The sequence below is a fragment of the Macrobrachium nipponense genome, chromosome 22 (assembly GCF_015104395.2).
Source record: "Macrobrachium nipponense isolate FS-2020 chromosome 22, ASM1510439v2, whole genome shotgun sequence".
Lineage (NCBI taxonomy): Eukaryota > Metazoa > Arthropoda > Malacostraca > Decapoda > Palaemonidae > Macrobrachium > Macrobrachium nipponense.
The window spans coordinates 33,494,466-33,620,306 of record NC_087213.1 but is presented as its reverse complement, the minus strand read 5'-3'; the positions used below and the strand labels follow the sequence as shown (position 1 = coordinate 33,620,306).

The 125,841-nt window shown below is 40.1% G+C and overlaps 2 protein-coding genes across 5 annotated transcripts; one reads left to right on the top strand and one right to left on the bottom strand.

Moving 5' to 3' along the window:
- Window positions 1–4,161: 4,161 nt before the first annotated feature.
- Window positions 4,162–97,337, top strand: LOC135198587 (uncharacterized). Of its 4 annotated transcripts, none has more exons than XM_064226308.1 (14): window positions 4,162–4,289; window positions 25,146–25,322; window positions 25,566–25,634; window positions 27,239–27,301; window positions 27,752–27,820; window positions 38,857–38,919; window positions 39,548–39,622; window positions 45,328–45,402; window positions 52,713–52,850; window positions 55,491–55,628; window positions 73,042–73,113; window positions 78,813–78,884; window positions 80,421–80,494; window positions 96,361–97,337. In XM_064226308.1, the coding sequence occupies exons 2-14, from the start codon at window positions 25,155–25,157 to the stop codon at window positions 96,380–96,382; spliced, it is 1,098 nt and encodes a 365-aa protein (XP_064082378.1). In that variant the 5' UTR covers window positions 4,162–4,289; window positions 25,146–25,154; the 3' UTR covers window positions 96,383–97,337. The 4 variants fall into 4 exon arrangements, with proteins under 4 accessions (XP_064082378.1, XP_064082379.1, XP_064082382.1 ...); XM_064226309.1 differs by having other exon boundaries at window positions 80,421–80,504; XM_064226312.1 differs by lacking the exon at window positions 52,713–52,850.
- On the bottom strand, window positions 21,146–23,261 carry LOC135198586 (piggyBac transposable element-derived protein 3-like). The gene is made up of 3 exons (XM_064226307.1): window positions 22,986–23,261; window positions 22,360–22,561; window positions 21,146–22,083 (listed from the first exon to the last, which is right to left on the bottom strand). The coding sequence occupies exons 1-3, from the start codon at window positions 22,986–22,988 to the stop codon at window positions 21,338–21,340; spliced, it is 951 nt and encodes a 316-aa protein (XP_064082377.1). The 5' UTR covers window positions 22,989–23,261; the 3' UTR covers window positions 21,146–21,337.
- Window positions 97,338–125,841: the final 28,504 nt, after the last annotated feature.

Below are 125,841 nucleotides of genomic sequence, written 5' to 3'. Positions count from 1 at the left end.
AATCCTCTTCTATTTATCTTCTCACCCTATCTCGCATGCATACATACAAAAAAATCCCTTTTCGAAATTTGACACAAAAGTGACAATGAAAAGGATATTTATTCGTCGATTTTTTTTTTATGTTTAGCAATGAAATAAATCATTAATTACAAACAATTTTATGAGGAAAACTGAAAGGGAATTTCAGATAATCTTGGGAGAAACTCAAGCTGAAACTCGCAAACCCGGACAGTAGGGGAGACCGGGGCTAATTGGCTACAGGGGTAAGTTGGCACACTCAAAATAACTTTAAAGTTTACCAATAAGTGACTCTAATACATATATACTGTGGGATTGCCTCGTGGTTCCTCAGTTGCCAGCAAAACTCTATAGAGATAGAACGTAGGAGCTCGAATTTATGAGACAAATTTTGATTTTGATGGCAGTAAGTAAATTTGTTTATCTTTCTGTTATTTACTATTACATTTATACATTCCTGAAAGATTATTTTTCAGTTATAGCATAGTTTTCCTTATGGTTTAAAGATTCTATACCATTAAAATGAATAATTCAAGGCTTCCTGGTGTAGACTGGTAAGTATTTTTGTACTAAATGGTAGGGATGGGGCAAGTTGGCTAAAAAAAATGGGGCAAATTGGCACATGTCCAGATTTGCCTCACGTTATTTGATAACAATAGTGAGCCTATTTATTTATATAATTTACGTTTTTTTTCTGGATTTTTGTAAGGATAATGAGATTAGTGTCCTATCATTTCCTCTACATTGCTCTCACAAGTTGCAGCCCCTGGATGTTAGTGTTTATAGACCTCCGAAGAAATGCGTTAACAAGGCATGTGATTCGTGGGTGACTGGTAATCCATCTGTGACATTCCTGGTAAAGTCTCCTCGGCTTTACCTCTAGCTGTCACTTATTCTGATATTTTCAATGGGTTTAGGATGGCTGGAATTTCACCTCTGAACACAGACTATTTCAAGATTTTGATCTTACGGGTGCGTATGTAACAGATTGAGAGATGTCCGAAAAGACACATGGGGTTCAGATTAGTCGTCAGCGTGATAAAGAGTTTAAGAACTGCTCCTGTTGATTCAGAAGAAAGTTCAGCTGAAGACAGCCTGTGTTTGGTAAGCCAGGAGAGGTGTGTGTCCAGTGCAGGGCATATAACATGTGGGAGTAAGAAGACTACTGATGAAGATTTATTTGACACCTACCACAATTAAAACTACATGATGATCTGAAGTAATACTAATGCCTTATATTTTGTATTTCGGAAATTCAAGGGGTATTTTTGCTACTTGATTTAAATGCAAAGTAGTAATTTTCTTTTAATTATCAATGTGCCAACTTACCCCATAATGTGTGGCAACTTACAACGTATACGGGGCAAGTTGGCACGAAAAAGTTATTTTTTTCTAAAGCTCATTGTTACCTTCTGTTGAAAGCAAATAAGAATTATTTTGCCTTCTGATAAAGCCGAATGTTAATTTTTTTCAGTGATGGTAAGAATTTTGCAAAAATATTTGTTTTATATTCACAATAACCAAAATTGTAAAAAGTGTGCCAACTAGCCCGGGTCTCCCCTATTGCTGCTGATGCAGTCATTTCTTACACCTGCTACCCGTGTCATGAAATCAAGGTCATATAACACTAAACTTCTAATTTTTAACCGTAATTTACATGAACTATCTCGTCTTTTTATGTATGTGCAATGCCATGAAATAAAACTATGCATTAGAAAGATTTACAAGCCTTTATGAAATAAAGACATGCCTGTAAGTGCTAGGGGGCTCATTCCTATCCAAGGAATCTGGAGTCATAACCAAAAACCTATTTCATTAATATTTTTTTATCTAATTTTCTTCTTATTTTCGTCTTTAATGCGTATATATATATATATACATATATATATATATATATATATATATATATATATTGAAATAATTATGAGAAATTAAAGGACCTCTTGGATAATATCCGTTGTGTATTACCTTGACACAAACTTTTAACAAGAGATAGTCTTACATAACTGTCCATCAATGAAAGCGTGAAACTTAATAGCCAAAAATGCAACAGGTTTTGACCATATAGTGTAAGTAAAAATATGAAAAACGTGCTATGAATATTCATCCAAGATCTTGATTTATTTCGGATATTAAAATTTTAACGTAGTCATATTATATTTGGATATACCCAAAGGAGTCGTCATGCAGCAACTCCAGTAAACTTTTGATAAAAAAAATACCGTCGCAAGAAAAAAGAAAGTAGTGAACGACTGGAAATAACGAAGAAAGACAAAGAAAATGGGAGGGTCTGGTCTGACAGATCATCCGAGAACAGCTAAGGATTTTAGAATTTGGACTGAAGTGAAATAAACCATCGCCTTAGAGCCAAGAGTCGACAAGCAGTTCCTAATGTATCATCCGCGTGGCCTCCAAGGTGAGTGAAAGGTCCACCTCTCCCATAACTTGTTTACAGAACAGATCTGTGGGTCTGGATTTCAGCGGATAAATTTTAGTTGTCATTCTTAACTATATGTATGAAGGACATTAACAGCAGAAAGGGCGAAATTGAGGCTTCTCCACATGCATTGAATAGACACTTCAGATTTGAATATCCTCTGTTTATGAGTTTAAGGATCTACAGATAAAAAAAAAAAAAAAAAAAAAAAAAAAAAAAAAAAACGAGTATACTCTGCGGCAGTCTACCAGAGAAAAGTTGAAACCTGCATAGGCATGAGCAAAATCCAAAGACCTCCGTATACTACTCTACGTACTAAGGTCATATAATTTTCTTATCTACCCATACGTTAAAAAACACACGAGATTCTAGTTAACAGTTTTCCCCCCAAAAAGACAAACTATATATAATTTAAGAGCAGATCTGTTTTCACCTTTAGTATTAGATAAAGATAAGAGGAGGAGGAAGGGGGAAGAAACTTTAACATTTCTGACGAATATTAGATGAAGTTATTGAGACGAAACCAAAAAGTTGTTATACAAACTCTCAGAGCATAATGGGGTTTTGTCAGGTGTAATATGCAAATACTCTGCAGGAATCTTCAATTAGCATAATCTTTTTTGGTCAACATATTTTATGGTGTGATGTGCATTAAGTAACGCTTACAACTGATCCAGTAAAATTGAAGTCATGATTTGAATAAAAGGTAACATGCCGGTTAGTATACCTACTACTGTTTGCAGAAAACTTTTCTCATATACTTATAATTATGTCTGTGTTCAGTAGGCATGCATCTCTCCATATTTGACCTGATAGTGTCCCAAGCCCTCGGCAAATACTACCTCTTCGGCGGACAGAGTACACGTTATTGAATGCGAAACAGATCACCAGACTGCAATGCAAGGATAAGTCTTCTCTGGAAATGATATTTCTAAAGGAAATATTTAAATCAGCACAATGTTTGATGTCAATTGTTTTTTTATACCATTTAATCGTCGCCTTCCTAAAAACAGCTTGTTGATTTTGCAACTGGAAAAAATAACGTAAATTGTATTACTCTATATCAAATTGTGAAAGAAGGCTGGACGTCGGGTATATATGCTCATTCTTAGCACTTCTACTCTTTCTCTATTGTTATATTTTATTTGTTTTAACTTTCATACACCCTGCAAAGGTGATTGTCGAAAGTAGGGGAAACTATATGCATGCTTAAACGTTTACAGATCAATATTTAAAATAGCTTAAAATTAGTGTTGTCAATTATCGCAGTTAGGGGAGAATCAGCAGAGTATTATTTCCAATAACAGAAGAGTAGCACCTTTGTCTAATTAAAACACTGAACAAGTATAATTAAGTCAGGAAAAAAAGTGAGGATAAATCGAATAGTGAAATCTAGTAGTGCTTAATGAAAGCGTCACCAAAAGCTAATATACTGATCTATCGAGACTTATTCACATATTGCTATGGATACACACCAAAATATGGTATTTAGGTTAAATCATACCATGGATATCCTCATAGTTGATTGTAAAATCTCCAAAACCATTATCTCATATAGTAGTGTAACTTTTTACCAAAATATATTATATAATGTATGGAATACAGCCAAAATATCAAAAGAAAACAAAAGAAAAAGGAGACAAAGAAAACGTATTTATTTCCCAAGGATTTTGGATGCAGTCAAACATTCCCTTCCTCCTTTATGACTCACGAGTCCTTGCAACGCATCGAAAACAGCTTTTGTTTGTTTTTATCAGTTTCAACCTAGGCCTGGAACGTTACTAGTCCGTTACTATTGTGTGAGTGGAAAAGACTTCCGAACGCCGTTTACTTAGTAAGTCACTGTTTGTTGGACTTGGATTTATATCTTTTAGATTGTGATTTTTGTAATCCTTTCCTTGTGACAGAGAAATGGATCAGCAAGGGGTCTCGGGTACAGTTCATTTTAATATAGGATGTATTTGTGGATGTGCAACCACTCAGGATAGGTAGCGCCTGTTATTACCTACTAGGAATATCAATTTACAACTCTGAAAATTTGACAACAGCTGTCGTCGAACGAATTTCTCAATGATTCTGCATATCAGAGTTCTCAGATTTCATATTAGGCCTTAGATAGCTTGAATGTTGTACTACTGGTAGATGTAGCCTATGTAACTATTGCTCGGCGACCTACTTGAGGTAGAAATTAGTAGTAAATAAGAAAACTAAATGCCGGTTAAGTTTGGTAAAAGGGTATGAAATTTGTTTTAAAGCTTAAGAAGTGGTTTATGCCACTGAAGTTTAGAAATTGACTTGTCATTTTTTATGTAGTTGTTTGGCTAGTATGGTTTAAAGTTTGCTTAATTAGGTTAGCTCCAATTTAGGATGCATTCTTACTTTTCTCCCCTTACTGATTTTGAATAATGCATTTTTCATTTTACCAATCTCTACCCCAAGTGATTTCCAGCTTTAGATTTTACCTAGTGTGTATTCTACTGTGCAAGTGTTAAAGACCAATAACTTTTTCTCTACAAATATTTAGAGCAAATGATTGTTCAGGTTACTTGTTTTTGTGGCTTGATTCTCGTTATTGCAATAATGACTTTTCTTTAATTCCCTTGGCTAAATGGAATAGGGTAAAACACCGCATGGCCTGCAGCAGGCCATGTACGATCAATGCATGCCACCCTCCGAAAAAGTACATTATAACGCGTCCTGACACCGGAGTTGGACATCAGTCGCGACTTGTTGGTGAGAAACGGAGCTAAAGAACTCTACTCTCCTTTTGAAGTAAGTATTTTCTCCAAAGTTAGAAACTAAGGCCAAATTTTAAGATTTAAACAGAGGGTAGTGAAAAGGGTGGCTACGGCAGTGGAAATCTCACCAAAACGCTTTCGAAATTTTTACTTCGCTTCAATATTTTAGAAGATTGACGCTATCTTGATGTTTACCGAGTCGCTTGTCAGCCAAACTTCCCATTTCCTGTGATAAATCCGCACACCACTTGTACCTACAGATGTTGGGGCACTTTCATCACCACAATCGGAACACGGTCCCTTACCAGGACGTTTTTAAGTAAACAACTGTTTTGGTAGAAGACGACGACTAAGCGTGCACTAGTAGATAATTTTTTAAATAAATATTTAAACATAAATATTTTACATTTGATTTATTTGAAAATATTAGTTATTGAAAGTAACTCTATTCTGACTCAAATTTAAGTAATTATTTTTCGGAATTAGAACATTCTTTTAAGTCCTGTATTCCGAACGTTCTTTTAAGTCCTGTATTATGACGTCACGACATCTTGACTTTCATACCTATTGTAAATAATTGCTATACTCTACTTTCTTGCAGAACAGTTTACCAGTTATTCATGCAGATAATCAGCTATGCATGTAATTGTTATAATCGTAATGCGCATATACATCATTAATATTTACTCTGGATATATGAAGATTTTTTGCTGCCGGATTACCGCCGTAGTGTGACGCAATCACTTTTGGTCCCTGGGCCTCTGTCTTCGCCCTGTAAGAAATTAATGGGGCCGAATTTGCAATGACCAGAAAGTCGTTAAGAGGAAAGTTGGCATTGAGGGGCATATGTTTTGATTGAGAAAAATACAAGTTTATACAATAGCTAGCTTGTAAAAAATACTTTATTACAAAAAACTTTGACAACTAAGCAGCATACCTACTATGGGTTTCAGAGACAGTCTAAGCACGTTTTTTGGCAATATTTCTGTAATGAACACTTATCAGAACGAGTTTCATACTTTCACTAATATAGGCAACAAAATGTTTTATTGTGCTGATTACAACTGCAATCTTGAGTAAGATCAATAAACGTTACATATATACGCTGACATTGTTCAAATGAGTGCTGGGAAGGCTCAAAGATTAAGTCCATCCGTGACCAGACCCTGCCATCCACACGGTAGCCGCCATATTGGATTTCAAAACTTCCTTTAAAACATATTTTACGAAGAGCGTCACATGCTTATTTTAGTTCGTATGGGGCTTTCATATATCACATTATGTTGACGAAACTTCAATCTTTTGAATGGTATGCATAGAGTTGTAATTGAATTCTTGTTTCACCAATTAAATATAGTGGATAAGACCCGTCTAGTGTGATAAGGGTTGGTAGTCAGTGATTTTTTTTACCCTAGTAGGGTAAACATCATCATGGACTTGGCCAACACACAGACGGTCACGGCTTGCCACTCTCCGAAAAAGTACTTGTAATGCGTCGTGACACCGTAGATGGGCATCAGTCATGACTTCTTGTTGGTGAGACACGGAGTTAAAGACCTCTACTCTCCTTTCAAAGTAAGTATTTTCTCCAAAGTTAGAAATTAAGGCCAAATTTAAAGCTTTAAACAGAGGGTAGTGAAAAGGGTGGCCAACGCAGTGCAAATCTCGCCAAAATGCTTTAGAAATTTTTACTTGCGCTTAAATATTTTAGAAGATTGACACCATCTCGATATTTGTGGAGTCGCTTGCGTCAACAAACTTCCCATTTCCTGTGATAAATCCGCACACCACGTTTACCCATAGATGCTGGGGCACTTTCATCACAACACTCGGAACAGTCACTGGCCATGACGTTTTTAAGGAAACAAATTTTTTAAGGAAACTACTATTTTGGTAGAAGATTATGAAGTGTGCACTAGGTAATTTAAATAAATAGTAAAACATCAATATTTTACATTTGATTAATTTGAAAATATTAGTTATTGAAAAAGTAACTATTCTGACTCAAATTTAATTATTTTTCAGAATTAGAACGTTCTTTTAAGTCCTGTATTTTTTAAGTCCTGTATTATGACGTCACGACATCTTGACTTTCGTACCTATTGTAAATGAATTGCTATACTCAACTTTCTTGCAGAACAGTTTACCAGCTATTCATGCAGATTATCAGCTATTCATGTAATTGTAATAATTGTAATGCGCATATATATCTTTATTTACTTTTTGGATATATGATGTTTTACTGCCGGATTACTGCCGTAGAGTGACATAATCACTTTTGATCCCTGGGCCTCTTTTTCTGTTTTCGCACCATAAGAAATTAATGGGGCCGAATTTGCAATGACCAGAAAGTCTTTAAAAGCGGAAAGTTAGCATTGAGGGGCATATGCTTTGAGAAAAATACAAATTTATAAAATAGCTAGCTTGTAAAAAGTACTTTATTTCAAAAAACTTGATTGACAACTAAGCAGCATACCTACTATGGGTTTCAGAAACAGTGCAAGCACATTTTTTGGCAATATTTCTGTAACTATAGTGTATTACACCCAGTGCCGTAATTTATAAGGGTATCGTGAATCACTAATCGTAAAGAATAGGACACTTGGTCCTTGTACCAAGAGACAAAAACTCCATTATCCAGAAATTGATACGAAGATGCATAAAAAGTTCCACTTACCCTCTCCCCCCACCTCCACCCCTGTCCTTCTTCCTTCCTTCATCTTCCCTTCTCTCTCTCTCTTCTCGTCTCTCTCATCTTCCATTCTCTCATCTCTCTCCTCTCCTCTTCACTCCCCTTCACTCTTCTCTTCTCTCTCTCTCTCTCTCTCTCTCTCTCTCTCTCTCTCTCTCTCTCTCTCTCTCTCTCTGTTGCCAATTGGTATGTGTTCACCCTCCAAACTGGGTATAAGACTTGCACGAAACTTGGAAATTGGTGAAGTTATCCTATGTATTGAAAGTATATATACATAAATATTAAAGCAATTTTATCATTATAGCATTACTATGACAACTAGAATTCATGGAAACAGTTTATGGTAATGCATCGGCGTTTGTGTGAAGATCCACTAATGTGGCAACAAAGATTTTGCCATTCTTAGCATGCAAACATTAAAGGTTACATTTATTTCTGGCATATAGTTATTAAAAAAATAAAAATACTAATATAGACTTAAATCAATGAAAAGTGCTTGCAAAAAAAAGGATAACCTGAAGATTAGAGACCCCAAATACCTCTCCTGAAGAAAATAGACCCCAATATTTTCCTCCTGAAGAAATTACCCCAATATTATCCACCTGAAGATAAACGACCCCTGCTTGTTGGTGTCTCCAATCTTCAGGTGACCCACTTTAGCTCATATAGAGAAAAGGAGGAAAAATAGATATATATTCATTATAAACTTCTTTATTAAACATTTGTTAAAAACACAAATTTAGACAATCAATCAATAGTTAATTAAAAAGCGTATTGTCTTGCAATTTCAGTACAAAAATAATCAAGCCTACTGTTACTCCTGTGGCTAGCACGCGCAGCGCAACATTACTTCTTGCCAGAACATACTGAGCTTCCCAAGAATCTTTAAATATGCGGAGAAGGTGCGAAGCGCCTTTCCTCCACGGCCTTACTGTAACCCCTGTTAATTCCTCACCTTAAGAAAAGACCCCAATAGTTTCCACCTGAAGAAAAGCGACCCCAGCGTGTGTTGGGGTCGCTTTTCTTCAGGTGATCAAAAAAAAGTTATATTTAAAATCACAGATAGTCGTCTGCACTGAGATTTTCGGCAACCAGATGTACGACAAGGTCAGAAACATTGGATTGTATCTATTTTTAGAAATATCTAATTTTTCGGGGTAATTTGTTTGCAAAAAAGGGATAATGACATGAAGTAAATAAACATTTTGAAATAACAAAGTAAAGTTAAACTAAATAATGAGTAAAGTAAACCAGTAAGGGAATAAAGCTTTGCACATTATAAACAGTGTCGTCTGCTGCTGCTCGTAACCGTTTGTGGAGTGAGCGCTTAGGAACCAGGAACAGCAACATGGTTCAAGTGCAATATGGAGTGAATTAAGACCAAAATGTGTATTATTACAATCAAATAAGCACTGTGGATTTTCAGTTGTGATGGCATTAAGGATAAAACCACCGATTAGAAGGTAAAAATGAATTCGGTTCAAACCATGACCCCGGGAATAACAAGTTTCATACTTTACTAATATAGTCAACAGAATGTTGTTTTATTGTGCTGATTACAACTGCAATCTTGAGTAAGATCAATAAACTTTCCATATATACGCTAACATTGTTCAAATAAGTGCTGGGAAGGCTGGGTAAGATGGCGGACAGTCCGTGATTAGACCGGCCAGCCACACGACATATTGGATTTCAAAACTGCCCTAAACATATTTTACGAAGAGCGTCACAGGCTTATTTTAGTTTGTATGGGGCTTTCATATATCACATTGTTGATGAAACTTCAATCTTTTGAATGGTATGTTTAGAGTTGTAATTGTATTCTTTTCACCAATTGAATATAGTGAATAAGACCCAGCCAGCGTGATGGTGGATAGTCGGTGATTGTTTACCCTATTTAAGATCAATAGGAAACTGTTTTGGGTTTTGAAAGTAGTGAATAACTGCTATTAATAGTGAAATAAGCCCTTGAGCGGAGACAAGATTATGGTAGTTACATGGTATTCAAAGCTAAGTATTTCTAGCTAATGACTCCGCACCTACTTTTGCTTTGAAAATTTATTTTCCTACAGTTTTGGTGCTTTTGATGGAGCATTATTAATCTTTTGGGGGTCAACAGATATTTACCTCCTGTCGCTACCCAACAATGATGGGGGGGGGGGGGAAACTGGGTATTAGGTGTTTTGGGTGAGGGAGAACACGCATAAACAAAGCGGCCATGTTAGTGTTCTGATAGAGGGCGATGGAAGTGCAAACCACCAGGGAACCATATGTTCCAAGGAAGGAAGTGGCTGAGGGATAGTGGGTCGGGTACTAGGGGGTGGTGGTAGTGAAAGGTATGAGTTGGGAAAGAAGGGGGGGTGTGTTGGGTACACACACCTATGCATAAATAACAATTAATTGATCGGTAATTCTAGGCAATAACTCTGCACAGACTGCAAGGAACGGTCCCGCAAATCAAAAAGCCACTTGGAAATGGGGCATCCAATGCTTTTCGTAGTCTTTAGTACTAGCCCCATGAGGTTAATTGCAGTTGCCCCCCCAAGAACTAATGGTAAATTCTTTATAAGCAACCCAAATACTATAGGTGACTACAATTTACAAAGGAATACCTGATTTGGAGCAACCCAAATACTATAGGTAACTATAATTTACAAAGAAATAACTGATTTGGAGTTACCTAGATCTACCAATTGATCAACAAAGACCACTAACACATCAAAAGCACTTAAACTATAGGAAAAATAGTTAGACCTAGGGTACTTATCCGCGGCGGCCTAGACTATGGCAGTTGCGGTTTTTCTATGCAGTTTTACCTACTGAACAAGAATTTTAAGTAATATTTATTTGGACGACTGTAATTAACCCTCCAGGGGCCAGACTAAACACTGCAAAATACATTGGACGCCCCAATCCGTAGAGGATGTCTTATCCCCGGTTACATTCTTTGCAGTCCGTGCGGACTGCTTCTTTAAAATACCAAAATAAATTCACTTAGAATGACCTCATCAAGAAGAAGGTTTGGACAGTGACTGTAAATCACAAAAAGCACTTGCCTTAAGCAGTAACCCCAAGTCTTTCGTTCATATGGGGTAGGCACGTAACGACGATATGATGAAAATATTTTGATGTAATTATTGCAGTGACATAAACTGAAATCACCCTAATTTTAACAGACCTGTAATCTCGTGTAATGGGGGAAATTAGTCTACTTAAGAATAGAAAGACCAGTGTTGACTGGACCGTAACTCCTAGTTAACTTATGTAAAAAAAATTAGAATGGGTAATTCTATAGGAAAGGGGTGCATGGGCTTATAAAAAAAGTAGTTACCTAGAGTTATGGAGAATAGTGTATAGAATACTTAGATACTAGTCATTAAGTGAGGAAATGCTTGGTAATTCTAAGCCAGCATTCCGCGGTACAGTAGACTATGGCAGTTGACGTTTCCCTATATTATTTTACCTGCTGAACAAAAATTTAAAGTAATATTCGGTAGACTGTAATTAAAGCGTAATTTACCTTTGAAAACAACATGAAGGTACAAGGGGTGCGATGTACCAATGTACAGAGTTCAAAGGTAAATTTCAACTGCCATAGTCTACTTCAACTGAACAATCTTCGAAGTTTTGCTTCGGGGCCTAGAAACTTAAACAGCCATATTTGAATGCTAGTAGGCGGTGTGGGATACATAAACAACAGGGAGCCTTATGTCCTTTAAGAAGGGGGGGATACAGGGAGAGGAAGGCACAGGTACGAGTTGGTAAAGCCACGCTAGCATATGATGTGAAATAATAATTCCCAATAAATATCACCATCAAGAGCAATAAACCTTAGGAACACCATAACAATTGATATAACTAAATAATGTACATAAAGATTAAGAACTTTACCTTAAATGCTACATAAACGCCTTCCTTTGTAAGTCGAGCCTACATTCGTCGACACGAGGGCAAAATACCTGTTTTCTCAAGTCTGTGATTTTGACTGTACATTACCAACCTTTCATACTGCCCTGAGTAATGGACTGAAAAGTCCTTATAACTAAGGAAGCTGTTAACACAAGTACTGGGTAGAGTAGAGTCGAGTTGGTAATTGGCCTGGAGGAGTGGGAGGTGCCAGGGAATGATTCTGCCATCGTGGTCGGTTGATTACTGAAATGAAATGCACGGCCCGGCAAGCATTTTCAGGAGGAAATGGGGCGGGGGGAGTTGCGCAAAACAGGGTAGGGAGGATGGAGCGGGGTAAATATTTTAAGTTTAAAAAAAAAATGAACGTGTATATATTATATATATACAGGGTTTTACATGTCTGGCACTCCAGTATAAATTATAAAGTACAAGTCAAGAGGCCATTTTAGTGAATAATGAATGAAATATCAATTTTCAAGGTTCAGATTGGCCAGTTAAGGGGGGTAATTGAACTTAACAAGAAATGCTGAGAACAATTGTAAAAATTGTGTAACCTAACTGGTGGTGCTCTGCTCCCCATAGCTTCCCTTAAGGAAAGTTAAAGCAAGAGTAACTTATAAGTTAGGATACTAACCTAACCTAATCTAACCTACCTAGTAGAACGTGTTACCGTAACCCCCCTTAGGGAAGGCAATCTTAGAATTGTAACATATAGGTTAACCTAACCTAACCAACCTAACCTAGTAGAACATGTTTCCTGACCCCCCTCACACAAAGACAGTCTTAGAAGTGTAACATATAGGTTAGGATACTAACCTAACCTAACCTAGTAGAACATGTTACATGACGGCCATACCCCCCTTACATAAAGACCGTCTTAGAAGTGTAACATATAGGGTAGGATACTAACCTAACCAACCTAACCTAGCCTAGCCTAACCTAGTAGAACATGTTACCTGACCGGGGGGCGTACCCCCCCTTATGTAAAAACAATCTAAGAAGTGTAACATAAGTTAGGATACTAACCTAACCAATATAACCTAGTAGAACATGTTACCTTACTGGGGGGGCAGGATAGAACATGTTACCTGACCAGGGGACCTCCAACCCCCCTACCCCCCCCCCCTTACATAAAAACACATCTTAGAAGTGTAACATATAGGTTAGGATTCTTACCTAACCTAGTAAAATGTATGACCAAGATGATATAATATGAAAGTAATTATATAAAGTAAAATGTTATCCAAGTAATTGTTATGGATCAGAAAGGCAAGTAAAGGTGAATATAGAGAAAAGGGAGAAAAAATGCACATGTAATTTGGAATGGTTAAAATGTAAAAATGTAATGCCATCAATTTTCAAGTCATGACAAAGGTCTCGAAACGTCCGAAAACCTTCTCCTAGTCCCACCCCTCAGGAGACATTCAGGGACATGCCCTCAATTGTAACATCATAATGTAAGATATATAGGGCAACTTTATGAAGTGAGAAAAAGTCAGTGCACATATTATACAATACTGTGAATACAGAACTGAAATAAAAGCTTGAAGTAATATTACACAATTACAAAACAAATGAGGAAAGGGAATATATGTAACAATGCATGAATCCCTCCAAAACCTGTCGCAATGTAGGGTTAATAATGCAACATGTTTGGTTAAATATGTGTACCCCCCACCAAAACCCCCATCATTTATCTCCTCAGGAAGTTTGTGTGTGGATCAAAACCTCCCTTATATCACGGCGCATGCGCCCTATGATTGGCGCATGCGCAGTAGGATTCGGCGTTGTAATAGCCGTAGTAATCAGTGGATTTGGGGTATGTAACTGCTCCATTATCAGTTTATCTAGTAATATTCTATCAATTACCTTCATTTTGCAACAAAGGGGAAGTCTCTAGCACAATATTTCTATTTATGGTAAAATTTTTGAAAACTGCTTATTTTTTTTTTTTTTTTTTTCTTTACGTCCGTGCGTTACGAATTCATGCATCATATTGTGATATTTTCTGTGTTGCTTTGATAGTTTTACAATTTATATACCAAAATCATCACAATTTAGTGTACAATACAACAAAAAAATAATTAACTTTAGCTTTTAACCGTTTTGCTCACAGCGCGATCTGTATACAATTATATATGACATTTTTTTTTGTGCTGTCATATATTCCAATATTTATATATAATTTTTTTTTTATTTCTGATGGTTGCATACTAAGCTTCAGGCAATGACAAAAAAAAGGAGTCAAAAATGAACTCTTAATCTTAGAAATTAAGCGTGCGGTGATTTTATGAAAAACTTTGTTTTTCCGCTTCGGCGGTCACTCGTGAACACCGCCGGCATATGGGAGACACTTTTGGAAATACCGGCTTGGCGTTTAAGGGTTAATTACAGCCGGCCAAACAAAGTTACTTTAAATTCTTGTTCAGGAGGTAAAACTGTATAGGAAAACGTCACCTGGCATAGTCTAGTTTGCCACAGTACAACTGCTTAGATCTACCAAATGCTTATTAGTCCCAAAAAAGTCACTTTAAAATGTAAAAATTCTTGTAAAAATTCTTGCAAATAAACTTAAGTTACAGGAGCTCTGTATCCCATTAAGTTACAGGAGCTCTGTATCCCAGTCAACTACAAACTGATGTCTGTATCTGCGTGCATCAAGGACTAAAAACAAATAACTAAAACAAGTGACAAATGCAATACGTACAAGGTAAACCCTTTGTACTTCCCTGTTTCTTTATGATCCATTCTTACACAATCGATGTGGAAAATTTTCTCTTGGCTATTTTGTCCTTCTTCATTGTGGCAGTAGCTTGGTGTTCCTGTGGCAAACTTTCCTGAAAACAAACTTACAACTTTTTCTTTGTGAAAGCTGTTACAACATTGGTGACCTCGACCCAACCACGGTCACACTCATAAAACATGTTATACTGCCATACAAATGGGCTAGTTTGTGGAACAGCCAGGGCCTTGCAACCCCAGTGATAAGCGCATGCAGCACAAAAATTTTCACTTGCCAGAATAAAAGTGCTTGCCAAGAATGTTTCAAAATGCTGATAAGGCATGAAGCGCCCATCTTCCATGCCAAAACTGAAATCAGGAATTTGCAGAAAATGACCGCTAAATTTTTTAAGTTTTAGTCTCTCCCACCCAAAACCCTGGTTATTACCTGTGGTCCCCCAAGATTGTTGGCAGTTGTAAGGGTTTTCCTCACTTATTTAATGATACTGAAGGATAGTGTTAATTTAGCATTTTAAGCAGCTTAACACAGAAACTGGTGCACCCCTTTCCTAGGGACTGGTGCGGCCCTTTCCTATAGAATTACCCTAAATTGGCTTGGCTATACTGGGTGGGTGACCAAGCCTGTGATTGGTCGAAAGAATGTTTGGGGCCTGTTTAAAGGGGTGGTGGAACAGGACTTTGCGCCTTATTCGCAATTTTTAAGATTCTTGGCAAGAAGGGTTTTACTGGCAAGTGGTAATATTACTTGCACCATTTGCCACAGGGGTTACAGGAAGTTGTAACGTGATTGGTTGGATACGTGTTCATCAGTCTATCTTCGCCCCAGCTTTAACCCATTTTTATATGGGGTCTGTGTGTCTCCCCCCAAAAACCTCCCTCTGTTTCCCTCACTTAGAAGTTGGTGTGTGAACCAAAAGCTCCCCTATAATATGGCACATGCACCGTAGCATTCGGTCTAGTAGCACTAGATGAAATTTGACTGAAATGGCTACATTCTCGGTTTGTCTATTTTTGCTTGTATCTCGTGTTCCAAATGTCATATAGAACAAGAAATAACACTTAACGCAGTACAACCTTCATCCAGGTGATTTACCCCAACCTTAGCCCTGCTTTCCCATAAGTCCCCCTTACCATAGGATAGTGTTCTGGGGTAATAATTCTTCTCTTGGTCTCTCCCACCCGAAACCCCACATCCCCAACGGGTTCCCTTTACCTTTGGATAGTTCTAAGGTAGATTACAGGTTAATTACAGCAGATCCCCCCAAAACTAATGGAAAGTTGTTAATAAGCAACTAAAATACTATAGGAAACTGCAAATTCTAAAGAAATACCCACCACAGTGTTATTTGCTAATCTCCCCCAAAGGTATTTATTGTAGGATATCATCCTAACATAGACCAACCATAATCTAACCTTGCTTAGGAAACCTGTTTGCCTTGACACCTGGTCTTCAGAGTGGCACTTCAATTGTTTTTGCAACTAATTGACAACTTCAACTACTGCCTCTTGGAGTTATGCATATGCTTTACTACCATGGTTAGTGTTAGTAATTAATGAAGATTATTGTACACTTGTCATTGCCTTCTTGGACAAGAAATAGCATTGCACACAGTTTGTTGGAGTGGTGGTTAAAGTAAACTGAAATTAAGCATGGGTGTACTTGACCAGTCTTTATGTATACTGGTTAAAGTGGTTGGGGCCATATACTCGTGTTTCAAAAATGTAAATGTATACTATAACAAGGCAAGGCTTGGCACTCTTAACATGTTTACTTCTATTAAGTGCTTAGTTGCACAAGGACAATGTATAACCTACTAATATTTATTTATCCGACATCCGAAATGGAGATGGAAGGATTAGGCTTTACTTAGTGGGCCCTTTGGAGTGGTCACATAGGTAATGTCCTAGGAGGGCCACCCACACAACCTTAAGGTCACTTCTGAAGAGCTTGGCTGATCCATTAAAGAAAGCAAGCTTTTAGTTCAAGTGTATAGCCATTATTTGAGCTCTGAAGTGGATATTTTTAAGAGCTTTCTATTTAGCTTGCTTTTGTGTATGGTTTGTCTTGGTCAAATTTTAGTAACTATTTTCCAACTGATCTTTCATCTGATGGACTTGAAATTTTGCATGGTTACTCAATCCCGGGGCAATACAACCTACATAATCAGTAGGTCAGCATTGACCTAATGACCCTGCAGTGACCTCTCCTAGTATCTCAGGCTTTCAACCTGCTCCCTTCATCCAGTGGACTTTAAATTTTGCTTGGTTACTCAATCCTGGGGGCAACACAACCTTACATGATCAGTGGGTCAGTATTGACTTCTAGTGACCCTCCAGTGACATCTCCCCAAAATCTCAGGTTTTCGACCTGATCCATTTGTCTGAGGGACTTTAAATTTTGCATGATTACTTAATCCTGGGGCAGTACAGTCTTACATGATCAGAGCAGCAGTGATCTTTCTAAGTATCTCAGGTTTTTTTTACCTGATCCCTTTGTCCGGTGGACTTTAAATTTTGCATGGTTACTCAATCCTGGAAATGCTACAAGAGAAAAATGACTTTTAGCATTTCTTTCCATGTTTGACGCTAACATTTTATTCTTTTAGACAGTAAGAAAATCCTGTTGGACATATTAGAAAATCCTGGAATGTCTCAAAGAATGCATTTTTCACTTTTTTTGCTTTTTAGTAAGTTCTGTTAAATTTCAGTAGCTTGAAACTCTTAATGACATGTTATCATGGTAGATCCATTTCGCTTCCCCTTCCAGTCTTTAATCAGTGTAGGGAGTTAATGTTTTTAGACTAGGAGCATAGCTAACCTATTTCAAGCTAACACTGCTTCTACAACAATTTCCTTAAAATTCTTTATGCTAAACAGTGAAGCTGGATTTGGAAAGATATTTCGTTTACTTCTTGAAAGAAATTTAATATAAACTAGGAAATAAAAACTGCATTGGAGTCTGGCTTTACTAAAGCTGTATTTTTTCTTAATCCGAATTTAAAACATTTTGTCAGGAAAAGGTTTTGAGGGCTACTTTACTGTGCATGATAAAATACATATTTGTTTTAGGACATGTTGCCTTGAAAGTAGGTTAAACCACAGATATAAAAGCCTAGATGCCGCATCGGCCGCTAGCTGAATAGGCTGGCGCACGTCATCAGGCCCGCTATCTTGGCGCGGTAATTCAAACAATGCAACAGGGTGCAGTATATGACGTTTTTTCGCCACTATTCGCTTAATATTGCACAGATTTTCTTGTCTGATGGCTCGTTACAAAGCTTACATAATTCCCTACAAGGATCTAATAAAATAATGTTGTCCCTTATTGTTTGAAAGTTAACGTACAATGACTTTGTTTTAGCAGGTAGGGGGAAGGGGGCTAGTTGTACACAAATGTTAATATTTACCCATAACTATTGCTGTAAACAATAATTTGAAATGCTGTGATAAGACAGCCTACGAAAAAAAATGGTTAAAGCAATATTGTTTAAGGGCCATTAGGTCAATAGGGTAAATAGTGTATGTTGGACACTAATTTGATGTTTCTAGATTTCTTTCACTGCATTATAGCTATGTAATATTAGTGTTAATCTGGTCCTTGTAATAAGAACTAAATGGCCAAGCAAGGCCCATAATGAGTTTTTGTTGATTTTTTGATATAGCCTGCTAATTTCATATCAATGCATATAATTATCATTACAATGTAGTATCATTAAACAGTTGGAAACAGCAATAAAAAAAAAAACTTGTTTAAACTGCTGGGAATATTTATAAATAAATGCACAGATGTACAATAAATGTTATATATACATTCAATGTAAGAACAAATATCATGAAAATAAATCATTGTGCAATACATTTTGAGAGTTGTTACTTCAAAGTATAGGCTTAATGACCCATAAGGCCACCCATAGCTTTAAATTTATATGTGTGACCAAACCAATGAACAGTTAGCTGAAAAAAATTAGACTGGCCTTATGATTGTGGCCTAGGCTGAAAGGCTCGGAGGTGGGGGGGGGGGGGGTGTACTATGACCGGGTATATAGGGTTGCTCGTCAGGATTGGCTCATTTTGGCAATTTTGGTCTATAGATGGGTCCCCTTCTGGAAGGGTAGAAGTATAGAGATGGCCCAGGCCCTTATCCCAAATAAGGTATAATAATTTGGGTCCTTGACAACACAGGTCTAGAGATGAGCTATATTGAACTGTTAATGCTTGCCATAATGATATATCCTAGTCTGAGCAAATTAAAGGTAGTTTTGTGAAAAATTTAAGTTCTATATAATTATTTCACCATATAAAATTAGGTCTAGAGATAGGTCACTTTTGCCACTAGACGAGGTCTCTTGATACCCCCTTGATTCACTGAGGAGCATCCTGTTCAAAAAATTGGAAGAACCCCCACCACCCCCCAGGCTCAAAGGAGCAGGCAGAGATGCAAAGGCTAGATAACCCAGAAATCCTAGTTATTCTAGGGCCTACTGTAGTTTATTTTGGGCTCAACCCTACAGTTTTATGACTTAAACTTGTAGGCCTGTGCCAAAAATGATATTGGGGGATTTTTTAACAGAGCACTTAGAGAGACAAAGATTTTACTTAAGTTGCACAGATCCATAGCTGTAGGCCTACTTTAGTAATCTGTCTTATCACAGCATTTCAAATTATTGTTTACAGCAATAGTTATGGGAAAATATTAACATTTGTGTACAACTAGCCCCCCTTCCCCCTACCTGCTAAAACAGTCATTGCAAGTTAACTTTCAAACAATAAGGAACAACTTTATTTTATTAGATCCTTGTAGGGAATTATGTAAGATTTGCAACGAACCATTAGACAAAAAATCCGTGCAATATTAAGCGAATAGTGGCGAAAAAAATCCGTGCAATATTAAGCGAATAGTGGCGAAAAAACTTCATATACTGCAGCCTGCTGCATTGTTTGAATTACCGCGCCAAGATGGCGGACTTGATGACGTATGTCCGGCCGGCCGATGCGGCATCTAGGCTTTTATATCTATGGGTTAAACCTTGTTTAATGATTTAATTACTAAAATGTTAAGGTAAGTACATAAAATAATTGTGAGAATTTTGTAGTTAAAGTGCATAGAAAAATTTGAATCGGCTAATTTAATAGCTCCTTTGCATAGGTGGATCTAATATGGTAAGTTTTTTCAGTAAGTTATGCTTCAATTTTCAGGAACTTAAAATTTTCTGAAGCTCGATATAACATTTTTACTTCAAAATTTCTCTCCTTGTCCTCTGATGTAGGTGAACTTCAGGCATGGATAAGCATTGAAAGTCCCATAGAATTATAAAGATTAAGTGAAAGTAAAATATCAAGAAATGGGAGGCCTCTCGAAATGTCAGAGAATGTCTTCAAAAGCAGAACCATCTTTAACCCTTTAAAGTCCACCCTGGGTTTTATGGGAAATATTAAAAAATCCTTTTAGTATGTTATAGTATGAGTAAATACAAGACCTTTTTACTCTTGTGCACTTTTACAAAATTTCCAAGTAAGCGAAATAATTGCATGCAATGAAGTATCCCGTATGGGAGCCTCGGGCGACCTTAGGCGGACCACGCTCATCCCGTATGGGATCTATTGGGCCCGTGCGGGCAACTTTTTCAAGTTTATAAATAATGTTGATTCGCCCACAAAACATATGATTATTATTGAGGGGAATCACTTTTTTGTTCCACAATGTATATGAAACACATATATGGCTTTACAATTTAATTAATATAAAAAATAAGTATACAATAAATACAAAAATAGTATAAAAATACAGAAAACACTATAAAAAAAACTTGAATACAAAAATAGTATATAAATACACAAAACACTGTAAATAAAATAATACAAAAATAGTATAAAAATAGACAAAACACTATAAACAACTCTCATAACAAACAACTTATTTCGAAATCTTATGGAACAAAGCAAAACAATTCCTTTCTTCAGTAAGGCAAAGGGCCACCTTGCAATCCTCACACATCCAGCGGGATCTGTGGATGTGGCCTGCACCAGAACAGAACTTGCAAGTCTGCCTCATGGAGACATGCTTTGGCATGTGTAGGGCAGTGGCATTCTGGCGTGTCTCAATACTTGGCACAACTGCCCGTTGGCCCCTTCTTGGCAAAGTAAAATCTCTGGTGCCAAGAGAATTCCTGGTTATTCTGAAGGTTGACGACTTGAAGCTTCTGAGCCAATTGGAGATATCCAGACGGAAGTCCTTGAGCGGCTTGGGGTTTTCCTGCAAAGCCAGGCAATCCCTCTGTACAAAATCCAGGCGTTGCAGATGATCAAGTCAAGGAGGTAAGCAAAGAGCCTCATGTAGTACCTCTTTGTTTTGAAGGGGGTCCTGTACAGGTGTGTCAACATGTCACTCTTGTCAATGCCCCCCATGCGGTTGTTGTACATCTGGATGACAGATGGGCAAGGAATGGGAACCTTCTTCTTGGCTGCCCTGTCGTACCGCTCCACTGTTCCCATGGGCTCCACACCAACATCAGAGGACAAGATTGTCACAACGCTGTTGTCCTTCCATCTTGCAACAAGGATGCCATCAGAAGAGACATAGTCCAGTGTCCCCCTTTGTGTCGCTTTTCTTGTTCATCTCCTTCACAGACGTCAGGGGAGGATGACCAACTCGGTTTTCCCTGGCAGTGCCCACATACCGGCATCCATACTGTGATCTCAGGTACTTGGCCAACCCTATACTTGTGAAGTAGTTGTCTGCATACACTGCTGAGTTTCTGGGGTCCTTGATGGTATTCACTAAGGCGACAACAAACTTGGAAGTTACAGACATGGCTTCTCCTCTTCAGATAGCATAGTATGGTGGCTCACAAAGGTTGTCTCCCCTTGGTACATGAGAATATCATGCACAAACCCATCCACACTGGAGCGGCAGAACAACTTGAAGCCCCACTTGTCAGGCTTCTTTGCGACATACTGGCGAAGGTTACCAGCCCTTGTGCCCTTATAGGCGACCATCACTTCATCAATGGAGTGGATAGGAGTCTCAGGAACTTTCAGGAACTCTCTGGTGACCTTGGTGAAGGGGACTCTCACCTTGAAGAACCGATCTTGGGATGCAGCTGCCTGGTCATTGTCGCTGAAGTGAAGGGAAGATCGAATTGCCTTGAAGCGGTTCCTGGACATGAAGTCTGCAACTTGAGGAATCCTGGTCTTCACGGCCCAGAAGTCAACTATGCTAGGGAGAGGAACCAGGCCCATGTACACGATGAGGCCAAGGAAAACCATGAGATCCTCTTCTGACATGTGGAAGTTGCTGCCTACATCCTTCTGTCTTGAGTACAGGTTGGATTGATACACAATGTGTTCCCTCAATTCAGTTGTGAAGAACTGGGAGAAATATTCATAAGGTTCCCTCAAATAGTCAGGCTTCTGATGAATGAAGTTGGGCAGGGCACGGATATCAATGTCTTCCTTCTTCCATTCATCAGCACGAGACCTCTTAGGGTTAGGCTCACCTTCCTCTTCCATAGGCATCGCTTGAGGGACAACAACATTGACCTTGCGAGCTGAAACAAGAATAAAGTAACATTAGTAAAACAGTAAATGTGTGTGTGCGCATGCATGTGTATGTCAAGTGAGTATGCATGTGTGTGCACGTGTATGTCAGTGAGTATGCCATTAAACAAATAAGTTTTTAAAATACCCATGTTTACAAACCATTTAAAGGGCAACAAATTTAAATACCATTATAACAACGAGACTTTTAAATACAATGTTTACAACACATTTCTCTCTCTCTCTCTCTCTCTCTCTCTCTCTCTCTAAGGATGTCTCATACTAACCTCTAGAGTTAGGAGGGTCAAAGGCATCGTCCTGAGTAAGGCCTTCGTCAGGAACGTAGGTAGGGTCGTCATCATCACTGTCAATGTCCAAAGGGCTCACGTCGACATCACTTCCTTCAGCGTCGTCAGGGGCTACCCATGGTACACGTTCCTGAGTCTCCAATGCAGCATTGCGTTGCCCATAAAACATACTGCTTTGGAACTGCAAAAATAAAAAAAAACAACTTTAAAATCATGTAATGAAAGAAAAATGTAACTTTCCCTAACAAAAACCTATCATTCAATCCCTTGTAAGGTAATAATTTATATGCACATGAACCTAACATCTATAAATCATCACTATTATATCTAGATATATTGTTAAAATTATTCACAAATGTCTAAAACAAGCACTAAAAAAAATTACTTGACGTCGTATTCTACTGGCCGTTGTAACCGTTACGGTCCGATACATCCCTCATGGGATGAGCGTGGTCCGCCTAAGAACGACCGAAGTATCCCGCAAGGGATCTATACTTTTTTTTTTTGTCACTACGACACGTCAGTAACACTACAGCCCTTCAAACCAACATCAAAAGGTAAGTATATCACTAGGCTTCACTATCCCACAGTCACTGTGTGCTTACCATGATTACGAAGTTCGGAGGGGGGGGAAACTTGGAGGTTACTGCGGCACGTCTTGACTGTTTTCCAACTTGCGCACGACTGAGGTGTCTGTCGAAGGCCCTCCAGTCTTTGTGCGAGGGCCTGGTGGCTTCTGATTGGTTGATTCGAAGAGCAGAGGAGTGTAGCTATGAGTTGCCAAAGCGTCAATTTCATACAAGCTCAAACTTGTTCACCACGACTACCCGAAAGTAGCTGTTTTAAAGATCCCAAATGGGATCTCTGGTCGTTAAAGGGTTAAATGGCCAAACTAATTTTGTTAATAATGGCCATTTAGCTAGCCTAACAAAAACATTTACATACTTTGAAGTGCAGCACAGTGAGTGTCATGACAAAATAAGATATTGCCAAAGAAGTGACTATACTCTTAGAGCAAGTATTAAATTGGCTTTTCATACAGCAGTTAGCCTGAATGAAAAAGGGAGGCAAGGGAGGGTCTATGTGAATAACTTATAAAATTCCAGTATGAAATGAGGCTGAGGTGAAAATGGCCATAAATCTAGAACATATTTCAGTCTTTACCTAATTAAGATAAGATTACAGAAGTCTACCTACTTAAGATTACAGAAAACTGCTACAACTGTACAAATACTCTTATAAAAAAAAAATTTCAGCATTTAAATGATTACAGTAGTAGTTTTATTTTAGTAGTATCTACAAATTTGCAATACAGTATTCTGGAAAACTTTTTATTTTTCCATGTTTTAATTCAAACTGAAATTATTTAATATTTGATCATAAACTTCCCCTTGGCAACAAAAGTTTTACACAGTAGTTTGATTATTTCATGTTGATGATATACTTAACACACACACATTAACAGGAAATAACTGACCTTTTAGCAAGGAATGTATGTGATTTTGCTATAAATTTGCACAAGTAATTTTTTTTTTCCATGTTATATAAGGGCTGAAATATTTCCAATTAAAATTTATCGCCCTCTCCACTAAAGCCATTTCCTGCCCTAAAAGGTAAATGGAAGTTAGCCATGTGTGTGAGACATATCCCCTCATTAATTTAAGGTCCTATTCCATTCTTTAGAGCATGTTATTCACATGGCCCGTCCCTTGACATTTATTTTTTTTGTAGTGACTTAACTGCTACCTGAAAAGCCCGTATACTGCTTAATCCATAGTCATTTCGTATGTAACATATTTTTCATTTTGTCATGTCTGATCACTGTAGTGCTATTTGAGCCAAATATGTTATGTATACGAATCATAGTCTTGGCTTAACTAAAGGGACATAACTAGCAAGAGCTAACTAATGACATTTACCAGTCATCAGGGAAAAATGCTCTAAAGAGTTCATTAGTCAACAAATCGGCCCATCATTCCATTCAAATAATTATTCCCCTGCCAAAGAATATTACTTTGGGTCAGTTAAAATATTCTTTAATTGAACAGTAGTTAAACCAAGGAAATGATAAATTTAACTGTTGAATAATGTCCCAATTTTAGCTAGTAATATTTTTTAGGAAAATTTAATTTTTTGGTTTTTCCTGCTAGGGTTAGTCTTCAAAAATGAGTGTGTAGTGTTATTGGATTTTTTTTAGTTTTCTTTTGATATAATTGTTTTTAATGATTTTGGCATTTATTTTCATTGGATATATTTGTATTTTTGTAATTGTAGTTGATAGTAGAAGGCCAAGACGAAAGTTCACTTGAATGTTTGGATATATTTGTATTTTTGTAATTGTAGTTGATAATAGAAGGCCAAGACGAAAGTTTACTTGAATGTTTTGATATATTTGTATTTTTGTAATTTTAGTTGATAGTAGAAGGCAAAGACTAAAGTTCACTTGAATGTTCAAACATACAGGGAAAAGAAAAGTGTTTATGCGTATCCTTTGTAAAAGCTTTCTTGCTTATAATAGTTATTTTATACGACAGCCAGAGCCAAGAGAGGTGTAGGACTTTAATAGAATCAATCGTAAGCAGGAGAGAACTTAAGGAAATTCTGCTGTTACATGAAACTAATCACTGAATAATGTTGCTAAAACAAGTAGCTAGTGTTTATACTGGAGGTACTGTTAAGTGTTAAGGTTACATCTCTTAATATTAGGTTGCAAGGTTACATCTAAAGTGCTAGATGTTTTATTGATTAGTTTACCTGAATTGCAGATAGATAACATGGATGATGATAGTAGTCCTGGGCCAACTAGCTCTGGTACTGGGAGGAGGAGAAGACTTACCAAGAAAACCAGCTCCCCAAGACCTCATCCACTGCTTCTAACTTCAGAATCTTCTGAAGATTCCAATCCTGGGCCAATAGCTGGCCCAAGTACGGAGTCTGCAAAAGTAAGTTATTCCCTACCAGGCCCTGATTATGAACACAGAGCAAATATGATCAAATTTTCAAACTTCTTGCTTTGAATACATATATAAAAATGAATATTTTTATTTAATGTATGCTTAGTAATTCCCTGGTTTGTTTGTTTTTTATATATCAGTGGCTTCAAAAGGAATATATAATGCTGTTTTCATAAAACTAACCTTTAAATGACTATGCTGTATATTAAGTACTAGTTTAAACATTTTCAGGTTGTTCTAGAGAGGCGCTGTAAGTCACAATCGCCCAGAAAGAAGTCGAGGAGGAGAGGTGGGAGTAGGGTATGTAATTGTTAGTCTTTAATTGTGTTAATGGTTTTAAAATGTGAATGCTATGTAATTATGTTCATATTTGTATGTTACAAACATGAACTGTGGCAATTCATTCATGTTCACCTTAAGTGCTTGATTGCATTTTCAGAACGATAGTTTAACTAATCGAACTAGGGAAAGCTAGAGTTACTATAACAAAGTTGCTGTAACAAACTTTAAAAGAATTAGGGCCTGCTAACTGGGATTTCAACAGGGACGATAAAGATTTCAAGGCGCCACACATAAGAACTGGCAGTATGTTAAGTATAGCTCAGTCTCCATACCAGGGGGTGAGAGAAATACAGTTTGAAAATGTCATTCTACACATTCCAGCACACACAGAGACGTATTTGGGGAATAACAATACTGACTGAAAATTTCTTTTAAAACTTTTAGTAAAATGAGATAAAAGGGTATTTAAATATGAGTACGTGACCACAAAACACTTGAGCCCTAAGCACCAGAAACAGTAAAGTCTTTATATACTGTACCCAGGATTGTTAGGGCTTTGGGTAAGCACAAGAATTTGGAACTGCGAGAACTATCCCTTATTTAAGGACTCTGTGCCTAAACGGGGAAGAATTCAAATAGCCAGCCTCGCACATTTGACAAATTCTTGTGGAGAGGTCCATAAATTCAAGTATTGTTAGGGGAGATTTACAAAAATCTAGGTGGCTGTCTAATATTGATCAGGGAAGCCAAAGATAGAACAGATTAAGACTATGGTAACCCAGGACATAAAATCAGAAATAGGAGTTCATGAAATGAAGGTAAAATTTGTCTGAAGGTTATAAAACCAAATGTTAATGTCAGATATGTGTTTTAAGGCCTTTCATTTATGTTCGTTTCCACAACTGGTGTTGGTGCTAATTTCAGACTAGTTCCAGGATAATACCTAGAGGGTTATTCAGGTCCAGCCGTGAATTATAATTGATATCAATTATTCCCTTTAGAATAGGTAGTATTTTTACATGAAAACTAAAGTTGCTATGTCCTTTAAAATCTTCAAAGTAAATGTTACTAGACTGTTTATAGTGAGCTATATTTTCAGTTGAAATACATATATATTAAATTCCCTGTGACCACTTTTCAAATTATCTTATAGCAAGTAATGAAATATAAGCTTGTACATTAGAGATAAACTGAATGCTTTTAGTTGTGCAAATAATTGAAAAAGATAGTGGAAATATATTTTTATTTTAGAGAAGTTCCAAGCACTGGAAATCCATACAAATTCAGAAGACAATAATTTCGTAATAAGGTAGTTCTGTAATAGTTCGTCCGTTCCTATAAATTAATATATCTAAACTATAGGCACATTGTACATAACACTACTTAAAATATTTCTGAACAAATAAAAAGTAATTGTTGTAAAGTTCTAATCAGCTAATTAGCATGAAAAAGCCCCTTTTTAGCTGTGAATGAAAAGGCTGAAAAGATTGCTAGTCTTTTTTATTCATGATTCGTAGTTTAGTAGATGACATGCCATGTGTTTCTTGAATATTTTAGTTCGAGTATTTAATTGACTGTTGAGATTAAAGTGAAGATTCTTTAAATTTTCCAATTTCCTCCAGGAATGTTCAAAAGAAAGAGGACGGTCTGGATCTGGTACACGCCGTAGGTCATTGACGACAGAGGTAATTTTTTTTATTTTCAATTTATGTAGATTCTCTCCTTTCAATGAGTTTGTCATTTTGCAGAGAAACAGTTTCCAATATATGTTAGAAGGGAATGTCATCGATGTAGCATTTTTTTTTTATTAGAATCTTCATTTTACATTTTTTAACATTAGCATTTTTTTTATGTTTCTAGCTTTTTAACATTAGCATTTTTTAAGTTTTTTCTAGCTTTGTGATAATTGTAACAGACAAAAATACTCTTGAACTGCAATATGCGAGTTTAAAAGGAGATTGTGGTGCTATGAGAACTGGTTTTCAAGGAGCTCTGTAGTTTTACCTAAGGTTTTCTAATGGCAAAGACTGCACTGAAGTCTGCCTATTATGGAGCTCAGTAGTTTTACCTAAGGTTTTCTAATGGCAAAGACTGCACTGAAGTCTGCCTATTATATTTGCATCTACCCATTACAGGATAGTGAAACTGGTCGCCAGAGAATGTCCAGGAGCCAGGTAGCCCATGAACTGAAGGACATGTTAACAGTTAAGTCAGTGGTTAATTAGTTTTATGAAAAAACTTTCTTTATGGAGTAATTAGATAATGCTCTGCTGCAATGCTCTTTTAAGCAGAATTTGTAGGCTGGCAGTCTGTAATTAAACTATTTCATCTTAGGTATTTTATTGTGAAAAATAAATGGGTTTTTTTAAAGTCCTTAAAAAAATACACATGGAAAAAAACTGCAGTTTATCTGTTTTAGACTTTAAATACACTATTTGTGAATTGCTGCTTGCCAAGATGTAGTTATAGTACTTGCTACAGTAAGCACAGTACATGGTTACCTAGAAAGTTGATGATGATTATTCCAGTATTTCAGCTTGTCACTGGATAATTTGAAGGAATTAAATTTTCTGGTATTGATTGGAAGTGAATGTTGTCTTGCCTGCAGTAAAGTTTAGTGTTTGCATCGTCACTCTGTATATAGTGTTTTGGAAGATTATCATCACACACTGAAGGAGTGCTTGTACATTAGCAGCTTCTCATTTTTTTCCATGCTATTGATTCTAATTTTTTCCATGCTATTGATTGCTTGGATCTTGTACAGCATCATACCACATGTGCTTCATGATAGTAAATGACTGAAATGGATATATTAACCGAGAAGCTGCTTCTACTGACAGCTGCTTGCTAATCTCCAACATGAAAATATATTGGTATCTCAGAGAAGGAGTTACCTGGGAAAAATCAAAGTAAACCCTTTTTTCTACCATTTAAATAAATTTCTTTAGTTAAAGCATAATGCTTTCAGAACAAAAATACTTGTTTAATGCCAGTTTTTTAAGGACCGGTTCCCCCTTTATCCAAGAATGTTGGACTGATATTCCAATTCACCTTTAAACACACATTGCTGGAAATCCATTGTGGCAAGTCACTATGACTGCGTATTGGTGTTTAATTTAATCACAAGGCTTCTAGTAGAAAGTTGCTCTAAGAAATGGTGGGTGTGCCCCCTTGGAAGAAACATTTTGAAAGTGCTTCTAGAAAGAAAAAGGGTTTTCATGGGGATGCAGATGTAACACAGTGGCCCTATATAAAATTAGGATGCCAATTTGAATAAAGTTTTAATGAACGTATGGTGAATGACAGGGTACTCTGTGATTTATGGCTGACATAATTAATGTTTGGGTATGGATTAAGTATGGTTTTGTTGGCTGTGACGCATTTTGAACCGATTCTTCATAAAGTATTATGAATTTGCCTGGAACATCAGAAAAGACAATTCTAAAATTTATTTTTTCCAATACAAATATTAAAAATGGAGCTGTAAGTAATGTATGTTACACTGCATTGATGAATTATATGCTTAGTTTTAGTAATCATATATTATCTCAGAGGTTACTTTGGGGTTTGCATCTTGCATGAGTAGTCTATTTACAATTGTGTGAACTGGGTTACTTGAGGTTCTGTCAAAATTTCAATTTTTTATACTTTTACATGAAGTGCTAAACGATCTTATACCCTTGGCACTAATCTACCGTATATTTCCACATATAAGACTAACTTTTAATCCTAAAATTCCCCCCTAAAAATTGGTGGTCATCTTATAGTGCAATAGTAAAGATCAAACCTTGAATTCTAAGATGTGTATCTGTAGGCTAACCTCTGCCTTGGTGCTATAGCCTAACCACCAACATTCACCACCAAGATTCACTTTATGAAATAAAATGATAAAGGTAATAAAACCATTTTACCATATATTATTGGCATATCTTCATAAAAAATCGCCTATTTTAGGAATACTTCAAAATCCGTGAAAGAAACTTTTATCTATGCGATCCCAGCTGAGAAAATGTAAACATAGAGTTGTGGTTGCGCTGACAACCTTTATCTTTCGGTAACCTTTAAGAAATTTTATCAGTGGTGTAATTACAGTAGGAATAAAATTTATGATAAAATTTATTTTTCATTAAAGGTTTCTCATACATATCACAAGACTGATCACAAGTACCAGGATCTTAAAGATTCCAGTCTGGTTCTGGCGAGTCGACTCAGGCTTTGTCGTCGATATACAAATCGTATTCAGTATGTCGCCGATATACAAAATAATCTTGGTAACGTTTATGGCATTTTCAAAATTATCTTTACTTTTTTTTTTTCTTGTTCCCTCCGTGCTTTTATGATAAATGCAGTGAACATCAAGTGAGGCAGCACGCAAAGCTGTTTGTAATTTAAAATTAACTTTGTTCCGACACGGCATACAAACCTTCGGTCCTTTTACAATAGGAAGGTACTAGCGGCAGCTGGATAGGTCGTAAGCTTTCGAACAAGGGGTTCGGTAGTTAACTGCTTGTGCGACAGGCGCGCGCGCGCAACTGGGAGGTAAACAAATCACTTTTGCTTTCGGCCTCACAGCGAGTAGACGTGTGTGTTAGACGCTCTCTGCCCGCTTCTCGTCGTTTGCTTTCCCTTGAGTATATGGTTGTGTTTGTGTTGAGTAATCATTGTAAGTACAATCATTTCCTCTTTATTTCAGCAATTGTGATTTATCTGATCAATTATGGAGTCTCCACGCCCTGCTACCCTCCGGAGATTGTGCCCGGGTACCGAATGGCGTAAATGCGGTAAGTTCCGCTTCTTTCCCGAAATTGATCCCCATATTTTGTGCGCTCGGTGTCGGGGCCGCGAATGTACCCGAGCCGAGCCCTGTGAAGTTTGTATGTCTTGGTCGGAGGCGCAGTGGGGCTTGTACGAAGGTAGGAAGAAGCGAAGGCCTGCAAAGGAGTCGTCGGAAAGCTCTCCCGCGACTCCTTTGGTTACGGACACTTCGTCTTCTTTCCTGCCGCCCGCTCAGCTCCCGCGTTTGGCGCCTTCCCCTTCGGGGGGGGGTTTCTAGGTCCTTCTCCTCACCCGATCTGTCGAGTGTGGAGGAGGGCGCGAGATACCCCGACGTTGAGTTGTACTCTGGGTCCTCTATCCGTTCGTCTACATCGCACGAACGGGTAGAGGATCCTGCTAATCACCCGACCTTTGCTTCCTCAGGTGCTGTTGCCGCGAAGGACGACCTCTGACAGGTGTGGGCATCGTTGGGTCTGCAGGGCGTGCAGAGTGTCCAGGGGCTGCTCTACCATCTCGCTGGCTCTGTGGCGGTCACGCATGCTACGGTGACTACCACTACTACGACCCTGTCAACTCCTGGCTATGCTTCACCTCCTCACCTGGTGTACACCCCGCACGCGGTCTCTGTTACACCAACTACATCGGTGCAGGGGCCAGTCGCCGTACCACAGGGGAGTGTGATGCCGCCGCCTGGTTTTGCCGTGCTGCCTTGACCGGACTTCGTGTGCCCGAAGAGCTCGCCCCTGGACCTCCCACCAGTACCTAGGATGTCTGTGCCGCTGGTCTGTCCACCTGGTCTGCCTGTACAGCCTGCTGTACCTGCCGTACCTGCCCAGCCGCTGTTTACGGACGTGATGTTGCCGACCACTGCTGCCGTTCCTGTATCTGTTCCTGCCGTCTCCACTGCTGTTCCTGTGATGCCTGCACCTGCTGACGTTGTTCCTGTTCGTGGCGCCGCTGCTCCCGATGCCGATCTGTTCGGACAGGTGCGTCCGGGCCCTGTTGCTTCGGCAACAGCAGCCCCGGCTCCGCCCTGGATGACAGATCTGACATCGGTCCTGAGGAAGCTGACGAAGAAGAAGAAGAGGAGGAGGAGGAAGGTGTCGTCGTCGTCTTCATCGTCTTCTTCGTCGTCGTCGTCTGCCGCCTCTTCCCCTTCATCTTCTAAAGCTCCACCGCCTAAGAAGAAGGTCGCCTCCTCCCCCCCTAAGAAGTCTCCTTCGGGAGCTTCTAAGGGCCCGTCTCGCTCCGGTGAGACGGGGGGTTCTTCCGCTGGTCACCCTGCTCCTTCGGGGGCAGGACCAGTCTCTTCTTCCGCAAGGAAGAAGACTACGGGGACCAGAGGAGTGCCGGCTAACACCGGCACTTCCTCGCCTGCTGTTAGTGGTTCGACCAAGGCAGCAGGATCCGTCTCGGGCTCTCGTTCGCGAGAGGTACCGAGTGTACGGTCGCCTACCAGCGACCGTGCAGCTAGGAACCAGACCTCTGAGCCAGCTCAGCGTCAGGTTCACGGCACGGAGCGGAAGACTGGTGACAGCCGCTCACGTGACTCACCAGACCAGCTCTCGCTCTCGCGGCGATCAGCTGGCTACCCGGGCTGACGTGACGGTCCACGACTGGCCACGGGCTGAGGCTGGGAAGAGGTCCCCCCGTTCGCCGGCACCAGCCACGGCTGGTACCAGCGACGTGATGCGCCGTGAGGATACGCACCGGTCTCACCGTGACAGTGGAGCTCGCCGGTCGCCTGACCGTCACACTCAGAGAGCGATCGGGTACGGCGACCAGCACCATCTCTTCTGACACACGAGACCGGGGCCGCTGTCCTCAGTCCAGCCGTTCTCCACAGCGAGACGGCTCGACCAGGCCTGCCGCTCATCGCCACCGCGGGTTGACGATCGCCTGCAGTCCTCCAAGCCCACTGGTTCTGCCAGCGAGCGAGGAGGGAGCGTCAGGTCTGCCTCTCCCATACCTTCAACCTCCTCGGGTTACACCGGGAGGAGCGAGGTATTGAGGAGTGATCGTGAGGGGTGCGCCCCTCAGGATCCCACCACGACGTCCTACGTACCAGGCACGGTTCTCGGACCGGCCAGGTCGTATGCACAAGTGGCTGGAGGAGACAGAGAGGGGTCTGTTGCTGTTCCCCCCCTCGAGGGGGGAGGGTCTCGGGAGCTGCTCATGTTCGAGGGACTGGATGGTCCTACTCCACAGGATGCAGTCACTCCTGAGATTCAGAGGAACTTTGCCGAGGTAATTGCGCTGATTCGTCAGCACAACGACCTCGGGGAAGGATCGCCGCTCCCACCATCCGAGCCCACGTCCCGGCTCGAGTCGTTCTGGGGCCCGAAGAGGGAACCCAGACAGACGGTGGGTATGCCGCGTTCTGAGCTTGCCGACTCAGTGCTGGACCAGGTAGAATCTCTTGTCTCCGGGCAAGACGGTTCTCTCAAGTCTAGCAGGTCGAGCAAGCTGCTTCCACCTCCTCTGCTGCGACAGCGGCGTTTTTACATGCCATCTGAGGACCCGATGCCGCCCAAACAGGTGAACCCGGAGTTAGCCAGGCTAACTCCGGGTGTGTCTGCAGCAGCTCCTGTCCGAGAACCTATGGTTCTTGCAGCAAGAGGCACTCGGCCTGGAATCCACTGCCATGGCAGCTTTCCAGGCCGTCTCCTAGATAGATCTGTGGTCCCTCACAGTATCTAAGGTCGCAGCCAACTCCGGGGAATTTCTCCCGAAGATGACTCGGCCTTTAGGAGACTTTGCCAGTCTGGGGGAAGAGCCATCTCCTTCCTTGCCCACCAGACGGTAAACCTGTGGGCCAACCTGGTTCTCCGACGTAGGGACGCTGTCCTTACTCGAGTTTCCAGGGCGGCTGGGCGTGAAGCGGCATTGGGACTCTGCAACGGACCTTTACGGAGTTCCACGTCTCTCTTCCCAGGAGAGATGGTGGACGCTGCGGTGGATAGACGGCGCACTGACGACAGTGACAGTCTGGTTCACCAGGCAGTCTCGAAGGCTTCTGGGCAGCCTCGGACTGCGGCCAAGCCGAAGAGCTCGGCTAGCGCTTCCACGGTGGCTAAGACGGTAGTCGCGTCGAAGCCCCGTGGAAAGACTGTCTTCTTCGACTTCTGCAAAGGGGAGCCGTAACCAGCCCTCCTCCCAGCCCTCCTTCTCCCGAGGAGGCTCTGGGAAGAAGTCGAAGAAAGGGGGGAAACGCTAGGGACGGCGTTCCCCCTCACCTGCTGCCGGAAGTGGGGGGGTGCCTGGCCAGCCATTGGGCAACTTGGCAGCGCTACGGCGCCGAGACCTGGATTGTAGATGTCCTTCGGGAGGGATATCTATTACCCTTCGAATCTCGGCCACCCCTCACCTCCAACCCGGTCCAACAGCAGTCGTACGTTCCAGGGTCATCGAAGGACGTAGCATTGAGACAGGAGATCAAGACCATGCTGAGCAAGAGAGCTGTAGAAATCGTCACGGATCAGTCACCGGGCTTTTACAGTCGACTCTTCCTGGTGGAAAAGTCTACGGGAGGCTGGGGCCCGGTGATAGATCTCTCTCCCCTGAATCGGTTCGTTTGCCAGACCCGGTTCACGATGGAGACTGCACGCTCCGTGCTCGACTCCATCAGGGAAAACGATTTCATGCTTTCAGTGGACTTGAAAGATGCGTATTTCCAAATACCCATTCATCAGTCCTCCAGAAAGTACCTCCGCTTCATCCTCGACGGGACGGTGTACCAGTTCAGGGCACTTTGTTTCGGTCTCTCAACCGCCCCACAGGTGTTCACGCGAGTGTTCACTCTGGTGTCTGCTTGGGCCCATTCGCACGGGATACATCTGATGAGGTATCTCGACGATTGGTTAGTCCTGGCGAGCTCCCGCTCGCAGTTGCTACAGGACAGGGATCGACTACTCGAGTTCTGTCGCGATCTGGGGATCGTTGTGAACTTCGAGAAGTCCGATCTCGAGCCCAAGCAGAGGATGAAGTACCTGGGTATGCTGATCGACACGGTAGCAGGGCGAGTCTTCCCCGCAGACTTGCGGATCAGCAGATTCAGGGAGGCAGCCAACCAGTTCCTGTCTCGGCAGGAACAGGTAGCTCAGCGATGGCAAGTCGTGATCGGACACCTGTCGTCACTCGAGAAGTCAGTCCCTCACGGGCGTCTTCACCTGCGGTCTCTTCAGTGGAGACTAAAGGAGAGTTGGTCGCAGGCGACGGATCCCCCAAGCTTTCCATAGTCACTGACACCGGAGGTGAGGCAGGACCTAGCCTGGTGGCTGGACGACAGGAACCTCTTAAGAGGAGTGCCTCTGCGCACTCCCCCCCTGGACATGCAGCTGTTCTCGGACGCATCGACCGAGGGATGGGGCGCACACCTGGAGGAGTTGCTGACTTCAGGAGTGTGGGAAGAGAACGACAAGCACCTTCACATCAATGTACTGGAACTCAAGGCAGCGTTTCTCGCTCTCCAAGAGTTCCAGGACCGCTTGATGGGACACTCAGTGGTGTTGATGTGCGACAACACCACGGTAGTGGCCTACGTCAACAAACGGGGGCCTAGTGTGTCTCCCGTTGTACCAGTTGACTCTGCAGGTGCACGAGTGGGCCGAGGCACACTCAATAGAGCTGTCGGCACGCTACATTCCAGGGAAGAGGAATGTAGTAGCAGACAAGCTCAGCCGTCGGGATCAGGTGATAGGGACCGAGTGGTCTCTACACCAGGACGTGGCGGAAAGGCTCTTCGACCTGTGGGGGCGACCAGTCGTGGATCTGTTCGCCACCCGGCACAACAGAAAGCTTCAGGTTTTCTTCTCAGCCGTGCCGGACCCATGGGCAGCTGCAGAGGACGCTCTTCAACACCCGTGGGACAACCTCTTCGCCTATGCCTTTCCCCTGTTCAGCCTGATTCGCAAGGTGATCAGTCGAGCACTGGTCACCCCGAATCTCAGGATGATCCTGGTGGCTCCCAAATGGCCACAGGCCATTTGGTATCCGGACCTGCTGGCTCTTCTCGCAGGAGAACCGAGAGAGATTCCCCCTTGGCACAACCTTCTCGCCCAGCCACACGTCGAGCGGTACCACCAAGCAGTCCAGTCCCTACGACTTCACGGCTGGCTGTTATCCACCATCTCTTGCGAACGAGAGGCTTTTCTCGTAGCGCAGCAACAGAGATGGCTGGAAACTTCCGTCAGTCCTCTGCAGCTGTGTACCAGGGGAAGTGGGCAGTCTTCTGTGGTTGGTGTCGTAGACGGGGTCTATCTCCTCTCAGAGCCACTCTTCAGCAGGTAGCGGATTTCCTAGTGTTTCTTCGCCGAGAGAAGCTCCTCTCAGTCCCCACAGTCAAAGGATACAGCCTGGCTCTCGTCCTGAAACTGAGGGGATTGGACATCTCGAACTCGTTCGAGATCTCCTTGCTTATGAGGAGCTTCGAAAGGTCTTGCCCACCCAGGGAACTCAGGCCCCCTGCGTGGGATGTGACTCTCGTCCTTAGGAGTTTGACTCGAAGACCCTTCGAGCCACTCAGAGAGTCTTCAGACAGTCTTCAGACAGGGATCTGACCCTCAAGACCCTCTTCTTGCTGGCCCTGGCATCGGCGAAGAGAGTAGGGGAACTTCATGGTCTTTCCTATGATGTAAGACACTCCAGGGGATGGGGATCTGTGACTCTCGATTTAGTCCCGAACTTCGTTGCGAAGACTCGGAAACCGTTGGTCCCTGACGACAGGTTTGAGTCTTTCACGATTCCCTCCCTAATGGACTTCACCGATAATGATGCGGATGAGATGCTGCTTTGTCCTGTGAGGGCGCTACGGCGCTATCTAAAGAAAACTCGACACCTCAGGCCTGAGTGTCGACGCCTCTTCGTTAGCACCGGGGTAACCAAGAAAGAAGTATCCAAGAACACTCTTTCATTCTGGCTGCGTGAGGTCATCAGGAGGGCGTATGAGGCTGATGGTAGTGACGACATCCATACGTCCCGTCCGAGAGCTCACGAAGTCAGAAGTATAGGCCCCTCGTTGGCGTTTCGTAAGAACTTCTCCGTGGCGCAGGTCCTGAAGGCAGGTGTCTGGTCTAACCAGACTACCTTCACGTCCTTCTACCTTCGGGATATTGCCCACAGGTCCTTGGATACCTTTTCCTTGGGACCCGTGGTGGCTGCTCAACAAGTTGTGTAGCTAACCCAGACCCTCGCAGGCTGAAACAGCATCGAGTCCTGGTGTGACTGTGTGGATGGATGTGTGAGTGAGTGAGTGACTGGCTCCCTCTTCCCATCTTTTCCTCCTCCTCTACCTGTGGGCAGAGGGCCACGGTCGTCACTACGCTGGATGAGGACGAGATGCAGGTGAGCTATATGACAGCCCCATCCTATCCCTTTTACTAGGGATAGGAGCAGAATATCCACCACTTCCTCCTACAAGGGGGGGGGAAGTGGATGCCTACAAGAGTCAAACCCATGACTTTATATTTGCTCCTGTACAGGAACAAGTTCTTACATTGCTGGTACGAAGAGATACGCTTGCCTCTCTCTTAGTACTCGGTCCAGAGGTCTGACCATTGATCCTGCGGTGCACACCCCGATCAATCGGACAGAGGCTTGGATCCCTCCCTCGCTCTTACGACCAGGGAGACTTCCAAGGTTGGGCGAACACCAGTCTGTTCACAAAAGACTCAGATTCCTCCCACCAAGAAGTGAGTCTTCCTATTGTAAAAGGACCGAAGGTTTGTATGCAGTGTCGGAACAAATGACAATTTGTCCAAAATTGCATTTTTCCTAACTATACAAACCTGAGGTCCTTTTACAATAGGAAGGTACTAGCGGCAGCTGGATAGGTCGTAAGCTTTCGAACAAGGGGTTCGGTAGTTAATTGCTTGTCCGACAGGCGCGCGCGACTGGGAGGTAAACAAATCACTTTTGCTTTTGGCCCAAGCAATAACTGCAGAGTGAGGGGTGGCATGAGGTGGGACTATGTGTAAAAGGACCTCAGGTTTGTATAGTTAGGAAAAATGCAATTTTGGACAAATTGTCATTTTTCAAACAATTCAGGCATAGGAAGATGATTATGCAAGATTATTATCGTTCATTATTATAGTAGTATTAATGGTTGTTTGAGAATGGCAACGAAACTAAAAAAAAAACTATGGTTTCCCTTTATCGCATCCTTCTGTATGAAAAACATACACGGCTTTGTTAAACCCAACTTTGATCATTTACGAAAGGAATGTATGTATCTCTTAATAAAGTTCCATTCAGCAACGAAAGGAATGTTATGTATCTCTTAATAAAGTTCCATTCAGCAATAAAGACAGTGATGATATCAGTAAAACACAATTGGCTGAGGCTGTAAACAAACCTAGAATGAAAATGGCGCATCATAGTATTTTCTTATACTGTAATACAGTAATACAAGTAATATGATTACAGTTAAACATGTATTATTTAAATTATCATTAATCTCTATACACCCCTCCATTCTCCATTAGAAAATTCCAGTTTTCAGAATTCTGAATGAAGTGATTATTGTAAACATGTATTGGCATAAACCGAATTGAGAAACGGCTGATTACTGACCGTAATTATCGAGCGTTTATTAAGAGCTCCGTTAAAATTGTTGATCCCTGCCGATTCTCTTCAGTGAAAGTAAAATAAATTTTTGTTCACTTCTCATGCAGTGGAGATCTTGAGAAAGCGTATTACTAATAAATTAAAGCTGCAGGCTATAGCCGAGGCTGAATAAAACTAATAACAACCAGGCAGCAGTGATGTTTGGAACTGGAGAAATCACACCCACTCAATGCTTATACAATGTAGAATTATGGGCATGTTTTCAACCAAACTTGGTTATGATAAAAGGTATCTCGCCTAACAAATAATGGCAATGAAGATATTGATAATACTGAAATCAGACAAGATTTTGAGAATGTAAACTATATTGAATGCAAATGTACTGTAATACAGTAGTGATATGGTAATAGTAATACTGTTATTGGATCCAAGCAAAACAACCTTTAAGTCGTCATTATTAATATACGTAGTTGTACTGTTTAATTTTGCAAATCGCTTTTCTCCAAAAAACATTTCTATTTGTAATTTAGAAGTCTTCCTATATTACATATATGAGATGAATTCATGAAAATTTGAAATGGTTTTTGGCCTCGTCTTATCTAAAGGTAGATACACGGAAATATACGGTGCTCGATCCATATATAGTTAATTTCTGTTTACTGTGTATGTACTGCTGGAAACCATTGAAAATAAATTTTATCAGAATAGAAAAGACTGCAGCTCTTAAGCTTCTAGTTTATTCCACTACTTGGTTGTCTATAAAATTAGTCCCCTTTAGAATAGGGTTAACTAAAAGTATCATAATTTTTGCTGTTTCAACCAGTAATGTGAACATGACAATTTCACTCCCCCTGTGATGTAGATAATGTATAAAACTTAATTGTAAATTTTTTGATTGCAGGAAGGATTGCCTGAACAACTTCAGGATTCATGTCTTCAGTTAAGTGTATCGGAATCTACAGGGGTAAGCTATGGCCAAATGCTTTTTAAAATTATATATGCATTTTGTACCTCTTTCATTTAATATACTGATAGAATTAGTTTCTTTCTGTATAAATTTTGTAGGTAGTAATTGAAGCTTGTAATTATTGAAGCCTTTAAATCGTTCATATTCAGCCATTAATTCTTTACTCTGTAGGAGGATTTCAGTTAAGTTTCATACTTTTGAATTTGTGTTGTGGGATCTCTTGTTTAGGATGTCACTTGGGACGAGACACTTTTCAGTTCCTTGACTTCTCTTAATACTTCTAATATTTTAAAATGTTAATTATGAATATTAGAATGACTTATGAATGATTAGTTGGACTAATCAAATTAACTAAAAACACTCAAATATTTTCTCTCTATAATTCAAAGAAGTGTTTGAAGCCTAAGGTTCTCATAACAAATTTGGTTGCTGTTTTGTGTTCATAATTTTTTTTTGTCAATTTCTTGTTTAGATGCTAAACAAATCAGGAAGAGTGAAATCATGGACTATAAATCATGAACTATAAATCATGAACATAATACAGTACATAAGTGATATTCTGATAGAGATATCGGGTAACAAAAGTTATATTCAGTTCAAAATAGAGCACGAATTTTAATTTCAGAGTTCCAGATTAGAACACCAGCAATCTACAACCTCTCATGGTAGTTCAACAATGGGTTTTGAGGATACTTTAGAGGTAAGCCATTATTTTATAAAGGTAAGCAACTATGTATTTTATGAAGTATTGTCTAAACTTTGTGAAGTTACAGATTTTAAAGTCGACAATAGTTTTCATAGATATAAAACTATATTGCAAAGCTACAAGGGTGATTAAGTATTACTGAATGAACAGTAGCCAGACTTATGAATGATTGCACTCTTTTAAGATCTTGCATGAGATTTGTAGGAAATAACCTTATTTAAGATTTTAGTGGTCATTCTTTATTATATCATTGAGATAGGTAATAATTTCTTCTGGATACACTAGTTTAGATAAACACGACAGTCTTGCAACAAAATCGTATTGCTAACAGTAATATGGAGAAAAGGATTCATATACTATGTAGGAACTATCACAATAGGGTATGGAAAAGCCACCTGGAGGCCTGGCCAGTTTAGTCAAAGAGCCTGGCTGTTAGAAGTACTGTAAAAGAATTAAAATTTCTTGCAGCAATACTATATGGGAATGGACAACTTCCTTTGCCACCTTGGGAGTGGCCATCCACATAAAATAGATATCACATTGCCTTGTGATATATAGGGAATTTAGAACTAGTCTAAATGACATTAGCCACCTTCAACCTGGAGTTCCTGTAGAACGTAATTTCAAACCAGTAGCATTTACTAGTGTAAAACACGAAATCTAACAAATTCTCATTTAATTTCAATGTAATTGACTAAGAGGTATGAAGTATTTGCTTACTGTTCTGTGTAAACAAATCATGTCTGCACTGTTATCAAAGTTAAAAATTATAGTTACATTATCATTAAAAATTGTTTTAAACCTATTGTTAGTAAGTTTAAATCTATAAACATCATAAAACATACAAAAGTGCAATGACTTATTTGAATGTAAACCAAGTGGCATTTTTAAAAGTGGAAAAACACTTGGGATTTTAACATTAGCATTATCTGACAAAGGTGGTTGTCCAAGAATTTGAAGTTATTCCCAAAATTTTCATGTAAATTCTATTGAAATTATACTGTGTAAGCAATTATGCTTTAATATAAAGTAATGTAAATTGGCAAAGCTGTCCAAAAGTTTTTGTTGTATTTTCTGCAGATTTTATTAATGTAGTGTAATGCCTAGGGTCCAGTTCGATTTAACAGCTTCCCTGCAATTTTTTCTGATTTCGAAAGTTAGGATTAACATGTGTATTAACTGAACTTCATGGGTTATCAAATATCCACTTACTTTAGTGCACTGACAGTTTTCGATGTATTTTGAACAAACTCTGGCTGGTAGGAAATGATAAATTTAAATAGTCTAAAGTGTTCTTTTGGGAAGGTGCCAAAGAAGCAAGAGTATCCTATTCACTTTAAGAGAATAACTGATCGAATGGTTCCATGGACTAGAAAGCTTAAAATATAAAATGCAAGCAGTGGGATAATTGGAATTGATATTCACTTTAAGAGAATAACTGATCGAATGGTTCCATGGACTAGAAAGCTTAAAATATAAAATGCAAGCAGTGGGATAATTGGAATTGATGCTAGACTTGAAATAAAGAGTAACCGTAAAAGATTATGACAGTATATGTAATTTATTAATGGTCACAACATTTATGAAAAATTTGTACTGAAGGTAGTTTGTAGCAGTATTTTTGAAAATGCTTAGTGGAAGATTTTGAGGGTGGTACTTGTTGTTTTTTTTTTCCCTCCAGTATCTCCATGTTTGGAAGTATTGATTTCATGAATTTAATTGGTGGTTTGATTTTGAATTCAGTTGGACAGTGCATAATAAGTTAAAAGTATGCTATCAGATTGCATATCAAACAAAGATAAAGGGTACACTTTGTTGCACGAACCTGTTATTTAGTAGTAAAAAATTGCTAAGGTTTGAAATAAGTCCTCTTATCAGATTTCTTCAAAATCTAAAGTTCTACTCATAATGCATTAGCTTGAGGGTCTTCATCTTGGAGAATAATCCTTCAAATTTCTTTATGCATACATACTCGCTTTGTTCTTCAAATAGAACTAATCGCTTACTCTATAAAGCAAAGTGGAGAACTGGGATTAGTCTTGCAATATTCTCCTGCTTAGACTATTCATGAAGCCCAACTTGAACACCTTTCAATATTCTTGCCGATACTTGCATACACTGAACACTATTTAGCATGGCATAAAAGACGAGAGATACTCAATATTCTTCTGATAGTTCCAAAGACCATTAGGGTTTTGTAAAAGAAAAGTTTTTATTTCCTCCAGTGGCAAAGCCTTTCATTATTGTCCTGGATTCCTCTTGTTCAATGCAGTTTAATGGAAAGTTGGAAAAATTTTATTTGTGAATAGTTAATTCATTCGTATGTATGTATGCATTTAGGGAAATAAGAATAAAAACAAAGCTCCCATATCTGCTTAGAATATTGGATGAAAAATATTCTTAGTTTTGTACTTTAATAATCTATTGTCTGAATTTGACAACTAAGGAATAGCAACGTAAAACTGTTTAGACATAAAACTAATACTACTTTAATGAATTAGAACTCTGCAATAAATTTATAGTATTTTAACTTATGGATTCCTTAATATAACACTGATCAGAATATGAATGAAGTTTCGAAAACCCAGAGTCAATCTGAATACACAGAATTTTAGTCCTCTCAAACATCTGTTCTGTAAGCTTTTCTTTAGCTTGTAATTTTTCATTTGAATTTTTCAGTTATGTACTGAAGTAGTTAACAATTTCATTATTGTGTATGGTTTGTTTCAGTCCCAGTACTCAATACTTCTTATAGCTTTCGATTTTTTTTTTTTTGACGCTTTAAGATTTCTCGTGGGGTATAGGCCTAGACTATTAATTTTGATAGATCATAAGTAATTATTTTGATAGATCATAAGTAATTAATAGCAGTCTCAACTTCTAAAAGGTCACTTTCATAATTGCATTGAATATTTCATAAAATTGCTGACACACACACACACAAACAAACAGACATACATACATACATACATACATACATACATAGTACATACATGGGTAAGTAGCTTGGATATTCCATAATTAAATTTAAACAGGATTCTATTTGCATAAATGATTTTATATTTTAAGTTAATTTTTCAGAATTTTCATGGAAGTTGATTGGTGATTGGTCGTACTGTAGCGAATAACTGTGGGTGTAAGTAAAATTAGCTAAAACAGGCTTTATGTATAACTTGACTTCTTTTGATGCTGGAATGTTGCTGTAATGCAGGTTAATGTTGAAGTTGGTCTTTGAGGTGGTTCTGGAAATGCTACCTCATTTGTGTAAAATTACCGTATATACTCGCATAACACGTGATCTCGCATATCGTGCGACCCCCAAATTTTCACCCTCAAAAAATTTTATAACATCTCACGTATCATGAGAGTTAAATTTAAGAGACCAAAATTTAACAATAGGCTAACCTCTTTTCTTCTATCTCTTCCATTTTTTAGTTAGGCTAATCCCTTTTCCTCCATCTCTTAATCTATCCCATCTTCTAGTTAAGTTTAAAAAAAGTAAGAGAATACAAACTGTATCGGTAGTAATGATATACTTATTTGGAAAACTCATACAGCCAGAAATGGCTGATTTGCCGTGAACAATCAATCCGATAAAAACAGCCTTTTTGTTTGCATTTCAACCATTGTACGATTGTAAAAATTTACCATAGCTACGTTACAAATGTCGTTAACGAGAATAGGACATATATTTTTACGTAGTAGTAGACTGACTTACCGCAATTGGTTACGAACAACCAGTCGTAAATAGATTTGGACGTTCGTCAGCCCATGTTAATTTACCGTAAGAATATTATACTAGCGTAGCCTACACTAGGGTAATTGGTACCATCTTAACATAAGGGTAGCCTAGCCTAGCCTACACTACACAGCATACTTTTACATATATGGCATACTTATTATTAATTTCTGCTAATTGTCTAGGTCCAATGCACATTGGATTAAGATAGTTCAGTACAAAGAGAAATTGAAGAACATTTAACAAGTTACCCTCGCCTATATGATGATATAGTGGTACATATATCAGTATACTGAAGGCCTAGCCTTCAGTATACTGTATACCACATATGCGATATAATTTAGTATTTTATTAAAAGCCAACTTTGGAGATTCAATGCATTCTGACTATGACATGGCGGAAAAAAAAATGGACATGAAATGGGAATCGGATTCGGACCGACATTGGCATACCTAATTGAGCTTTGTCATGCTGCTGACGGCTACGTATATTTAAGAAATAAACACACAATGAATATGTATCTTTTCTGATTCTTTTAAAAAGTTATACATTACAGTATCCAGTAATATTGTATGTACTCTCATATTATTGTATCATAAAATACTAACAAAGTGGTCAGTGTTTTGTTTGGAAATCAGTTGATAGCAAATAAGAGTTTATTTCTTCCTATTTAACTCATTTCGGAACACATTGCCTTTCTTGTAGCTAGCGTAGAATATCTACGTAGATACTCTACTTATATGAGACGAGGTAATTTGTCTTTATATGACATGTTTTTAAGTCAAAATATGAATTTAATAAGTCTCGTGAACTAAAGTATTTCTTTTGTTAACAGATTGCGTTGTGGGCATGGTTATTGTTTAAAAGTATTAAGGGATTCCGTTCGCTATTTTCACTCAATTTCATCATAGTACGAACTTTACAGTTACGTTTCTTATCTTTTATCGGCGTGAAAACAGTAAAGTGTTCTTTCAAGCCCTGAAGTCTTGATTAAAATAATTTTCTCAATTATTTCTACGGTTGTGTTTGATAAGTTTACTACTGGAGTTATATCCTTGTTGCTGATGCACGATAATAGTATTATAGCCTTACCCGCTATGGATAATAGATCAGCAAGGGCATATACTGCTAAATCTAATCTAAGTTTCAGCTGAAGTTGAGAAAAGAATGTTTATACGCTAATGACTATTATCGTGCATTGGCAACGTGGATGAAACTTTCGCAAACTTCGACCGTAAACAAAATTTGAGAGAAACTGGTTTTATTCCAAACTATTGGGCATGAAAAGAACACATTTTACTATTTTCACTCCAATAAAAGATAAATATGTAAGGCTCTTAGTATTCTGATGAGATAAAAGTGAAAATATCGAACGTTATGTTTATTTTTATTCACGCAATAAACATGCCCCTCAGCGCCATTTACTAAACTAAATTTCATTCACAAATTAAGTTTTCAAGTGATATTTCCACTTGAAAACACTTTTATAACGTTAAATAACCTTTTCTTATATAAATAGTATCTTGAGATTCATTTGCGCGAACAGAGGCAAGAAAGTCTCTGATTTTAGTTCAATACAGCAAAACATACATACTTTGCAATCGCCCTCAGCTGATTTCCAAAACAAAACATTGATTGCTATGTTTCTATTTTAAATACAAACTACTATTAAAATACATATACATAATGTTATTGGATGCAGTGAAGTAAAACAAAACTTTTTAAAGTATCCATGGAAAAGATGCATATCTATTGTTTGTATTTTATCATGTGATACTAATATATGATTGTAATAGATTACATACTCTAATTTTATCTAAATGTAAGATGCGACCCCCTAAAATTAGCTCCAAAATTAGGGCTTCAAAAGTCGCATGATACCAAAGTATATACGGTAATATATTTTCAAATGGCTATCACTTTAATCTGATGTAATAACATTTTGTCTTCCTCCTTTCAGGAAGGTTTGGCAGCACAATTTCGGTCTTTTTCCCCTCCACAAATTAGGCATCCAGTATATGACGAGTGTACAGAGGTAAGGAGGAAGACTTACTGCTGGGAAATTTAGTGTAGTTTTACAGTAACCTTAAACCAGCCCAAGAAGAGCTGCTGTTAGGCTCAGAGGCTGGATAAACTAATCCTTTATAATAATAGTGACCTTAATGCTAATTAATAGAGCATTGGTTCAACTTTTTGTTGTCCTTCACACTGCATATTCTTGAAATTCTTTGCTATCTAATCCTTACTTCTGTCTGTATGATTTTTCCCAAAGAGTTTTTGTTTTTGAAATTCAACAATCTTCTGAGATTGTTTGGTTCTACACCCGTGACATACAGAGAAACAAGAGAAAACTAACTTAAGACCTCATGCTATCTTTATCTGAAGTCCAAGATACATCTTTAAAATTATGCTAATTGTGTCAATAGATATCTTAATAGTGAATGATAAAGAAGTCCTTACCTCGGAAACTCCAGAACTAAACCTAGACAAAACAAAACTTGAGGAAAGATGTAATGAGGAAAGACAGACTTATCAGAATCTTGTTTATACTTGAACAAACCTTCGGTCTTAATGATAGGATAATTTCTATCGCCTAGCTGGATTCGGTTAAAAAGCAGACGAAAGCAAGGAATCTTGTGATATATCCCAACGCATGCGTAGATCAGGTGACATGGTCAAGGACCATGCACCTATGCCACCACGTCTTTTCTTTAACTGCCTGGGCGAGAGTCATGGTTGACCTCTCTAGGCCTTTACCCTGTTCATTGCCGTGTGTGTGTGTGTGCGCCCCAGAATTCCAGGTTTTCAGTGTTTTCGTTTTTTGGCTTCTTGGCAACCGATCCACACGTCACTTGTAGCAGGTGTAGTTCTAATTTTTTTTACCATAACGAATCCTTGCACGTAATGCTGGGCATGGCCTAAAGAACAGTGGAAATAGTTTTATATATAGCAAGAGAGCATCGAAGGGTTTTGACTCTTCCTTCCCGATGCTTTGTCTCCTGCAGTATTCACCCCCCAGAGTAGCGTTGTGCCTGTGTCTCCTTCCTTTTCTTCCTTCGATTTGTAGCTGGAAGTATTGGGAGGCCCTCGGGCTGATTTTTGTAATTTTACCACTTCTTCTTCAGGAGTTAATTTGATTCCTGGGAAGGGGGAGTCTTTAAGATGGCGGAGATTTGGAAGACACTCAAGCTAGAGGGTACCCCGTCCTTGGAGGGGTTGCTAGCGCACTTTGAGGCTCATTTCCCCCCTTTTCAGGCTGGCCAGACCCTCCCCCCTCCTCCTGACCCTGTCTTCTTGGGTAGCAGAGGTCAGCCATCTTGTATTGCTCCGCCACAGTGTTGCCGCTTCTTTGAGTCTGAGGGAAGCCGTGGCGTCAGCCCCGATGATGACTTCATGGGATCAGTCGTTGTGTAGTCCTCCGCCAGTGGCGTCTGCTTCCCCTTCAGACCGAGGGGAAACAGTGACGTCATCACCACTTGTGGCATTGCTTTCATCGATGACATCACTCCCAGTAGTCTCCTCTGCACTGCCTCTCGGCCATGACATCTCTGCCGCCCAGTTCGCTGCATCTCCCTTCCATGCCATCGGAGCCTTTTCTTGCAGATCAGTCTGAGGTTATATGGCAGGCGATGGTTAAGAGGTTGGACTGTTTTGGATGATAAGTTGGCTGCCTTGTTGGCTGGGAGGGCTGCAAAGGGATTGAGTAAGAAACCAATGCTGTCGTCCTCTCTTTTCCCCTTCTAAGCCACTTTGGTGTATCAAGCATTGGAAGGCTAAGGACTTTGCTCTTTCTTCGCGTACGAGGGACTAACAAAGCGGAAGTGTTCTCGAGTGTTGGTGTTCCGGAGTGTTAGTGTATATCCCCTTGTGCTATCTGCAGTGGCTGCTTCTTCCTCTGCATTGAATAGTAATTGTATTGCAGCCTCTCCCGTCCGTGCACATCGAGCATATTGCAACTACCCATGTCTGTGCACATGATGCAAGTGCTCCTACTTCTCCAGGGCCTATTCGTCGCCCTAAGTATCTTGAGGTGCCTGTCAAGAGGTCAAAAGTGGTGAGTGCGGAGTTGGTGCAGCAGGGTTTGCCTGCCCCTCTCCCTGGTGCTTCCGAGAGTTTGACTGGGGGATTCTCCTTCGATCCCTAGTGTTCGGGATTCCTCTCCAACTCATGTTCGTACGTCTGCCACGCCCGTGACCATTCACGTACATGTTAATGAGTCATATATGTTGGAGGAGTGCGTAGTGATTTTCCTAATGTTGTAGTGGGTTTGTCTCGGGAGCCAGCGCATGGACTCAGCCCAGACAGGTTAGTGAATGTTTCAGGCTGTTTGGCTGCTGATCCTTCTGTTAATTTTAATGAGGAAGGTGCCTTAGAGGAGCCTACACGTTCTTCTTGTCTGTCTCTGTTACCGGAGCAGGAGGAGGGAGACAGTTTGTCTTCCTTTTCAGAAGTGGTCTTTCTCATTTGTGGGTTCAACAATTTGGAAAGCAGGACTCTGGCTCGGGTGTCTTACACTCTTCCTTGCTTGGAAACCTTGGTGGGAGCTAGGCAGGATCCCAAATCATGTCTTCAGCTTCCCTTGTCAGGGCACGTCCAGTCGGTCTTGCATAAGTTAATGTGGCCTGTTTCGGGCTGGGATGGTTCGCTTCGCTCTAGGGGCTATGCCAAGCTACTACCCCCACCTCTCACGAGACATAGGTAGTACTTTGTTACGACCGGTGCATTTTTGATGTCTCACCATCTTAACCCAGACGTCGTTCGCCTGAAGCTGGGATTGACTTTGGAGCAGGTGAGGTTGGTGGCTCCTTCCTTGTCTTCACAAGATGCCTCAGTGTTGGAATCTATGGCAGCTTCCATGTTCCAGACGGTTACTTGGCTGGATTTGGTCTGTGGTCATTGCCAAGATAGCTTCTGACAGGTCCCCAGGTGGTTTGGTGAGTGCATCCTCGATTGCCAGTCTGTTGCAGTCCAGAGGCAAGGTGTTTTTGTATATGGCTCGCCTCCGTGTTAATTTATGGGCTAACCTCCTCCTGATTAGAAGACACACGGCTTTATCTAGGATGGAGAGATCAGTTGACACGAGTCCTTGCTGGCATTGAGAAATGGAGATATGTTGGAGTCCCAATTTTGTTTCCTCAGACAGAGCTCGAAAATGCAATAGATTGGCGCCGGGCTGACACCAGACAGACTGGTGCACCAGGCAGTGTCCAAGTCAGTCTTGTCCTCCGAGACGTCCAGCTCCTCCTCCTCCCCCTGTCCAGCAGCAGTCAAGATGATAGTCGCCTGGTAGGCTGTTGAGGAGTTTGATTTTGGCAGGGCCTTCCCATTAGACTCTGCCTAGGTCAGAGGATCAACATCCCTTTCGCTCTTGTTCCTCTAGCCAAGAAGGGGCCCAAGGGGCAGAGGTAAAGGGAGCCGTCGGTAGGTTAGGCGCGCCTCCCTCTCATGTGCCACCGGTTGGGGGTTGCCTGGCAGGCCATTGGGCCAAGTGGCAGTTTTGGGCAGAGAAGTGGGTGGTAGATGTCCTTAGGCCTTCGGGTTGGGTACTTGCTGCCATAAGACTTCTCTCCTCCTCTGTCGGACAAACCGCAGCTCAGGAAGGCATATCCTCCAGATTCTCTGAAGTTCTTGGCTCTTCGGGAAGAAGTGCAGACTATGCTGGACAAGGATGCGGTAGAGGAAGTGGTGCGTCTGTCTCCGGGGTTTCAGTCACATCTTCCTGGTGCCCAAGGTGTTGGGAGGATGGAGACCTGTGATCGACTCTACTACCTTGAATCACTGTATCAGGAAGACACTGTTCAAGATGGAGACCCACGTTCGGTGTCGACAGCCTTGAGGGAAGGCAACTTAATGTTGTCAATAGATGAAGGGATGCAAATTTCAAAATCCCTATTCATCCGACGTCCAGGAAGTTCCTTCGCTTCTCTCTTGGGGACAAAGTCTTAGAGTTCAAAGTTCTATGCTGCTTCTCTCTCGTGTCAAGTTGGGCTCATGCTCAGGGGATAAGTTTGCTGAGGTACCTTGATGATTGGTTGGTCTTGGCAGTTTCCAGGGAAAAGCTGCTGCAGGACGGATCGTCTACTTGGGTTCTGTCTGGAACTGGGCATTGTAGTCAACCAGGAAAAGTCTAACCTTTTACCCAGTCAAAGGATTCTCTACTTGGGCATGGTCATTGATATGACCGTGGCATAAGTTTTCCTTTCGGATCAGAGATTGGAGTAGTTGCGAGTAGTGGCGCGCGACTTCCTGTCTGAACCACATCAGTCGGCTCATCAGTGGCAAGTTCTTTTGTAGTGTTGTCTTCCCTGGAGAAGCTAGTCCCTCCTGGGCGTCTTCATCTTCGGTCTCTGCAATGGAGACTGGGAGAATTCTGGTCCCTGGCGGGGGACTCGCCCCTGTTAAAGGTTCGAAGTGAGAGAAGACCTTCGATGGTGGTTGGATGGCTTGAATCTTTCGAAGGGTGTCCCTCAGCGTTCTCTTCCTCCGGACTTTCTTCTTAGGCGGCCTCATCACTTCAGCATTTGGAGGACAAACTGCAACATATTAGTCTTGGAGTTGAAGGCAGTCTTCCTGGGTCTGCAGGAGTTAAGGGAGAAGGTAGGTCATTCTGTCGTTCTCATGTTGGACAACACCACTGTGGTAGCCTATGTGAACAAGCTGGGAGGCCTGGTTTCTCGTCAACTTCATGCCTTGACAGTCGCGGTTCACCAGTGGGCGGTTGGCAGTTCGATGGAGCTCTCGGCCAGGTATATCCCAGGCAAAATTGAATATGCTTGCAGACAAACTTGGTAGACGGGATCAGATCCTAGGCCATCAAGTGGTAGCAGACAAGCTCTTCTGGGTTTGGGGGAGACCCATGCTGGACCATTTTGCAACTCAACAGGAAGCTGGAGATATTGTTGTGTGGTTCCCAGATCCTTTAGAGTTAGCGGAGGATGTATTCCAACATCCCTGGGACAACCTGGAGGTGTATGCCTTCCCTCACCTTTGTTTGATCCATCAAGTTCTGAACAGGCTAATGAGTTAATAGGGTCTTTGGTAGCCCCTCTGTGGCCTCAGGCAGAATGGTTCCCAGATCTGTCGTTGTTGTCAAGAGGTTCCTAGGGAAATTCCCCCTTGGCAACGTCTGTGTCAGCCGTATGCGGAAAGGTTCCACCAGTCAGTAGAATCCCTGTCTCTTCACGGTTGGAGGCTATCAAGTATCTCCTCCGAGCGAGAGGCTTGCTTTTCTCGGAGAACAGCAGGGCATATGTCCAGTACTCTCAGAAAGTCTACCGGAATTCATGGCAAAGACCCAAAATCCCTCTGTGCATGATGACAGGTTTAATTTGTTTTCCATTCCATCACTGAATGACTTTGTGGGTGGTGATGCTAGAGCGCTTTTGTTGTGCCCTGTCCGGGCCCTGCGTTACTATCTTAAAAGGACTCTGCACCTTAGGCCAGGCTGCCGCAGACTTTTTGTTAGCACAGGCTGTATGAAGAAAGGTGTCTTAAGAATATGTACTATCTTTTTGGATACAGGAAGCCATCAGACAGGCATACTTTACTTTTTTCCACCCACGTCTGTGCAGGCTAGAGCGCATAACATTAGGGTATTGGTCCCTCTCTGGCTTTAAAAAAGAACTTGGCTGTACATAGTGCTGAGCGCTGGTACATACTTGGTTACGCCAGTCCACGTTCACCTCTTTCTATTTTAAGGATGTTGCCCACAGATCTACGGAAACTTTTTCCTTGGTCCTGTGGTGGCTGCCCAACAGATTGTGTAACTCCTTGTTACCCTTAACAGGGCACTTTTGTATCTTACCCAAGATGATTGTGTGATGAGAGAATGAGTGAGTTGGCTGGTCTCCTCCTTTCTCTTGTACCTTTCCTTCTTCCTTCGGGCTTGTTAAGGAATACGCGTCTTTCGCTGGACTGGTCTGATACAGGTAAGGTAGTCATACTGATAGTGTGGTCCGCTTAATATACAAATATCAAACCCTCTGTTCAGTAGCATATGCTCCACTCCTTGGCAAGGAGGAGTTGGGAGTAGTACAAACCCTGGTGTATTGGTTTGCTATTGGACAGTCAAAGTTTCTCTTTGGTTCCTTATAGAAACTTGGGTTCCTTATACGTACAATGATTCTCCCATATATCATTGCAAGTCACTCATTGTCTGGGTGGTTTGATATATATTTATCTAGCTTCTCAACGGACTTCAGTCCCTCTCCAGAAGTCCTTTCTTCTGGAAGCTGGACTGGTGGGTAGGCCCCCAGCTGGTATAGGATGTCTAGTACCTCCCACAAAGTATGAGTCTATCCTATTGTTAAGACCGAAGGTTTGTTCGCGTATGAACAAATGCAAATTTCATAAGACAATTTGTATTTTTCATAGCTACAAACCTTAGGTCTTAACATTGTACTGCCTGCCTCTAGCCGCCCTTCTGTTTAAGACATCCTGAGTTGGGAAAGACTTGACGCAGTGGCGTAGGTGCGTGGTTCTTGACCAGTCTTCACCCGATCTACGCATGCGTTGCCAGATATCACAAGATACCTTGCTTTCATCTGCTTTTTAACCGGATCCAGCTAGGCACTAGAAATTATCCTATTGTGAAGACCTCAGGTTTGTAGCTATGAAAAATACAAATTGTCTTAAAAAATTTGTCATTTTAAGCTGGTGTTAGCTTTACAGAAAGCATTTGTGCCACTAGAACCAAGAACTTGAAGAAATTAGACCCTCTTTGGTTGGTATTATGCATATTTTTTTTCCATGGGAAGCAGTTTTGCCAATACAACTGCTTCCCATGATAGTGTTATTGATGGCACTATCATTGGAAACTAGTAAATCTTTAATGCAAATATGAAAAAAAATACAGGAAGTATAGTACACAGGACAGCTGGTTAAGACAAATTGAAGGATAAAATAGTGTTGAAGAGGAGACTTATTTAATTAAATAAGGAAGCTTTCAAAGCCACTAAATAAACTTCAGGAGAGTTCTGAAACTTAATGCAACAGTATCTCCATGGTGTCAGGAACCTACTTGATTAATATTTAACCTAAAAATTACTCTAGACAGTTACGGCTTGCAAGAGCCTATGTTAACATAAGGTTAGCTTAAACTAAAACTAAAACTACAACAGAAGACAGGATTTTGTAAAGCAGGAAACTTAAAGCTCTTTCATTAAGTATGTTTGGTGATGTGGACAAGCAACATAGCTAGTACATGGACGGCTTATGGCCTTAACCATGAAGCTAAATGATAGAAAACTAAGGGTAATATATTGCAAAGCAATTCTGGGCCTGTCAAGATTTATCAGAGAATCTTGAGTATCACACAATTGTTGATTCATTGCCTTTGGTCTGTAGGGGCACAGCAGACTATATCTGCAAGCACCTGGAGACGAGGAAAGTCGGTACGCTTACAGGCAACCCCCTGAAGATGATGAGGAGCAGCAGTGTTCTGAAAAACACTCTGGCCCCCTCTATGGTCAGCTACATATGGGGGTAAGTTAGTTTCTCATTTGACTTTGGTACCATACTTGTCTTGAGGATTGTCATAGATCAGGCTCTAATATTTTTTATACAAGTTTCGTATTAGTTGTCAACTTCTTAAAAATCCGCTAACTTGTTTTAATACTGAAAAAGGTAACTTGACAATTGAAATAAAAACTTGGACGCATAATGGTTTGGTACTTATTAATGCCAAAGCAATTCAAGGAAATATTTCATATTGAAGCCTTTGTAGGATCAGTGTTCAGAGTTGGTTTAGTAGTATTTAATTTGAACGTCTACTTGTTAGTTTATTGGTAAAGGTTCATCGCTGGCAAGTTTAGGTGATATGGATAACTATCAATTAGTGCTTGTAAGTGAAGCGGTGTTAATTTGACTGGCCTTTATAACCTCTAGTACATGTGAAATAAAGTTAAGCTCTTGTCCAGGAGAAACTGCTGTTTTTGCTAGGTCAGAATTTTTTGGTCTTCAAGGAAACCTGCTGCATGAGACTTGGGAAACCTGCTGCATGAGACTTGAGAAGTTGCAATGCGAAGAAACCAGACTAAGTTTATTTTATTATGTACTGTTCTATTATTTTTTACAGCTAGTGGGCTTCATTAAAGTATTGGGCATAATAAAAACATTTAAGTATATTCATTGGTCATAATGAATGGTAACTCAGTGTGGGGAAAGTTAATAGTTTGTGATACTCCAATCTTAATACTAGTTCATGATGAAATAACAACAAATACCTTGTAAGGTGGTGAATTTGTCCTCTTAATAAGGAGTACACTATTGAAGAGGTTCTGCAGATGTGTACCTTACATGTATAGGGTTTATCTGTTTATTGTACCTATGCTTCTTTCTCTTTAGTCTTATATAGGGACATCCTAGCCTAAATTATCAAGCTAGTGTTCTGTTGTTCAACTTGACTATTCCATTTCCTTTTCAGTAAGGTTTGCAATATGTATACCAAAATCTGCAGTTTAATTATTATTTTCAGATACTATAGGAATTCTGGGGAAATGTGTATAAACATAGCAGATATTTGCGAATTTGAATTTTGAGAATGATTTGCTTTCATGGTCGAAGTAGAAAATAGATTTACTATGAATGAAAGCAGTCGAAAGTCTTCATTAGTGAATTTGTACGGATTTTATATTGAAGGGCTGTTGTAATGTGCTCTGTTTATTTTTTATCAGTCACATAACGCACTTCAGTTAGGTGGAATTGAGACAATAAGAATGTCATGAGAGAGAATAAGTGTCATGAATTAAACATAGAAGAAATGCTATGTAAACTTGTTAGTTATATATGTGGGTCCTGTATTAATGAAAGTTTATTTTATCTAGGAATTTAACTGATATTGCTGAGAGATTTAACATGCATATCTGTGGGTGCTGCGAGTCTCATAAGTGGGTAGTTATGATTTTCCTTTGGTAGTGTTGTGAAGACACTTGTTCACATGGAATCACTAGTTTAACAATTAACATAGAGGCACACATACTTATCAAACTTTACCCCCCCCCCCCCCCAAAACCCCCCCCCCCCCCCAAATTGTTTGAAGTATATAAATAGTTTTTTTTACACCTATTCAGGCAGCTCTGGTATTGCAGCATTTTTTAAAAATCAGATTAGACAACTAAGTGTGAAGAGGTGATGAGAAGTTACACTTTTGAATTTTTTGTTAATGTGCCTCACTTTCATGTCTCCATTATTTTTCTTCCTACGTGTATGTTTCTTTTTAGATCAACAAACTATGAAATAGGGAAGCATTTAAGTTTAGAACAAAACTCCTGTGGCATATGGAAAATGTGTAATCGGCCTGAGAAGAGAGGAAATACTAAATCGATCTGTGCTAATATTTACAAACTACTATAAGGGAAGCTAACAGAAGTGTGATATTAACAGTGCATGTCATGACAGTTATCACTTGATATATTGGATAAAATTGATATATTGGATAACATAGCAACCTTTATAATAACTCCTATACACACACACACACACACACACACACACACACACACACACACACACACACACACACACACACACACACACACACACACACACACACAACGGTATCTTGGTGTAATTAAAAGGAACTATCACTTATTGAGAGGCTGGCTAGTTAAATGAAATAAAAATCAGGCGCTCTTTCCGGGAAAGTGTGAACCAGTTTCCATATGGGAAGCAGTAGGGCCAGTAGAAATTAGGTGGGAAAGAAAGTTATCTGTACTTAATCTTTGAAAGAAATGCCATTCCTAAGGGGCAAAATGTAAAATTTAATACAGAAAAATCTTTTATATTGAAATTTTCTATGCATTTTCTATCCTGCAAGGCTTGCTTCAGAAAGAGGAAACTGGTTGGAAGTAGTGATGAGTCGGTTGTCTGTACATGTGAAACTTGATTCATTTAATGAAGCAGAAAGTGTTTAGTATTTGGAAAAAAGACATAATCCTGACTGGAAATAAGCTTTATGGAAGGGTTTATTATGGTGTTTTAACCACCGATTTGTCGCAAAATTAAGGGATTTGGTCACAAAGCAATTCTGGTGTTGATAAGATTTACTGGAAAGGGAGAGACTTATCAACAGAGTAGATTTTACAAATACTTTATTTGATTAAATATTTTTTCTTGGGTATTTAGGAACACACACGACCAGATCTGCAAGCATCTGGAGGAGAAGAGATGCGGTATGCTTCCGGGCAACCAACTGAAGAAGCTGAGCTGCGGTTTTCTTTTCAGCAACACTCTGGTCCCCTCTATGGCAATATGTATTTAGGGGTAAGTTAATACTTAATCTGTGTTGCTCTTCCTTCCCTGATCTCACAGGCTAATGCTTTTGCTACAGTTTTGGTTAATATTCCATTTAAGTTTTATTGATCATACTACTCTTTGGCAAAATAAAAACCACAAGCCTATCCTTTGGGCTTATATGATTGATTCCTGAAGGTTTGTAAGTTTGCCTGTCAATAATTTGTGGTCATTATACTTGGAAATCTTATATGAACACCTAGGAAGAAAGTGTCCTAATTTAATTGTCAAAGTTGATTTGTAAATCAAAAACCTAAAATTGAACAGCTTGTCTTGTTAGACTGATGAATCTCTAAATTATATTACAGCCGAAGAACATAAATGTAAAATGACTTGCTTTCCTGGTAGAATGAAGGAATTGGAATTGTATAAAGCGAACCTGTGGATAAGTTCTTGAATCACAATTTTATGCAGATTGTCATGTACCATTTCTTAAGTCGCTTTAATCCACTTTGGATGTGTAGAATGTACACAGTAGAGCTAGCGTGAGGTAACATTAAAATTAATAATTGTCAAGTATATTGATAAGGAAATTATGGTCACACTTGTGTAACAAAACAGGTGCATAAATATACACTATGGGTCTGGAGTGGACTGGAGGACTGCAATAACCAAAGAGGGAGGGAGCCAAAGAAAATATACCTTGATACCTTGTGTGTACCTATGTAGTTTAGTATATTAAAGTTAATTACACTGGTACCTCGAGATACGAAATGCTCAACTTACGAAAAACTGAGATACGAAAGCTGACACGAAAAATTTTACTGCTCTACATATGAAAAGTTTTAAAGATACGAAAGGTTTCTGAAAGTCCGAGATTCGCCCGATAACAATTTTGAAACTTGCGCCGCGTGCCGCCATCTTAGTTCTAGTAGACTCGCCACCATCCTCCTGCTCTCCCATTGGTTCCTGATGCTAGCCAAGCCATGAGATCCTCCTCTCCTATTGGAGAGCATCCCTCCCATCATGCATCTTAACGTGTTGGCGTGCCTTCGCTCGGCCACTTTGCACCCAAAGCTTTATCGTACGCATGCGGCATTTGTTCAGTCCAACGATTTCGTTTAGTATCGTAAATTAGTTAGTGATTTCGTTGTGCTACTTTATCGTGTTGTGAGAACCTTATTAGTATATGTACTACATGCTTAACTTAATTACGTACAGTACATATAGTCATGGGTCCCAAGAAAGTTGAAGTTCACAGAAAGAAGAGAATGCTTTCTATGGAGACAAAAAAAAAAGTATGAAGCTGGCTTGTGGTTGAGTGTGATCGCTAAGGAATACGGCCGAAATCCGTCTTATGATAGGCACCATCCTTAAGCAGAAAGAAGCCATCAAAGCAGCTACACCTTCCAAGGGCGTGACTATTTTGTCCAACAAGAGGAGCCATTTGCATAATGAAAGGGAAAGGCTGCTTCTTGTATGGATCGAGGACAAAGAAATCGATGGCGATACGATAACAGAGATGGCAATCTGCCAGAAGGCCAGCGCTATTTTCGGCGATTTGATTGCCTAAGCCGAAGTCGACGGCGGAGAGGGGACATCAACGGCAACCCCAGAGTTCAAGGCTTCTCATGGGTGGTTCAAAAAATTCCGTAAATGGACTGGCATCCATTCGGTGGTGAAGAAATTGAAATTACGTAAAGTATAAAAAAGTACTAAATAGAAATGTAAATAAAAAAGTACTAAATAGAAATGTAAAAATCAAAAAGACAATAAATTTTAAGTTTTTTGTAAAGTTAAGTGTTACAGTTTTGTTAATGTGTTTTGTAAAGTTTAGTTTGTTTTTCTGACATTTTTTTATGCGTTTCGTAAAGTTAAATGTACGTACGTATCTGCCGTTTGTCCTCCTCCTCCTCCTCCTCCTCTGCTGCCACTTTCGGAGATAGCCTCACTCAAAAGGTAAGCTTCCGCATTTTATGTTACAGTAATATTTCTTGTACACTAATATACACGTTATTTAAAAGTTTTGCAATTTTATTAAGTTACGTATTGAATGGTCCAAATTGTTGTAGTATTTCATTGTTTATAGGTCAATTTACCTTTATCATGAAATTTACTGGGGTGTTTTTGGAGGGCTAGGAACGAATTAGCTATTTTACATGTAAAATGTGGTCCAAGATAAGAAAACCTCATGATACGAAAGGCGCCTCTGAACGGATTAATTTCGTATCTCGAGGTACTATTGTATGTACAAGTGAGTTCAGGTTTGGAAAGTACAAGGACCATAAAAGGGATTTTGACGAAGGAAAAATCTATTTCTGGGTGATTGGCTCGTGTCGCCCTATGAAAGGATCCTTAATATCATTCTTTCTAGGTAAAATTAATCTAAAATTACCAGAGAAAAACAAAATTAAGAAAATGTCAGTAAAACTGACTCACTCGCTCTTAAAAAGAAGTGTCGGTATGGCAATAGGGGCGAGTGGGAACACTACCACGAGACATTCACCAATTAGAACTTCCAATCAGAATCCCCACCAGAGAGAGCTGATACCAACGGGCGATGCGGCCGCTACTACTACTACTAGAGGACGCCACGGACAGCAGCGCCCCTAGCGGACATCCTTAATCTAAAAACATCTTGTCCTGCAGGGGGGGGCAAACAATAAAGGGTGGGTTTCATAGGGCGACACGAGCCAATCACCCAGAAATAGATTTTTCCTTCGTCAAAATCCCTTTTCTGGGCTCAGCTCGTGTCGGCCTATGAAAGAGTACCAGAGAAACAGACAAGATGGGAAAAAAGGACAAATGAAAAGCAGTTGTAAAATGAGGGATATAATATAAGTAAATCAATTACAGCATATAAACTAAGTACTTAAGACTAACTTATTCTAAACAGTGACATAAAAGAAAGTTAGTAATGTAAAGTACTTAAAATTACAGTAAACATAGTAAATTATAATAATGCAGTGTAATTTTAACAAAATAGATTTACTTAGATAACTTATTTACAAAATATACAAACACATTGTGTCCTACCCTAGCATAAAAATAAGGGTAGGTACACTGAAGTACATTATCAGTACATAGTGTGGATGTCCCTAGCAAAAAAATAAGGGACAATCCACTAATATGATTTCAGCGGCTAAGGCTAGGATATCAGAGTAGCATGGCGACAGGGTGAGGCATGTTGGATGAGGTAGGTAGAAAGGAGACCTGGATCTGTACTAAGACTACTATACAGTATCAGGAGAAACCATGTTTCCCGCTGCTACTGCTGAAAATTTTAAAGATTCCAAGGACTTTAGATAATGACGTTTAAAGACTGTCGGAGATTTCCATCCAGTATACTTTTTAAGATCCTCAAAGTTCATATGTTGAAAGTAATTAATTGAGGTGGCTACTCCCCTGATGTCATGTGCTTTTGGGAATGAATCAGGATTGGCTTGTTTAATGAAGTAAAGGATTTGTTGTCTAATACCTTTTACTGACAAAGTACCACCTTTTTCCCTCATGAAGAGAGAACCTGAGGATCTTGAGGATGTACGAGATAGAAAGGCTCTTAAAGTTGATACTGGGCAAAGAGAAGGGTCTTGCGGAAGTGGGATGACTTTCCAAGGGGCCCACCTTGCAAGAGGATCCTCATTTTTAGCCAAAAAACTACGATCCGGAGCAAGCAGAACTTCTCCTGAGGGGAGGAATTCCACATGACCCGCATCTCTGGATAGAGCCGACAGTTCTGAAATTCTAGCTCCTGAAGCTAGGCTTAATAGAATCTTTCTAAGAAGCATTATGAATGTACAAGATGAGTTGTCAGTATCTGAAGCTAGTTTGAGGACATCATTTAAGAACCATGAAACTGCAGTAGGCCTTTGAGAAGGTCTAAGTCTAGCACAGGCTTTAGGAATAGACGTAAAGTAAGATTCAGTCAGATCTATCTGGAAACCTAACTGAAAGATCTTCAAAGCCGATTTATGAGTAGTAATAGTGCTAGCTGCTAAACCTTTTTCAAACAAGGATCTGAAAAAGGATATAGCTAAGTTAACTGTCATGGTTGTAGTGTTTGATTCTTTCAGGAAGGATGCTAATTTTTTAACAGCAGAGTCATATTGTCTAATAGTTGACTCTCTCTTATCTGATTCTAGGAAGAGGATATTTTGTGGATCAATATTAGCATCTTTATTAGCCGCAAACTTCATGAAGTCCATAAAGTTAGGGTCTGAAGAATTCCTGAGGAAGCGAACACAGTCCTCATTTGTACTGATTGTGACAGCTTGGGATTGGGAATCCGTTGAGGTCGGAGACCCAATTCCAGAAGTAGAGGATACCAGTTGCTCTTGGGCCAGTCCGGTGCAATTAGAGCTACTATTCCCTTGAAAGTCCTCAGCTTGCTTAAGACTTTCAGGAGGAGATTCACTGGAGGAAAAGCATAAATTTTTCTCCACTGATCCCAATCCAACGACAGGGCGTCCGTGGCATAAGCCAGAGGGTCCAGGTTGGGGGCCACATAGCAAGGGAGCTTGTGGTTCGCTTGTGAGGCGAAGAGATCTACTTGGAGACCTGGGACTCTCCGGCATATCCACCGGAATGACCCGTCGTCTAGGGACCATTCTGATTCCAGAGGGACTGACCGGGACAAAGCGTCTGCTATCACATTTCTTACCCCCGCCAGGTGAGTGGCGGACAGATGCCATTTGTGTTTGTTTGCTAGGGCAAAGATGGCTATCATGACATGGTTCACATGCTTGGATTTGGACCCTCCCCTGTTGATGCAATGAACTACCACTGCACTGTCCAAAACTAGCCTTAGATGAGACTTTTTCGGGGGAAGCAGTCTCTTCAAGGTAAGAAATACTGCCATTGCTTCAGAACGTTTATGTGGAGCTGGCGTAATTGAACTGACCAAGTCCCCTGAACCTGTTTGAACTGAGAATATCCCCCCCACCCGGACAGGGAGGCATCCGTGTGAATGGTTAACACTGGAAGGGGATATTGAAGGGGTACCCGCTTGGCTAAGTTCTTTACTTTTGACCATGGACGGAGTTGATTGCGAAGGATCTGTGGAATTACTGACAACTTGTCTCGAGATTTGGCGTTTGCTCTCGATCGCCAAACTCTATTTATATCTTTTAGCCTTGCTTTCAGGAGGATATCTGTCACCGAAGCAAACTGAAGGGACCCTAGGATTCTTTCCTGGCTTCTCCTTGATGTTTGTTTGCATTTGAGAAAGTGTCTGACAGATTTTGCTATTTCCTTCCGTTTGGCCACTGGAATTGACAGATTGTGGGAAGACAAATCCCATTGGATTCCTAGCCACTGAAAACGAGACTCCGGGGTAAGTCTGGATTTAGTTTTGTTTATCTGGAACCCCAGATGTTCCAGAAAGTGAACTACCTTTTTGGTGGCTTTGAGACATTCCTCGACTGTTGGTGCCCAGATCAACCAATCGTCGAGGTATGCTGCTATCATTATTCCCTGAGCTCTCAATTGCTGCACAACCACTTCTGCTATTTTCGTGAATACCCTGGGGGCTACATTCAGACCGAAGGGCATCACTTTGAATGAGTGTGTCTGATTTCCTAGCCTGAATCCTAGGAATGGGCGGAAGTGTCTGGCTATAGGGATATGATAGTATGCGTCTGTAAGATCGATGGAGCATGTGACGGCTCCACGAGGAAGTAAGGTCCTTACTTGCGAGAGGGTAAGCATCTTGAACTTGTCGCAACGAATGAAAGTTTAGCTTTGACAAGTCTAAGATTACCCTTCTTTTTGTTGAGCCTTTCTTTGGCACGCTGAATAAGCGACCTTGAAATTTTAATGCTTGACTCTCGCAATAGCTCCTTTCTGAAGGAGTTCCTCCGCATAATCTGTCAATTCCTTTGATGGTATTTGGCGGAATGATTTGATTGAAGGAGGCTCTTTGATCCAACTCCAACCCAATCCTTTGGACACTATGCTCTGTGCCCAATTGCTGAACCCCCACCTGTGACGGAAGAGGAACAGCCTCCCTCCTACCTGGGGAGCCTCATTGTTGATGGGCGGGTTGACCACCACGCCCTCCCCTGAACTGCTTACTCCTTGTCGCCCTCCCTGCGCCACGCTGGCGAAAGTAGCCTCTCGCCCTACCTCTAGATTGCCTATTAAAGGGAAGATAGGCCTGACCTTCATACATAGGGTTGAAGGCCGGCGAGAGTGCGTAGGAGGTCGAAGGTTGTGACTGAGGAGACAGCAGGAGGATGGGCTGGTTCTGCTTAGAAGTAGAAGGCTGTCCCTGTTGGGTAACCGGGACGGCCTGAACGAATTGCTGCTGTTGCTGGTGTTTCTGGTAAGGCTGGAACTTTTTACCAGACTTCTTTGGTTTCTTACCAGCAGTGGGGACGGATTCTTGCTTCCTCTTAGATGAAATACCCCACCTAGCTCTAAGGCTCTGGTTGAGCCTAGCAGCCTCGTGGTGTACTTCATTTACAGCGGATTCTGGGAAGAGATCCGCTCCCCACATGCTAGAAGCCAGGAGTCTATTAGGCTCGTGCCTAATAGTGCACTCCTGCAGAACGTGCTTTCGGCAATTCCTCCTAGCTTGGAAGAAGTCGAAAGCATCCGTCTGAACAGTCTGAAGCTGGGATTTGGCCAAGATTTTAAACAACGGTTCCGTGCCATACGAGAGAGCAGCCATCTCTGTTATAATCAGCGAATTGAGGGACCTGCCAAACCTAGTTCGCGCGTCGAACTCCGCCTGAATCAAGGAATCAGGCAGCCTTGGGAGCTTTTCGCCGAACTGGTCCATGGCGCAGTCCGGTTTGAGCTTACCAAGCGTGAACGTGGCTGGCAAGTTCTCCCACAATTCACCAAAAGCTGGGAAGAGCGGAGAAGTAGACTCTGCCTCCCTTAGCTGTGGCATGGGCTCATCGAGGACTGCCTGAAGAGTCGTCTCTATTTTTGTAGCGAACGGAAGAGAAGCCTCCTCCTCCGTCGCAAAAATAGTGAAAGGACTCTTGTAAGCCTGGAGCTTGGTGTTTGTACACTCCCAGTCCTCAAGGCAGTGAACCCATTTGCGTTGAGCATGATCTCTACTGTAGAGAACGTTCTCCCTAGAGATATTGTCCTCCCTAGTAAGCGCCGCTACGGTCAGCCTAGCATAGCCAATGAAAGGCTGCGTCAAACCCGGAGGATAAAACTCTAAGTCCTAAATCCTTCGAGTTCCACACTCCGGGGTAGAGATCATACCATCCTTAAACGGAGCGTAAGCGGCTACTCTCCATGGGTTCTCCATAGAGAAAGCTGGTAGTGAGTCATATGGTGGGAGCTGGAAAATACCAGCACTTGTTACTGGGGAGACTGGAAGAGGGACCTGAGAGAGCCCAGCTACTCGGTCCTCATTCTCTCTAACTCTGTTAGAGAGATCTTGGATGGACTGGCCCGATTGAGACAGAGTGCTCGACAGTTGTGCGAACATCTGCTCAAACTTTGTTCCTAGGGCAGAGACTTGAGAGCCAACCATCTCACCCACCTGTTGCATCACCACTGCTGAGAAAGCAGTGGGATCAAAGGTGCTGGGTCCCGCCACTCCAACCGGCGTTACCGGAGTGGATGCGGTGGAGGCCGGAGAAGGCATTGGCTCGGCGGGAGCGCGAGCCTTCTCCTTAGAAGACTTGCTTCTAGAGCTCTGAGTGTGAAGAGCTCGGCTTGGCCTTCACCGCGTCAGCATAAGAAGTCGAAGACTTCTTAGCTGAAGAAGACGAAGACGACTTTTTAGAAGTCTTCTTAACTAGGGTCTTCGGTTCTCTCTGTCCCTTCACCTTTGGGGGTACAGAGAGAGCGGGAGAGCGGGTAGGGATCTCAGATCCCATAAAGCCTTGGAAAGAAGCACTTGAAGAAGGGACAGGAGAAGATCCAGGAGCGCCCAAGGAAAGACCTTGGGCACCCGACACACCTACCTCAACCAACAAATAACCTCAGCAACCTACCGCCATAGGCTCAATGTTAAGGTCCGGGACAGACTCCTGTGTGGCCACGACCCCGAAAGACTGCTGCATCTCTTGCTGGATGGAGGCTATGAGAGGGGCTGGGATATGGGGTCAACATACCCTGTTGACTTGCCCCCGGGGAAGATCTGAACAGCCAGCTTCTTGTCTAAAATATAAGGCTGGCCTTTGGCGGCGTTCTTTCCGAAGCCGCCTACCCATGCTTTCAGGGTTGCAAGGGCGACCTCCCTCACACCAGCAGCCTGAAAGAAAAGGCGAAATGAGCTTCTAATGGCGGGACGGGGTTAACAAACTTATGTGTAAGAGTTGTTAGTAAAACGATAAAAAAGTCTATAATCGACTTACCCCCTCCACCAGCTGACTGGCCAGGTCGTAGCAGATGGCGCAGGCTTCCGGGTGCCAGACGATCATATCGTTGTACGGCATGGCACACGGAGCGTGAGACCTGCACTCATCGTGGGCGCAGGGGTCGTACAACGTCGCGTTGCATCCCAGGACCTGACAGTTGGTAGCCTGTAAGTGGAAAGATACATAAGTATCAGGAGAACACTTACAGCCTAACAGTTGCTCCGCTGGTGCCGGAGCGAGAAAGTTAGATTAAACCAGAGCCCCGCCATAATACGTGTGGTAGTAAAATGGTTGGTTGTCCTAGGCTACGGCGGAGACAAGAGATAGAATCCAACCAGGTGTGGTGGTGAAAAGAAACCACGACGGACAATGGCGGAGATGGTATACATATGAATAAATAAAAATTATACAAATCATCGTAAAATTAGGGTATATCCTTAAAAATAACAATAATTATCAAACCTTTCCCCACCCGTCTACTAGAAGAGTGCCCGGGTAAGAAGCAAGCTCCCTTCCGGTAGCGGGGGAGATATGCAAGGATATAGTAGGCAAGCAACCGACCACTAGTAGTGACCACCCCGCCCGCTGGCGGAGCCAGTAATCTATAACCAAAGGTGCCCCGGCTGCGGCGGAAGGCTCCGTTCGTTACAGAAAGGGAAGGTGGCTGAGCAACTGGGGAAGGGGGGGAAGGGTCTCGGCGTAACACGGCAGGAGAGATAGAGGGGGGGGGTGGCCTACTCCTCCCCGTCCCAACAACTACCCGCTCGGAGACCCGGTACCCTATGAGTGGTCGCCCTATACCCCCCGCTGGGGGGAACCCCTGGCCTCCTCAGAGAGAGAGAGAGAGAGAGAGAGAGAGAGAGAGAGAGAGAGAGAGATAGAGAGAGAGAGAGAGAGGAGGAGAGAGAGAGAGAGAGGAGAGGAGAGAGAGAGAGAGAGAGAGAGAGAGAGGAAGGAAGGCAACTGAGGTTGTCATGGCAACCAAGGGGTCCCCCAGCGCCTCCCTATACCTGGTAGGGAGGGAAGGGGAAGGGTAAGGTGCGATGGAACACGTGACCGCAAGTGGCCTAAGCCGCGATAGCAACACAACCGTGGAAGGGCCACGTGAACCAGGCTGTACCAATACATGGGACATGCACCTAGGCTAGCCTAACACCCTAAATAGAACTAAATTTACATCGTAAAGATGGAAAAGACACTTTTAGTAGAAGAAAAAGAAGCCCAGGAGGAGGCAAACTGTTCCGAGGAACAGAAGCCTACTCGGAGCCAGCGATAGCCGATGAAGAGCAAGAGCCGGGATGCTGGGCTGGAACATAGAATAGCCCTAAATACCAAACTAAGAGAAATGGTAAAAGGGCTAACCTAGCTAAAACTCTATGTAAAAAACGATGAACGTGATATAGTAAGCCCATAAGTATAAGAAGTCCCAGTATGGAAGACTGGGAATTCTTAACGAGGCAGCATGGCGCCGCCACGAGACAACCGGGAAACCGTATATGACCTATTAAAAGGAAAATACTGGTTCCTGGAAGACTAAAATACAGTAAAACATTACTTATGAGGCACTTAACTTAGCCGTTGCGATGGCAGAACGTTCCATGATAGATGGTGAGATAAATCCTCGTGAAAATAGCACAAGCAAGAAAATGCGTCCGAACGCTGGCGCTAATAATTAAGGATGTCCGCTAGGGGCGCTGCTGTCCGTGGCGTCCTCTAGTAGTAGCAGTAGCGGCCGCATCGCCCGTTGGTATCAGCTCTCTCTGGTGGGGATTCTGATTGGAAGTTCTAATTGGTGAATGTCTCGTGGTAGTGTTCCCACTCGCCCCTATTGCCATACCGACACTTCTTTTTAAGAGTGAGCGAGTCAGTTTTACTGACATTTTCTTAATTTTGTTTTTCTCTGGTAATTTTAGATTAATTTTACCTAGAAAGAATATTAAGGATCCTTTCATAGGCCGACACGAGCTGAGCCCAGAAATAGTCATATTACACCAAGTTGACAAATGCCCAAAATACAAATATTCAAAATAACCTTAAATACACTTTAACTTGTAGCAGAACAGATTAACATATAATTACTACTTAAAACCGCAATAAAAAATATAAAAATAATAGCAAAGTCACACTTGTTCATCAAAAACAATAATACATATTTGTAAGAGCCATGCATTTGCTCATCAAAGTAATAATACTAATAATGTTAAATCATGCCCAGTATATAAAAATGCTATTATTGATACAGTATACCCAGTAAGAACCATACTTTTTCATCCAAAAGATACTGGTAATGATACCACATACAGTAAAAGCCACAATCTTAGATCCTCAAGGCCGACCATCGAACAACACAACGTTAGATGCAACAGCTTCTTAGGTACCATGGAAGAAAACTCTTCGCAACAGGGGACTATGACTTAGCCAACACTTCATTCTTGGGAACTGGACCGAGTCGTCCTCACTGGTTGACAACTGCTGCAACAAATCTATCTCCAGAAACCAGGTGATCCTCCAAAACTGCTGTTGCTGTGGTCTCTTTGAAACATTGGCGAGAACTACCAATCTGCTTTCTAAAACCAGCCTTAATGCTGCTCTACTTACAGAGACAGTCGTTAACTCTCTGAACTGACGAAAATAATGGAGAGGAGGAGAAACAGACAAACAACCCTGACACAATCTTTTAAATCAAACTACCAACCTAACACCTCCATGCTTAACTGAAAAGAAAAAAATTATATTACACTTGTTCTCTCCTCTCCCCAAAAGGATGCCACAGAGCCACCAGCTGCAACAGACCCAATCTTGCCAAAGATCGCCAATGTAATGGACCAAACTTAGTGACGAAACAGGTTCATAAATATACACAGTATTGGACTTGGGTGGACTGATGGACTGCAGTAACCTAAGAGGGAGGGGGGTCAAAGAAAATACCTAGATACCTTATACAGTGGTACCTTGAGATACAAAATTAATCAGTTTAGAGGCGGCCTAAGTATCATGAGTTTTTCGTATCTTGAACTGCATTTTACATGCAAAATAGCTAATCTGTACCAAGCCCTCCAAAAACACCCCAGTAAATTTCATAATAAAGCTAAATTGACCTGTAACAATGAAATACTACAACAATTTGGACTATCCAATACCTAACTTAATACGTACTGGTAGTACCTATATGTATGTACCTGTAAATAAAGTGTATTAGTGTACATGGTGTAGAAGAAATACTGTACATACTTTCGTACGTATGTAGTTAAATGTGGAAGCTTACCTTTCGAGTGAGGCTATCTCCGAAAGCGGCGACAGAGGAGGAGGACAAACGGCAGAAAACTTCTTAGTACGTACACTTAACTTTACGAAACACAAAAAAAAGTCGGGAAAACATAAACTACTATGAGATTCAGGGCCTCTGTAACATGGTTTTTTTGCAATAACTTTTTATCTATGCATTTCATAAATATAACGCTTATGCAGAATACACATTATATCTACACATAAATTTTGACTGTATTCTGCATTTAAGACTGGCCAACTTGCTCAGAGAAAAGGTTTCGAACGCACTCGTTACGTAACTTATGACTGCATTTCTTCCCTGTTTCTCGATGGATGATTGGCTATACGTACCGAAGGCTAGACCTCTGGCAACAATGACATAAAAATGTAAATTACAAGCAAAGCTGTACACCTTTATGAACTCTGAAACCTCTCCACTGAAAATTGTCATTATGAACAAACCAACAAAATGTTAATAAACACAAAAAGACTTCGATTATTAATCTAACTCCAAAATAAGTTTCCTAAGAAATTAGTCTACTTTATAGGTCACAATCAGATTGACAAGATGTAGGGAATAGTTGGTAATTTTCAAAAACATAGTAGACAAGCTTGATTTGATAACTGCTATATCCAATGTCGAGCAATTTTTATTTATTGGCTATCTACCTATTTACTAAAAAAAAAAAAAAAAAAAAAAAAAAAAAAAAAGCAGTTACCGCATTTTGGCTTTGAACCTTCACCCATAATTATCGTCAGAATGATGACTTCATGAAGCTCCACCCACTTTGGCCTCATTATAATTCAGGATAACACTGAAGGCTATCATGGTCATTAATGGTGTTGAAAATTTAACTTATGGCTATAAAAACTCAATTTTCGAGTAGTTGCTAGAAGTGCTAAATGATCCTCAAGGATCCCAGCAGTTGGCCTAAACGTTTAATTCATGTATATTACTGCTATTACTACAGTAGTATTACTATGCTAGCAGAGATACCCCACCCACATCTATGTATCGTTCCGCCATTCATACAGTCTGTCATGGCCACGGGCTTTCTCTTGACTGTAAAAAGTTGCAAGTCGTAAGACAAATGCAGTTTTGCAACCACGCAGAAAATTCCAAATCCTGTTAGCCATTATTGACTGCTATGGGTTTCAGAGCCGATGCAATAAGGTGAATGAATTTCTGTCTGGTGGATGGGCGGGGCAAAATTTCATCAAATGTTGTTTACCTTGCTTACGTAATGAATGTTTTTTGACTCTCGGTTCGTAATCATTGGCCATGGCATCAGCTGGATAATTTTTACTTTATAAAAATTAAAACTATCAGGTTTTGGTTATTGATAATGCTGCCAAAATTTGTGTGGTTGTAAAATATACCTATTTAACTTTCAGCTACATCCGATGCTTGGATAAGGAGCAAAGTCCAAAAAACCATGCTACAGAGGCCCTGAATCTCATAGTAAACTTTACGAAACATTAATAAAACTGTAACACTTAACTTTACAAAATCTTACTCTAAACTTTTTTTTGTAGTATCACTTGGTTCTTCAGTTTTGCTTACTCCTACTAAAGGCTGCTTTAAAAAATAACTATCCAAGGAAGATTGCTTCTGCCTGCTTTTGACAATGTTCCTGAAACGACTCTGGCAAACTTCATCGAACTGTGCAAGCATACGACCTGTGTAAGCCTTTTCGGGGGGTGTTTTCTATGAATGATTGCACCTTATGAAAAGCAGCTAGAGCATCCTTAGTTTCTGCCATTGTCAGTCTTTGTCGTCCTCCTTGCCTCTGCTGGAGAACTCTTCTTGAACGAAGTTATGTTGCATGGCCTCCAACTCCTTCAGGTCATCTGTCGTAAGCTCCTCTTGGTGCTCCTCGAGAAGGTCATTGATGTCGTCCTCGTTGACGACCAGCCCCATGGACTTGCTGAGTGCAATGATCTCGTCAAGGTCTGGTTGCAAAACCGTTTCAGGATTGTCAACTGTTCCTGAATCTGCAGTACCAGCTTCGACCACGTCGAATCCCTCTAAGTCTTGACCAGATACGGCATCAGGCCAGAGTTTCCTCCACGAGGAATTCAAGGTTCGCCTTGAAACCACCTGCCAAGTGTGGTCGATGAGTCGGATGCATAGGATGCATATCACAACATTGAAATGCTCCTTCCAAAATTCATGCAAGGTGAGGTTTGTGGTACCGATTATGTCGAAACATCTCTTGAAAAGATGTTTTGTATACAGCTTCTTGAAGTTCGATATCACTTGGCTGGTCCATGGGCTGGAGGAGAGGGGTGGTGTTAGGTGGAAGATAAAGAACCTTGATAAACTAATACTCCGCTAGGATATCTTCCTAGAGGCCAGGAGGGTGAGCAGGGGCACTGTCCAACATCAGCAGACATTTCAGAGGGAGGCGCCTCTTCCAAGAATTTCTTCACTGTCGGGCCAAAACAGATTTACCCACTCGATGAACAAAAGTCTCTTTACCCAGGCTTTCGCATTAGCCCTCCACATCACTGGAAGATTTTCCTTAAGCACTTTGTGGGTCTTGAAGGCTCGAGAGTCTCCGAATGATGGACAAGTAGGGGCTTCACTTTGCAATCCCCACTGGCGTTCGAACAAAGTGCGAGCATAAGCCTGTCTTTCATAGGCTTATGTCCGGGTAGCTTCTTCTCTTCCTGCGTGATGTATGTCAGAGGCATTTTTTTCCAAAAAAAGGCCAGTCTCATCGCAGTTGAAGACTTGCTGAGAACTGTAGCCTTCATTGAGTCATCTCGTCGAACGTCTTGAAGGCTTCAGCTGCTTTCGTGTCAGAGTAATCAAATCGACGAAAATAGTGCTGGCCTTGTGGCAGATTGCCGTCTCAGTTATCGTATCGCCAGCGATTTCTTTCTTTTATCCAGACAAGCAGCCGCCTTTCCATCTCAGCGTGCATGTGGCTCCTCTTGCTGGACTAAATAGTCACGCCCTTGGAAGGTGTAGCTGCTTTGATGACATCCTTCTGCTTAAGGATGGTGCTTATTGTCGACGGATTTCAGCCGTATTCCTTGGCGATCACACTCAATCACATACCAGCTTCATATTTTTTAATGATCTCCATCTTCGTCTCCAAAGAAGGCATCCTCTTTCCGTGAACTTCAACTTTCTTGGGACCCATGACTAAGTATATACTACTGTATGTAATTTTTATGTAGCATACGTATGTTGTAAAGTTCTTGCACAACATGATAAAGTATACTACAACAAAATCACTAAGGAATTTACGTTAATAAAGAAATCTTATAGAACGAACGAATTCCGCGTGCTTACGATACCGATGATGCCGCGAAGTGGCCGAAGAAGCACGCAGCTATGTAGATGCACGATGGGAGAGATGCTGACCAACAGGAGAGTAGGATCTTATGGCGGTGACTAGCATCAGGAACCAATGGGAGAGCGGGAGGATGGTGGCGAGTCTACACAGTTGGGGGGGCGCGAGTTTTAAAATTGTAATCGGTGCTCCGGGCGAATCTCTGACTTTACAGCAACAACCTTTCGTATCTTGAACAATTTTCGTATGTAGAGCCGCAAAAATCTTTGTATTTGCTTTCGTATCTCCGAGTTTTTTGTAAGTTGAGCCTTTTGTAAGTTGAGCCTTTCGTATCTTAAGGTACCACTGTACTTAGTTTATTATATAATAAAATATACATTATGTACAAATGAGTTCAGGTTTTGGAGATCACAGGGACCATAAATAGTCATATTACACTAAATTGATAAATGCCCAAAATACAAATACATATTCAAAATAACCATAGATATCACTTTGACCCTTAGCAGAACAGACCAATTATTTGAAACAGCAGAAATACAAAATATAAAAATCAAAAGTCACATTTGCTCATCAATAACAAAATAATGCACATTAACAAGAGCCATACACTTGCTCATCAAAATCATAACTAATGTTGCATCATGCCCAGTAACACACACACACACTTGTTCATACAAAAAGTACTAATAATGTTACATCATACCTAGTAAGAACCATACACTTGTTCATCCAAAAGATGCTGATAATGATACCACATAAACAGTAAGAGCCACAAGCCTAGATCCTCAAGGCTGACCATCGAACAACACAATGTTTGATGCGACAACCATGGAAGTAGTAGTCTTCTCAACAGGGGATTATGACTTGGCCACCACCTCGCTTTCGGGAACTGGAATGAGTCTTCCTCAGTGGTTGACAACTGCTGTAACAAATCAATCGCCAGCAACCGGATAATCCTAAAAAACTGCTGCTGCTGTTGGCTCTATGGAACATTATCGAGAATCTGCTGATCTGCTTTCCAAAACCTGACTAACAAACGCTGCTCTTCTTGCAGAGATAGTAGTTAACTCTCCAAACTGATGAAAGCAATGAAAAGGAGAAACTGGCAAATAACCCTGACATGATCATTCAAATCAAACTACCAGCCTAACCATTGGAAGGCAGGGATTGGTATGGTTATCTTGAGTACACTTACCTATTTCAAAACAGCACTGCCTAGTAAGTAGAGTTACCTACCTCGAGGGATGTTTAATTTCATCAAGGGTATTGCTTGTGCAAAGTTTAGCATGTATATATCGACATATGGTTGCAGTGTGGATCTCTCTCTCTCTCTCTCTCTCTCTCTCTCTCTCTCTCTCTCTCTCTCTCTCTCTCTCTCTCTCTCTCTCTCTCTCTCAAAAGAAGAAAAGTGCTTCTTTTCTTATTATATCTGATTCTCAAGAAATCCTTTGTTTGGCAGCATTTAACCAAAGGAGTTCCTCACCAATACAGGAGTCCTAAATATCTTGCATTTCTACCCAAGTAATAAAGTTTAAAGCATAAGATATTCCACCATATTACAGGAAGCATTAGTAGGCTAACTCCATAAACCTAACCTAGATCAGCACTGTACAGTATGTATATCTGAAAGTATAAAGGTAAATATTAAGGAATCATCAGTGGCCTCCAAAAAAATTTCTTGTTACCTTTGATTGTAGCTGTGGCAGTGCTGAAAAATTTGGGCAATAAAACTTTAACTCGACCAATGCATCTGATAATTCAATCGGTTTTTTGCATAACTAATTTATGAACTGACAGAACTTGTCATTCAGTGTAAAAGTGTTTTTATGTATGTATCAATGTAGCTAGAGTTAGACTGATTAATCTAACAATATATCTAATTGATGATGATTACAGCATCTAAATTATAGTTTGTAGCTTAGGCTTGCTTAAAAGCCAGTTTTACCTGTACAGGTAGGAGTATATACCTTTTATGGTAACTTAAAAAAAATTAACCGCCACATCTGTAAATATGCCTGAAGTTGATGGTTACTGGCAAGCTTACTTTCATTACCATTACAGTCCGTTAACTGTTTACTATTGCCAATTCCGTTATTAAGCTTACTAAACATAGGTTTCCTATATGTTAGTCTTCTTTAGCTTCAAAATGCTGTTGATAAAATACTGAGCAAATTGGGAGCCTCATCTTAAATGTTGGTGAATGTTTTAATAGGATTTAAAACAATTTAGGGATGTAACATTAAAACTAGTCCATAGAATAGCCCTACTAAGGGAGTACAGGGAAATTAGCTGCTGCTATTGTGCTAACTTTTTATATTTTTCAAAGCTTATTTTAGCCTTCTAACCTTCGACTTTTTTGGGTCCCAGATGAATTTGTCATTTGTCAATGAAGTGGGTCACTTTTTTTTTTTTTTTTTTTTTTTTTTTCCCACTGTCTTGCTGGTTAGGTCTTCCTTTTTGTATTTCAAAATACAGTATTTCCTTTGGAATTTTTAATGTGCTTGTATGAATAAATTTCCAAAGGCAGTATACTTGTTTCAGAGTCGTACATCAGAAGATAAGTTGGCAGCCTCCCATGAAGGAATGCCCATTGCTAGTGATAACGCATTTGAGGTAGGCCTCAATACTTTTCATAGTTAGTAAGATGTAATATAAATTTGTTAGAACTCCACCTAAGATAATGAGTATTATGCTCTTCTGCAACAGTAAAGATATGCTATTGATAAAGAGGATTACTTGATTAAATAGTAACGAGTAGAGTACACAATATAGTCAGGAAATGCTGTGTATTATTTTGTATGGTGATAGCAATTTGAAATTGTCATTGATTAAAAAAAACGTGGGATGCCACTCAATTCTGGAAGTAGTAATCATAATTCTTTAGTAAAAAAATTCATGGTTTCTCTATTGTTTTACATGGACATTATACATAAAATTAAAATCTGAATTTGTCAAATTTGTTACTTAGGGTTACCAAGTTTAAAAAAAAAAAAAAAAATTTATAGTAACCTTTTGGTCCAAAATTTTCAGTTTGTAAGTGTGGTTGAAAGCTTGTACATTTGGATTTTTTTTTTTTTTTACTAGAAATCCTCACAATTTTTATGGTTTGTATCGGTGGTTTTTTGTATATCCTAAACCCTATAGACTTAGCTGATGTGAAAGCAGTCATTGCATAGATACACAGGTGCCCAGGAGTAAGCTGCTTCACTCAGTGGGTTTCAGTTTGTTTTGGTGTACAATCTTGATGGAATTGTTTAGAAGGGATGTTTTCAGGCTTGTTTACAAGCATCATAAAGATTAGTTTTGCTTAATCGTTCAGTTGTTTACTCGTACTGTATATTCTTGTTAATTTGCTTACTATCATGGTATGTGAATTAGTAAGGACTGTAAGATTGTTCCTAGTATTAGTTTGTTCCTATTAGTCATAAATGTTTAGCAGTAGTGTGGATGGCAGTTTTTTTACCATTAATATTGCTAAATAGGTTGTGGTGTCGATAACCAAGATGTTTGAGTGGATAATTATTTTCTGAAGTTAGTCATTTGTTTGATTATCTCTGGTTTTCTATTTTAGTTTAGTGTACTTTGTTTCATAATTGAAGAAATCACTTTCCCCCCTTTCCATTTTTTTATTTGTTTATATCTTATTTCCCTTGCTTGTTTAACCTTTGTTGTTGGAAGTTACCATTATTTTAGTATAAATTTTTGTTTTTGCTTTTTATTCACATACCAGTTAAAATTCCTAGTCCTTAAGCAATTTTTGGTAATTTTCATTTATTATATATTCATAACTTTGCGCTATCACATGTGAATTCATATTCCTAAATTCTTGTTTACTCTTAACAGAACCTTCTGGTTTTCATAATTGTGCGTAAAGTGTTGATACATAGGTGCATTTTTCTTTAATCTGCTTGCAACCATTTTTGCTGTAGGGTTGAACTTTATTTGTATTATGTTAGTGGAGCCTTATACCTGTTTGTATTTCATGTATTTCAATCTTCTTGGCTGAAGGTGTATCTGAAGATTTGTTAGGCAAGCCTTTCCAAATTTGTCCTGGAAGGTATCAGTGTGTTGTTCTACCCACTGGTTGTTAGTCTGACCAGAAACAGATAGCAAGATTAACATATGCAAAGAGTACAAGGCCGGGTGTAGAGCCAAGAGAAGCATCACTAGTGTCAAACTTAAACTTGTGTCAAGCTGCAAGAGACAATCTCCCACCAGTACTGGTCAAGGAGCATCATACTAGTGATATCCTTCAAAATTACGACTTGCTTAGCACTAATTACTGCCAGGTGTTGCCACCTCTGCAACAAAGGTGCTAGCTGGCTTTTCATTTGGTAGATTACTTTGCTATGGAAGAAGATTAAATAATCAGTTGGGGTACAACCTCTTTTAATTTAGAAAGTCAAATATACAAAAAGCATGGTCTTGAGGTTTCCTTATGGATCAAAGAGGTAGGCATTTGAAGTGTCGGTGATTTAAACCAGAATATCTGCAGATAGAGGTGTACAGTAAGCTATGACTGCAGTCTCCCATGGAACTGCCTGGTTTATTTTTTGCTGAAGGCTGGATGCTTACCAACAAGCGTGGAATACCATGCATCACAAGACTGGAACCTTGAAGATAAATAATGACAAGAATTGAGGGAATTTAATCTGGCAATAGCAGTCTCATCAGGATCAGGTTCTTCCACAATGCTGATGCACCACTTGAATTATTAAATGGGATGATAGATCCCACAGGTGTTGTAGCAGTAACAATCAGGACGGTGACTGTACATTAGAAGAATGGCAGAATCAGATCCACAACCACAGCTTAGAGAATTTCTGTCTTTGTGCTTGAGTTCTAACACTTTTACTGCTTTGGTTCTTGTGTGGTTCTAAGGTACTGTCTCAACTCCAACTGAAGTTTTTTAGCATAGTATCGATATGTACATAAAAATGGGGCTGTAAATGTGATTAAGCTTCCAACTGTGGCAGAAATGCAGCCACAGATTTTGAAAAAATGCTGATAGGTAGTAAGTCTCTTCACCAGCTTAAAGTTAATTTCCTGTACATATCATTAGTTTTCCAAGAGCATGGAGTACCAGCAATTAACCCAGTCTCTTACATTACTAATGGGCAGACAAATTAGGAATACTGTGCTGTCATCATATTCTATCCTTTTCCAGTTAATGCTACAGTGGAAAAGACTGTTTCTCATTAAGGGGGCCGGCCAGAACCCCTATATATGGTGGTATAGGGCGAAAAATGCAAAGTCATGAAAAAATTCATGGAGCTTCATATGGCAATTAAGAATACGTATAAGAAATATTTTGTCAAAATTCCTCTTACTTTCGTAGTTACAGGGTAATTAGTTAACGTAACTCAATAAGCCTAAACATTGATCCGTACAAGAAAATGCAATATTTCTTCTATTATCGTAAATTTTGATAATTGTCAAAGAAATTTGGAGAAATGGCATCTATAGACATTCCCCGAGTCGAGAAGGAGACTTCAGGGCTCGGCTACCAAGTCCAGTCCTGATTTAGTACGATCACAGACTTCAAGTAGTCTACACGTTCCATTTCACCTCTGACATTCGCCTGCGTTTACGTATGTTTATGTATGTTTCGGCAAGAATTCCATCATGCCAATGAGGAAAAGACTAGGAAAACATCTCGCTAACATACAGACGAAGAAAAATCGCTCTAGTATTAATACAGAATATCATAATATATGCGTAGTTAGTGAAGAGAGGGGTGGGTTGCGAAGTAAGGGTTGCTTAGTAACGCCCCCGTCTTGCTTGACAGCACACGTCACACTGTACCCAAGGCTACGATCTTTGAGGAAAGATCTTCATTTATGATAAATAACAAAGTTTTGGTTTTTTAATACCCAAAATGGAATATGAAATTCATAACAATCATGATTTATTAAATTGTCTTTGTAAAAAAAAAAAGTACGCTTTCGAGTTTCACCTCTTGGCATTCTCTTGCATTTACGTTTGTCTATCTTTGTTCTGGGCAAGAATTTCATCATGCCAAAGAGGAAAATACAAGGAAAACATCTCGCTAACATACAGAAGAAGAAAATTCGCTGTAATAAGCTGAGTTAGTGAAGGGGGGGGAGAGAATTCTAGGTGGAAGGGGGGGAAGGAGAATGCGTAGGAAGGAGTGCCCCATCTTGCCTCAAGCAGTGCCCCAGGCTGCGATATATGAGCAAAGGGATCATCGTTTATGATTAAATTATGATAAATAAAAGTTTTGGTTTATTAATACACAAAAAAGAAATATACATTCATAATAATCATTATTTATTAACATTGTCTTTATAGAAATATGAAGGAAAACTTTGAACGCCCGTATCTCAAAACTATACTTATTGACCTTCAAAATCTATCTTCTCACTTAGTTTTAAAGCTATAACATTGGAATTTGGTACATAACTCAGAAAGACATTATAGAACAATCAAATAGAGCCCTTTTTTCCAATTTTTTTGTATTTTTTTTATAAATTTTTTTCTCCTGATTTATAGGGTTTATTTTTTTACCATATTGAAAAATTCATATCTAGCAAAAAAATTACTTTTAGAAAAAAAACTCTCCATTCGATTGGAGGTCTACATCAGGTCTAATTATGGTAGTAATCCCAGGTATTAATATTAAATATCAAGGGAGGAGATAGAATTTGAAAAATGGTTATTTTCGGGATAAATCGCCCTGGCGTCACAAAACCGAAGGTCAGAGGCGAAAATCATATGCGGTGTGGAGATGTCCCAAGTCACCTTATTAAGTGGTATGAATATCAAAGTCCTGTCCTTAAAAAAGGGCATTAGCCGACCGGCCCCCTTAAGCCTTTATAGATGGATGTTAGTACATGTCACCCATTAACTGAGGAATATGTTGAAATGTTCATCCCCAACTGACTTCTCTTCTGCCAGCCAACCCCAAAAGTCTCCCTTTTCACATTTTTTCTATTGTTCAAAATTTGAATGTTAAAGTAATGAAACCTTACATTATATGAAGTAAAATGGCAAACAACCGGGTAATTGGCATAGAGTAAGCAACCGTACCTCACCCAGACAGTTAAGAAAGACCATCCTATTGTTAAGACCGAAGGTTTGTAGCTATGAGAGACAAATTCTCAGAAAATTTAATTTTTTTTGTGTGCGCAATTTACGAATGTTGGGCATTTGAACAAACAATTGAAGGCATGCAGGAGCTGAAAGTGGTGGCAGTTTATTACAAAGCAGTTACTTTTATAGTAGTAAAACATCTTAAAAAGCAATTGTCACTAGGTAGGTATTTTACTGTAAGAAAAATAAGTGATCTGGGCAGATAGTGAAAGTGAAAGAAATGGGTGAATAATCATTGGGGCGCTCTCTCTCTCTCTCTCTCTCTCTCTCTCTCTCTCTCTCTCTCTCTCTCTCTCTCTCTCTCTCTCTCTCTCTCTCTCTCTCTCTCTCTCTCGAACACTGACAAAAGCAATATTTTTTTTTACTGTATTGTATTTGTTTTCATGTTTTATCATTAAATTTATTGTGAAATATTTTTTTCTTTGTATTGCATTTGTTTTCATATTTTATCATTGTTAAATTTATTGGAAAATTCACTGAATTGTTATTGCTTTTACATACATAGTAATATTTTTAACACCACCTCCTCTCCTCAACGTACGCATCAACACTCCCTCGTTCACTCTCGAGTCAGCTGGGCATGACGTCACTGTGGTCACATAAGATTTTATACATCTTTTATGTAAATTTTATATTGAAAGATAAATTTTGTATTAAATGCTTTATCTATTTATTTTGTCAAATATGGTTAACATTAAACTACATATTGTAAATTAATAGAAAAATTCAGTACAGTTTTAACTTGTAAGACCCAGAGTAGGCTGTCGAATAAAAGTATAAACTAGATAATCAGTCCGTTCGAAGTACGAGCATTTGTTAGACAAACTCTACAAAATTTTCTCAAATTTCATTCTAAAAACGGAAAGTTAGACATAAAAATGAGACAAACGAGGTACCACCGTCTTCAAATTTAAAATCCCTGTTCTGCTATGCGCTGCCTCAGACCTTTGATTTCTTAGTAACTACCATGAAGGTATTTGTCGGAAATCTTTGTAATATCCATGTAAATATTTTTTACAGTAAGTTTGGTGAATAGTTTTCTAGTATGCTGATTTCTAAATTATTTGCCATTTGATATATATAATTGCATCCATCAAAACATTGTGTTGCTGAATTTTTAAATTTTTAAAGAATCCTGTTAATTATATTCCTTGGTTGGGACCTATGAGCTGAGTCCTAGTATATTTTATGTTTTCCAGGATAGTTTGGCTGCTCAGCTTCATGCATTGTCCCCTCAGCGTATTAACAGAGATTTTGGCAGAAGTGAAGAGGTAAGGATAGTAAAAAATAAAAAACAACCGATTCCATTCAAATGCTTTTCAGAAATTGCTATTTCTAGGAACTGTAAATAATCCCGTCATGGTTTTTGGGGGAAACAAAATTCCAAGAAGCAAGCTTGGGTATGATGAATGGGACGATCCAATATTTCTAGCAATCCAGGGAATGAGAAATATAAGAAGTAAATTACCAATGAAGGTGCAAAGGATTAGAGGTTATAAAGGCTAGTAGAGGACAGAGAACTGAGCCTAGGCAATACTGAAGTTAGTATTCGGGAGTTATTGAGACAAAATCGCAATGCTGAAATATCAGGATGGTAAATAAAGCAGTTATTGTATAACAGACTTTTAGTGCTGAAGTAAGTCTGAGGATAAGAAAAATACTAAATTTCAATTATTTTTGCGTATTGAGAGAATTGCTTTTGAAACTTGGCTGATAGCTTAAGGAAAGCTAATTCCTCATAAACAGTATTGATTAGGGTAAGTTGGAATAAAGATTCTGGTGGTGCATTATAAGATAGTGATGGATGGGGAATGCTGGTTCCGAAAACTAGCGAATGAAGGAAAGCTACACTAGTGTAGAAACAAAAGTCAAAGAATGTGTATCATAGCAAATAGTTGGTACCTAATTGTTCTGTTCATTGTATATCTTGAGATTTGCAGATGTTTTTCTTTGTGGCTCTGATAATTTAGTCACTAGTGATTTATTAGCTCAATATCAGGAATAAAATCTAAAAATAGGTCCAAAGCTGTCAGTGTGTAATTTGACAGTTCCCATCTGTCCCAAACTGGAAAAGGTACTTCTAGCTAGCACCTAAAGAAATAATCCTTGATGGCTGTTCCAGTGTGGGGTTAAATGATTACCTGTATGCTCATACATGAAATGTTTGAAGCTGAAAGACAAGGTAGTAAAAACTACTTCGTGGAAAAAGTCTGATTCTTCAATAAGGAAATTTTGATTTTTTTAAGCTACAGATATCCTCAATTGTTTATAGAAATAAATTTGACCTCCCTGACAGTGAATAAAAGAAAGGAAAAGAAAAAAAATCCTTTTATCCTATGTACTCTTGCCGAGTGGTAGACTAAAAAAAAAAGCCAGAGAAATTATTTTCAGAGGGGGAAAAACTTCAGTATTAGAAAGTAAATATATATTTTAAGATAGAAAAATTACCAAGAAACTAGGCATTACTTAAGATTGTTTGTAGTGTCTCTTCAACTCTAGCTGTACCTATATTTAGCTTTTTACTTAACTCGTTTCTGCTTCCTTTTAATCTTGCTCTCCAACCTTTCTGTTACTGCTTAATGCTTAGGTATTGTTGTCTACCAGTTCCTCCTATAGATCCTTGCACTTGATCTGTTAACTATGGATCTCTTCTTACTATCCAACCACTCCAACTACCTCTTTTCACTGTTACAAGTGCTGAATGACAGCCCAATTTCAGGAAATAAAAATTTACAGAAAAAGCAGGGTAATAATTTTTAGAAACAAAAATAAATAGCTTCCTTGTTACATGATTTATATGTTCTCAGGTAAGCCCGACAGGAGAGTGGTATCGTTCAAGAAAGTCTACAGAAGCTTGCCGTGACGGCGATGACGATAATCAGTACGTGGAGGTAACATTTTATTTTCTAACATCTATTGTATGAGTACACATACTCTGCGAATATTTTTATTCACTTGACTAGCAGATGCACGCATTTGCTAGTTTGTATATCTGTACGTATACCACATAACCACATAACCCATACCCATACAGGCGGCCCGCGGTTAACGGCGCAATCGCTCCGCGGCGAATCTGTTTTACGGCTGTCTTAAAAAATATTCATTAAAAAAATAAGGGATTTTGAGGTATTTGTATGGCACAATTTTTGGCCAACAGCACCGCTAGCGTCGTTATGTCTTGACTACATACATTTGTAGAAATACCTTCAGCCCTTAAAGGTTATGCAAATGACAAAAAAATTTATAGTTACTCCATAGGTACTAGGGTAAAATATATGCCTCTGACACTGTTCTATGCCGAAAATAGTTAAATGAGTGCAAATTTAGCTATGGATATGTGTATAAATGTTCATGCTTTTATGTTTTAAATGTGTATGAATATGTATTATGTATAGGGTATTTTTATTTCTGCACAGAAATATGATACAAAGTCAGCTTTTGAAACTACCCTTCACGTTATCAAATACGATGTTTTTTCATGTTCATTCTTGTAAGCCGCCGTCTGCCGCTCTTCCGAAAAGTTAGAGATTGCAGATTTAGCGATTGATGTGTCGACTTCATCAATGTTCATGCTTTTGTTTAAAATGTGTACGAAAATATATTAACCCTTAAACGCAGAGCCGGCTGGTATTTCCGAAAGTGTCTCCCGTATGCCGGCGGCGTTCGCGAGTGAGCGCTGAAGCGGAAAGTTTTTTTTCAGAATCACAGCGCACTTAATTTTCAAGATTGAGTTCATTTTTGGCTCCTTTTTTTGTCATTGCCTGAAGTTTAGTATGCAATCATCAGAAATGAAAAAAATATCTTGTATATAAATATTGGAACATACGACAGCGCAAAAAAAAATTTAATTTATAATTTTATACAAATAGCGCGCGAGCAAAATGGTTAAAGCTAATGAGTTATTCGTAAAACGATCAAAACAACACAGAAGATATTATCATATGATGCATGAATTCATAACACTCGGATGTAAAAAAAAAAGCTGTTTTCAAAAATTCACCATAAATCGAAATATTGTGGTAGGGACTTCCCGTTAGTTGAAAAATGAAGGTAATTGATTGAATATTACTAGACTGTAAGTGTTGTAGCTTGCAATTGCAGTTTTTGACCATTTCGGTAGTTAAATTTTGACGGAAGGTAGAATTTTTTCTATATCGTTATTTATATGAAAATATTTCAAAACTGATAAAAGCTACAATAATGTGTTGTTTGTTTGTTGTATTCTACATGAAATGCGCACATTTTCATATATAAAACTTTATGTAACGGCTAATTTAAAATGGTGCAAACATATGACAATCGGACAAAAAAAATTTGATTTTTTCGGAAGTTACCACGCGGACGTAAGGAAAAAGATTTCATAAATTCATCATAAATCAAAATATTGTGCTAGAGACTTCCAATTTGTTGCAAAATAAAATAAAATTATTGAATTATAACTAGAATGTAATAGTTTTAGCTGACAATTTGAGTTTTTTTTTTACCATCTTGGTAGAGTCAAAGTTGACCGAAGGTTGAAATTTTGGCACTTATCGTTATTTATATGAAAATATTTTCAAACTGATAAAAGCTACAACCATTGGTTGTTGTTTTGATGTATTCTACATGAAATTGTGTAAATTTTCATATATAAAACTTGATATAACGCCTAATTTAAAATTGTGCAAACATTACGACAATCTGACGAAAAAATTCCGATTTTTATCGGAAGAGTTACCGCATGGACGTAAGGAAATTTTTCAAAATTCACCATAAATCGAAATATTGTGCTAGAGACTTCTAATTTGTTGCAAAATAAAGGTAAATTATTGAATGTTACTAGAATGTAAGAGTTTTGGCTTACAATTGCGTTTTTTTTTTCGGTTGAGTCAAAGTTGACCAAAGGTTGATATTTTGGCACTTGTCGTTATTTATGAAATACGTATTTCAAAACTGATAAAAGGTACAACCATGGGTTGTTTTTGTTGTATTCTACATGAAATTGTGCAAATTTTCATATATAAAACTATTTAACGGCTAATATAAAACTGTGCAAACATTACGACATCGTACAAAAAAATTTTATTTTTTCGGAAGTTACCGCGCGGACGTAAGGAAAGTTTTTTTCATAAATTCACCATAAATCGAAATATTGTGCTAGAGACTTTTAATTTGTTGTAAAAGGAAGGTAAATGACTGAATATTGCTAGACTAGAATATAAGAGTTTTAGCTTACAATTGTGTGTTTCGACCATTTCGGTTGCGTCAAAGTTGACCGAAGGTTGAAATTTTGGCATTTATCGTTATTTATATGAAAATATTTCAAAACTGATAAAAGCTACAACCATGTTGTTTAGTTTAATGTTGTACTCTACATGAAATTGCGCAAATTTTCATATAAACTATGTAACGGCTAATATAAAATGGTGCAAAAATTGTCAGTGACAAAATTTCTGAGATGTGTTGCTGATACTTTTTAGTGCAAGAAGAAATTCGCGCTTGCGCGCCTGGGTAATGATTGTAAACAAAACAACAATGTGATCCGTGAGCTCTTAGCATCCCCCAAGGAGCGTGATTCAAAAGTTTTTGCGTAGTAGGCCTTTTAACTATTTTTCCACGAATTAAAAAAAAAAAATTTTCGGCTAAGTTTCGTACGTTGTTTGGCACCCAACAGACTATTTTCGTCAACGTTTAATACTTCCAATCGACGTTAAAGGGTTAAGTATAGGGTATTTTTATTTTTGTACATAAATATGATACAGATTAAGGCAGGTTTTGTAACTACGGTCCACGATTTCAGACTGTTTTCTCATGTTCGTTCTTGTCTGCCACTGCTCCAAAAAATGCATGGTGTTATTTTATTGATTTGGGAGCTAATTATAACCCATTTTGTTAAAGAAACTTCAGCTTTTTTTTTTTTTTTAATTTTTCATGCATTTGTTTGAAATGTGCAAGAAAAATGTATTAAAGGGTATTTATTTTATTTTTGTATAGAAGTGATAGTGGCAGTACGCATGTCCATTTTAAGTCTTTGTAACAGCCCTTCACATTATGAAGACAATAGGTTGTTCAGTCATGCCCGAATAATAAAATTTTCATTTATATAATTTAATAATGTTTTATAAATATTCACAATTGTTGCATAAATTTATTTTAGGTCAAAATTTGTGTATATATTTGATTTTGCAACACTGCAATTTGTTTTTCCATGGGATAGAAGTACAAAATATAACTGTGCAACTCTGTCGATTTTTGGCTTTGTTACTCGAGCAGAAAATTGAGATACGACCTTAAGAGCTCGAGATGCTGCTGCTACGTAGATGGCATAGTGACGAAAATTAAGATAAGCGCAGAAGAAAAAGTAAATATGCATCTTTTCCATAAATACTTTTAAGTTATACATTACTTCACTGTATCCAATAATATTGGATGTATTCTCATATTGTATTATAAAATACTACGGCAAATTTAAGCCAGCATTCCGAGGAGCGGCCAATGTTTTGGTTTCAAATCAGCTGATGGCGAATAAGTTTGTCTCGCCATATTTAACGTAATTCTGAGTGAATTTTCTTGCTTCTAGTTAGTATAAAGGAATATCTAGATACTTGACTTATATGAGATAAGGTTATTTTTCCTTATACGACATGTTTTGAAGTGGAAATATGAATTGAATGAGTCTTTGTGATTGTGAAATATTAGTTTTTTTCAGTTATCAGATTACGTTGGCGGCATGTTTATTGAGTAAAAAAATTGATTCAGTTCGCAAAGTTCCTTTGTCATCGTAATACGAACTTTGTTACTTATCTTATTTCAGCGTGAAACAAACAGTAAAATGTTTTCTTTCAAGCACAGTAGTTTTGATTAAAATTATTTTACATCTATTTTATCTACGGTTGTTTGATGGCATACATTTACTGGAGTTTTATCATTGTTGCCGATGCACGATAAGTCATTAGCAGCTTGAACAGTTTTCTCTGCATCGGTTATAACTAGGTTTAAATGTATCCGTATATTTCCTGATTGATCTTTGATCAATAGCGAATAGTTATGCAGAATAGAATAGATTTATCTTAATGTAATAACGCCATCTATAACTACGGTAATAGTGTACTATAGTACGATGATTGAAATAAAAGCCAAACAGAGGTTATCGAATTCGGTTTACTTAAAAAAAAAAAAAAAAAAAAAAAAAAAAAAAAAAAAAAAAAAAAAAAAAAAAAAAAAAAAAAAAAAAAAAAAAACTAGTTTGGTTGTTCATGGCTGTACACGTTTACGCAAAGAGTATAGCGTTAAAACCATAATTTCATCACTCTTTTGCTATTTTTGAACTTGTGTAACTAGAAGATGGGATAGGGATAAAGTTAGGCTATTGTAATGTGGTCTCTCGTAAAATCAGATTATCGTAAGACAAATTATCGTAACTTGAACACTACAGCTACCTGTACACTGTATAAAACCTTATATCTTTACATACTCGTAGACACCCATAAGATTAAAGCGAGGCATTTTTCACTTTACAGGATTAATAATACTATAATGTAATTTTACTTATTGCACCATCGCGGGATTACGGCGCTGTTTGACTGGTCTAGGGTGCTTTTAATTGGTCTAGACTTTCGAAAGGTGGTGCGCGGCGGCCGTAGGCTTTAATATCGCTTAGCGTCGAAAATCACTTAGCGTCGGCGGCCAGGAACAGAACCCCTGCCGCTAACAGAGGGCCGCCTGTATCTGTACCATACTTGTATCCATTCCATACCTATACCCATACCCATACTCGTATTGATACCCATATGTGTATCATACTCATACCCATTGAGTACCATACCCATCCCATACATGTACCCGTAACCGCAGTTAAGCTGCTAATAGTCGACAAAAGTCTACGGGCAGCACCAGCCCCGTTTACTTTCCGGTCATATACACAAACTACAGAACTTATCCTGGTGTAGGGGAAATGGGAGGGAAGGTGTTGGGAGGGACACCAGAAAGGCAGTCGAGGAAATTGATATACTTGACTAGGACATTCATAAATTTATTTCCTCTGCAAGACCTTTCATGACTTTTTCAGAGATTAGTTTATTAGTGAAGAAAATGGCTTATGATTAACTGATTTCTCTTAAAAATTTGATTATATGTATACTGTTCTATACAAATGCCATTGTCATGGGAGTTGGATCTGCTAACTGATTTGTTGAATTGAAGGCAATCATATCAAATACAGTTGATTCAAATTTCATAGTTGAAATGATTTCCATTGTAGCTTTTTATTTTGAAGTTTATTTTAACTTCATCTATTTCTCTGTAATGAGCCATTTTAGCCTTTGTTCACTTCTGAGGCTGTTTAATCTTTGTCCATTTCTTGGACAGTCCTTGCGTGACTGGACTTTGAAAGTTTTAGGTACACACACAAAAGGTCATAAATCTTGACTAAAAGAACATTTCAAATGAAAGTGTTGAACGTACACACACAAAGGAAGGACTTAAATCTTACTACTGGAACAATTCAAAATTACTTTATTCTAGGCATTAATTATTTCTGTTGAGGTTTGTTCTGTCATGAGAATTTTTTTTAGCTAACTTCTACTTTGTCTTAAGCAGCATGAGTAGTAGCTACTGCACTTGTTCTTTGCAGTCTGCAATGATTCTTGATTGTTGTTCATTACCCTTGTGAATCTATAACCTAGAAATGTGCACCTCATGCAGTGCACTGTAGGAATGGAAGGTTATTCACAGAGTCTCTTCTGCTCCAGCTGAAATCCCTTTCATTGTGTATCCAACAATATTCTCTCAATTCCATCTCCCTTTGCACCCTCTTATAAAAATTGATTGATAGTGCACTTGTTAGGTTTTCCTCCGTGAAACTTTCAAAACTTTTACTGTCAATTACAATTTCAGCGGTGAGTGAGCTCAAAGGTCATAGCCCCTGGCCTTTGTCCCAAATCCTATTCTTGCAATCTTCATAGTATTGTCAGTTTCCCCAAAAAAGAAGAGCAAGAGACTACTTGCTTTGAGGGCAGGTGATAGAGAGCAGCACTACTTATGTCTAGGGAGATTTGTTTTTAAGGAAATTGATCAGTCTAGAAGTAAGAACTTGTTTGGAGTTCTGTTTAAGCTATGACCATACACATGAGTATATGAGAGTCAATAGAGCAATAATGGTAAACTCCATGGAGTGGTAGTTGACAAAGATTAATCAGGGCAAGTGTTTGATCACTTCTTTTTTTCTTCTCCTCCTCAATTAATTTCATAGCTGAAGTTTAACTTCTACACTACACAATATTCTGGCAGCATGCAGTTTTATATAAAGGATCTGCTGCAAATGACACTTGTGAATTCTGTAGGTTGTTTGTTGACTGTGGACTCTTGGTTCCACTTGAATAATCTCTATGGCAATGGAAGGACCTTGACAACCGAATTTTTACCTACTTTCGGAGATTTACTCATTTGATTTCTAAGTTAAGTTCATAGATGAGGGCATCTTCAGCTCTTCTAAGCACCCAAATTATCTCTCCCTAAGGTCTTGAGATTTATCATAAGATCTGGTATTCATAGTTGCTAATGAAAATGACTTACAGTAAACATTGGATACACAGCCAAACATGGACTTGTCAAATATCTGGAAGCCTTTTAATATTGAGTAAGGATTTTATATGAGGTGTCTTTATGTACCATTAAGTTAGCGACTTCTTCATGACAAAAGGTGCAATCAGCATGCAAAATAAAAAAAAAATTAACGTTTGGCTAACCTGCTAGGAATGTTTGTTCTTGTCAGAATTTTTCATGCCGTGTCCTTGTGCTGGTGGTGTGAATTGGTGTTGGCTGATTATCTCTTGTTTTGTTTGGATTGGTGCTTTCTGTTTTTACATTTTGTCATCTACAGCAAGCATAAATGAAAGCATTACACTGTATGGGAATGAATTTGTATGAATGCTTCAGTTGTGCCCTTATAGCGTAACTGTTAAGGCACAAGTGTGATTTCCTGCTTGTGAATAAGTGTTCTGATGATGATGAATTTTGTGAAATCTGAAGATGCAAGAGGCTGGTAGATTGAGGATAATTTGTTAGGACCAGCTACTCAAGTTTTCTTTTTTCTTCTGGTGTTGCTTCTCCTCCTCCTTTCTCCATTGCCTGATAGATAATCACTTTCTTACTCCTTCTGCTCCACCTTATGTTCCTTATGTGGTTCAGGAGAAAAGTAATTGGCAATTGAGGAATATTCTTCATTGGCTAGAAATTTTACTAGAAATAGAAATATTAGGGTGCAGATCGCAGCAACACCCAATTGCTGCCCCCCCCCCCACACACACACACACACACACACCCAGAGAGAGAGACACACGTTAGTGTCTGCTGTAGCCCACCCTCTGGACTGCAATGTGTTAGTTGTCTGCACTGACAGGGAACCATGGTGTGTGTCTGGGCCTAGGTTTGTGCCCTTCACCACCTCTCTCACCTGTCTTCCAGCTCAAATTTGATGCGTTGTCCGAAGAGTTTATTTGGTAGTTTAGTGCTTGTGTTTACCGGCATACATAACAATAATTTCTAGTGTGTGTTTACTAGTAATACGTGTGAAGTGATGTATTGTTGTCCCTGTTACGGCCTCTGAGGGCGGTCCGCTTCAGGTTCAATATGAAATAATAATAAAAAATTTTCAATACCAACAGTTGAAACTGGGGATACGAATATAGAAAGAAACACTAACACAACAAAGGTTTATTTACAAGCTTACTAACAGAGGTAAATGCTGAATGGTATCTCCTATTTACATAAAAAGATTAAATCTTACACTGCATGCACTGGGGGAACAGTGAGGCAATTCAAATACTTGCTAGTCTATTTGGCAATTCGAAGGGATGGCTTCTCAAAAGGAAAACGGTGATTGCAGACGTCCTCTTGACTCCGTATTGCAGAAACTAGTTTACTTGAAAGGCAGGAACTCCCCAAAACCTGTAGCAGGAACTTTTCTTCTCTGAAGTCTGCTCGGTGTCGCGATAACACTGTAGTCCACTCCTGAAGACGACTAGACCAGTATCCAACCAACTCTCGAACAACTTTTCTTCTGATTCTTCGTCGGTCCTTTTTATTCTCTTATCTCTCTCGGATGATCTCTGCTGCTGCTGATCTCTTACTGATAATCTGATCTGTGGGTCTTACTGAGGATATCTCTCTGTGACTAACTGGTGATCTCTCTAACGATCACTGCTTTCTCCAACTTCGACCGTCTTATTTATACGGCACTTTGGGGGTGGAGCCTACGGCGAGTCAGACTCCCGAGTTTACTAGGACTCCTTAGATGAATCTAGACGAGGTATTGCATCAGAAATCGCGGTGTTTCTCACGACACATTGGCGCGTGTTGCACTCCACAACACGCCTGCCGATTCTAGAACAGCCGCAAGAACAGGTGCCTCCAACACGGGCACGAAAGCCTCCTTACTGCCGAACTTCTCGAAAATGCATTCTCCTTTCCTTTAACTTCCTTTGCTATGAAGCAATTACCATCACACGCCCCCCCAAAAGAGAAAAAAAATGAAATAAACTAATTTTTTATTTTTTTTCTAAAGAGGAACAAGAATTAAACAGCAGGGAACAATTCTGCATAAAGCTTTAATCCAGTCAAACACGCACGCTTCTCCACACACACTCACTCGTGCGATAACAGAAAACGGTTATTAGGCTACTCATTCTGAGAAATCTCTAGAGAGGCTATCAGGTAAAACATTATCCTTCTCTCTTACTTTTTCCATTTTCTGAACTCTGCTCAAAACTTTGAAAGACTAAAACACCTGGTGTTTTTCTCAAAACTAATCTCACTCAGTAACACTGTTACACGGGCGGAGGCCACGGCACGGGGCGTTGTGTATAATTCTGAAGCAAATTTACATTTATTGCCTTTGCTCTACTCTTACCCACATTAATTCTATAATGTATATTTCCCCTCTTCTCTAAAACTGAAAAAGGACCGTCGAAATTATGAGATAAAGAGGAACCTTCTTTCTGGACTAGTACTAAAACTCTATATCTCATACACAAACTTCTCTCTTTTGCTCTAAGATCAGATTTTCCTTCAGTTAACCCTTGACTTCCGTTCGGGTTTTTTCGCTTAGTGCCAAGCGCTTCCGTTCTCCTCCGCTAGCTGCCAAACATCTCTTAAATTTAAATTGTTTTTATAATACTCAAGATTAGTTTGCAGTCATCTCTACCCTTACTTCTAGGCAAAGTTCCGAACATATTTATAAATGCATTCTCAAAAGATAAGCCTACTGAAGGAATATTACATAACTGAACTCTGGTAATTACTTGATTCGGTTTCCAGGCAATTTGATATTCATGACAGCTTAAAGCATACCTCTTCACATAATTTTTCATTTTAGGCCAAAAGTACGCCCTACTAATACACTTGAAAGTTTGATTTACTCCCAAATGTCCTTGCTCATTGCGTTTTAACTTCAAAACTAGCTCACGAAGCTTCCTAAGAACCGCTAATTGTTTTGTGATTTCCTCTTTACTACCTGACTCAGGACGAACATAACGACACACAACTTCGTCCTTTAAACAAAGTTTCCTTACACACAGAGATCATCATCCAGTTCACATTCAAATATTCGGGTTAGTGCCTCATCCTCTCTCTGCAACTTGACTAGTTCATCCTTATCCAAAACGTTAAGAGCCTAATTCATCACCGTAACTAGGACTAGATGCAGGTACATTTACTACGTTACTCTCGACAGCTACGCCTTCCCCTTGGCTATCACTGTCAACATTGATAGTTTGGTCTCTCGGCCAAACTCATGCCAAGATCAACCTCGCTACCTCTATCACACGTTCGAATCCATGAACTTACTCACGTTTGAATCCACGAACTCACTCTCGTTCGAATCCACGAACAAATTATGACCGTAGTCTACGTCTGTATCTAAACCCGACCTAGTTACTACCATTTCAGGCACTGGAATATTCCTCTCAACAGGATTCACATTCTTGGATAAAGCTAAGTCGTTACCGACAATGTCAATGCCTTCAACGGGCAAACTGTCCACAACGGCAAGTTTCACTTCTGACACTACCTGACTTTCTAAATTAAACTTCAACAAAGGACAAAGAACACAAGTGTTAGGAAATCCACCTAACATGACTTAATCTTCCATATTGATTTCTGCCCTGTTCAGCACACTCACTCTTCGAATCAGTGAGACATCAGCCCCTGTTTCTCGAAGCAAGACTACTTCTCTCGAATCTACTCCTCCAAGAGAGGAAACTACGCCTTCTGACATAAATTCACCAAAAACTTTCCTAGTTTCTCTCGTCACATCCCTACTTGACGAAATGTTAACTAGAGACACTGGTTTCTTACCGTCCTTCTTTTCTACTGCACAATTTCTCGCTAAATGCCCTTTCCCATTACATCGGAATTAAGTTAATTATGAGCCACTAATGCCATTTTACTCTTAACAAACCTTAGACGTATGACCAGGTTTTCCGCATGTATGACAGGAATAGTCACTTTTACTCGCATTGCTATTACTAGGACTGAAACCTTTACTGTTTTGTACTCTACCAGACGAAGGATGATTTCATTTCTTACTAACACTCAAATTATGAGGTAGACTATATTCGTCAGCTAGCCTAGTTGCTCCTGCAAAAGATACTTCTCGCCTATCCTCTATATAAAGCTTAATCTCAGGAGATACATTATCTTTGAAGTTTTCTAACAATAAGTTCTTCAAACTATCTAATTCATCAACTTTAGCAGAAGTTAGCCAATCAAAAAAAAACCTTTCTAACTTCTTACCGTATTCTACATACGTAATATTTTCATCCTTTCTTAAATTTCTAAATTTCTTACGATACGCCTCCGGTACTAACCTGTATGCGCTAAGAACAGTTTCTTTCACGATATCGTAATTATCACATTCCTCCTTAGACATGCAACTATACACAGTAAGTACCCTACCACTCAAGACTGACTGTAAATATAAAGTCCACGTTTCTTTAGGAGAACCTACTCGTTCTATTAACTTCTCAAAACCCATGAAATATGTCGTAACATCTTCCTCATCAAACTTTGGTACTAATTTCAACACTGCACTCATACCTAACCTATCAGCTCCGTTTTAGTTTTCACCTGTCAGACTGCTACGAGTACTTTGTCTTAACCGCGCAATTTCCAACTCATGCATACGCTCCTTCTCTCTTTCTTGTTGCTGCATTTCTCTCTCGGCTGCTCTTTCCTCTCTCTCAGCTGCTCTCTCCATTCTCTCATACTTTTCCCTTTCTTTCCTTTCAACATACTCACGGAGATCATTCCCCTCTAGACCTAGTAGCCTACCCGACTCAATAAACTTTCACCATCTCGCTCATTCTGATTCTTTCTATATTTTCCCTGTTTCAAACTGTTAGTGTTGATAGCCTAAGCAAGGTCGCCACAATGTTACGGTGTCAAAATATCCTGGCAAAGGTCGACACAATGTTACGGCCTCTGAGGGAGGTCCGCTTCAGGTTTGATATGAAATAATAATCAAAAAATTTTCAACACCAACAGTTGAAACTGGGGATAGGAATATAGAAAGAAACACTAACACAACAAAGGTTTATTTACAAGCTTACTAACAAAGGTAAATGCAGAATGGTATCTCCTATTTACATAAAAAGATTGAATCTTACACTGCATGCACTTGGGGAACAGTGAGGCAATTCAAATACTTACTAGTCTATTTGGCAATTCGAAGGGATGGCTTCTCAAAAGGAAAACGGTGATTGCAGACGTCCTCTTGACTCCGTATTGCAGAAACTAGTTTACTTGAAAGGCAGGAACTCCCCAAAACCTGTAGCAGGACCTTTTCTTCTAAGTCTGCTCGACATTGTGATAACACGGTAGTCCACTCCTGAAGACGACTAGACCAGTATCCAACCAACTCTCGAACAACTTTTCTTCTGATTCTTCGTCGGTCCTTTTTTTCTATTATCTCTATCGGATGATCTCTGCTGCTGCTGATCTCTCACTGATAATCTGATCTGTGGCTCTTACTGAGTATATCTCTCTGTGACTAACTGGTGATCTCTCTCTCACGATCACTGCTTTCTCCAACTTCGACAGTCTTATTTATACGGCACTCTGGGGGTGGAGCCTACGGCGAACGTCACACTCCCGAGTTTACCAGAACTCCTTAGATGAATCAAGACTAGGTATTGCATCAGAAATCGCGGCGTTTTTCATGACACATTGGCGTGTGTTGCACTCCACAACACGCCTGCCGATGCTAGAACAGCCGCGAGAACAGGCGCCTCCAACACGGGCGCGAAAGCCTCCTTACTGCCAAACTTCTCAAATGCATTCTCCTTTCCTTTAACTTCCTTTGCAATGAAGCAATTACCATCTCAGTCCCCTGTTTTGGACTGGGATCTAATCCCTTTTACCCATTTTCCCTAGTTATAAATTATTACAAATGTACGAGTTTGCACTGGTGGCTCTTCCTCTTCTGCTATTAATCTAGATTTAGCTAGCTTTCTGCTGGAACTGACTCTTGCTTTCTTGTTTCTCAGCGACCACTTCTTAGTGTTGTGCAGGTTCCTCCAGCTGTCATCGATGTTTTGTGGTGATGTCATGCAAGAACACTACTTTCTCCTACTTAAGCTGGTATCACACTAGTCATTTCTTGCTCACGGTTTTGGCCAGCATCCAGCCGATGCTCGCGAGCAAGTATTGTATCGTCACACTAGGACCTCATGGTTTCGAGGAGCAGTAGGAAAAAGTAAACAAAACTGATCAGCTGATATTATGGTGCCCCCATCGGCATTGTGTGTCATTGCTGGCAATCCCTGCTATGTCCCATGCTCTTGCCACTGCACCATCTTCATTTGCAGATTTGCCATTTTCTATAGTCTCTGTTCTTTCTTTAGACTTTGTTTTTCAACCCTGATTTGATTTGTTTGCTGAGATTTGGGTTTAAGCACTGCCTAGTTCACATTGTTCCTCTTTCACTTCCCTTTTTCTAAAGATGAATGTGTTGATTCGTACTCTTTTGTATCCTTCTACTTTGGCTTTTGTTTAAACAAGTAAGAAGTTAACACTGCTTATGGCAAGGCATGTTATAAAGAGAAATTAGTACCTTTTGGAAAAGGGATTGACGAGAAAGCTAGTAAACTAAAGTTAATTGCTCTGCACCCAACATGCTCAGTGTAGTGTGCTCACAATTTGTGATGTGAACACCTTTGGAACCAGCCAACCAAAGTGAAGTGCTGACATGTTGCTGATTTATTCTAAAACAACTGAGGTGAATCTTGCAAAAGTATCACCTGAAGCTGGTTCTCAGAATTCCACTGCATCACTTTCCAGTATTATGAAGCTGCCTAGGGCTGTGTTAGGACTTTGATCAGATATCAGTTTTTCACCTATCTCAAACATGTAAGTTTTAGGTTCTTGCTTCAAGAAAGCAAAGACTTCTCTCATCAGTAAGGCACTTTGGCCTAACTGTTAGGAGGAAGTACTTTTGAATTTAGTATTTCATTCTTAGCATGATAGCTTGATTACTAAGAGGATATGCATATGTATGTGAATGTTTGTGTGTATACTTGTAGATGTATATATGTAAATACATAAGAAATATTGATTACTATATTTACATAAATGTTATCCCTGCAGGGGCCAGCATTTCTTGAGGCATGAGTATTAACCTAACCATGAAAGTGTTTCCAAAGCTAGGGTTGAATGTCTAGTTATTTTCTACAACTTCGTTTAAAGTAATAGAAACAGTTGTGCATACTTTTATGTAGTAGTTCAACTCGACCACTTGTAGCTGTTTTTTGACACATTGTCGTCTTAACCCTTAAATGTTGAAGGCCTTGGTATGAGATTCCTCTAGGTTATTGCCCCTAGGAAATTTTTCTGCTTGAAATTTGTGTGGAATATCCCAAGCCATTCCTGAGTTGTTCTTCAGTATTGATCAAGGCTCACTTTCTGAGTGAAAGAATTGCAAATGTAACCATAACAGGTATTTTGAACTCTGTTTAAGTAGATAAGAAGGATCCTTTGAAAGCTGTGTACAAAGCAAAGCTTCTAGAAGAACCGTAGGTGGTATATCCTTGTCTCCAACTTTGCACACACAGTAGTCCTGAGTGTGAGAGGGGGAGAGAACTGTTATGCAACAAAGCCATTTAGTCAATTTTTTAATCTAGTCACTTGTTTTATACCATCATTTTTTCTTGTTCCCAAGACCTCAGGGAGGGGGCTGGAGTCATGTATTGGACATTTCCAGTCTCAATAGTATTAGTTTTACTAATTTCTTAGGGTCTTTCAGTTCAATCTTGGAGGCCATTCTTAAGGGCAAATTGACCATTTCTGTCGACATGTAGAAGTTCTTCAAAGTCGTGGCACAACCTCGGTCAAAGTAGTATCGATGCCTTGTCTTTTAAGGGAAGGTTTTCAGATTGTAAGCTCTGTTTTGGTCCAAATACGACACTACAAATAGTCACCTGTGCGTTGGCATCTTTTAACAAAATTGAGTCAGAGGAACACTGTCTTTAGACGACAGTTTAGTTCTTACCAATTCATTTTAGGCAATCTTAAGGGTGTAAGATTATCTGTTATGTCTAGCCTCAAAACTGGGGCATTTTGATGAATGACAAAAAAAATATGCTTTTTCTGATCCAATCAATGGTTTTCTTGGGATGAAAATTCTTTTTTTGGGCTTTTTCCAACAGATACACAGTCAGTTTCCTAATATTGCAAGAATGTTCATAGGTCTGCCTTTTGAATTTGACCCAGACCCTACATTCATGCAAGTTGGAGGTCCTTTCTGAGAATAATTTTATCACAGATTCTGACTAGAGAAGAGCAAACTGTTTATAAACAACCTCAAGCTTTTGCTGGTTTAGAATGGTCTTATGCAAGCAGAGCATCTAGCCATAGACAAGCTGATTGTAGTCTTCAACAACCGTTGAACCCCTAGATCATTACATAAGGAGGCAAGGGACAAATCAAGAGATCTGATTGGGCTAGCAAAAAAACTTTTCTCCTTCGAACAGCATTCCTTAAATCATTTTGCCCCTTGAAAAAACTGTTATCGAAGACCATCTCAACGGGAAAGTTTTTATTAGAATAGTCTTCCACAGGTTTGCCAGAAAATGTGGAGCATTTTTTTTTAAAGGAAATACTAAAGTTTTGAGCTTCACAGAACAATGATGATTTTGATGGTTCCTTGATGGTATCAAAGGTAGTAGTTTCCCGAACTTCTAATCTTGGAGCCTAGGTTAGTTCTCACCAGCTCCTATTGCATTGTAAGAACTGTTGTTTGTGTTGTGGAAAGGCAAGAGACTGCTGAAAATAAGTTTTTTTTTCAAAATATCATTCCTTCAGAAAAGAGGTTTTTCTGGAGTTGGTGTGATTGTCATTTAAAAAGATTAAATTTATATTAATTTGCTTCATTGTACAACAAATTTAACTTTATGAAAGTATAAGAAGTTTATTACTACTTGATTAGTTTACACCAGAATGGGCATATTAAAAGAAAGCTAGAAGTTCCCAAACTGGCATAGGTTATGAACCACAGATTTTGGGTTGCTTCAAAACCATTATATAGTTTTGCAGGCATTTGTGTTAATGTTTTATTGCTTGTGAGGGAAGCAAATTTTGTTTTGTACTTTTTAGAGCTTAATTTTGAAAACACTAAAGTTGATCCTCAGATCACACTTTTAAAAAATGTTAGAAGGGATTTGAAATATTTTACTTTTATTTTTTGGATGAAAACTATTTTGTTTCATATCTTTCCAGTTGCATTGAATCCCAAAAATAGTGGCATCAAACAAAGTATTCACAACAAGGCAATTATAGATAAATTCAGCACATGTTCTTCTGAAGTAACTGGACTGAGCTCCAGATGGCAATCACAGATTGATTTTGTAAGTGCAATCTTTTAAATTTACTATTCTTACCTTGAGAGATTGTATTCATTACACAGTTTATCATTTAATGCATTTAGGAAGATGAAGGATTTATTCCGAATTGCATGCAAAGTAAAAAGAATCCATCAACCTTGAATTTGATCAACTATAGGGAACCTGTTGCCTACTTACTCCGTTGGTTGGGTTGCAGTTTTTATTAAGTGTTGCAACCAAATTTATTTTGTAAAACTATAATTTTGCTTGAACTGTTGATGTAGGTGGAAGCAGGATTGAATAGCAAAGGGGAGTACAAAAGTGGTTCCCATATGTATTGTAAAGTGTTGAGAATTTTTTTTTATCTAAAGGTTTGTATGACAACAGAGATACCATTTAGAGGCATTTAATATTACACAATTTTTTGTAAGTTCCATTTGTAGAGATATAAAAGGTAGCTCAGTATTTTTGAATTTGACTGTTTTCATAGTGCAGTTGTGTGTAAGTTGCATTGTTTTGAAAGGGTTTTAGTAGGTCCTATTTATGTTAAGGTATCTAATGATGGGGAGTGTATTTCTCGAGGTCCTTCATGATGCCCCTCTGGTTTAAGTTAATGGCTTATAGGAAAGTTATCCCATCTGAAATACAAAGGTAATAGATCTAATCTTTTAGACAAAGCTAAGTTCTATACATTTCATGACTTTTGTTTTATTTGCACGTTTTATCAGGACTAATAGTCATGCCATGCAAAGTATCTCTCTCCAGTTTAGGTACTGGTGGTATTGTAACACTGCAAATTGGATGAACTGTATTTTTAACCATGTTTTAACGCAATTAGATGAATTGTATTTTTAATAAGAATGTCTATAAATACTACTAAAATTTTATTTTCCTGAAACTTCTTGGTTTTCCAAGTGTTGTCAGTGATACATTTTCATAGATTAACTAAAGAACATGTGATTTTTCATCATAATGTGGCAAGTAAAACACTATGGTCATAGTAAGACATAACTTGTGCATTAATGAAACTGCTTGAGGATCATTTGAGCAAGAGGTTTTTAACCTGAAAATATTTTATGCTCAAAGTAAGTATCACTATCTCTAAACATAAAATTTCATTACAAAATACAGGTCAGCCATGTTAAATAAAAATTATTGTATGTGAGCGAGTTACTCTAGTTTGCATACTCGCAGACTACTGAGAAGCCAATATGTTGAAATTCTTTAAATGGATTAACTTTAACATATGGGTGCTTCTTTGGGAAGTGTTTGCAATGGGTCTTCATCTTATCTTTGAAGGCTGTTGGATACCAATACCAGCGCTAATCATCTTTAAATTTAGGAAAGCACATTTACAGTGGAACCTCTTGATTTAGTAAGTAATCCGTTGTAGAACATCTGACGAAGTCCGAAACTACAAGTCCCAAAACAATTTCCATAAGGAATAATGTACATCCAATTAAATTAGCATTTCAGACACCCAAAAATAATTTTAAATACATTTTGTTGAGAATGGTATTTTACATAAAACTGAAAAATATAAATTAAAACAGAAAAATATAAATGACTGATGAAGTGGATAAATTAACTTTTAAACATCACTTACCTTATGGAAAAATAGACTTGTTAGTAGTATATAGAAGACTGAGAGGAGGGAGGAAGAGAGGTTATTATTTGGAAAGGGAATCCCCTTACAGAAGGACTTCTGGTATCAAGGACCTATCTGGGCTTGATTCTCTTAATTTGTTTTTAACCAGCACTAAGACCAGCTAGAGTTGCTGGACCCCTTTTGCACAACAAAACTGTCCAGACAATTTGTTTAGTGTCTTTTAAGGTTTGCCTAAAATGGAATGGAACAAGGCACTGTCATTAAACTTGTTGGAGACATTGATTAAATCATATTTAGTGATTGGTGATAATTTTAAAATTTATTTTTTACATCGCTCCACTTTGCAAACATGTCCTTAATCACCGAAAGAGGCACATTATCCCTCTGATTCCTCATCTTCTGTCTGTTGCCATTCCTGCTGAAGGTTTTGCAGCTCTTCAGTGGTTAGCTCTTCCCTGTGGATGTCTACTAAAGGCCTGTCCAGAAGAGTGGGCGTGGTCACCAGTACACTACATACACTGTTGAGTGTTGTGCAAAAAACATGGTGGAGAGACACACTTGACTGTTGTTTGAATAGAAATGAAGTAAAATTTACTAAAACGGTCAGAGAGAGAGAGAGAGAGAGAGAGAGAGAGAGAGAGAGAGAGAGAGAGAGAGAGAGAGCTAGCTAGCTAGCTGCTCAGTGGTGTGGCCGGTATGGTCTTGGCCTGCCACCTCGGTGGCCGTGAGTTCGATTCTTTGGCATTCCATTGAGGTGTGAGAGAGGAGTGTTTCTGGTGATAGTTCACTCTCAACGTGGTTCAGAAGTCATTTAAAGCGATTGGTCCTGTTGCTGAATAACCACTGGTTCCATACAACATAATAACACCATACAAACAAACGAGATGTGTATATTGTATTTATATATCAAATTGATAAGGCATTTGCTTACGTTAATTTATGTAAGATCCAGTTACCTAACCCACTGGCTTTTCTTCATTTACTCGTACAGTGGGGCTTGGTTGCAGATCAGCTGTTGCGGGATCAGTTAACCATGGGTTTTTCTTTAGACCACTTCTCGGTCTATATCGCCGGTATGAATCACAGCATCCCGGGCTTGTTTGGGTTACTACATGATGTTTATAGGTAGGCTAAACCTCGGCCGTGGTCCGATAACCACCAATGTACATGAACAGATTCACTTTGTGATATTAACTTACAATAAAGGTAATAAAACTATTCTCACCCTATGTTATTGGCCTATCTTCATAATAAATAGCCTATTCATGGAATAATTCCACACCATTAACCCGTAAACGCCGACTGGACGTATTTTACGTCTACATTTTTTGTCTCTGGTGCCGACAGGACTTATTTTACGTCAACATACAACAGTTTTTTTTAAAATTCGCGGAAAAATACTTTTAGGCCTACCAGCCGAAAACACTTGAATCATGCGCATTGGGGGATGCTGGGAGTTCATGGATCAAGGTGTTTTGTTTACAATCGTTACGCAGGCGCGCAAGCGCGATTTCTTTCTTGCCAGGCACTCCGAAGCTGCTGATCCAACTGGAGAGGAGGGCATCCATGCAGGTGCTGGTGGTGGCCTCCATCATCGGGGTTGCTTTAGGCCACCTGGTGGACCAGTCAATGATCATCAGGAGGTATCTTGCACCCCGGATGGTGGTAGGGGCCCAACAATGTCTACGTGGATGTGGCCAAACTTTTGCTTAGGTTGGGGAAAATTGCCTACGCCCAATCCAGTGTGCCAGCTGACTTTGCTAGTCTGGCATGGGATGCAGTTCCCGGCCTGTTCCCGAGTCCTTCCGGATTCCGTGCCCATAAAAATTTCTGTCAGGAGGAGTGTCGTTGTTTGGCCTGATGGGTGAGAGAGGCTGTGGATCACGTCAAAAACCTTTTTCCTGCAGGAGGCAGGAATCAATGGGTGGAGGCAGCCGATGCTGGTGTTGCAGAGGTGTGTTGTGCCAGAGGTCCCGAAGGGCACGTCTTCCCACCTAAGGGAGGTGAGGGCTGTGCGGTAGGCTGGCACTTCCAAATCGGTGGACTGTTCCCAGGCCAGGTCATCATAGTCGATTCCGAGGTGGACAGCGCTGATCTCGATCCTAGATAGAGCGTCAGCCACGGGGTTGTTCTCACCAGGGACATAGTGGATGGTGTAACTGAACTCTGCGATGGCAGACCAGGCATCACCCACCTTGGTAAAGGTGTGGACCAGCGGCTGATGGTCTGTCCTAATGGTGAAAGGGGAGCCCTCCACAAGGTATCGGAAATGGTGCATGGCCTGGTAGATGGCCAATAACTCGCAGTTGAAAGTACTGTAGCAGGTCTCGGAGGGCTTCAACTTCCTGCTGAAGAAGGCAAGTGGCTGGTGAGACCTGTGTGTAATCTGCTTCAGGACAGCCCTGCAGGTGATGTTGCTGGCGTCAGTGGCAAGTCATAAGGGCGCATCAGGGTACTGGTGGGCCAAAGTGACAGTCCTGGTGAGGGACGTCTTAGTTTGATGAAAAGCCCGTAGCTGCGCTGCTTCCCACACCATCTTCTTTGGCTTCCCCTTCAGGACCTCCGTCAGGGGGGACATGGTACGGTCGATGTCTGGGATCAAGTGGCAGTAGTAATTCATCATGCCGATGAATTCCTGCGGGGCCCTGATCATCATTGGACTAGAGAACTTCTCTACGGGAACCACCTTCGAGGCCATGGGTTGCACACCAGTCGGGGAGATCTAGTGCCCAAAGGAAGTCCACCTTCTCTGCACCAAAGATGCATTTGTCGAAACGGACGACCAGCCCGTTCTCTTGGAGCACTTCAGGACAGCCTGAACAAGATGTCATCAATGTAGTGGATGCAGAAGGGCAGGTTTCCCAGGATGATGTCCATCAGGTGCTGGAAAGTGGCTCCGGCATTCCTCAGGCGGAAGGGAGTAGAAGACATAGGACCTGAATGGCGTGATGATGGCTGTCTTGGGGACGTCCTTGGGGTGTACGGGAAACTGAAAATAGGATTTAAGGAGGTCCAATTTGGAAAACACCTTTGCTCCATGGAGGGCCCCGGTCAGGTCCTGCATGTTTGGCAGTGGGTAGTTTGGTTTGTGTGGTGTTTTTACGTTGCATGGAACCAGTGGTTATTCAGCATTGGGACCAGTGGCTTTACTTGACTTGCAAACCACGTCGAGAGTGAACTTCTATCACCAGAAATACACATCTCACACCTCAATGGAAAGCCCAAGAATCGAACTCCCAGCCACCGAGGTAGCAGGTCAAGACCATACCGATCACACCACTAAGGCGCTCGGCAGGGGGTAATGGTCGAGGGTCATTGCCAGGTTCAGCTGACGGTAGTCTCCACCAGGGTGCGGGTACTGTCCAGCTTCTTTACCGTGTGAAGGGATATGCCCATGGGCTTGAAGCCTTCCTGCAGATGCCCATTTGTTCCATCTCTGTGAAGGCCCTCTTGGCATCTAGGAGGCAGTTTGGCAGAAAGGGGCGGAACTTGGCGTATGTGGGAGGGCCCGTGATTGTAATTTGGTGATATATACCATGTTTGGCTGGGGTTCCGGCAACCTGACGAAGTTAAGTTCTCACTTAAGCACATCAGGGGAACTCCTACAGGAAGTTGCCGTATTTGTGGGGAGCGACGGAACAAACGGTGGGTATGCTTGGGCCTGTGGCGAATGGGAGTGTGGGGTATGTCCCCATGTCGAGGAGATGCTTGTGGCCCACGTCCACCAGGAGTCCATGCTGTGTCAATAAATCTGCTCCCAAGAGGGGGGCCTTGACGTCCGTGACAATGAATGGCCAGATATAAGTACGCCCCAGGATGGAGATCTTCAGGGGCTTCATGCAGTAGGTGTGGTTGGGCGGTTCTGTTTGCGGCCAAAAGGGCGGCTGTGGCGTCGGGGGTGCAGCTGCGATCCTCTCCAGATGGAGAGAACACAGACTGCGGGCCAGATATTGTGTCAGACGTAGAAGCCTATGGGGTGTGGCCCCGATGTGGTGGCGGCCATGGCTGATGATGAGGGCGGCCAACTTCCCGGTTATTTGGTTAGGGATATGAGCAGGGGGATTCGCATTTCCTGGCGTTCTTCCCAAACTTCTGGTGGAAGAAACACCAGGCTGCGTTGTCCTCTCGCTGCTGCATGGGAGCCTTCGTCTGGTGCACGGCGTATACCTCTGCGGCCTCAAGATCATGTCATCAGGCAGTTGGTTGATGGCAGGGGGCGAGTTTGGCGGCCTTGGTTAGCTAGCTTCTGGGCTTTGTTGACCAATTCATCCACGGGCAGGGCGTTGGCGTCGGGAATCTGTCCACGAACCTCTGAGGACAGCTGGCGGAGAAATATCTCGCGGGGAAAAGCTGATCTCCTTTCTCCGCTTGTCAGGGCCAATCTCCGTTAGTAGGAGGAAGCCCATTAACTTGTCCCAGTCGTCCTTTGGGTCTGCGTCATGCAACAGGTTGATAACGAGATCAAGGACATGGGTGGCCCTCATGGGGACGGAGAGGGAGTACGTGTCGACAAGCTTCTGCTTCAGTTTGCCGAGGGTGACTGGGGTGACATGTGCATTTAGCCACAGGGATAGGCGGCCAAAAAAATCCATTGAGAGAGCTGCTATGATGATGTCAGCCTTGATCACCTCATCTGAGAGTCCCATGATCCTGAATTGGCTTGCCCGGTAGAACCATGAGGATGGGTTTTGCTGACAGAAGGGCGGCAACTTGACCGACTGAGTTGCGGCTGTGCATGTAGGTGTGGTGGAGGCTGGGTAGCCTCTGAGGAACTGTCTGCTGTGGACCCTGGCATTGTCATCTCACAAGAAACAGTTGACGGGAGTTGTGGATGGTGGGCCAAATTGTTCGTAAAACGCCAAAACACACCTGGGGAAGATGTGCTATATTGAATACGCTAATGGCATTGGTGTTGACCATGGTGAGGAACTTTCAGAGACCTAGACTGTGGCGCCATATTTAGTCCGTTAAAGGTTCTTTGAAGGTGAGGGCTGTAATGAGGATGTTGCTGTCTGAGCCAAAACTGCTGAGTAAACAACCACCTTGAGTACATCTTACTCAGGTAGATCACCCTTATTCACTTTATATTTAATTGATGAAACAAGAATACAATTACATCGTTAAGCATACCATTCAAAAGATTGAAGTTTGTCAACATAATGCGATATATAAAAGCACCATACAAACTAAAATAAGTATGTAAGGTCTTAGTAAAAAATGTTTTCAAAGCAGTTTTTAAATCCAATATGGCGTCTCGCATCTGGTCCCTTTCGTGTTCGGCATCGATACCATGTCCTTCCCAGCCTTCCAAGCACTCATTTCAACAATAGTAGCATATATATGTAATGTTTATTGATCTTACTCAAGATTGCAGTTGTAATCAGCACAATAAAACATTTTGTTGCCTATACTAGTGAAAGTATGAGACTTCTTATTCCCAGGGTCTTGGTTTGAACTGAAATTCATTTTTACCTTGTAATCGGTGGTTTTATCCTTATTGTCATCACAACTAAAACTCCAAAGTGCTTGTTTGATTGTAATTATACACATTTTGGTCTTAAATCACTCCAAATTGCATTTGAAATAAGTTGCGAGAGTATTGACAGTGAAGCCACGGCGGGAACAATTTTTGTCTTAATGTACAGGGTGTCCAAAAAGGCTCAGTATACCATTACAAGTATTTATTGCACAGAAACCATATAACTGAGTACTAATGCAGTTTTTTGTAGAATGAAGTGCTCTGAATGTAATCTTGAATGTAGAACATTCTACAAAAACTGCATTACCCTATGTTACATGGTTTCTGAGCAATAAATACTTTTATGGTATTGGGACTTTATGGAGACCCTGTACGTACATCTGGCTACCAAAAGCACTGGTGAGTAGACAACAGATTGGTGAATTCTTTATGAAAAAATGTATTTTTTGATCGCACTTTTCATTGATTTAAGTCTATATTACTATTTTGACTTTATTTTTAATAATTGTACCTATGCCTGAAATAAATGTAAACTTATTGTTTACATGCTAGGAATGGCAAAATTTCATTGTTGCCAATTTAGTGACGCTTCACACACACACACTGAATTAAACTATTTCCATGAATTCTAGTTGTCATGGTTATGCAATAATGACAAAATTGCTCTATGTATATATATACTAAAAATAGTTATGCTAATTTCACTTATTTCCACGGTTTTGTGTAAGGCCTTTGTAAAATGTTTACAAAAGTTTTTAAATCATACATGGCGTCGACCGACTGAGGGGCCTTCATAACCTGCATGGATCTCACTTTCATTTGAACAATATTAGCGTATATATGTAACTTTTATTGATCTTACTCAAGATTGCAGTTGTAATCAGCACAATAAAACATTTTGTTGCCTATATTAGTAAAAGTATGAAACTTCTTAATCCAGGGGTCATGGTTTGAACTGAAATTCATTTTTACCTTGTAATTGGTGGTCTTATCCTTACTTCCATCACAACAGAAACTCCCAGTGCTTACTTGACTGCAATTATACACATTTTGGTCTTAATTCACTCCAAATTTCACTTGAACTACGTTGCGGTTCTTAAGCGCTTGCCCAACAAACACAGTTGCGGACAGCACACGACTATACAGTTTGAGATTCAAAGCTTTATTCCCTTAATTGTTTACTTTACTCATTATTTAGTTTAACTTTACTTTGTTACTTCAAAATGTTTATTTTAACTCTTGTCTTATCCCTTTTTTGCAACCAAATTAACCCCAAAATATTAGATATTTCTCAAGTAGATACGAGCAGATGGCAAAATGACTCATTGTTGCCAATTTAGTGGAGTTTCACACAAGCGCTGATGCATTTACAAACTGTTTCCATGAATTCTAGTTGTCATAATAATGCAATAATGAGAAAATTGCTCTAATATGTATTTCTGGGCTCAGCCTGTGTCGCTCCGTGAAATACTTCCTTTAGTGAACATTTCTAAGGTAAAATATTGCTATAATTATCAGAGGAAAACTAAAATAGTAATGCCAGAATAGACTGGCTCGCTTACCTTTAATAAAGGTGTCGGTATGGTATCTGGGGCGAGTGGAAACCACTACCAGAGGTCCCTTGCCATTTAGGTTCTCCCTTCCTCAATATCCCTTGTCTACCGAGGAGCCGACGCAAGGCCCCGCTACCCGCCACTACTAAGACTAGCGCCTTTGTTTACATTCCTTTAGATAGCATTGCTCACACCACACACGTTTTTTCCTTGTGCTGTGTTTTACGCTCGTTTGGATTATCTCTCATCTTCAACATGGATCTTCAAGCTTCTGCATCCAAGTTAAGTACAGTAGTACCTCGAGATACGAAAGGCTCTACTTACGAAAAACTCGAGATACGAAAGCCAATGCGAAACATTTTACTGCTCTACATACGAAAAGTTTTCAAGATACGAAAGGTTGTTGCTGTAAAGTCCCGAGATTCGCCCGGACCACCGAGAACAATTTTAAAACTCCCGCGCCGCCAACTGAGTAAACTCGCCACCATCCTCCCGCTCTCCCATTGGTTCCTGATGGTAGTCACCCCATAAGGTCCTGCTCTCCTATTGGTCAGCATCTACCCCTTGTGCTTTAAGTATTCTATTGGTAAAAGGATGCTGTAAATTGAAAAACTTATTCATGCAATACATTTAATAAAAAAAATCATTAGGTAAAGATAGAATAAAGAATAGAAATGAATGGTTATTATACTGTTTGGTAGTTTCAGTAGTTGAAGAGAGATAATGAAAATTTATGGCTTACTGTGTTAAGTGATTGCTTGTCGATCATTCGATATTCGTAAGTGCTGGATGCAAACGGACGTTTGGAAGTTTTTTTTTTTTTTTTTTTTTTTTAATGGTTACTTAATAATTATTTGAAATGAGTACATGCAATACATTTAATAAAAAAATTGTGAATTAGATATCATAAAATATAAAATAAATCAGACTCCCAACAAATACTTATTTTTTAGAATTCGTCTTGTGTTTTATTATTACGTTACGTATACGTATGTTTCATTATAGCTGTCAGTAACTCGGTATCTCCATTAGGTAAAGATAGAATAAAGATTAGAAATGAATGGTTATTATACTGTTTGGTAGTTTCATTAGTTGAAGAGAGATACTAATGCCAATTTATGGCTTACTGTGTGCTAGGAAAAATGATTGCTTGGCGCTAGTTCGATACTCGAAAGACGGGTAAGAGCTGAATGTAAACAATCGATTGGAAGGTTTGTTTTTTGTTTGTGTATTATAGTTAATGATTAATTAATAATTATTTGAAATGAGTACATACTGATTTATACATTTTATTGGCATATTCTAAGCTTTTAGCTCTTAGGTTTAGATGTCAGAATCATAGACTAGGCTACGGTAGCAACCGCTAACATAGGCTATGCTTATTGCCAAGGGACATATGCAGAAGTCCTAATATATGCAGTAAAAATGGGGTGAACATTACATGCAGTTGAATATTACTCAAGTACGTACAGTATTTTGCCTTTTTGTAGTCCTTTTTCTTCAGTCGGATCGGCGGCGTAACCCTAGAACGTGTTTTAGGCCTGGAAATATAATTTACTGGGGTGTTTTTGGAGGGCTTGGAACGGATTAGCCATTTTACATGTAAAATGTGTTCCAAGATACGAAAAATTCATGATACAAAGGCCGCCTCGGAACAGATTAATTTCGTATCTCGAGGTACCACTGTACTGCGTTTAATGTTTGGGATCATTTTGAGACGGTTTTTGACAATTTATGCCAAATTATCTTAGGTTATATGTGTGAGCGGTAACACATGCTTTGTCGGTCCCACGCCGCCTTCTTGGCTCGCCAGCCGCGTGATGATTCCCTGCCTTCTTGCACCAATTGGTCTCCCATACTAATTGATCTCAGTTGCACTTTAGCAGTACTCTATACGTATATATTTATTTTAAGATGCATTTGCCATGTTGTTTTAAGTTTTTTTAGTCCGTTCACTGGGGATAGCCTACTTCTGAACCGCATGCTTTCGATCGTGGCGCGCTCTTTCCTTTCTTGCATGGAGGTTGTTATATCAACCCTTGTTTATCAGTAAGATAGGATCTATTGTCTTGTTTGCCTTACGAAGGACCCTAGTTCCTTCGTAGCACTCAGTCCTTGAGCCACCTTGGCCGCTTGCCCCTCGATCATTCGTTATGGCATCTAGGCCAAGCCGCTCTGAGTTTCTAGGCTAGCATTTCCTTCATTGGATTTCGTTAACCTAGTTTCTCAAGGACCTTCTCTTTCTCTCTCACTCCCCTTTTGTTTCGCTCCTCCCCCTGTGTAGGGACAGGATATTTGTTGTGTGTTCTCCCTATAGCCGGCACTTAGTTGGCCTAGGCCTTCTTAGGTCGACTGGCTTCTCACACCGCGTGAATGTTCACCCGGCTGAGTGTGTCCCCAGCTGATCGCGTACGAGCCACCCTGCTACCGACCCCTCCCAGCTCTCCCCCACTTCGGTGGAGTGACGATACTCTCCCATCCGAGTCTCTGGGGAGGGGAAGGGATTACCTGGGGGGTACACTCGGTGAACAGGCCTGCCGTGCTGTTAGTGGGAAGGGTACCTCGCTCGACCGAGCCATGGTTGGCCACCAGGCGCGGGAGAGTGGGACACCCCTCCACCCACTAGGTAGGGTATCCCTCTCATTATCTAGGAAGCCCACCCTTCCCCACCCCGCTTCAGCGGCCTCAGGACTCCGGCACAAGCTGGACCCGACCTCGGGATAGCGTTGCTTCATTAGATATGTGAAGGCTCCGACCTCTCTTTTGGATTTCGTTGCATGCATATTTTATTACACATGACATCCACCTTCTATTATATGTTCCTTACCCGGCGGAGTCTCCGCAACTCTGCCAGGTGTTCTAACCATTCCACCCTGTTACGGCTTGCTCTTCACCCTGTCTGACTTGGGTTATCCCTCACTCCGGCATATGGAGGACCGCTTGAATCCACTTAATCGGTCAGAGTTTATAGCTCTGGCGACTAGGATGTTCCTATAAGCTGACACTGGAGTTACTCTGGCAGCATTAGCATATCGCACACAACCACAGACCTACTTCGAAAGGTTGTTGATGATACTCGTGTATCATTTGACTAACAGGTTACCTGTTGTCTCCAGGAACCCTGTGGGCACGTGGTCTGCTGGGCCCATGCCGGCTGTGCAGTTCGCATGGAGGACTACGTAGTTTGGCACCATGAGAACTGCGCCATCTGCTACGCTTTGGTCAACGAAACCACCTCTGGGGTATGTAACACTCCAGCCTCTTCATAATGATACAATGAGAATCAATATACTGTAATGTACACTTTAATATTAGGTTAAGTCTATTTCTAGTGTTAAGTATTAATAATAGCCCTGCTTAAAGGGAGCGCAAGCAGTCCGGGAAGCCGCCTATCCACCCTGAAGGTGTGGGTTGGCGGTTTTGGATGCAACTCCGCCAAGGGCCAACCTTACATCCTGGCCCAGGACATGGCCACCCTTATCTTCCCAGGGGTGAAGAAGGGATCTGTGGTGGATCCGGAAGTGGCCACTCTGATCGCCAGGATCCAGGAGGCAGTTGCAGCCCTTACGGAGGAAGGCATTGCAGAAGTAGCAGCTCTTGACCTGGACCGCGAGCCCATGGCTATAGACGACAAGGGCAACGGTAAGAATGGTAGCGAGGCAGGTTTAGTAGGGGCTCAAGGGTTTTCCTTGAGTCCATCTTTGTTGTCTTCTCCTTCTACTTCTACTTCCTTCCAGGGATTCGCCGATAGACCGCGGTCGGTTAGACCGAAGTACTTGTCGGCGATCCCTAAAATTAAAAGTAAGAAAGACTTCAAGTCTAAGTAGAAGTCCCTGCCGAAGAGGTCAGGAACCAAGCTTGCCACTACGCCACCGGCTCATAATCCTGGGGCAGTCAAGCCAAAAGTCACTCTCCCACCAAAGGGATTGAGGACCAAGGTTCCCAAGGAGAAGGCTAAGCCTTCCTCCTTTGACCCTGATACTTTCTCAGACAGTATCATGCAGCGGATGGGCAACATGGTTGGGGACTTGGTCCAGACCAAGTTCCAGGAAATGCTGACCCAGCTGTCAGCTACGCTGGAAGCATCGGGACAAACTATCCAATCCTTGTCAGAGAGTATAGTAGCCCAGGAGAACATGATGTCCGGTCTCCGAGAGAGTATGGCAGCAGGACAAGCACAGCCCGGCCAGGCAACTCAGGCTTTGCTGATGCCGGAATCATCCAACCTCCCTCTGTTCAAACCGAACAACCCATGGAGGGTAGCAGCTCACGCCACCTTTGCAGAGGGCATGCTGACCATTGAGGGTTGTGGAACTCGAAGGGTAGAGGACTTCGAGTTCCATCCTAAGGGACTCCAACCCACTTTCTTTGGCTATGTCCGTTTAACGGATGCCGCCATGAGCAGGGAGGATAAAGTCCCGAAGGAAACAGTAATCCTCCCCTGGGACCAAGCTCAACAAGCTTGGCGCCGGAATCTTGATGAATGGGAATGCATAAATACGAAAGTTACTGCATTCAAGAGCCCATTTACAATATTCGAAGTAAATGAGGACACTCCGTTGCCATTCATCTCAAAGGTGACAGAGGCAACAGCCCAGGCAGTCCTGAAAGACGAGCCTATGCCTCAGCTCCGGGAGACGGAACAGACTTCCATTCTGCTCCCCGGATCAGCGGAGTTCTACTCTGATGCTCCTGCCACCTTTTCAGTAGGCAAACTCAAGCCGGACTGAGGTAACATGCTGTTCAGCAAGAGGTTGCCTAGACTGTCAGATGCCCTAATTCAAGCGGAATAAGACGCTAGGCTGAGGCTCAGCACATCCCTCATTTCGCTAACGATTACCGAAATGGCATCTCTTATCTATGGACAAGAGACGCTATTTAAAATCATGACTAAGTCACTACTGCATACAATGCAGTGCGACTTGTATGATTTTATGGTAGCGCGGCGTAACTGTCGGAAACATGTTCTGGCGGAAGCTACTATCCGCCATGAACCGAACAAATTGATCGCCTCATCCATATGGGGCACGGACCTCTTCCCTGCCACTGCTGTGAATGAGGTTCTGTTCGAAGCGGCTAGGGTAAATCAGAGTCTGAAGATTCGTTGGGGACTCTTGTCCAAACGCAAACCCGAGTCTACTGGATCAAATCCCAAATAAAAAAAAAAAAAAAAAAAAAAAAAAACCTAGGAAGTTCCAGCCCTTCCAGGCTCCCCAACACTCTAATGCAGGCGGTTCTGGTACCCCAAGTACCTCAACCGTCAACATCCAAGGCACAGCCGCAACAGCAGTTTGTGCTGTTGACCCAACCAGCACAATCCCAGGCTTCGACCTCTTTTGCAGTTTCTCCGGCCTTTAATGCGACCTATGAATCTCAGTCCTTTCAACTGTTCAATAGGTTTGCTAGAGGCAGCAGAGCTAGGGGTCCCTCCCGTCACCAGGGCGCCGGAAGAGCCACCAACCGGGGCAAGGGCTTTCGTGGAGCAAGAGGTGGTCGCCTGTCAGCAAGCCAGTGAGAATCCCCAGGAAGGAGGGAGGCTGTACCTCTACCGACATCGGTGGGGGTTCAGCAATTGGGCACAGAGCATTGTGACCAAAGGTCTGTGGTGGAGTTGGCTTCAAGGTCCTCCTCCATCCAATACCTTTTACCAAAAACCAACAGCGGAGTTGGTAGAGTATACCCAAGAACTTCCTCAAAAGAGGGTAGTATCAAGAGTCAGAAACTTAGTTTCATGGGCGCTTGTTCAGCGTGCCAAAGAAAGACTCAAACAAATTAAGAATAATTCTAGACTTGTCCCATTTGAACTCATTCATTCATTGCGACAAGTTTCGAATGCTGACTGTTTCACAGGTGCGGACCTTACTTCCCCGTGGGGCCGTCACCACTTCTATAGATCTTACAGATGCCTACTATCATGTCCCAAAAGCAAGACACTTCCGCCCATTCCTAGGCTTCAAACTAGGAAAGAAGGCTTACCCCTTCAGAGTAATGCAATTCAGGCTCAACATAGTGCCCAGAATATTCACCAAGTTGGCGGAAACAGTAGTACAGGAGTTGAGAACTCGGGGAATAATGTTAGTAGCCTATCTGGACGATTGGCTCGTATGGGCCACAACTATCGAAGAATGCCACAAGGCGACGGTCAAGGTAATTCAGTTTCTGGAACATTTAGGGTTCCAGATAAACAAAACCAAGTCTCGGCTAACACCAGAGTCACGTTTCCAGTGGCTAGGAATCCAATGGGACTTGAACTTTCATACTCAATCAATTCCGCCGTTGAAGAGAAGAGAAATAGCTAAGGCCACAAGGCAATTTCTCAAAAACAAACAGATGTCCCGGAGGAACCAGGAAAGAATCCTAGGACCACTCCAATTTGCATCAGTAACAGACGTTCTGGTGAAAGCCAAACTAAAGGATATAAACCGGGTTTGGCGCTCGAAAGCAAACCGGAGATCCCGGGAGAAAGTGGCTCCCATTCCAGCGACCTTACGCAAGAGAGAGTCCTTGGACGGAAATCAAGAGCCTGTCAAAGACAATACCCTTGCAGTTTCCTCCGCCGGCCCTAGTAGTCCACACAGACGCCTCCCTAAGCGGCTGGGGCGGGTACTCACAGTACAAAAGGGTACAGGGAACCTGGTCTCTAACATTCCGCCAGCTACACATCAATGTACTGGAAGCTATGGCAGTGTTTCTCACCCTGAAAAGGCTACGACCAGCCAAGAACTCATATCAAGTTGGTATTGGACAGTGCAGTAGTAGTCCCCTGCATAAACAGGGGTGGCTCCAAATCGAGCCACGTGAACCATGTCATGATAGCCATATTTGCCTTAGCAGACAAGAACAAATGGCACCTGTCAGCCACTCACCTAGAAGGAGTCGGGAACGTGGTGGCAGACACCCTAACACGATCCGTCCCGCTAGAATCGGAGTGGACATTGGACAAGGAGTCATTCAGATGGATCTGTCAACAGGTACCAGGAATTCAGGTGGATTCTTTGCCACAGAGTCGAACCACAGACTCCCTTGATATGTGGCTCCCAACCTGGACCCTCTGGCCTACGCCACGGACGCTATGGCTATAGATTGGAATGTATGGAAGAGAATTTACCGCTTTCCTCCAGTGAATCTGTCTGAAAGTCCTGAACAAGCTCAGGACGTTCAAGGGTCACATTGCACTAGTAGCCCCCAATTGGCCCAAGAGCAATTGGTTCCCTCTACTATTGGAATAAGGACTCCGGCCTCAACGGATTCCCAATTCCAAACTGACGCAGCTTGTTCAAATGCGGACTGTGTCCGCTTCCTCAGGAATTCAGAAAGCCCTAACTTATGGACTTTATGAAGTTTGCAGCTCAGAAAGATGCCAACATAGATCCTCAGAACAACCTGTTCTTAGAATCTGACAAGCGAGAATCGACCTTGCATCAGTATGACTCAGCAGTTAAGATACTAGCTATATTTTTAAAGGACTCAGATGCACAAACCATGTCCACGAATCTGGCTATAACCTTTTTCAGAACCTTGTTCGAAAAAGGTCTATTAGCTAGTACAATTACTACTACCGAATCAGCTCTTAAGAAGATCTTCCAATTTGGTTTCAATATAGATCTAACAGATTCGTACTTTTCATCCATTCCAAGAGCTTGTGCAAGACTCAGACCATCTCAGAGGCCCAGGACGGTCTCATGGTTTTTAAACTATGTCCTTAAATTGGCTTCTGACACTAATAATGACTCTTGTAACTATATAACCCTCTTAAGGAAAACATTATTCCTAATAAGTTTAGCCTCAGGCGCCAGAATTTCTGAACTGTCGGCCCTCTCTAGGGAATCAGATCATATTGAATTTCTCCCTACAGGAGAACTACTTCTATCGCCAGACCGTCAATTTCTAGCTAAAAATGAGGACCCACAAGATAGATGGGCCCCATGGAAGATTGTCCCACTTCCTCAGGACCCATCCCTATGTCCAGTTAATTCTCTTAAGCGCATTTTTAAACAGGACTGCCCTGATATCTTCAGGCCCCTTGTTCATTAGGGAAAAAGGCGGAACTATTTCCCTAGAAGGGATTAGACAACAAATTTTGTATTTCATAATACAAGCTAACCCGGAATTATTTCCGAGGGCGCATGATGTTAGGGCAGTAGCCACCTCCATTAATTATTTTCAACATATGAATTTTGACGATCTTATGAAGTACACAGGCTGGAAATCTCAGACAGTATTTAAGCGCCACTACTTGAAGTCTTTAGAGGCCCTTAAATTTCCAGCAGTGGCAGCCGGAAACACAGTTTCCCCTGACATTGCATAATTAATAATTAGTTATATAGCCTATATCTCTTACATTCCTCTCTCTCCTACCTGCCTCACTAGCATTCTTGCCGTAGCTCGGTCGTTACCAGGTTCATAATTTACCTTGGATAGCACTTTCTGTATATATATCATTTGTATTGTGTACCGTAATTACTCGAGTAACGTGCGATCTCGCATATCATGCGACCCCAAAATTTTCACCAATAAACAGTGGTTTTGTCATGTATCTCATGTATCATGCGAGTTCCTTTTCCGAGGTCAGTTCATAAGGTTGGTGGTTTAGCGTGCTAATGGCTGAGTCGTTCAGATGTGTGCTGCTGCTAGAAGTTACGGTAATTTTCTTCCTAATCTCGAGAGTTTAATAGAAGATCTCAAGATTAAAAAAGAATACCAAGATAATAAAATAATTGTAAAAATAACACGCCTTGGAGTCCTAAATCATTCTCTCTCTCTCTTTCAGAAATAAATACTGTAATTTGAATCTTTCACCAACGGGTATCAGTAAATGTGTAGACATTGTGTGCGTGTTTAAAAAAAAATGTGCAGTACACACATTCAGATGTTTCGGTTTTTGGAATTTTTCAATCTCGGAAATGTGAGGTCAGATGCATAATCAAACATCACTACTGCAGCAAAAACATTTTTTTCCTTTGTTTTTCATTATTGTTATTTATTAATTACAGTATTTAAATAAATATTAATATAATACTGTTACATGAATGTGAGATAATTAAGATCACCTATAATAAAAGTGGGACAATTAATATCATATGTTCACTAATAGCTATTATTTTCAAAACAACATTCCGTAAAACGTAAAAAATATATGTACATAACAATCAAAATCTAATAATGTTTTGCAGTTCAACTTGTGAATTTCAACAATAAGTATGACTATTTAATATATTTCACCATATCGATCTTGCAGTTGAAGTCGTAAAATTTTGATGATGGTCCGGGAAAAGGATTTGTACTTTGTGATTACGTATCGCTACAACACCATGTGGTATTTTCATACCACTATATTGATGACGCATCGCTACGACACACTGGTATTTTTCATACCCGTATACATTAAAGTTAAAATGATCATATTATATTATTGTTTTCACGAAGAAATAATTATATAAAGAAAATTATAGAGTAATTTTTGCCGTCAGCAGTCGGAAAATCACGAACATGGTAAAGTTCAAACTTAGTGTCATCCACGGCATATGTCTATAAATAGAACAGAAGCAGAGGGCAGTCATTGGATAACAGATCTCCATGGCTACCAACCAGCCAATCAGGTGTCAGTTATACTACTCTGTGAATTTCTTAGAATGAACATTTACACGTAACACACGGGAAGCTAACAATGATGCGTGTGCTTTGCATACAGTACGTAGTTTTTGTTTTTATTAGTGTATTCTCTCTCTTTGGTTAATCTTGGGATTTTCCATGGTCAACTCTTGGGATTAGTAAGAAAAATGCAATTATTTTAGTAGCAGTAGCAGCAGCTGCAGCGCACACCCAAATGAATCGGGTAAGCCTAGCACGCCAAACAATAGTACTTACAAAATGAGCGGAGCTCTCTGGCTGGGCTGTTTTGGTCCAGCCACGTGTTTGATTGCATATCTGCCAAATTTATAACTACAACAGAGATAAAACCATTTCTCCCATTACAGATATCAAATATCTTTTCCGTTGCGCAGAATTCTAAATAAATTACGTAGGTTCACGATTGATGGTTTTTTTATGCAATAACAAGAAACGGAGTCAGATTTTCTATTAACAGGGTATCTCATTTTGTTGCTGTTCCGAATATTTCAACCAGTTCCATGTGCGTTTAAATCCATACTGACTGTACAGTCTGGAGGCAGTTCTCCCTTCTACACATCTTGATTTATTAATATTGTATGTATAGAATAAATTGGTGAGCAAGGGAATATGAAATGAAGCATAACAGTAAGTTTGAAGAGTGAGAAAATAAACAATCGTATACAGACTCTCTCTCTCTCTCTCTCTCTGAGAAAATAATAGATAGGAAACAATGACTGAATATTGCTTGAATGCGATATGGCAAGTTTTGGCCTGACTGAAGTGTGGAGTGACTTTGACACCGACTTACAAGTTATTCCTGGTCATCTCGCAGCCATGGATAGAATCAACTTCACAGCCGAGAAAGGGCAATCGTATACAAAATAAATAGGTATAGAGAGAGAGAGAGAGAGAGAGAGAGAGAGAGAGAGAGAGAGAGCAGGGCAGAATAGGAAGGAGATTAAAGTACCTGGGAATGAAAACCCCTTATAATCTTATAATTATAGCCTCGGGGTTTGTCTCAAGGACATTCAAAGGTCTGTCACACACGGGCAGTTGTTGTTTTTGTAAAATTAGCATAAGGGCAGATCTTTAAAAACCACGCCAGAGAGCTCGCCACGGTGACAAGACTATACCTTCCATATTAATTGACGATGTCCTATACGAAGATGCAGGAGATGAAGATGAAATGATCAAAGATCTGGAAGATGACGAATATGATGACTGCCTTGATGGCAAAGAATTCAGAGCAGTATTTGATGATACGGACACGGAGAGCGACTTTGGAGGATTTTAGTTTATTAATTTTATGCATTTTTTTTTTACTTTCATAAATTTTCACTTGCCTGCGTATCCTAAAATGAAAATAATAGTTCAAGTAACAAATGTTTCTTTTACTGAGTAAAACAAAAAGTAAAAAATCCTTCGGTGTTGTACCTTAATCAACTGATTTGGAAATTATAGATGGTTAGTCTAGAACAGTTAAACATGTTGTATAAACCAAAATAATGCAAATGGCGCACGATCGCTCTTTTGTATTTTAAAATACAATAGTAATATGAGAATGCATACAATATTATTGGATATAGTGAAGTACAAGTAAAGCATAACTTTTTAAAAGATCTGTTTTCCTTCGGTAGTAACTATCGCGATCTGCCGATTTGGGAAAGCATAGATGGTACGCTAATTTTATACCGCGTGTATGATGCGACCCCCTTAAAATCAGCTTCAAAATTAGGTTTCAAAAGTCGCATAATATGCGAGTATATACGGTATATATAATTGTATCTGGGTCTAATTTCCATTGTGATAATTTGTTACTGGTGTGTGTTATTTGGACCTCTGTGGGTTATTTAACCCCACTATGTAGATAAGTTAGTTTTAAGGATCATTGAAACTCCAGAACACTTGTATTTTGTTGTTTATTGTGATCTATTATTACTTACATTATAGTATTTAACTCTAATTGAGTTTTAATTCACCTGTAGTTATTGACTATCTACATTTTTCCAAGCTGGTGGAGCCAATTCTTTGGCACTATTTCACGGAGCGACACAGGCTAAGCCCAGAATAGGGATTTTGACGAAGGAAAAAACTATTTCTGGGCAAGGACCTGTGTCGCCCAGTGAAATCCCACCCCACTTTTCTTTCCACACCCCTTTTTGGCCCAGCTTGGGTACTATCTACAGGAATGAAAACAAAGGCGCTGGTCGTAGTAGTGGCGGGTAGCGGGGCCTTGCATCGGCTCCTCGGTAGACGAGGGGTATTGAGGAAGGGAGAACCTAAATGGCAAGGGACCTCTGGTAGTGGTTTCCACTCGCCCCAGATACCATACAGACACCTTTATTAAAGGTGAGCGAGCCAGTCTATTCTGGCATTACTATTTTAGTTTTTCTCTGGTAATTATAGCAATATTTTACCTTAAAGTTCACTAAAGGAAGTATTTCACTGGGTGACACAGGTCCTTGCCCAGAAATTTTATTTTTCCTTTGTCAAAATCCCTTATATACTCCAAATAGATACATTAATTTAACTTTTTTCACTGGTTTTGTGTAAGTCTTATAACTAGGTTGGAGGGTTAACACATACCAATTGGCAACACTGATAAACAATAGAAGATCACAAACCGCACCGTAGCTACTGTTCACAGCAAAACTGTTGATATTTGAGTCAGGAATCTAGTTACTTTTTCAACAGCGAATATTTTCAAATTAATATTCATGAATGTAAAAAATTTATGCAATTCATGACCTTAGACCGCTGTTTAACAAGTTATTTAAATTACCGAGTGTACGCTTCTTTCTACTGAAAAATCATCAGTTTCCTTGGATCCCAGATGGACGTCGTCATTGTGCACAATTCTTGTGAAGAAAGTCCCCGTCTATGGGTACAAGTGGTGTGCGGATTTAGCACATGGAATGGAATGTTTGTTGACACAAGTAACTCCACAATCATCAAGATGGCGTCATTTTTCTACACAAGGTGTTTTCAGTAAAAATTTCAAAAGCGTTACGGAGGTATGTATGCACTGTACATGGCTAGACTTTCATTAACCTCTGCTTAATCTTAAAATATGACCTTAATTTCTAATGGAGGAAAATACTTACTTCGAAAGGAAAGTAGAGGTCTCGAGCTGTTGCTCTCATCACCGATGACTCGTGACTGGTGCCCATCTCCAGTGTTAGGACGTGTTAAAGTACTTTTTTGCATTGTGGATCCACACGTGGTCAAAACTGGAACAGCTAAACCAATCGGTTGTTTCCCTTAGTATCCAACCAACACTGAGGCAAAAACTGACTCTGGGCCAGCCAATTTGCATTACTGCACAGACATACGTACAAGAATATAATTAGTTACATTTATCTACCCATTTATCAAAGATACATGGGTAATATGTTGGCGGCAAGGCCAGAAAATGCTCTATATAGTGGGATAAGGTAGCTAGATAAGATATGTACAGGATACTACCTAGGGGGAAACGCCGCAGTAGATTAATCATCATCGTGTGGATCAGCCTTATTCACTTAATATTTAATTGGTGAAACAATAATACAATATACATCTTTAAGCATATTCAAAAGATTGTAGTTTCGTCAACATAATGTGATACATGAAAGCACCATACGAACTAAAATAAGTATGAGAGGTCTTCGTAAAATGTTTCCAAGACAGTTTTGAAATCCAAGGCGGCAACTACGTGAGGTGCTGTTTGTAAGTGCAGCAGAGCCAGCATCTTTCCCAGCCTTCTCAGCACTCATTTGAACAATGTTAGCGTATATATGTAATGTTTACTGATCTTAACCAAGATTGTAGTTGTAATCAGCACAATAAAAGAACATTTTGTTGCCTATATTAGTGAAAGTATGAAACTTCTTACTCCCAAGGTCATGATTTGAACTGAAATTCATTTTTACCTTGTAATCGGTGGTTTTATCCTTAATGCCATCACAACTGAAACTCCACAGGGCTTATTTGATTGTAATTATACATGTTTTGATCTTAATCCACTCTAATTGCACTTGAACTACGTTGTGGTTCCAGGATTCCCAAGCGCTCGCTACACAAACACAGTTGCGGCCAGCACACGAGTATACATAGTTTAGGAGGTTCAAAGCTTTATTCCCTTAATTGTTTGCTTTACTCATTATTTATTTTAAATTTACATTGTTACTTCAAAATGTTTATTTAATTCATGTTTATTATCCCTTTTTGCAACCAAATTAACCCCAAAAAATTTCAGATATTTCTCAAATAGATACAAGCAGACGGCAAAATGACTCATAGTTGCCAAAGTAGTGGAGCTTCACACATTAGCCTATGCATTTACTGTTTCCATGAATTCTATTGTCATAGCAATGCAATAATGATACTACAAATAGATACACTAATTTCACTTATTTCCCTGGTTTTGTGTAAGTCTTATAACCAGTTTGGAGGGTAAACACACACCAATTGACAACACTGATAAACAACAGAAGAGTGCGAACAACACCGTAGCTATTGTCCACGGCAAAACTATTGATATTTGAGTCGGGAATCTAGTTACTATTTCAACAACGAATATTTTCAAATTAACATTCATGAATGTAAAAAATTTATGCAATTCATGACCTTATACTGCTGTTAAACAATTTATTTAACTTACTAGTGTATGCTGCTGCTGCTTTCTGCTGAAAAATCATCAGTTTCCTTGGATCCCAGATGGACATCGTCACTATGCACGATTCTTGTGAAGAAAGTCCCCCAATGTCTATGGGTACAAGTGGTGTGCAGATTTAGCACATGCAATGGAAAGTTTGACACAAGTGACTCCACAAACATTGAGATGGCATCAATTTTCTACAATTAAGGTGTTTTAAACAAAAATTTCGAAAGAGTCATAAAGGTATGTATGCACTGCGCATGGCTAGACTTTCATTAACCTCTGTTTAATCTTAAAATATGACCTTAATTTCTAACTTAAGAGAAAATACTTACTTTGAAAGTAGAGTAGAGGTCTCGAGCTGTTGATCTCACCACAGCTGACTCTTGACTGGTGCCCATCTCTGGTGTCAGGACGTATTAAAGTACTTTTTTGGATTGTGGATCCACACGCTGTCAAAACTAGATCAGCTCGACCAATTGGTTGTTTCCCCTAGTATTCAATTTTCGTTTCTACACAGACATACATACAAGAATATAATTAGTTACATTTATCTACTCATTTATCAAATATACATGGGTAATATGTTGGCGGCAAGGCCGGAAAATACTCTTTACAGTGGGATAAGGTAGCTAGATTAAATATGTATAGGATACTACCTAGGGGGAAACACCGCAGTGGATCCATCGTCATCGCATGGATCAGCCTTATTCACTCAATATTTATTTGGTGAAACGAGAATACAATTACATCTCTAGGCATACCATTCAAAAGATTGAAGTTTCATCAACATAATGTGATATATGAAAGAGCCATACGAACTAAAAATAAACATGTGAGGTCTTCGTAAAATATGTTTTCAGGACAGTTTTTAAATCCAATATGCTGGCACCAGTGTGAGGTGCCGCTCGTAGGCGCAGCGGAACCAGCATCTTTCCCAGCCTTCTCAGCACTTATTTGAACAATGTTAGTGTATATATGTAACTTTTACTGATCGTAAATCAGCACAATAAAACTTTTTGTTACCTATATTAGTGAAAGTATGAAACTTCTTCTTACCCGGGGTCATGGTTTGAACTGAAATTCATTTTTACCTTGTAATTGGTGTTTCATCCTTACTGCCATCACAACTGAAACTCCACAGGGCTTATTTGATTGTAATTATACATGTTTTGATCTTAATTCACTCCAAATTGCACTTGAATTATGTTGCGGTTCCGGGGTTCCCAAGCGCTCACTACACAAACACAGTTGCGGCCAGCACACCAGTACACAGTTTATGATAAGGTTCAAAGCTTTATTCCATTAATTGTTTACTTTACTCATTATTTATTTTAACTTTACTTTGTTACTTCAAAATGTTTATTTAATTCATGTCTACTATCCCTTTTTTGCAACCAAATTAACCCCAAAAAATTACATGTAGTATTTCTCAAGTAGATACAAGCAAACAGCAAAATGACTCACCGTTGCCAATGTAGTGTAACTTCACACATACGCCAATGCATTTACAGTTTCCATGAATTTTAGTAGTCACAGTAATGCAATGATGATAAAATTGCTCTAATATGTATATATACTACAAATAAATATGCTAATTTCACTTACTTCCCTGGTTTTGTGTAAATCTTATACACAGTTTGGAGGGTAAACATACCAATTGGCAACACTGATAAACAATAGAAGAGCACTAAGAACGCCGTAGGTGCTGTTCACAGCAAAACTGTAGATATTTGAGTCTGGAATCTAGTTACTTTTTCAACAACGAATATTTTCAAATTAATAATGAATGTGTAAGAAATTTTTAATTCATGACCTTATACTGCCGTTTAACTATTTATTTAAATAATTATCTAGTGCACGCTGCTGCTGCTGCTTCTACCAAAAATTGTAGTTCCCTTGGATAAGTCGTGGTTGGAAGTAATTGTTTACGATTTTTGTGAAGAAAGTGGCCCAGCATCTATCAGTACAAGTGGTGTGCGGATTTAGCACATGAAATGGAAAGTTTATTGACACCAGCAACTCCGCAAATATCAGATGGCATCAATCTTCTAAATATTGGGAGTTGTATGTAAAAATTTCAAAAGCATCATGGAGGTATGTTTGCACTGCGCATGGCTAGAAATTCATTACCCTCTGTTTAATCTTAGAATTAGACCTTAATTTCTAACTTTGGAGAAAATACTTCGAAAGGAGAGTAGAGGTCTCAAGCTCTTGCTGTCACCACCAGCAACTCGTGACTGGTGCCTATCTCTGGTGTCAGGACGTGTTAAAGTACTTTTTCAGAGGGTGGCTTCACACGCGGTGGAAACTGGATCCGCTAGTCCAGTCGGTTGTTCCCCTTATTAGTGGAAAAGCGTTGTCCTTAGAGGATCCCCCTTTTCTAACCTAGGGTGGCAGCCTAAGGTTCATGACAGCCTACTTACAGCAAACCCAGCTTTAAAAACCACACATACAGGGAGAAACACCACAGTCGAGCCATCGTCATCGCGTGGCTCAGCCTTATTCACTCGATATTTAATTGGTGAAACAATAATACAATTACATCTTTAAGCACACCATTCAAATGATTGAAGTTTCAAATGTCAATATAATGTGATATATGAAAGCGCCATACGAACTAAAATAAGCATGTGAGCTCTTCGTAAAATATGTTTTCAGGGCAGTTTTGAAATCCAATATGGCGGCAACTGCGTGAGGTGTCGTTCATAACCACAGCCAAGCCACCATCTTCCCCAGCCTTTCCATCATTCGTTTGAACAATGTTAGTGTATATATGTAACGTTTATTTAACTTACTTAGATTGCAGTTGTAATCAGCACAATAAAACAACATTTTGTTGCCTATATTAGTAAAAGTATGAAACTCCTTATTAAAGGGGTCATGGTTTGAACTGAAATTCATTTTCACCTTGTAATCGGTGGTTTTATCCTCACTGCCATCATAACTGAAACTCCACAGTGCTTATTTGATTGTAATTATACACATTTTGGTTTTAACTCGCTCCAAATTGCACTTGAACTATGTTGCGGTTCCTGGTTCCAAAGCGCTCACTCCACAAACAGTTACGGGCAGCACATGAGTACACGGTTTATGAGGTGCAAAGCTTTATTCCCTTAATTGTTTACTCATTTATTTTAACTATGTTGTTACTTCAAAATTTTTATTTAATGCATGTCTATTATCCCTTTTATGCAACCAAATTAACCCCGAAAAATTACAGATATTTCTCAAATAGATTACGAGCAGACGACGGCAAAATGACTCACCGTTGCCAATGTAGTGGAGCTTTACACATACGCCAATGCATTTACAAACTGTTTCCATGAATTCTAGTTGTCATAGTAATGCAATAATGATAAAATTGCTCTAATATGTATATATACTACAAATAGATACGCTAATTTAACATTTTTCCCGGTTTTGTGTGTCTTACCCAGTTTAGAGGGTAAACACATACCAATTGGCAACATTGATAAACAATTGAAGAGCGCAAAGAACGCCATAAGTACCGTTCACAAGCACAAGCAAAACTGTTGATATTCGAGTCAGGAATCTAAACTCTGTTTTTTCCATCTGTCCATCCGCCTGTGGTGTTTGCGCTTGGTAACACTGCGTCCCGGGCTGTAAATAATATCCTATTTCGAATATTAACGGTGTAATTCGCATACAGTAAATTATTAAAACACTTCAGCTGCAAATGAACACCCAGATATCCTTTTACTTACCTAAAACTTACACATAACGTAACTATTTAAAGCCCGGGACGCAGTGTTACCATGCGAAATCACCACAGGCGGATGGAAAGATGGAAAAAAATCATATTTTCTTATTTTACTTTTTTCAACAATAAATATTTTCAATAATAAACATGAATATGTAAAAAGGTAGACCTAGGGTACTTATCCGCGGCGGCCTAGTATATGGTAGTTACGGTTTCTCTATGCAGGTTTACCTACTGAACAAGAATTTTAAGTAATATTTATTTGGAAGACTGTAATTAACTGCCGGGGGCCAGCACTAAACGCGGCGAAATACATTGGAAGCCCAAATCCTAAGTGGATGTCGTATCCACAGTTACGTTCCTTGCAGTCCGTGCGGAGTGCCTGTAAAAATATTTATGCAATTCAAGACCTTATAATACTGCTTAATTATTTAAATAATTATCTAGTGCATGTTTCTTCTACCAAAAACCATAGTTTCCTTAAAAAAGTAGCAGTTGGAAGTAGTCGTTTACGATTGTTGTGATGAAAGTGCCCCACATCTATGGGTAAAAGTGGTGTGCGGATTTAGCACAGGAAATAATGGGAAGTTTGACGACACAAGCGACTCCACAAACATCGGGATGGTGTCAATCTTCAAAATATTCATGGTTGTAAGTAAAAATATCAAAAGCGTCATGGAGGTGGTGTGCAATGCGTAGGGCCAGACTTTTCATAACCCTCTGTTTAATCTTAAAATATGATCTTAATTTCTAACTTTGGAGAAAATACTTACTTTGAAAGGAGAGCAGAGGTCTCGAGCTCCTGTTCTCACCATCCACAACTCATGACTGATGACCATTTCCTGTGTCAGGGCTTGTTAACCCTTATACGCCGAAGCTGTAAAAAAAAAAAAAAAATGTCTCCCGTGTGCCGGAGGTGTTTCAGAGTGAGCGCGGAAGCAGAAAAAATATTTTTTTCAAAAAATCAGTGTGCTTAGTTTTCAAGATTAAGAGTTCATTTTTGGCTCCTTTTTTTGTCATTGCCTGAAGTTTAGTATGCAACCATCAGAAATGAAAAATATTATCTATCATATATAAATAATGCGATATATGATAGCGCAAAAACGAAATTTCATATATAATTGTATTCAAATCGCGCTGTGCGCAAAACGGTTAAAAGTAACAAGTTACTTTTTTTTTCATTGTAATGTACACTAAATTGCGATCATTTTGGTATATAAACACATTGTAAAACGATAAAAGCAACACAGAGAAAATATTATCACAAAATAATGCATGAATTCGTAACGTGCGGACGTAAACAAATATTTTTGTCAAAAATTCACCATAAAAATATTGTCCTAGAGACTTCCAATTTCTTTCAGAATGAAGACAAATGATTGAATATTACTATACTATAAGAATATTAGCTTACAAATGCAGTTTTCGACCATATCTGACGAGTTAAAGTTGACCGAATGTCGAATTTTTATATATATATATTTTTTTATATGCAATTATTTCGGAAATAAGAAAAGCTACAACTTTCAAATATTTTTCGTTTTATTCTACATGAAATTGCGCACATTTTCATATATAAAACTCTATGAAATGCCTAATATGAAATGGAGCAAATATTCCGAGAATGGGACGTACACATTTCGGAGATTTGTGGCGGAGAATCTGCGCGCGGAGGGAAGGAAAGTTTTTTTTTAAATTCACCATAAATTTAACCCCCTGATCCCAACTCCTTGACGAGGTGGGGGGCTTATGGATCCACTGCAGAGGGAGTATGCCCCCTGTATGCCCACTCTCTCTGCTGTGGATCCAACTGAACATTGGGACCTTTCACTCCTTTACTCCTCCTCCTCTAAATTTTCCCTCTTCCCTCCTCCTTCTTTCGTTGACGACCTTGGCGTGGTTTTGGAGTATTGAATTGACCGCTCTTTTAACTTGATGGAGGGTGGAGTTGGACGGCATGCCACTCCACCCGTAAAACTAGAGTACCTGACGTGGTCGAGCGAGGGGAAATTTTTATGTCAAACCATGCCCACAGTGCTGGGTCCGATCTCATGGGACTGACGACCCTTAAGGCACTGTGGGTATGGTGTATATCCAGGTGAGTGTCCCAGGGCAGTTACCACAGCGTAACAGTATTGCTCCTCCCTCAGTTGGGCCTCCTTGGTGAGAGGGATCTCATCCTGGACGAAATATTTAAACTTTATATATATGGAAACTAAAACAAAAACCCCTACGACCTCTGGCATGGCAATGGACTGTTCTAAGGAAAACCCAGGTAATGAAGAACAGGCTGGTATTAAAACTTTAATACCATACAAGCCACAAAGAAAAAGCAAATTTAGAATTGACCCAACCTTGACTCACTTCGACTCCCTCTTTGGGAGTGGAAGTTGGTCAAGGTTCTTGACCTTGGAAACTGACAGAAAAATATCAGCATTAAGATTGGAAAACTATTTGTTAAGTAGGCACCCAACCTCAGAAATGTCATTTAGACAAATAAAAGAACAGGAGTGGTTAATAGAAACCACTACAAAAAATCAATCTGAAAATTATTTAACCATAAAGAACATAGACAATATAAAAGTAACGATAAGAAAGCACGACAATATGAACAGTGTACAGGGTACTGTAGTACTTCCTAAAAGTGAAGAGCCAATAGAGAAAAATATTTTGCTGGATTCCCTTAAAAAAAAGGTACAACAATGTACAAGATTGTGAAGTTTACAGTATAACCAGTAAACAAAGTAATGAAAAGACATTG

Bases quoted from the DNA above. Each gene is read 5' to 3' on its own strand.
- LOC135198586 (XM_064226307.1), bottom strand. The intron at 22,084-22,359 runs GTTAGTATGAGA...TTCTTGTTTCAG, and splicing joins TGACCCTCCTAACTCTAGAG to CTCGCAAGGTCAATGTTGTT.
- LOC135198587 (XM_064226308.1), top strand. From the start codon at position 25,155: ATGGATGATGATAGTAGTCCTGGGCCAACTAGCTCTGGTACTGGGAGG. The intron at 25,323-25,565 runs GTAAGTTATTCC...AAACATTTTCAG, and splicing joins CAAGTACGGAGTCTGCAAAA to GTTGTTCTAGAGAGGCGCTG. The intron at 38,920-39,547 runs GTAAGCTATGGC...TTTTAATTTCAG, and splicing joins GTGTATCGGAATCTACAGGG to AGTTCCAGATTAGAACACCA.